Source organism: Dunckerocampus dactyliophorus, chromosome 17, assembly GCF_027744805.1.
Source record: "Dunckerocampus dactyliophorus isolate RoL2022-P2 chromosome 17, RoL_Ddac_1.1, whole genome shotgun sequence".
In the NCBI taxonomy this organism is placed as follows: Eukaryota; Metazoa; Chordata; class Actinopteri; order Syngnathiformes; family Syngnathidae; genus Dunckerocampus; species Dunckerocampus dactyliophorus.
Window position 1 is genome coordinate 5748442 of NC_072835.1, and position 144179 is coordinate 5892620.

At 40.6% G+C, this 144179-nt stretch overlaps 4 protein-coding genes across 6 annotated transcripts; 2 read left to right on the forward strand and 2 right to left on the reverse strand.

The window, feature by feature from the left end:
- Positions 1 to 5283: 5283 nt before the first annotated feature.
- Positions 5284 to 21225, reverse strand: LOC129170381 (SWI/SNF-related matrix-associated actin-dependent regulator of chromatin subfamily B member 1-like). The gene is made up of 9 exons (XM_054757858.1): positions 21051 to 21225; positions 17936 to 18047; positions 17685 to 17793; positions 15784 to 15921; positions 14679 to 14806; positions 14428 to 14594; positions 10885 to 11075; positions 9342 to 9473; positions 5284 to 7653 (listed from the first exon to the last, which is right to left on the reverse strand). The coding sequence occupies exons 1-9, from the start codon at positions 21138 to 21140 to the stop codon at positions 7614 to 7616; spliced, it is 1107 nt and encodes a 368-aa protein (XP_054613833.1). The 5' UTR covers positions 21141 to 21225; the 3' UTR covers positions 5284 to 7613.
- A 945-nt stretch (positions 21226 to 22170) lies between these two features.
- Positions 22171 to 38673, forward strand: fbxw2 (F-box and WD repeat domain containing 2). The gene is made up of 8 exons (XM_054756653.1): positions 22171 to 22651; positions 25797 to 26089; positions 27965 to 28187; positions 28587 to 28781; positions 30560 to 30693; positions 32969 to 33055; positions 34757 to 34926; positions 37819 to 38673. Exons 2-8 carry the CDS (start codon positions 25823 to 25825, stop codon positions 38114 to 38116), a joined length of 1374 nt encoding a protein of 457 aa, XP_054612628.1. The 5' UTR covers positions 22171 to 22651; positions 25797 to 25822; the 3' UTR covers positions 38117 to 38673.
- Positions 38674 to 38824: 151 nt separating this feature from the next.
- crb2a (crumbs cell polarity complex component 2a) lies at positions 38825 to 74007 on the forward strand. 2 transcript variants are annotated; one of them, XM_054756650.1, is made up of 14 exons: positions 38825 to 40207; positions 46859 to 47026; positions 48903 to 49595; positions 50702 to 50897; positions 54282 to 54421; positions 56337 to 56507; positions 56603 to 56716; positions 60024 to 60956; positions 64444 to 65006; positions 68233 to 68398; positions 68811 to 69681; positions 71091 to 71207; positions 71650 to 71776; positions 73389 to 74007. In XM_054756650.1, the coding sequence occupies exons 3-14, from the start codon at positions 49022 to 49024 to the stop codon at positions 73608 to 73610; spliced, it is 4194 nt and encodes a 1397-aa protein (XP_054612625.1). In that variant the 5' UTR covers positions 38825 to 40207; positions 46859 to 47026; positions 48903 to 49021; the 3' UTR covers positions 73611 to 74007. The 2 variants fall into 2 exon arrangements, with proteins under 2 accessions (XP_054612625.1, XP_054612624.1); XM_054756649.1 differs by lacking the exon at positions 46859 to 47026.
- A 2343-nt stretch (positions 74008 to 76350) lies between these two features.
- LOC129169819 (DENN domain-containing protein 1A-like) lies at positions 76351 to 115967 on the reverse strand. 2 transcript variants are annotated; one of them, XM_054756651.1, is made up of 22 exons: positions 115821 to 115967; positions 111265 to 111329; positions 109087 to 109130; positions 108109 to 108158; positions 104524 to 104643; positions 104282 to 104351; positions 102079 to 102159; positions 101815 to 101868; positions 97478 to 97588; positions 95918 to 96018; positions 95811 to 95856; positions 94033 to 94134; positions 93084 to 93209; positions 92097 to 92198; positions 88940 to 89027; positions 87422 to 87462; positions 85293 to 85364; positions 85163 to 85219; positions 84735 to 84839; positions 83241 to 83305; positions 79951 to 80179; positions 76351 to 78925 (listed from the first exon to the last, which is right to left on the reverse strand). In XM_054756651.1, exons 1-22 carry the CDS (start codon positions 115835 to 115837, stop codon positions 77990 to 77992), a joined length of 2682 nt encoding a protein of 893 aa, XP_054612626.1. In that variant the 5' UTR covers positions 115838 to 115967; the 3' UTR covers positions 76351 to 77989. The 2 variants fall into 2 exon arrangements, 1 of the variants encoding a protein (XP_054612626.1); XR_008566476.1 differs by lacking the exons at positions 76351 to 78925; positions 79951 to 80179; positions 83241 to 83305; positions 84735 to 84839 and having other exon boundaries at positions 87376 to 87462.
- Positions 115968 to 144179: the final 28212 nt, after the last annotated feature.

The window sequence follows — 144179 nt, forward strand, 5'->3', positions numbered from 1 at the left end:
CACCAAATATGGTGGGAAAATATAAGAAAACGTTAGCATAAACATAGTAGAGTAACATTCCAATATAAAATAAGGTAATAAATAAGATTACTGTAAATGAATAAAGCTGAAAGGCGTCACCAAGTGTACAGTACTCTGCTAGTCTGAACTTGCACCGACTTAAAAAAAGTTTAAATTTGCCAAAGTGAAACCCCTTTTTTATGTTTTCATGAAAGAATTCAAGCTGTACTTCAAATCAATATCCTCTGCTAATAACAAGAAAACTATCAAGACTATAAATCTGTGCTCCCACTTCAATATCCTTAATTCAATTTTAATTTCCATTGCTCATGTCCCCTGGTGTAACTTAATTATTATTAATTAATTAATTAATTAATTTATCACTTTTATGTTACGTTTTTATTTCTTTAATCTTGATTTCTGTATGATTTATTTTATGTGTTTTTGTTATCCAACTGTTATTTTTCAATGCCCATGGTTTGATGCACTGTTAGTGTAATTTGTAAGGCATTAATAAAGTTGATTGAAAAAAAAAAAGACGCTTTACGTTATATGGAATTTCTTACGTAATACGACCAAAAACTTTACATAAATTCTTTATGTTCAGTGGAATTTACGTAAAAGGAGGTTTACGTTATGCGAGGTGCTACTGTAACTTCTTGTTTACATGGGTATGGAGATAAATTTCTTTTTATTCAATCAAACAAAAAAACATTTGCAAACTTTTTTTTTACAAACCCAAACATTTTTGTCATGAAACAATACAGTTTGTTTGCATTTATTGAACTTTTATTTACATGTCCGGAAGTTTGGTTTGCAATTCTGTAAGTTTTGTTTGCGGGTTTTTTTTTTGGCGTTTGCCGTTCATGTTCACGTTTGTGCACGGGGCCCTCCTCTGAACGATGTTGGAACCCTTTCTATTGGTCAGTCTGGAATGCTGGCTGACAACGTCTGCCCTCATTTGCACAGCTGGCTAAAAACTCTTTCAACATGGCAGCACTACACATAGAAGAAAGAGCGACTTTAAAACTTCAATTTGTGTTAAAATACAAGACCTCGACTATGGTAATGTTGATCATCATCGTGCTGTGTGTTCCTCCATGGCGCTTTATGGAGCTTTTCAGCCATAAATCTTCATTCAAATTGTTAGACTTGGTTGTACTATCATGGGGAAGTGTGTGGAGTAAGACACAGGACACAAGAAGAGAGCCTACCTGCTGCAGAAGTGAGCAAATATACAGCTCTAACCGTCCACTCTTACTGGTTAAGAATAAGTGACGGACTAGAGCAGGGGTCTGCAACCTGCGGCTCCAGCTGGTTTATGCTTCGGTGTAGTCACTACTCCATCTCTTCTGAAGGCGTCATGAGCCTTTCAAAGTTCTGCGTCGGTGTAGTGCCGTGCAATTGTCCGCAGAAGAGCAAGGGGCAGTGTTTTCTGGTGAGTTAACTTGGCAAGAAAATGTGGCAATACACTTAAGGAAACTACACTGCTCAAAAAAATTAAAGGAACACTTCGAAAACACATCAGTTCTAAACTGGGGGGAAAATGATCTTGAATATCTTTCCTGATAATAAGTGGGTGATGTATTAGTAACAAAATGATGCCACATAATTTGATAGAAATGAAAATGATCACCCTATAGAGGGGGGAAATCAAAGACACCCCAAAAATGAAAGTGAAAAAATGATGCAGCAGACTGGTCCATTTTGCTAAAATGACTCAACTTAAAATGATTCTCAATAGTTTGTGTGGCCCCCACGTGCTTGTACGCATGCCTGACAACGTCGGGGCATGCTCCTAATGAGACTACGGATGGTGTCCTGGGGGATCTCCTCCCAGGTCGGGAACAGGGCATCACTGCGGTACCTGGACGCATGGAGGAGATTCCAGGAGACAGGTAGTTACTCCAGGAGAGCTGGACAGGGCCGTAGAAGGTCCTTCAACCCTCAGCAGGATCGGTATCGGCTCCTTTGTGCAAGGAGGAACAGGATGAGCACTGCCAGAGCCCTACAAAATGACCCCCAGCAGGCCACTGGTGTGAATGTTTCTGACCAAACAATCAGAAACAGGCTCCATGAGGGTGGCCTGAGGGCCCGACGTCCTGTAGTGTGCCCTGTGCTCACTGCCCAGCACCGTAGAGCTCGATTGGCATTTGCCATAGACCACCAGAATTGGCAACTACACCACTGGTGCCCTGTGCTCTTCACTGATGAGAGCAAGTTCAACCTGAGCACATGCAACAGACATGAAAGGTCTGGAGATGCCGTGGAGAACGTTATGCTGCCTGCAACATCATTCAGCATGACTGGTTTGGAGGTGGGTCAGTGATGGTCTGGGAAGGCATATCCCTGGAAGGACGCACAGACCTCTACAGGTTAGATAATGGCACCCTGACTGCTTTTAGGTATCGGGATGAAATCCTTGGACCCATTGTCAGAACCTACGCTGGTGCAGTGGGACCCGGTTTCCTCCTGGTCCACGACAATGCCCGACCTCATGTGGCTAGTGTATGCAGGTAGTTCCTGGAGGATGAAGGAATTGATACCATTGACTGGCCCCCACGTTCACCTGACCCAAACCCAATAGAACACCCCTGGGACATTATGTTTAGGTCCATCCGGCGCCACCAAGTTGCTCCTCAGACTGTCCAGGAGCTCATGGATGCCCTGGTCCAGATCTGGGAGGAGATCCCCCAGGACACCATCCGTAGTCTCATTAGGAGCATGCCCCGACATTGTCAGGCATGCGTACAAGCACGTGGGGGCCACACAAACTACTGAGAATCATTTTGAGTTGCTACAATGACATTTTGGCAAAATGGACCAGTGTGCTGCATCATTTTTTCACTTTCATTTTTGGGGTGTCTTTGATTTCCCCCCTCTATAGGGTGATCATTTTCATGTGGCATCATTTTGTTACTAATACATCACCCACTTATTATCAGGAAAGATATTCAAGATCATTTTCCCCCAGTTTAGATCTGATGTGTTTTCGAAGTGTTCCTCTAATTTTTTTGAGCAGTATATATACAGACCTGATCAAAATCTTAAGACCAGTTGAAATGCATCTTTCCAGCTCTGTACTTGTATTGGCTTCTTAACACACATAGAACACGTAGCAGGTGGGATCAACTTTGTTTTGCTAACTTTGTAGCTGTATTTATTGAGTATTCAGACTCTGCTAGATACTCAAAAAAAAAAAAAAAGCAACTAGTGACAAATCTGCGACTTTTTCTGGACTTATTGTACACTTTTGGAGACTCACATGAAAGCATGTACAGTAATCCCTCACCACCTTGCGCTTCAGATTGCGCAACGTCATGATCAAAGTTTTAAAAAAATATATAATTAATGAGTCATGTTTTGTCATTCAATACGGCCCATTGTTGATCCAAACATATGCATATTTAAGCAAATTTTGCACAATTTTTTGCCTAAATGAGATTAGTTAAAAAATAGTTAGCAAAATACAAATACAGTCAAACCTGTCTTAGCGGCCACCTTTATAGAAGGGCCACCTGCCAATAGCAGCCACTGAAAAATCCCCCCCAGCAAATTTACATGTTATAGACCCTGTGTATAGCAGTCACCTGTCTAACGCAGCCAGCAGCCACGCATTTTGTCTCCCTTGGTCAATATCTGACCTGCATATAGCAGCCAAATTACCAACTCAAGTAGAAGCTTCATGCACGAAAAAGTTTTGTTTTTCAATCAAAGAAGGCGTCGTGTGTAGACTTTAATTACCGAGTCCTAGCTCAGTCACAATCATTCACAAGATCCACACAAACGGTCAGTTGTTCCACATAAAAAAGCCGTCTTCTTTTGAGCTTGCTATTTCCTGGTCAAACATGTAACTTTAAGAGCATTTGCACCAAAACATTACCGCAAAGTAGGCTGGGAACAGGACGTGCTGCCAGCGACGCTACAATAAAAAAACAACATATGCTAGCATGCATGCGGCAGCGGGAGCAAAACTGAGTTCGGTTGTACTTAACTGAAGTATTTTATCAGTTATCAGTTATTATTAAGCCTGTAGCTTCCTTTTAGTAAGTAAAAACCTTGACTATGATTGCACTACATTGTCATGTAGACCTACAAAGTACACTTGGAAGAACAAGAGGTGAATAAATGTATTGCAGCTGATGTGAAACTGATGAGGGGTAGGATTAAATAAGCTTTGCTTCTTCCTACTCATTTTTGGACATGCAAAATTGTGAATTGTACTATGTGATGTGCTACTGTTTGACTCATGCATGTTCAGGATTAAAACCATGAACCATGATAATAACAAGCCTAGTAGTGCTGTACAACTTTTATCAGCAGTCCTCAGTGCCCTCTACTGGTCAACATTATTATTATTATTTTTTCCCTTTTTTTCCCCTCTACTGGTCAACATTCAAACTGGACGCCAACCTGTCTATAGAGGCCACCTGTCTATAGCGGCCACTTTTGCAGACTCCCTCTAGTGGCCGCTATAGACAAGTTTGAATGTATAAGACATTCATAAGATGCGTTCAAAGACGTTGTGATGATATGTAGTATTGTACACTGGTCACGAGGTGTCTAGGTGTTACCATAATGTTGGGTGAGACAAGCACTAGACTTGACGGCTGGAACAACAGGCTTTTATTGCAGGTTTGAATGATCTCACAACAGGCACAATAATCCCTAACGCGTGCTACTGTTGCGGCTGTAACCCACGGCAATCTAAAACTCAACTCTGAACCCCCAACATCACTTCCTGTCCATTGTCCACTCAGCTCCGCTACCAGCAGAACACATTTTCAGCAACACACGAGCACAAGTTTTATTTATGTCTTATGTCTACTATATTGGGTAATAGGAGTGTAAAGGTGACTATGGGGTGTTATTTCATGGCTAGAAGGCTCTAATAATGTTAAAAACTGTATTTAGATGGAAGTAAACAGGACATTTCTGCTTACTTTAATCTACCAATTAACTTCTCAATGAGCAGTTGGCACTGCTGTATACCCCCCCATTAATAAATGAAATGTTTTTGTAGTTCTAGCATAAATAACCTGTGGGTTTTAACATTTTAAAGCCCTGTAGACATGAAATAACTCCCTAACAGTCACTTCTACACTCCTATTTTTTGTTGACATCGCATTGCTTAGGCTACAGGATCACTGCAGGGACATAACAGACAGCCACCGCTAGAACAGCAAGCAATTGAGCTAACTAGTTAGCCTCTCCAATTGACTTATTCTAAACTAAAGTGTTTCAAACAGAGTAGGGCAGAAGGACAAAAAAGCCAAAAACTTAACTTATCCACACGAATGAGAGGAGAGCCTTTTTTCCATTCAATCTCAGCCATGGCATGTCGGCTCAGCTCTGCTGGCTCAGCAGCCAGTCTCCATGCAGTGTGAAAGGCAATCTATGGCCATGTATCATAACACTACTGATGCCTAGTGACCAGAATACTACATAATAACTTGTCTTTCAATATTTCTTCCACTGATAATAGGCCATAGTCAACCATGAAAAAGCAATATTATTTCTTGAAAAAACGAGATATAGCAGGAATGTTACAATCCCTTTATTTTAGCAATGTAAAAATCGGACACTGTGCGTGCCCACTGGGAGAGTCCGTGGGGACGTCCTTAAAATGCCATTTTTTCCACATGATATCGAGTGTATTTTCATTTGTATACATGTTTGTTAGGTAGATTACTTCTTCCTCTTCAATTTCTCTGAGTGTTGGACCACATCGAGTCATATGAGTGCTTCAAAAGTTAAGTTCAACTTTCAAACTCACTGAGTGGAGGTTCAGGACAAGATTAAAAAAGGTATGTAGGATATAAATCCACTTTAATATCCATCTGCAGATGAAATTTCATTCAAATCTGATATATGTTCATCTTGGCCCAGAATTTGTGTACATGCAATTTGTAGTGTGGCATGGAAACCAATACAGCGTGCTGCTGCACTAAGAGTGTGAGGCCTACATGAAAATTACGACACTTTATTTTCTTCCCTGGACTTTTTGATTACCAAAAAATGTAAATGGCTACTCTGTTGACTGTCACAGCCAAGTCATTATATATTTTGTAGTACGATTGCACTTGCTATGGCCTGTGGGTCGATCACAGCTTTGGTCTTGACTCGATATTAAAGCAATGGGAACCAAAGGCACTATTTTCCGGTATGAAATGTGCTCTAACTTCTTTAATACTTGGGGTAGAGAAGTGAATGAGGTATCAAATTAAAGTTCAAGTCGTGTTTTACCAGATATAATTAGTCACAGACTTGATTTTACATATTTCAAAATTTTGTAACATTTCTAGTGATATTCAAACAGCGAGAGACGACTGCATGTGGTTATATGACACGTTGTTGGAACCTGCAGAGATGTTTACAAGGACCTTCTATTCTACCTGTATGCATATTTAAAATAGTTAGTGGTAGGTGAAATTGAAATTCCATGGTTGTAATTGAGGTGTGTTGCCGATAAAATGAATCTTTGATAACTTCAGTTTTTTTCTTGATAGATGATTTCATCCTGAATATTGGAAAAAAACAACACAAAAACCTGACAGGAATATCACGGTTTTATTGAGTGTTTCTGTTTGTGAAGTGCAATTGCATCCTGTAAAATGATTTGCAGTAGAAGTCACTATTGAGGTTACTGATGTCTGCAAGGTACACACACGATTTCTGCTACACGGATAACACACCAGCTGCAAAGCACGCAGCTAGGCTATAGTGACTATGTGATGTATTCCATTGTAACTTGTATGCACGTTCAAATAATATTAAACCATTACCATAGTTACAGGGGCGTTATTAAGTCAATTATGTATTGATAACTAAAAATCATGCGGTGTCCAATCATCACCATTGTTTTCACTGACATACTTCACTGAGTGCAAGGTTTTATTTGCCACTATTGTTCAAACTTTAAAAAAAAAACCACCTCAACCTCAACTTTGTGAGGTTTTTTAGTCAGCAGGTTTGGAGAATGTGTCATATATGAAAATGCATGGGATGCTTTTCCTCAGTAGGAATTTGCATCTTTGTTCATATTTTTTGTGAAATGAGTGAATTTGTCGTCATTTTCACAAATGTGATGCAATGACAGCTTATCTGCAGATATAATATGAAAGATCTACTTACTGATGTTTCCATTATTGAAGACGTCAATATTTAATGGGGTGTCTTATTCATGTCTCACATTTGAGGAAATTGTGTCATTGATAGCAAGGATTGATGTGAAATGTGATGAGAGGCTTCTAAAAATGTATCAGTTGCCATGCTCTATTTTTGCTTAGACAAATTGCAAAGGTTAGTTGTCAGTGAAATGATTTCATACAATAAGCTGGAAAAAGAACACACACTCTGGTATCTTCAGAGAGAAATAAACAAACAGACTGGTTCCTTGATGAACTGAAATTTCACTGGAGTTGAACTTGCAATAATAAAACAAGTGAAAGATGATGCTTATTAGTTTGTACATATGTTGCAATCTCTTTTCATATTCAATTTCATGTGAATATGTTCATTGAAAAAAAAAACAAAACCCTGGGATATTCATGGGTGAGTATTCTCAATCATCTGGAAGAGGTCTGGGCAGGCGTGCTTTCAGACGTCCGGCCTTACCAGGATGGAGCGGTGTTGGCCAGTCGTCTCATTCGTCTACAAGGAAACGGGATGTTAATGTATGTACACTGTTATCATAGTAGAAATCTTTGGACTGCTTCAATTCCGATGATGGAGTTGGATTTGGAACAAGTATTGGTAATGTGATGTTTTGATAGCGTTCGATTCTCCCTTGGGGCATTTCTGTGTGGAGTTTGCATGTTCTCCCCATGTCCGCGTGGGTTTTCTCCGGGTACTCCGCCTTCCTCCCACATTCCCAAAAACATGCAGGTGAGGTTAATTGGTGACTCTAAATTGTCCATAGGTATGAATGTGAGTGTGAATGCTTGTCTATATGTGCCCTGCCATTGGCTGGCGACCAGTCCAGGGTGTACCCCGCCTGTCCCCCGAAGTCAGCTGGGATAGGCTCCAGCATGCCCCCGCAACTCTAATGAGGATGAAGCGGTATAGAAAATGGATGGATGTTTTGATAGCTTTGTGTTGTAAGTGACAAAGCCCATTAGTGTCACATCTAATAATATATCTCATTAATAATCAATTCATTGTATTTTTACAATATGCCCAGGGCCAATGAAAAACGAGCTGCGGGCCAAAAATGGCCCTCGTCCTGCATTCCGATGACCCCTGGCCCGGAATGGAACGATTCAAGTCTGTAAATTTAAAAAATACCTAAAAATTACTTTTCCGGATATATTTTCAACCATAAAAATATTTTCAAGCATTAAAATGGCTAAATGATCTAAAATACAAATAAAAAGTCATTCAGAAGATGCATTCAAAGAGGTTGTGATGATATGAATGAATGAATGAATGAATGATGACTGGTCCTAACTGTAATGTTTGGTGAGACACACAAGCACCAGACTTGATTGCAGGTTTGGATTCACGGGTTACTTCTGCAGCCGTAAACCATGCCAAGCTAAAACTCAAATCTGAACCCTGGCCTTCCTGTCAGCACCCCCAATAAGCTCACCCCGCACCGGAACACATTTACAGCAACACACATGAGCTCGAGTCTTATTTATTGTCTTAAATGTCTTATTTCCTCTTATTATGTCTACTACACTAGGAAAGGTGTCTTTAGGGGTACTATTTCATACCTAGCGGGCTCTAATAATGTTAAAAACTGCATTTAGAAGGTAGTAAACAGGTTTTCTAAGCTCTAACTACAAAAATAGTCCTTTTAAAAATAAGTAATTCTACTTAGTGGAAATATGTTGTTACTGGAATTGGGCCTTCTCAAGCCTGCTAGCCTCCAGTGCTAACCTGACAACCAAGCTAAAGGCTACACCGCGACTCTGATTCCATCTGTGCATAATCCAACATATCATTCATTAATGGTGAGTCGCTACACATTTTATACTTAAAATGTGTTAAATAAGTGTGTGAGGCATATTTAGGGCTTAAACCGGGATTGTGTGACGAGCAAACAGCAGCAACTGAAGAGAAAAAGAGGAGGGTTTGAGAGCTGAATCAAATCTAATAATTACAACAATGAAATGTTTATCTGAAATTGGACGAAGACATCAACGTCAAGCTAGCGGGAGAGTTTGGAGGCCGGGGGGAGTGAGCTGTTTGTCAAAATTTTTTATGCGCATATCAATTACTTGTGGGGTTTTTTTGCCATTTGCTGGTGGTCCTTGAAAATAACCCCCACAAAAAATTGGGATCTACTGTATATGATTAAGATGTGTGTCTCAAAAGTGTCCATGTCATACACATACCGTGTGTTCCTGTCTTGGTCTCGGATCTTCTTCTCCATTTCGGCATCTGTGAGTGTCTCCAGGAGGGGGCACCACTGGTCTGCGTCGCCTGTGTTACGAATGGCAATCTCCACAGTGGGGAGCGGGTTCTCACTGCCAGAAAATACAGCAGTGGCATAAATGTCGTGTACACATGCCCTCATAAACATGAATGCCATATTCATTTTCAGTTTCTATTCATTTATTTATTCTTGTTTCAGGGCTAGATGACACAACTTCACGTGGTTACACTTACACAATTCAACATGTCCAAAAAGGAGTAGGAAAAAGCGGTGCTTCTCTAATGTTACTCCTTCTTCTAATTACTGCTAATAATTCATTCACACCACATCTTTGTAATCTCACAATATTTCACTTGCTTACATTTTCTCATTGAAAGTTTGTTGACTTCCTGTGTGAAAGGAAGGACGGTGTTGGGAAAAAAAAATGAATCGGCAAATAGGAGTTAGAAAAATGAAACTACTGTATATAGCTTGTGCAGTGTTTATGTGATTGCTTGCCACGGTTACGCGGCTGCCTCAAAGGCACTAAATTTCTAAAAGGTACCACAAGCATTATATCCCGCCCTCTCCCTGCGCCGAGAATGTAAGCTCCGCCCCTTGTAACCAGGGGCACAGTCAGGAATTCTGGGCCCTTTTTTCCCCTAATGGTCAACAATCTTTCCCTAATTTTGGAATTGTCCTATTTTATTTTTTAATCTGCTCTTTTAAACCACTAATGGTAAAATATGCTAGCCGGTGATGTTCTTTTTATATTTTTTGGTTTTAAAAAGTTTTACATTTTGAGTGACATACAAGAGCTTCAAGGAAAAGAAATAATTAAAATGTTAAATAATAACAAAATTATAATAACAAAATAAAAACAAATGATAAAATAAGTGGTGATAAGTAAAGCCAAGATATTGAAGATAAAGTATAACAATACTGGGGTAAAGATTTTGAATTGCACAATTCATGAGTAATTTCTCCATATAGATGAAGTAATAACATATTGGTCATCTTCAATCAATGAAATGTATACTGTAATGTGCTGGTGCCAGCCACTCATACAGTGGTTTGTACAGATGTGTGCAAACCACTGGTCTAGTGTGGGGCTGCACGGTGGCTTAGTGGTTAGCATGTTGGTCTCACAGTCTACACGTAGCCCTGCGATTGGTTGGCGACCAGCCCAGGGTCTACCCTGCCTCTCGCCCAAAGTCAGCTGGGATAGGCTCCAGAATACCTGCGACCCTAGTGAGGACAAGCGGAATAGAAACTGGACGGATGGATGGTTTGGTGTGAGTATGCCCGTAGAGTTGACAGTATACTGTATGTGACAAATAACCACTACCCGTCGCCCCTGCCCGTCTTTCCCATCCATGCCCACCACCATTTCCTTTTAAGTCCTTCAACAACTTTGAAGCTCAACCAAAATGCCACACCCACTCCACTTCTGCTTGGCTAATAACGTTGGTTTGAGTTAGTTTTGGAGAAAGGAACATCAATTAAAAAGTCAAACGACTTACCTGAAGGCATATGTTCTCTGGTGCCAGCTTAGCTGTCCTCGGATGCTGTAGGCGATGGTAGTAACAAATTCTCCTCCAAGACCTAGCTCAGAGCACAGCTTCAGTGCAAACGACTCAGGAGAGTTCTCACGTTCCGACATGTCCCATTCAAATTGGTCCACCAGAGAAATGTTTCCTACGTGAATGTTGAGCTGTATAAGACAGAAAAACACACAAGCATCCACATCACCCTGCATTAAATCGTATTCCCCACAACAGCTTCCACAGCCCTGCCAGTAAGGACTGGCGGTCGGATACCAAACCGTAATACCCGACATTTAGGATGAGATCAATTCAAAAGTGTGGTTTGTTGTGACAATGTCAGACAATGAAGATAATGTCAAATTGCCATTCTTCTATTCACAAAAGCTGTCCACTTTGCCTTAGGCCAGGGGTGCCCAAAGTGCGGCCCGTGGCTGCTTTTTCATTGGCCCGTGGCACATTTTACAACTACAAAAAAAAAACAAAACAAACAACCCAACTAAAAAGATAGAAAAATCTGCAGTAGTTTTACGAAAATGAAGTCAAAATATTAAGAAAAAAAAGTTGTAATCTAAAGAGAATGATTTTTACGAGAATAACATCGGAATACTATGAGAAAAACTTTTTTAATTTTAGTAGCGTAAAATTGACATATTAAAGAGGACCTACTATGCTTTTCCTCTTTTCTGACATATAAATGTTTTCACAATGTTGTATTCTCGTGTTACACGATGCCAAGTTCCATTGACGACAATGCAACCCGGACTTCCTTATATGGGCATGCCCAGGCAAACGCTCTGCTCTGTTCACTGTTAGCACGTATGGCTCCCAGGAAATGTTTGTTTGGGTGCGCCTAAAGAGGCAGTTGCAAGGCCAGCAAGAGAAAAATATGCTCATCCGTCAACGGCATTTCACGCGTGACTGTTTTGTGAACATGGGCCAAAAACAAAGCTGGACTATCCACCAAACTGTTGCTGAAGTCCGACGTCTTTCCAATGTTACTTGGTCGTGTTGAAGAGTCAGAAGAGCAAGCTGTAAGTAACAATTTATCAGTGACCTGTTTATTTTGTGTAAGTAATCATACAAAAGGGGTTCGGCAGCAGTCCTAGGGAGCGCTTGGGAGTGTGACAAATCCAGGCGTACCTGGAGGGGGGCGGGAGTAAATTACACAGAGCGTTAGGCTGGGAGGCAGGAAACACTGCAGAAAGAGGTGTCTGGAAGATCTAGAAAGCTTTCTGTGCACGTTATGGTGTATAGCTGCTCTATGGAAGTCCAGACGTCAATACAAAGGCCCGAAAATGAGTATAATAGGTCCTCATTAAAGAAAAAAAAAAAGACATTATTTGTTTAACGTCGTAATATTATGAGAAACAAACAAAACAACAAATAAAGTTGTTATATTTGGCAAATTTGGTTGTGGAAAAATGTATAATGTTACGAGAATAAAATCAAAATATTATGGCAAAAAGGTCAGAATTGGGAGAAGAAAATTTACATGAGGAAAGTTCAAGTAGTTGTAGAATTTTTAAAAAACAACAGCAGAGATGGGAAAAAAAGCTAGAATTTTGCAACAATAAAGTGAAAATATTAAAGACAAAAAAGTCTCAATTTTACAAGAATACATTCGTAATACAGTAATCCCTCGCTGTATTGTGGTTCGAATAATGCTCCCTCACTATATTGTGTTTTTTCAAATAATAAATTAATAAATTATCATTGTTTCGTGGTTGACTATGGCCTATTATTAGTCAAAAAATATTGAAAGACAAGTTATATGTAGTATTGTGGTCACTATGCATCAGTAATGTAATGAGACATGACGTTAGATTACGTTACCTTTCACAATGCACGGGGCCTGGCTACTGAGCTAGCAGAGCTGAGCCGACATGCCATGGCTGAGATTGAATGGGGAAAAAAGGTTCTCCTCTCATTCAGTCTGGAAGTGGTAAGTCTTTGTCTCTTTTGTGCTCCTTCCACACTCCATTTGAAACACTTGAGTTTAGAATAAGTATACTGGAGAGGCTAACTAGTTATCCCCGTAGCTTGCTATGCTAGCGGTGGCTGTCTCTTACGTCCCTGCAGTGATACTGTAGCCTGAGCAATGTGATGTAAAAAAAGAATAACAGGAGAGGAAAAGTGACTATTGGGGTGTTATTTAATGTCTAGAGGGCTCTAATAATGTTAAAACTTGTATTTAGAAAGTCATAAACAGGTTTTGTAGGCTCTAATTACAAAATATTCAATTTATTAACATTGACTCAAACAGTGTTGCCCTCATTTATCGCAGTGTATAGGTTCCCAAAATAGGCCGCAATAGGTGAAATCCGCAAAGTAGCAAACTTCTTCTTTTTTTTTTTTTTTACAATTATTATCAATGTTTTGAGGCTGTAAAACCCCTCACAATACACTTCATACACTTTTCTCAGACAGACAGCATTTTCTGACATTTCTCTCCTTTTTAAACACTCTCAAAAAAGTTCAAACATTTGTTTGAATTTTAATTGTTTCCAACCTACGAGGTTGGACACAAGAAATGATTAAGTCACTCACGTTTCACTCCTGTGACCGTGCCTTTTCGTCATGGCGCAGTTCCCCTGTACTTTAGCGTTTATGTATCCGTGTTAAAACATAATGCTGCAGTCCTCCTTCGAACCAAGATTCATTGACAAGCTAGCAAGCAAGCAAGCTAGCGATGACACAGGAGACATGGCAGGGTGGCACGAAGGCGATTGATTGGCTGTAGCGCATTGTCAATCAGGACGCAGAAAACAATGGGCGGTGCAGAGAGAGACACACCCGACTTCCCACAATGCTTCCCACTTAAAGGGCCAGGCTCGGCCTGTAACGGCGTTCATACGCTGTAATAAAAATAAAAGAAGCGCTACAAAAATTCTGCGAAACGTGAACCGCGATAGAGCGAGGCAACACTGTATATCGTGGAAAATCACTGAACGCAGTCGGGTCTGGAACCAATTAGCCACGCTAAACGAGGGATTACTGTATGAGGAAAAATAATGTCATTTTAGTTGTATGGAGTTGAAAAAATTAAAGAAAAAGTATGTTATTTTTATAAAAGTGTATAAAATACAGTTGTAATTTTTGGAAAATTAGGTTGGAGGAAAATGTTATGGGAATAAATCATAATATTATAGGAATAAAGTCACAATATGATGGGAATAATAGCATCATATAGCAAAAATGCAATTTATAAAGATTTTTTTATGAAGAAAGTTGAAATATTTGGAAAACAGCAAAAAAGATCAAAGTTATTACTAATATAATAAAGTTTTTCACCTGTATCACAAAACTGAGATGCAGCTATTAATATAAGTTTACAAATATCAATGTGGCCCTTGCATCCTTGTGGTGAGAAATGGCTGTCGATGTTATTTAGGCGTCGTTGCGGCTGACAGTAACTGGACAATCGCACGTTCCTTTTTTCGACACAGAATAACAGCTGTGTAAGTGATCGGGGCAAATGCTGGTAAATACAGTTGACATTTCCTTTGCTTCAGGACCCACCTTGATAATGACTCTCTGGTCTGCCTGCTCCTCTAAAATGCTGTCAGTCGGGTACGACTCAATCTGTTGACGTATGGCTGATGTGATGGCAGGGACGAAAGCCAGAGGATTCAGGTCCAAGTCATCGCACAAAATCTCTGCAAACATCTCTGGGGTCATCAGTTTTTCTGTTGGGGAATGTTGGGAAAGCCCTCAAACATCATAAAGATAAATAAAAACCGGCACTGCTGTTGGCTGCCAATGAATTATACCATTCATGTTCCATGTGAAGGCATCTCTGAGTTTTTGCCCATCTATCTCCATGTCAAGGCGAATGGGAACCAAGACCTCAACCTGGGCAGCATTCTCATGGATCACTGCAGGATCATGATCATCAAAGCTAAGGACAGACTGAATTTTAGCATTCATTCCTGCAAAAGTATCAAGACTCTATCTTGTTCAAAAGACAATCAGGAAATATTGCAAAAAGGCTTACGTTGTTGGAACACCCAACCTCCACAAACCAATGGCGATGCACAGTCGCTAGACCAGGAGTCCCCAACCAGCGTTTCATATCATGCAATTATCAACTTGTCTCCAGAAAACAAACTCCAAGCTCGTACTCATGATGATTCAGTATTCATTTTGATATAATGTTGTGCTTTTCTTTGTTTAAAACATTGGTGAATGAAAATAGTGTACGATAGGGGTGTCACAAGATCTCGCAAGATTAAAACGTGACAATATTTCTCGTTCACAAAAAAACTGTCTCGTGGGCACAGGGCCCGGGCCGCTAATTCATTAATGAATTAATCACACAATAAATGAAAACAAACTGGATCATTTTTCCGGCCTCAATAAACTGCCATGTGCCGTGCGTGTCCGTTTTCCCCGTATCCTGCCTCCAAACATGCAGGAAGAGAGTTCAGTCTGTGCATTGCTTTCAGCACCTTGGCACGTTTGTTCCATAGAACAACGGCATGAACAGAGTGAGCCCTTTTGTCGGTCATACAGTCTCTTTGTCTCGGTGGGTGGCGGCTGGGCTGGTAGCATACACACAGAGCGCAGAAGAGCGTAACGTAGTAGAAATTGTATTGTATTGTATTGTATGTAATTGTATGATTAATAACTAAAAATAACTATAATCTAATAACCAATTATTATATATTACTATACGTTATACTGTTTTCAGACAAATATTGTATGGTTTCCATTTTTCCAGTTCAGTCCTCATTTAAAGCACCAGCATCATTTAAAAAGAACCATTTGGCATCGGTATCAGCTAATATCTAAACGAGAACAATCCCTATGAGAAAGGTTGGGGAGCGCTGGCCGAGGCCGAGCCGTGCAATTGCTGTTTTTGTTCAACTTTCATACCACAGCGGGAAGGTCCTCCTCTTGTCACGACCCATGCGGTTGCGGTTGATGGTTGTGGAACAAGGCACGGCGTCTAAATGGTGGGAGCTGTTGGGCAGTGTCGGGACCCACTGACTGCTCCTCTTCGCTTTCTGCTCCCTTCAAAGACAGGGGAAAGTAGGGAAAATTGTTTTTATTATGCAAATTAAACAATGATGTCATCTCGACCAGGTAGACTATTACAATTATATTGTATTGTATTACTGTGTACATCAGGGGCCGGGGGCCATTTGCGGCCATTTTTTTATTGGCCTATGGCACATTCTAATATATACTGCTCAAAAAAAATTAGAGGAACACTTCGAAAACACATCAGATCTAAACTGGGGGAAAATGAAAATGATCATCCTAAAGTGAAAAAATGATGCAGCAGACTGGTCCATTTTGCCAAAATGTCATTGTAGCAGCTCAAAATGATTCTCAGTAGTTTGTGTGGCCCCCACGTGCTTGTACGCATGCCTGACAACGTCAAGGCATGCTCCTAATGAGACTACGGATGGTGTCCTGGGGGATCTCCTCCCAGATCTGGACCAGGGCATCTATGAGCTCCTGGACAGTCTGAAGAGCAACATGGCGGCGCCGGATGGACCTAAACTACCTGCATACACTAGCCACATGAGGTCAGGCATTGTCGTGGACCAGGAGGAACCCAGGTCCCACTGCACCAGCGTAGGTTCTGACTATGGGTCCAAGGATTTTATCCCGATACCTAATAGCAGTCAGGGTGCCATTATCTAACCTGTAGAGGTCTGTGCATCCTTCCAGGGATATGCCTCCCCAGACCATCACTGACCCACCTCCAAACCGGTCATGCTGAATGATGTTGCAGGCAGCATAACGTTCTCCACGGCATCTCCAGACCTTTCATGTCTGTTGCATGTGCTCAGGTTGAACTTGCTCTCATCAGTGAAGAGCACAGGGCACCAGTGGTGTAGTTGCCAATTCTGGTGGTCCATGGCAAATGCCAATCGAGCTCTACGGTGCTGGGCAGTGAGCACAGGGCACACTACAGGACGTCGGGCCCTCAGGCCACCCTCATGGAGCCTGTTTCTGATTGTTTGGTCAGAAACATTCACACCAGTGGCCTGCTGGAGGTCATTTTGTAGGGCTCTGGCAGTGCTCATCCTGTGATGTGTTTTCAAAGTGTTCCTCTAATTTTTTTGAGCAGTGTATATATATATATATATATATATATATATATATATATATATATATATGTTGTAATTTAACAAACAAGTTTTAATTTTATGAGAATAACATAATATTACGTCATTTTAGTAGCATAAAGTTGAAATATTATAGAAAAAATATGTTATGTTATGTTGTAATATTATGCGAAACAAACAAAAAAGTTGTAAAGTTGTAATTTTTGGAATATAAGGTTGCAAAAAAGTTATAATATTATGGGAATAAAGAATAAATTTACAAGAAGATAGTTGAAATAGCTGAAAAAACATAACAGGGAAAATGGAAAAAACAGCTGTAATTTTATGTGAATAAAGTACAAAATATAACAGAAAAAAAGTTGTATTCTAATAGGACAAAAAGTTGCAATGTTAAGAGAATAAACTTGGATTTTGATGAAAAATAATATCATTTTCGAAATAATGTCATATTATGAGGAAAAAAAAATGACTAAAATTATTTAAGAATTTTAAATTTAAATAATAATGTAAATAATTTAAAACATACCATACAGTGGACAGTATTGATGATATATTTCTGTATATTCATACTCATCCACCGCATACTGAAGCAGAAAAGACTTTTACAATGAAAGAGTCAAACGGAAATATACTTTAAATATAGAATAAAAAAACAAATGTTCTCCATGGTCAACTTGAAAGTCAGCAATACAGTACCTGAGGTACACAGGGGGCTCCGTGCTGATGGACACTGCCTTGTATTTCTCATCGTTGCCCTCAAAGATCTCCTCGCACTCCGATGCCTTCAGCAGAGTAACACTGGTGGCTATAATAAAACAACAAAGTTAAGGTTTTTAGGCGACCACAATCGAGTTGAGAAAAACTACTGTGGTTCTAACTTGGCAATGATTTTGTCAGCTTTTGTCAGCTTGGCTTTTTGGTGTAAATCCTTGTCATGCCACACTCACCGTGAGATGATGCAACAATTTTCTTCCTCTCCTCCACTGAGGCCAGCCTCCTCCATAACGATGGATATCTTTTGTATAAAGAGCCTCGAAACATACGTAGATAGTTTCCCACCTGAAAAAAAAGGCAGTCATCAAGGAAAATGCCTGTTCGAATAAAAAGAAGCACCCAATACATGAATACAATTGTAACATATAGGTGTGTCATAACAGATTTTGATGGATAATAATTGCCCTGCAAATTATTACTGATAAACAATATTATTGCCAATTTTTTTCATTCTTGTAATGATAATATGGCATAATAATGCGAGTGCACCATATCAAAAGCAATAAACTGTAACTTCTCCAGAGTATTTAACATTGTAGTTGAAATGTCAAGAACGTTTTAAGTAAAATAAATTAAACAAACATAATAAACAAAGAAAAAAAACGCATAAACACCGCAGTGGAAATGAAATTGACCAAAAAAAAAACCCAAAACAAATAAATAACCCGGAAATACTCTGAAGTTCACATTGTGTGTCAATGCAGACGTCAGCTCATATGCACACACACTTCCTTGATTCACTTTTAGCAACATTGTGTGTGGAATACACTGTTTACATTTAATGAGGTGTAATGTTTTGTCGGAGTTTGGTCAAAGTGCCGTAAACTCCGGTGTATAAACCGCACCCACTAAATTTAGAGGAAAACACAGATTTGGACATTCTGTATATAAGCTGCACATGTCCACGTCATGAAATGGCATAGTCCGTGACGACTAGGGATGCACTTTTTGGGGGATTTTGCCCATCATCGACAATCCTTAAGTGAGACATGAACACTGTGAATGTCCCGATCCGATCTTCAGGATCGGCTGCCGATCCGCTGTATTTTGAAGATCGAATACGGTAAATTCGACTTCCGCCACGAGATCGGGCCGATCCGGTAGCCGTATAAGTTTTGGAACTCTGGGCCACACTCTAACATGGTAGGTATGAATGCGCCTCAAAACTTGTTGCCACTCGACTCCCGCCACCCGCAAGAAGAAGAAAACACCACCATGCAGACATGTCCACGGTGGACCGTGGTTTGTTTCACGTTGGACGTTGGATATTCGGCTACGTAGTTACAGCGGTACGCCTGTCACGATAATCGATAAATCAATTAAATCGAACAATAAAAAAAAAACAAACAGGTTGATAATTATGACGCCCTTGATAAAATGACATGTGCATGTATGTGTGTGTTTCATATGCTCGTCTCTCTGTGCCACACAGGCTGGATGACAAGAGGGTTCACTTTACAGACGACCGACACGGACAGTTTTCTCAACTGGGACAAAAATGTCTCACACATCGTACACTATACTTATGTACCATCTAGTGGTTCAAGTGTGAATTACACCTCGCATGACAATGAATGAAAAAATCGTCTAAAAAATGTTATCGATAAAATCGATTATCGACGATAATTTGTAGCACAATTATCAACCAGCAAAATTTTTTGACAGGCCTATACAGCGATAGTTCCCCCTCACTGTGCCCGGACTGCTGTGTCATGGTGCGGGGTAAGTGCCGCTCTAACCGCTGGTTGTTTATACCAGGGACCGTCAATAAATTACTATTGCGTTGAAGAGAGTTTGTTAAGAAATTTCATATATTGTAAATCACACCACAAATTGGTCTATAACCACGTAAAATGTTTAGTCCTACCCTAAAAGTATTTTGCACGCCCATTTTTTCCAATTTTATCTTTTGTTGGATGGACTTTTATTGGATTAGGGACCTGACCCACAGAGGTTTGTAACAAAAACAAACAATATTGTTGGTCATGCTGTGTAATAAAAAAAAAAGTCAGTTCAGCAATACTTTGGTTGCATTATTTTTAATGCTTTGAAGGGCTATTTTCATAACCATATTCAATTCCACAAATTCATGTTTGTATCTAAAGCCCTGTAAAAAAAAAATCGGATCGGAAGCCAAAAAATTGGGATTGGGACATCCTGAGTTGAAGACCAGGAAGCTTTTTATTCTACAGGAGCCAATCATGAGCTATGAAAAAACTAACGACGAGCTTGTCAACCCACTGGAAAAAGCTGGAGGTCATTAGTCAATATAACGGTCGGACTCACGTTGTCATCTTACAAAGAACACTAAACTCTTCACACAGCAACATAAAGATATACCTAATAAATATACAAACATGTACTAATGCAAGTTTAAAATGAAAAAAGCTAATATTCTAAAGCTTTTCTAATGCATTTCGTCTGAACAAAGCATGTCATTGGAGGCCAGGCAGCATCGAAAATGGATGGATTGATGGATGGTGCTGCAGTGCTGATACTGTAGCTCGTGATTAGCTCCTGCTAAAGAAAGAGCTATCGTTTTCTCACTGTCTCGCGAGCGGCACAGTACTTAAACAATTACTGTAGTAGTAGTTCGGAAGTAAAGGAGATGTCTTGAGATTAGAATTCAGATGCGCTGCTTTATAAGCCGCAGGGTTCAAAGTTGAAGAAAAAAGTTGCGCCTTATACATGACGGTACATATTCTGGATGCAGCAAAATGCATTTGGTTCACAATGAGGTGTTATACTGCGGAAATCAGCTGAAAGGTAAGTTCCACGGTTTTGTATTATTTATTCCATTGCCTCTGTCAATCTTTGTCATCAGTGGAAAGGTGGTTGCAAATCTGGGCCAGCATCTCTTGGCTGGACATTCAGAATTTGGTGATGGTCCTAGGTTCGAGACTTTAAGAAATCAATGAAACACCAACTATTAAAAGCATTTACCACTAATGTACATTTATAAATGTGCAAAGTGACTTACTATAACTATATTTACTATAACTATACAGTATATGGTAAATAATATAAAAACCTTGTTAATTTTGTCAAAATCCCACATGCACAAACACACAGTGAGATGAATCCACGATAAAGAAATAATTATTTTTAAAAAACACAATTGTGATACGTGGCTAGCATTAAAAATTCATCTTTGCTTTGCATTTGAATCCAAAACATGTGGTTTGCAGTTGTTGTTTTTTTTACAAGACTACGCATGAATAGACCATCCAACAACAAAGAATATACCATCGTGCCATGTAAATGAAATGTATGAACATCAGCACATACCTCCGAACCAACCATGTAAAAGTCGCCATCTTGCTCCAGTTGGAATTTAACTGGCTTCTGACCAAATGTTTTACTTAACGCCAACTGCATCTCTGTATTTGATCAATTTGAACTATGCTATTTTGCGTCTTCCTTCTTATGGCTTCGCCTTATGACTTCTTCTACGGTTTTTCGTTCTTCTTCGCTGTTATTGGCGGTTGGCAGACCGATTTAAACGTGAAATACCACCACCAACTGGATGGGAGAAGAGGTGAACACCCCCCTCCCCACTTTCTATTTCAGTCTATTATTAGCGATTTTAATGTTCTTCTTGGTTTTCATGGAGATAAATGTATGTATTTTTATCCAATCAAACAAAAACTGTCCCTGAACCTCAAATCATATGAAGTTTCCTGCTGTGGTTTTCAGACAGATAATAATGAATAACAACAAATAATCAATTATTTAAAGTTCTGGAATTAAACGCTGACGTAACAAAACAGCATTTCAGTCTCTTTGGTGAACTTCGAAACCTCGGTTACAATTGTTTACATTTCCACTCCTACAGCCATTTTGAATGGAAACACCGCTGCTTCCGCAGGCTCAACTGAACAATGTACATACTGCGCCCTCTTGTGGACTACATATAACTGTCTGTTTACAACCTAAGCCAGACCACATACCACATACCATAACATCACATCTTATAAATTAGAAACGTTACAAATTAGCCAAATTTCTTCCATTTTGGGCATTCTAAGAAATTAAGTATTTTCTAGGTTATATACATCAAATTAAAACATGTGTTTTATAGCAGATGCTTTTATTCTTAATTGTCAATGGAAAACATTGGCTGCCATTAAAACATACTGTGTACATGAGGTTCAGAGTAATAATATTTGTATAAAATATATAAAGCAGTTACGTATGGAAACATACTGCAAAGCATGACTCTGGAATACATGATATTATCGATAGTTTTTTCAATTCTTCTTCCTGTTTGCAAATTTAATTTGTAATTGGGAGCCATTCCCAATACTTTTGCTTAATAAAAATATTTTACAGTTCATGTTATTGTGCATTTATTCATTTTATTCCCCGGGGACGCAAATGACTAGTGGAAATTGGCTCGTGTAGATACAGTACTATGGCGTATTGTGTATAAAAGTGCAACTTTATGCACCATTGCACAAGCAAATGTTGCAGTCAACAAACTTATTTTAGGTGTGCAATAGGTGTGTAGTTGAATAAAAACATTTATTTTTTGACTACATTGCTGTTGTGGTCCTGCTCAGAGATGTCCTAATCCTGCTGGTCCCTAACATCAATCTCCTCGTCGGGACGAGACGATTGTCGATCCGATGAAAAGACGCGGAAGAAGTGGAGTTGACAAGAGTTGTCAGTTGTTGAAGAAACGGAACTCCATGATGCTTTTAGTGGAGAAAGTAGGAGACGCTGCGTCATGATGTAACATCTTGTCACAGGAGCTTTCATCATGGTGGACGGCTAACTTAGCACACGAGCTAGCTTAGCTTAGCCAGCCTTTCTGCTTGCTTTCCCTGCTATGAAACTTGACTCCAATCAAGCATGGTGGCGATAATGAAGCTTTCTACAACCATCTGGTTAGTACACGCTTTATCTCAAAATGATACTTTGTCATTACACCGTGCAGCATTCTGTTCGCCACCCAGCCCTCAGCATTGAGTCCTCTCCCTTTTAACATTCCCAAATGCAACATCCAAGCCGCTCCATTTGCATCATAAACAGTTATCAAAAGTGCTACTCGTAGTTTAAAGCGCACTGTTTGCTATGTAATGGGATTCTACACGCCCTAACCGAAGCGTTCGCGTATTCATGTGCGTGTTTGACTTTACAGCAAAATGATATGTTCATGCGGTAGCCAGGTGATCTAATGGTTTGACATATGGTTTGAGTATATTTTGAGAGGATACTTGGAAATGTGGTAGCGAGTGGAATGACAGGAAGCTGCAGGACATACAGTACATTTGACGACCACAAAGCACCGTACTGTACATGCATGGCACTTGGTCGTCTTCATAATAATACTTTTTGCAAATGTTCTTCACTTTGTATGCATCCTCCACACATTTTTAAGGTGTTTTGTTTGCACCAGGGGTGTCCAACCTGCGACCCAGGGGGCATTTGTGGCCCGAGAACCATTCCAGTGTTTCCCACAGGACTGTAATCTATCAGTGGCGTAGGGTTCTGGATGTCAAAGTCCCATTTGCATTACCGGCCATGATACAAAACTCGGCATTTGTGTGTGGACAGGTGAAACTGAGCTATCTGGTTTGTGTCATAAGAAACGTGTGGCATGATCTCATGTTTTTAAACCTTATGTCAGAGCAGAATGTGAAGTGATTGACGTACGGATGTTTGTTTCATTTTGTGCGGCGGTAGACGCGCCTGCGTGCAGGTTTTAAAACAAAAAACACGTGTTTGCTGAACTCCATGAAAATGTGATTTTGAATATAATGTACACGTCATTGTGCGATAGCACGTTAAGTAAACACTTGCGCCCGACGCCTTACGAGCCGCACGGTTCATTGGGTTGATGGAATGGGCTTTGGGCCTCATGGCTAGCGTGCTCGGCTGTTAAGTCAGTGATGTTGTTCAGGATGTGTGGTCGTGGGATAGAACAGATGCTAAATCTGAAAACAAAAAAAAAAAAGGTAGCACCGCAAAAAAACATAAAATGGGGTAAAAATGAGCAAACATCAAACTAATAATACAAAGCTGCCGTGACTGATTTATTGGAAGATTCATGATCTTCCCCATCTCCTGACTGTGTGGCCACCATGCTAACCACTACGCCACCATGCGGTCGACTAGAACACATTTCTCGAATAATTCAACATTCCGTGTACATTTCAGTTCAGTTTGAAGATTTCAGCATTCGCATGCAGTTTCTACTAAAAGTGCTTCACCTAGTTGTATTTGATTCTATATACAATAGCTTGTTAACATACACTCCTTAGCAAAATGTTGAGGCCAGTTGAAAAAAATGTAAGAATTTACATTTTGCACTGTTGGATCTTAGGCGGTTCTAAGTAGAGCTTCAAAATGCAAAAAAAGAAGAAATGGGAGTGAGACAAACACAATTTTTAGTGAGCAATTTATTGCAAACAAGCATTTATACTGAAATAGACTGTTCATCAACTGATGAAAAGTTTAAGACCACAACCTTTAAAAGCCAAAATCTTGGCAAAAATGTGGATTTAATGTGATTTTAATTCAGGTATTCACACTGTCATGATCTCTTGATGGCAAAGGCAAAAAACTTTCTCTCTGTTGAGCTGCATAAGCGAGGCCTCTTGCAGCGCGCCATTGCTGCTGAGGTTGGATGCAGTAAAAAAGTTCTTCAGGGTTATGGAACAAAAAAGTGGTAGACCCAAAAAAAATGTCGCCGGCCCTGAGCTGAAGGATCCAATTAGCTGAGTGCCAAGACACGGGAACATCCTCAAATGAAGGTTGTTACTGGTGCAGAGTGCAGTCCAATAACCACCAGACGACATCTGCGAGAGAAGGCCTTTAAGAACAGAAAACGTCTTCAATGGCCTCGTCTCCTCCAAAGCCACAAAATTTCCCATTTGGAATTTGCATGAGAGCACCAAACATGGGACATTGAAAGGTGGAAGAAAGTTTTATTCTCTGATGAGAAAAAATGTAACCTTGACGGTCCAGATGGCTTCCAACGTTACTGGCATGACAAGGAGATCCCACCTGAGATGTTTTCCACATGGCACAGTGGAGGGGGTGCCATCATGATCTGGGCTTCTTTTTCCTTCAATGGAACAAGCTTCAGGTTGTGCAGGGGCGTCAAACGGCAGATGGCTATGTGAAGATGTTGCAGGGGGCATCCCTCATGGTCCTCATCTGTGTGGTAATGACTGGCTTCTTCAACAGGACAACGCTGCAGTTCACAATGCCTGCCTGACAAAGGACTTCTTCCAGAGGAATAAGCTCACTCTTTTGGACCATCCTGCATGTTCCCTTGATCTAAATCCATTTGAGAGCACATGGGGTGGATGGCAAGGGAAGTTTACAAAATGGACATCAGTTCCAGACAGTGGATGCCCTCCGTGAAGCCATCCTCACCACCTGGAGCAGCATTCCCACGAGCCTGCACAAACCAATTTTTCAGCTGATTAACATTTTTTGAACATTTTATTATTATTTATAGGGGTGGGGGTTGTTTTTTTAGCTTTGGTCTTAAACTGTAGATCAGCTGATGAACAGCCTATTTCACCTCAGTGCTTGTTTGTAATAAATTGCTTACTCGCAAAATGTTTTGCCTCACTCCCATTTCCTTTTTTTTTTTTTTTTTTGCATTTTGAAGCTCTACTTAGAACCTCCTGAAGATCCAACAGTCCAAAATGTAAATTCTTGCAACTTTTCAACTGGCCTTAAAATTTTGACCAGGAGTATATCTGTGCAGGATTGGTTTTAGCCATTTACTCGATACAAATAGAAAATATCAAAATGGCCTCCACAGCCTGAGATTTTTTTGTGTTCGACCCTTGTTGGAAAAGGTTTGGACACTCCTGCTTCAAACTATAGCAATACAATATCCTGTGTAACTCTTAGAGACAACGATTCAATCACTCATTAGGGCACAGAGGGCCCCCCCCTATTGAGTTTAGTGGTCAGGGAAGAAGTGCCGTGCTGATCATGCAATAAGAATGATTGTTTACACAGTAGAAGTGCTTGTGTGAGTGACGCTAAAATGCTGTCTTGTTCTTTTAGGTTTTGCAGGTTGCTCTAATGATCTCATGGAGAGAACAGATTTCGAAGGGTGGCTGGAGTCAATCTCAGCCACTTTTCTTACCCTGAACGACCAGCAGCGGAACCAGTCTTTGGACCACCTTATATCCCTCAGTGGCGCTGCCCAGCTCCGTCACTTGTCCAATGGATTGGAGGCCCTGCTCAAACGAGACTTCCTGCGACTTCTGCCTCTGGAGCTGGCGTTCTACTTGCTGCGCTGGTTAGATCCGCAGACTTTACTCACCTGCTGCCTCGTGTGCAAGCAATGGAATAAAGTAAATGGGATCATTACTGCTTTTCCTTGCATTCTGCTGTGGGAAATGATTCTCTATGTGTTGAAATCACAGAGCCAACATCTGAAATACCGCCATGGTCATTTGTACTAAATTGGAATTCGACTAAATAACTACACTCAACAAAAAGATAAAAGCAACACTTTTTTTTTTGCTCCCATTTTTATGAGATGAACTCAAAGATCTAAAGCTTTTTCCATATACATGATATCACCATTTCTCTCAAATATTGTTCGCAAATCTGTCTAAATCTGTGATAGTGAGCACTTCTCCTTTGCTGAGATAATCCATCCCACCTCACAGGTGGGCCATATCAAGATGCTGATTGGACACCACCATTAGTGCACAGGTGTGCCTTAGACTGCCCACAATAAAAGGCCTCTCTGAAATGTGCAGTTTTATCTCACAGCACAATGCCACAGATGTTGCAAGATTTGAGGGAGCGTGCAATTGGCATGCTGACAGCAGGAATGTCAACCAGAGCTGTTGCTCGTGTATTGAATGTTCATTTCTCTACCATAAGCCGTCTCCAAAGGCGTTTCTGAGAATTTGGCAGTACATCCAACCAGCCTCACAACCGCAGACCACATGTAACCACACCAGCCCAGGACCTCCACATCCAGCATGTTCACCTCCAAGATCGTCTGAGATCAGCCACTTGGACAGCTGCTGAAACAATCGGTTTGCGCAACCAAAGAATTTCTGTACAAACTGTCAGAAACCGTCTCACGGAAGCTCATCTGCATGCTCGTCATCCTCATCGGGGTCTCGACCTGACTCCAGTTCGTCATCGTAAACGACTTGAGTGGGCAAATGCTCACATTCGATGGAGGCTGGCACGTTGGAGAGGTGTTCTCTTCACGGATGAATCCCGGTTTACACTGTTCAGGGCAGATGGCAGACAGCGTGTGTGGTCCCCCCCACTACACAGTAAAACCAAACTGCACATTTCCGAGTGGCCTTTTATTGTGGGCAGGGGAAGTGCTCACTATCACAGATTTAGACAGATTTGCGAACAATACATAATGATATCGTGTATGTGGAAAAAGTTTTAGATCTTTGAGTTAATCTCGTAAAAATGGGAGCAAAACCAAAAGTGTTGTGTGTGTGTATTTAAGTAACACGCAAAAGATGCACTGCAAGGCATGCTTCCCAGGATGCTTTGCGGTACTTGTTTTGTAAATAGTTGCTAAAGTTACATGTGTAGACTTATTGTAGTTGTGTACTATTCTGCATAGTAGTAGTAGTTGCCCTGTGTGTATATACGGTATGCATTGTAACTCCGCTTCTTGACGCAGAGAATAAGAAGACATAGCTTGTGGGATCAGTGTTCCAATTTAATCGTTATTTTTAGCGAGTATTCAGACCCTTCAAGATACTGTATTTCAAGAAGCGACAAGCGACAAATCTCACAGCTTTTTTTAATCTTATTTGGCACCTGACATGAAAGTGGGTATCGCTCTTCTTAGCAAGCAGCAGGTCCTGCTGTGGGCACCTCCCATTTATAAGCACTCACAGGCGGCTCATTTTAAAAACCAAACAAAAAGAATCGACAGAAGAAAGTACCTTTGTCCTTCTAAACATACTTGTTTGTAATGTTGTTCCTCTCTCCTGCAGCGTCCATTACAGTTACATGGAAGTATGCAATTCCATTATGTGTAATAGCAATGCAAAGGCATAATCCATGTTGCCTGTGTGAACAAAGGAGCAACTAAATGTTACATTCAAAATAAATATTTGGAAATACAAAATAGAGACATGAAAGAAACACAGTCACAGACTGCATTTGAATTATTGTCACCATCATTGTTTTTGAACACCTTCTTGTTTTCAAAGTAAGTATCCATCTCTCTTCAGGTCATAAACTCATGCATGGAGGTGTGGCAGAAAGCTTGTCATGAGCTCGGCTGGAGGATTGATGAGTCGATTCAGGATGCGTCCCACTGGAAGGGTGTCTATATCAAGGCCAAGATGCGAATGATGCAGTTGAAGGATCAGAAGGCCTTTGAGACATCCTCACTAATCGGCCACAGTGCTCGCGTGTACGCTCTCTACTATAAGGACGGTCTACTCTGTACAGGTATGCTGTTGCTTTTGTAAAAGCTGGCCTTTTACTGGATGTTTTTGTATAAACTGAGTAAACTAGTCATAAAACATCACTAAGTAGAAAACCAAAAAGAAACCATCAGAAGACCATCAGCGAGATTTTACACCTGCAGAAGACCGGAATGGGTTATGAGACCATCAGCAAGATTGTAGACCCCACAAATTCGTAATGGGCTACAAGACCATCAGAAAGATTGTCGACCCCCACAAGATCGGAATGGGCTAAAATCATGCCAACTTATTACACACGCAGTCTTTGTAAAAGTGACATAATAACTCTTGTTTTTACAATCCCCGCTTCATACTTCTTGACATTTAGACATACTAGCTTTACTTGAGGAACATTTTTAACAACTTGTTTATGTCCTTTCAGGATCTGATGATCTCTCTGCCAAATTATGGGATGTCCGCACTGGGCAGTGCATTTATGGAATTCAGACCCACACCTGTGCCACAGTGAAGTTTGACGAGCAGAAGCTGGTGACTGGGTCCTTTGACAACACTGTTGCATGCTGGGAGTGGAGCACAGGGGCTAAAATTCAGCAGTTCCGTGGCCACACAGGAGCAGGTTGGTTGAAACGTGGAGCAGCTATCTGTTTAGGAATGTGCCATGACTGAATTTGACTAAATTGAGTAACTAATGAGAGCACTACACTGCTTTGTTATCACTGTCTATTTGATAGGAGCAGATCCTTTCATATGTTCAAAGATACCATCTTTATTCTTCATGTTCTTTCATCCTTAATACGTTTGAGCGGCTTGGAACGGACAGGCAGCCAAAGTTGATTTCTCTATTGTACCATGTCTACCGTAATTTCCGGGGCATAAGCCACTACTTTTTCTTAAACTTTTAACCCTGCGGGCGGCAAATACAGCAGTGGGGTGATTTATGGCTAAATTCTAATCTCGTGACATCTCCTTTACTTGAGAACTACTTGTACTACTAATTGTTTAAGTAGAGTGCTGCTCGCGAGTCAGTGAGGAAACAGTAGCTCTTTCTTTGGCAGGAGCCAATCACGAGCCATCGGTGCATTCACAACAAGATGGTCAACCAATTATAGGTTAGCAGAGGTTAGCAAGAGGTCATTATATATAACAGTATTACAGTGTGACTGTAATACTGTGTGACAGTCTGACTCACGGTGTTATCTTACTAAGAACACTAAACTCATCACACTGCAACTTAACACTCAAAAGTTATATCTGACAAATATACAAACATGTGCCTATATGAGTTTCGATTAAAAAAAAATTGCCATAATAGGTTGCATTTGAGGAACACATTCATCGGGGTGCTGCAATGACATCAGCCTCCCTCTGGGCTTTGTGCTTCTCTGGCTCCCTCTGATGGACAGAGGAAGCATTGCAGTGTCATCCTTCCATTTTTTTATGCTGCTTGTCCTCCAATGAAATGCTTTGCTCAAACAGTGCATTATGGGGAAACTTTAAAATGTTTTTTTTTCATTTAAAACTTGTATTGGTACATGTTTCCATTTTGAAAAAATTATTTGCCCACCCTTGTTTCTTCAGTTTCTTGTTCAATGCCTGATACAACTAAAGGTACCTTTTGTTTGGACTAATATAACAAGGACACCAAAAATAGCTCATAAGAGTTAATTTTTGGCTGTACAATACTATAGCTATTCATGTAAGAACTTAAGTGATTTTGGTTATTGTCAAGAAAAAAACAATGAAGTTGCTAGATAGCAGCTCTTAAATTCAACTCTTATGAGCTATATTTGTTATCATCATTATATTTGTCCAAACAAATGTCAACTGAAGAAACAGGGGTGGTCTAATCATTTCTTGGGTATACCTTTTGAGTGTTAAGTTGCTGTGTGATGAGTTTAGTGTTTGTAAGATGACACAGTGAGTGAGACTGTTACAGTATATTGAGTAATGACCTCCTGCATTTTCCAATAGGTTGGAAGCTCGTTGTGAGTTTTCTCAAAGCTCATGATTGGCTCCTGTCAAATAAAGAGCTGCTTGGACGTGGACACGTGTGACTTATACACCGGTCATATACAAGTACAAATCAGTTTTTTCCTCTAAATTTAGCTTGTACACCGGAATTGACGGTAATTGTGTGACTGCTGAGGACCATTGAGAACCATCTATTTATTCCTCTACTTCTATTATTATTCCCCCTCATTTTTTGTCTGCCAACTCCTTCTCAACCGAATCAAAACAATACAATGTCAAAATGTTATTTTCAGTCAGAATACGATTCATGTTTTAATTTTTTTAAAAGTGAGGTTGTCCTTCCTCAGTGTAGCGACGTGCGACTGTCTTTTGCTCACGTGTTACTGCCTCATTTGGGTAACTAACGGTTGTGTATCTGCTCAGTTTTCAGCGTGGACTACAATGATGAACTGGACATGCTGGTCAGCGGCTCTGCAGACTTTACCGTGAAGGTCTGGGCTTTGGCAGCCGGTGCCTGTCTCAACACCTTGACTGGACACACTGAATGGGTTACCAAGGTCTGATAACTATTTCCGGGTGTAATTTTTTTGAGATATTGTCACATATACTGTACAGTAGCTCATAATATCTATCATTTGTGGGTCACTATTTTATCCTCCTATTTTTATATGTATTTTGTTTATTTCTATACCTCCTAGATCAGGGGTGTCCAAACTTTTTCCAGCAAGGGCCACAAACTGAGAAATGAAAGTATGCAAGGGCCAATTAGATTTTTTTCGTAAAGTAATATACTGAGAAGTTATATATATTTCAAGAAAACACTGCATCTCCGCTTTGTGATGCAGGTGAAAAAACGTATACAGTGGTGCCTTGGGTAACGTAATTAATCTGTACCAGACACCCAAAATTGTTAACACAAAACACATTTTTTCGACAATAATTATAGTTGTACGTGCAGAAAATAATACGAAAATAATGCAAAAATAATTACACCTGACAAATGAACAGATAACTGAACATTTACCATAACATAAATTTTACCTTGTTTTGCAATGAGGGAGGGAGAGGAGATTATGCTTGGAGGGCAAACCCCCTTTTTTTTTTTTTTTAACATGCAGAGTTTTCCATTAAAATAACAGTTCCACAAACATGACAATAGATTGTTAATTTGCCACACTTCATAGATAAATAACCGACAATGCTAAATGCAGAATGGATTCCAGCTTAAAATATATTTTAATATATATTTTTTCACAAATCCATCAATGAACAAAATAACACAAACACATTATTCTGCTGCAACCACAATTTGCAAAAATTGTAAAAAAAAAAAAAAAAAAATATTAAACTAAATATCAGTGTTCTAGAACACTGGGGGGGGGAACAAAAAAACGCTGACGGCAGTGACGTCGCGGAAGTGCACCGGTGAGGATGCTGTATAAGGTGTCTGGTGACTGGTATGTTTGGCTCGGGAAGTTTGAATGCTTATGTTTTGTTGTTGGAACCAGAAATTAGTGTTATGGATGTAAAATGAAAAAAAAATGGGGCAGAAACACAGAACCCTCAATGCGCCGCCAGGTTGATAGACTGTTATACGGGTACCGGAGTATATGCGTATGCACAGATGTGTGTGCACCGCATCCGATGATGGAGCCACTCTGGCACATTTACATACTTCTGAAATGATGATGGCCTTCTCTGTAAGCCATAAAATTGAGAGGTTTTCCACCCTTGTCTCGGTACGGTCCCTCACCTTTCTCTTTTGTGCGGTCCATGTGTTTGTCATGTCATGTATCACTCTCTGGCGCAGCAACTCAGATATAAACAAACGCTGTTGTCCTAAAATGTCCTAAAATATCCTAAAATTGTGCAGGCCTGTCGCGAGATTTCATCTTGGGCACGTGATCCAAGATGGCAGCGTAAACAAACCGAATGCAATATAAACAAGCGGGCAAACGCAAACCAAGGCAAAATTTTAGCAAAGATTTTTGATGTTAAGCCAAAAAAATATATTTGTGATAGGGTATAAAAAAATGTTGTGAAGTATTTCAACTTTTTTTCATATGACTTTATTCCCATATTATTTTGACTTTATTCCCGTAATATATAACTTTTTGCCTAACCTAATTTTCAATTTTTTTTTATTGTATTTTGTTTTATTTCTTATAATATTCCGACTTTAAAAAAAACAAACATATTTTTTCTTTAATACTTTAACTCTACACTACTAAAATGACTAAATGGTTTTCCTCATCATATTACGAGTTTTTTCTCATAAAATTCCTACTTTTTCTTGTTAGAATATGACTTTTTCTTTTAATATTTTGCACCTGTTTTTTTTATTCCCTTTCTGCTGTTTTTTTCAATTCTCCAACTATTTCAACTTTTTTCTTGTAAATTTACTCGTAATATTATGACTTTATTCCCATATTATTTTATTTATTTTCCCCAGCCTCATTTCCCCCAAAATGACAACTTTATTTTTATGTTTTGTTTCTCATAATATTACAACTGTAAAAAATAACATTTTTCTTTAATATTTCAACTTTATGCTACTATAATGACATTATCTTAAAATTACGACCTTTTCTTGTTAGATTACAACTTTTTTCGTAACATATTGGCTGTGTTCATTTTTGCAGCTGTTATTTTTTTTCTTTCTTTTTTTTCTTGTCAAATTATTTCTTTGAAATGGCCCCCGATCTGCATTTTGGACACCCCTGTCCTAGGCCTAACTCAGTTTTTTCCTTTTTGTTTCAAACATAAGTTGAGTGTCTTTGAGTACTACAAAAGTATTAAGATATTTTATTCTTATTGTTATTGTTGACTTAGGTGATACTACAGAAAAGTGAAGTGGAGTCGATGGTGCACAGTCCTGGTGATTATATCCTCCTAAGTGCTGACAAGTATGAAATTAAGGTAATGTTTATGTTTCCATCTTCATCACTCAGGTTTTTGTAATGTGAGTGGAAAAGGGACCCAAGGTTTCACAAATTTTCATTTGAAAACAATTCATTAGAAAATACAATTGAAATTCATTACTGGGGAAACACTGAATTAGAGGTCCAAACAGCTGCCAACATGTACACATTGTTCCTACTCAACACACATTTTGAGCCTTCAGTGTAGGTACGCTTTTGTTACTCCCAGTTTGTATCTGAAATGCCAAACACTCCGATTACATAGTGCGCGTGAACGCATTGTCAACAGTGCAGGAACAGCGTGCGGACCACAGTGCACACAGCGAAAAGGAGACGGACACAGAGTTGTTCATTGTTGTGTGTCCGTTACATGAACAGAACAGTAAGTTTGATGATTATGTCGTACATTTAAGAGTGCTTAATACTGACAATTTCATTATATTCTCTGCTAAATGAGAGCTGTTTTTTTTTCACGTGGTACAGTGGAAGAGTACTCATAAAGGTTGGCAGGTCTGAAAATGTCAAAGTATAAACCCAAAATAATGATTATGTAAATTTAGTGATTTCTTTAGTGGAAGAGCATTTAATTGTTCTGCCTGTAACTATACGTGGCTGCTGTAGATGGATGAACAAAGATACATGATTTCCAGTAAATAAATCATAATTTTCGGACCAATGAAGTGAAATTGGATAATTTGCCGTGGTTGTCCCTCTTGGCGCACTAATGTGCCGCAGCGCACTGGTTGGGATCTCCTACCGTCAGGCAGACGCTACAGGAGTTTGAAGTCCAGGACCACAAGGCTGGCAAACAGCTTTTACCCACAGGCCATCAGGCTTCTCAACGAAGCACTCACACACGCCGCACGCAACACACGCACACACTCATAGCACTATTTACGTATTTATTTATTGATTTATTTATTTGTATTAATGTAATGTACATTAATGTACAACAACTGTTGTTGTTGCTTAATTTGTTGGTATTTATGTTTTTGATGTTCTTATTCATTTTCTTGTGTTTTTCTTTCTTTTTTGGGGAGAATGATCAGAACAAGAATTTCATTGCATAACAGAACCACCAGTTTTACTGTGCGTATGACAAAAAAAATCTTGAATCTTGAATCTGGAATCTGTTTTACAGAATCTTGATGATTTTGGCAAAAAATGGGAATCACGATTTTCTTGCTTAGAATAGAGATCGCAGTTCTCTTGGACCTTTTTTTTCCCCCACAAGGGGCATGTACCGTTTACTGTTATTCTTATGATTATTATGAGACACCTCATTGTTATTCATCTTGGAAGACTTTCTTAATAGAAATGAATAAAAAAGGCTATTAAATAAAAAAAGAATCCATTCGATCACAAACATGGCACGCACACTCACTCCATAGTCCAGTCATGCTTGTAGTAAAGACAAAAGAATAGTTCAATTCATGAATGAGATTGCTCCTCCGAGGTGAAAAATGATAGCCAGCGAGCCTTGTAGAACCAGGACAATGGAGCCAACTCGCCCTGGCCGTCATGCTAACAACAGTGTGAGTCCTTGACTGATTGATTGACTGATTGTGTGTGTGGTCCTACAGACATGAATCCAATTTAAAACCTCTGAAGTGACCTAAAGAGAGCAATATGAAGGAGATGATGCCTGCTTTTAAATATTTTCAATACCTGAAAAACATGAGTTTTCTTTTCTTTTCAGGTCTGGCCTTTAGGAAAAGAAATCAACTGTAAGTGCTTAAAGACCCTGTCCGTGTCAGAGAACCGCAGCATCAGCCTTCAGCCTCGTTTGCAGTTTGATGGACGCTACATCGTTTGTAGCTCAGACCTTGGGGTGTATCAGTGGGACTTTGCCAGTTTTGAGATTCTCAGGTAAATGCAATCTTTTTAAATCTGCTTTACACGGGCATTGAAGCCTGTTCTGTTGCTATTGTAAATTATTTGACATTCAAATCCTCCAAATAATCCCCAGTACATTTCCGGGATACCAATTGACCTTTTGGATCTAGAAATAGTCCGCTCTAGGGTCAGACAGATGCCATCATGAAACCTGTTTTAACACGATGGGGGGGAAATCCGCTGCTGATTTAGTAATACAAATAAACCAAAAAAAACAATATCTTACGGTAGATTTATTGTAACATGGATTGAATGTATACAGTAAAAACAAATGACGTTATCACGTAATCGTTGAATTTGCAAAAATAGTAGGGGTATCGAGCTCATTTCACATAAATAAAATAGCCATCAATCTTTCGCAAAAAGTGAGTAAAATAAATGAAAAGAAAAATGAATATGTTTAGAAATAAAAAAAAAAAACTTTCTTCTTTCACTTCTTTTGTTGTTTTTCTTTTTTTAACGTCGTAAACAAGGCGGAGCCGCCTGCGAGTGCTTAGAGATGGGGAGGCCCACAGCAGAACCCGCTGCTCATTGAGATGAGCGATACATGCTTTCATGTCACTGCATTAGTTTTTGGAAAAGAGTATCTAGAAGGGTCCAGTTGCTTGCTAAATATAGCAGGAGTTTTCAAAGTGCGTCCCTCAGCTGTTTTTTGAGCGGGTGGGGGCACAGCACACTCTTAAAATAATTTATTATTTTTACAAGAAATATTATAATATTGTAATATTATAGGAAACAAAAAAAAAAAATTAAGTTGTAATTTTTGGAAAACTAGTTTGGGGAAAAAGTTATATTATTATGGGAATAAAGTCAATATATCATGGGGTTAAAGTCATCATATTACGAATAGAAAATTAATTAATATTATTTAAGAAGAAAGTTGAAATATTTGGGAAAAAACCCAAAAATGAGGAAAATAAAAGAACATAAATCGAAATTCATACCAAGTACGCTTTTTCGTCTATATCGCAAAGCTGAAATGCAGTTTGTTCCTGAAATATGTGTATAACTTCTTAGCATATCTACATGTGTTGCTTTACAAAATACCAAGTGGCAAAGTTGCATCCTTTCATTTTTCACTATGTGGCCCTCAGTGGAAAAAGTTTGAAATACAGCGACAAATTTGTAAAGTTGGCAACACTGATCCCTTCTGTGACATCTCCGTCTGGGTGGAAAACAGAGTAATTCCCATAACCTTTTTGACGTCTTTATGTCATATGCACTCCTGATCAAAACTGGAAGGCCGGCTGCAAAATTGCAAGAATTTACATTTTGTACTGTTGGATTTTAAGGAGGTTCTATGTAGAGCCTCAAAATACAAAAAGAAGAAATGGGAGTGAGACAAAAAAAAACTTCTGAGTGAGCAATTTATTACAAACAAGCATTAAAGTGAAATAGGCTGTTCATCAGCTGTTCAAAAGTTTAAGACCACAGCCTTTAAGACTAATCTTGGTAAAAATGTGGAATCAATGTAATTTTCTATCAGGTATTCACACTGTCATGATCTTGACGGGAAGGCAAAAAAGCTTTCTCTCTTGGAACGCAGTGGGATTGTTGGGCTGCATAAGCAAGGCCTCTCGCAGCACGCCATTCATACTGAGGTTGGACGCAGGGAGACAGTCATTTGAAACTTCTTCAAAGATCCTGAGGCTCATGGAACAAAAATGTCAAGTGGTAGACCCCTAAAAAATGTCACCGGCCCTGAGCTGAAAGATCCGATTGGCTGCCCGTCTAGACACGGGACCATCCTCGGCCCAAATGAAGGTTGTTACTGGTGCTGAGTGCAGTCCAATAACCAACAGACGGCATCTGCGAAAGAAGTCTTTCTTTTAAGAAGAAAAAGCGTTTTCAAAGGCCTTGTCTCCCTGCCTGTTTGGAATTTGCACGAGAGCACCAAACATGGGACATTGAAAGGTGGAAGAAAGTTTTATTCTCTGATGAGAAAAAATGTAAACTTGACCGTCCTGATGGCTTCCAAGGTTACTGGCATGACAAGGAGATCCCGCCTGAGATCTTTTCCACACCGCACAGTGGATGGGCCACCATGTTGATCTGGGCTGCTTTTTCCTTCAATTAAACAATGGAGCTTCAGGTTGTGCAGGGGCGTCAAACGGCAGATGGCTATGTGGAGATGTTGCTGCAGGCGTCCCTCATGACTGAAGACCCTCGTCTTTGTGGTAATGACTGGCTTTTTCAACAGGACAACTCTTTGGTTCATAATGCCTGCCTGACAAAAGAGGCATAATGTCACTCTTTTGGACCATCCTGCATGTTCCCCTGATCTAAATCCAATTGGGAACATTTGGGGATGGATGAAATGGACATCAGTTCCAGACAGTGGATGCCCTCCATAAAGCCATCTTCACCACCTGGAGCAACATTCCCACTAGCCTCCTGGAAACACAAAAATTGTTTCGTCAAACTCCCATTTATTCTTTTTGCTCTACTTAGACCCTCCTTAAGATCCAACAGTGCAAAATGTAAATTCTTGCAATTTTTCAACTGGTTTTAAAAGTTTTTGCTCAGGCGTGTATATCTTACTTACAGCTGGTAAAAAAAAAATCCACTCTAAAAAAAAAAAAAAAAAGTCCTATGAGTTGGGTCATACATTCGACACCATCCAAACTTAACTCGGCTTTATTTCATCTGCTGAGGAAAAAAAGTCAACGCTAACCTACTCACCTGTAACTGTCTTGAGCTGACAATTGTCCCTGATTCTGCGGGAAACTTACTGGAGTTGCCCTCGTCTCCCGACATCCCGACTGAAGTTAAAAATGTCCCGGATTGTGATACGTTAGCTATGAATGATGAGCTCCCATCACGTGTTGCCATCACTCTGAATTCAGCATCTTTTTATTTTCCCAGGGTGATCAAATCGCAGGACCCAGCCAACCTGTCTTTGCTCAGCTTTGGTGAGGTGTTTGCCCTGCTTTTTGACAACCATTTCCTCTATGTGATGGATCTCAGGACAGAGTCCATTTCAGGCCGCTGGCCCCTTCCACCTTACAGGAAATCGAAACGTGGGTCCAGTTTCCTGGCTGGTGTTACCGCTTGGCTCAATGGCCTGGATGGAGACAATGATTCTGGACTTGTGTTTGCCACGAGCATGCCAGACCACAGCATTCATTTAGTACTATGGAAGGAAAACATGCATCAAACCTGACGCCGGGACGGAACACTTTTATTTTTTATTTTTTGGTCAGATCAGAAAAGACTGGAGATGTCTTGGCAATGATGAACGATTTGAAAATCAATGGGTTCCACATAAACCACTCTTTTGTATTAAATGTGTGTGATGTAAAGGCAAGTAATAACGCTTCTGTGTTCTTATTGGGTTGGCTAAGAAGATTAAAACGATGATCATATTGCTGACCTTTATCATATAGCTTGTCCTTTTGTTTTTAACAGTCATGCCCAAAGTAAGACAACATTTTTACCTTGCCAACAACATATACCAAAATTGCCAGACAATGTTTCTAATGGTTAAATCTGAGTGACTTGATAAGCCAGTGCCTCACTAACATTGCAATACTGCAATACCGCCCCAAGAAGGAATGATACATTAGCCAACACACCCAATCTTGTACTGTTTTTTTTACTCCATCGCATGTAAACATGACAACGAATGACACAACACGAATTGCGTAAAACATGGCCAGCTTGGTAGCGTTCCATATTGTTCTACGCTTTTATCGGTCAATAAAATATTTGTGCATCTTCTTCATCCTCAATCTTTCTTTTAAAAAATTGTTAAATGTTAAGATTCTCATTTTTATTTGTGAATTTTGTTTCTGCTATCCTTATGCCACTTAAAACCATGCCCCCGATAACACTGTACAGTTCTTCCACACCAGAAAGGCTGCATAATATCCGCAACCACTTATGAGATGGTGTCGATGATAACGGTTCAAGAAAACCTGATGGAGACTGGGAGGTAAGTTACCTTTTCTTTGGCTTGGAAAATTTGTAAGAATTTTACACCATTTTATCTTTTGTGAGCAATTCAGTGAAATGCAAACCCAAACATAAAACCCCTAAACAAGCACGTGAAGAATAATTTAAAAGTCAGAATCGCTCATTGACTACAATATTGTGGTTAACGTTGATATTGTTTTTAAGACGAGACGTGTTTGCATCCCCAAGCATTTTAGGTACAGTTGCTAATTACTGGGTTCCTAATTGCAGTTTGTGTCACTTCTGGTCTGATGCTTGTGGGGCAAAGATTCAATTACTGCAACATTTCTTCGCCGACACCTGGGGTTTCATGACCTTTAACCTCCAACACTACCACTAAGAAGACTGGAGACAAACTCAGTATCCTTGTACAGTGTTTGGCAGATTAATGCGAATAATCTGCGTTCCTACTCCAAGTCTGCATGAAAGCTTTCTCATATGTGGCCATCGTTTCACTGCGCTGTTTTTCTGTGGGGGTGTAGCATATGAACCGTGCATCCATCCATCCAACCATCTTCGTCCGCTTATCTGAGGTCGGATTGCAGCGACAGCAGGGAATCCCAGACTTCCCTCTCCCCCAGCTACTTCGTCCAGCTTTTTGGTGTTATTCTGTGCGATCCTTCCTCTCTCAATTTATGAATCACCATCTTGAACTGTAGAAATAATCAGAAAGACTACAAATAAAACTGTGAATAGTCCACAAAGTCAGAGAAATTGTGGTAAAATGAGAGAATTGAAGTAAACGGCTTGTAAAGGCGACTGATCAGTCTTGAACGCAGGCCAGCAGGGGGCCAGGAGATGGAGGGCTAATCGCTTGGCCAAGTGTGAGCACACTAATTCTCTGGATTAAACACTTCTACTCCTGTCGTCTACAGAGGCGTGTCAAAACACTCGCTCCGTGCCGGCTATAATAATTGTAATGTAATTCTGGGTATAATAATCGAGTTTTGCTGTAAATACTACATTATTCTACCCCTCAGTTTCCTTGAAGGGCAGGATAATGCCAAGTCAAAGACCGTGCACGAGCAGCTGGTATTCTCCAGGTGTCTCATCGCTATCATGCCTAATTAGCTTCCATGTTAATTCCTGGGCTGTGCTGATTGGCTGCCAGACAAAAGCCGTGTGTTCTTAGCCCGCCTCCTCATACATAGCAAGCAAGGAGTATGCCAACATCACACAGTTGCTCACACTTGCTTTTCACAGTAGCCTTATTGCACCGTGTAGGTCCTCATCATGGAGTTGGAGAGCATTTATTTGGATCTAAAGACTCTCTTGTTGACGATGATGATGTTCAAATGGGGTGAGTCCAGACTCATTGGTTGCTTTTGCGTGTGTTACCTGAGCTTAACAATTAACTTTAAATTAACTTACTGTAATACATGGCAATGGTAATGTTTCAGTGTGTTACGCATTTTCTAAATCGGGAACATCACATGTTTACAATTGCAGAATTCATCCTGTCCAAACAGGAGTGGATAGAAGGATGGATGAAAATAATGACAGATTAATGAATAAAAAAACTGACAAACACTATAAATACAGTATAATACAGTATCAATAACTGGAGGTTGTAGACTTGACATTAACTTGGTAAGTAATGAAGATTGATTAATTCTAGGGATGTAAATCTCTTGGTGATGGACGATTCAAGTCGAATCTAGATACACAAGCTACAGTCCGATTAAAAAAAACAACAAAAAAAAACAAAAACAAAAAAAACCAGAACGATTCGATGCAGTGTGCAAACGATACAATTCGATTTTACAGTTAATGTTTGTTGATGTAGATATTATGTCTATCTTTGTCTGTCATCTTTATTTTATAATAAAAATAATATAAAATAAAGATGCCAATTATATGAAAGTGGCATTCTTACAGTATTTTTAAATGTGTAAAAGATCACATCATATCCCCAAGCATGCTGCAAGGCACTGGCTAAAATAAAGTCAACAGAATAACATGTCAAATGTATTGTTTAGACACAGACCAAAAACAAGATGTGGTGAATGAACCTCTTTTTGTTTGATGGGATCAATATTTTACATTCTGTATCTGATAACTATATTTTTATATTTGTTCAATTTTGAACATTTAAGTTTTAACATGTCTTAATGTTGCTAGAAATGGAAGTGGAGCCACCAAACTACGTTTTGTTGTATACTGTATATAATGACAATAAACATCGACCTAGCCATATATAACAATTAAAAAACAATCCAAAAATGTCTTAGCCTTCAGTCCAATTAACAATACAAAATAAATAAATAGTGCAAAGCCCCTTAAATAATGATACACATCTCTTCCAAGCACAGATAAGTAAATATAATATACAATATATTTGTCACATGGGTGCAATTTAAAGTGCTGTTCTGGCTTGGAAAAGTAAACAATCCTATATTCAGAATGTCCTAACAATATTAATAATATAATAATACAACAATAATGCCATAACAACGTGCAGCATTTCAGACTGAGTAGTGTTTTCAACACTCCAGTTAGGTAACAAGAGGTGCAATGTTACAAAGCAAAAAAGTTACCATACTCACCTCTGTTGGTCTGGCTGGTCTAGTTCCAAACTTTATTTATTCTTTTTTTTTTTTTTGGTGATGTGTTGGAAATCATTCGCGGTGACTAGAAAAAATGGTAAGTAGCAGTGACTTGTAAATAGTCGTTAGCCGCTAGCTAGCGCAGCTGCTAGCATTACAACCATTCTTGTCTTCAGCCATGGCAAGCTATAGATCATGCATGACAATCCTTTCGCCGACAGCGAATGGCGCAAAACTCATATCCCGATATATTTAGGTTGAATATCGATATACGATATACAGAGTGATTCAAAAAGAATGCGCAAAATCAGCACGCGATATATAAAAAACCAAAAACAATAGAAAACTCCAGCTTGGACACGTGTTGTACATACCTTCAAGATTTTATTTCATGTTTTACAAGTGCTCAATGTGGCCACCACCGGCAGCACGAACAACATCAAGCCGATATGAGAATTCTTCCCAAACGTGCCTCAGGATGTCGCGGTCCAAGTGTTGATTGCAGCTGTTATTTGATCTTTCATGCCATCCATATTTGCTGGAAGTGGTGGAACATAAACTTTGTCTTTAACATAACCCCACAAGAAAAAGTCACACAGTGTGTCACTCTCAGCGTTTGCCTGCCAGATCCCCGGACCTCACTGTGTGTGACTTTTTCTTGTGGGGTTATGTTAAAGACAAAGTTTATGTTGCATACACATGACAATTCTAAATGCATAGAATAGGGATAAATGAACATTTAAGGTTACTTTTACCTTCGTTGGAGACGTGAATGTTCCCAAAGACACAATGTGGCAGCGAGACACCACACGGTCACCACCTTCCTGTTTTGTCACGAGTTTGAATTCAATAGTGTTTCTCACCTTCTTTATCAAAACGCTGGGACTTGCAACTTTCTTTGGCTCCATTTTGGATTATTGAGATGAAAAATACTTTTGAATAAACTATTTCATTAACTGAATAAGAAATAAATAAAATAAATGCCTTTCAATGCTGACCACAAAAGCCGATCACCTGTGGCTCGTACTATTGCAGCATGCAGTGAGCGTCTCCTGCCCACTTTCCTTTCCTTTACACTGTGCAGGTGTGCCAAACCCAAAACAATCATGTCTGCTGTGTGGGACTTACTTGTTTGTGAGAGTGATCTAAATTTTGCCCCCTTCAAAACATGCCAAGAAAAATATCTCGCCGGGGTGGGCTGTTAAAAAGCTTTAATTTAATACGGCATTTGAAGAACACTTGACGGAGTATGGTGAGTTTTCAAGGCTCACGATGTGATCATCAGTCAAACGGCAGCCAATGTAGCCAACGCTGGACACTCACCCGTATGTGCGTGACAGTCAGGCAAATAACCCCCAAAAATAACTGAATTCATCGGACTAGATGACCAGCGGTGGAAGACACCGGGTTTGACGACTGCTCTCTCACTTGGAGCCCCGCTAAATGATACCTGGTAGTCCTGCTAGAACGCCATCAAACTATGTACTCTCACATCCAAACTCTCCTTAAAGAAGGCGTCTCATCCTCTGTAAGTTTCACCAGTGATATATGTTCTCTTGAGAAAGTCAAATATGTTTTTGTCTAAATGGTGATTTTATGGTTCCCTTTTTCATATCATATAGCCAATAGTACATTTAAAAATGTACACTTAATCTATGTGATTGGTATCGGCTGATTTCTCTAATGGATGATCGGTATCGGAATCAGCAGCATAAACCCTGATCGGAGCATCCCTACAAATAACTTGACAAAACAGGAAGGTGGTGTTGAAGAGGAAGGTGTCTCTCTGCAAACATGTCTTTGGGAACCGTCACCTCAAGAATCACGTCTTCAATGGAGGTAAAAGTAACCTTAAATGTTCAGTTATCCCTTTCATTCATCATTTGTATGTGTTTATATGCATTTCAAATTGTTTTCTGCATGTAAAACTAACTATAAAAAGCTGTTTTGTGGTTTCTGCAACGGATTAATTGGCTTTACATTGTTTCTTTTGGGAAAAATTGATTAGGTTAGCATCCATTTCAGTTACAGTTGAACCTTCTGGCACAAAATGAATGACTCTAACCAAGGTTCCACTGTAATATAAAGGAATGAATTCAAAATAAATAACATCAGACACAGTTGGTTTCATTATATAATATAAATGAATGAATTCAGGATAAATGATATTGGACACTGTGGTTCAGCATTCTTCCTTATACCCTCTAAACCCCTTACTTTTGTTCCGTTTCTTAAAAGGGCTCATATTACTACTTTTCTTGACTTCACCATATGTTCCATAATTTTGCTCCACAGTGTGATATGCTACAATTGTTTCTCATTGTGCAAGAAATAGCTTTTATATATTTGGGGCGCAGGTTGGTGTTTGCTTTGCGCATGTTTTTCTGTATTTGGAAATTAAATTTAAAAAATTAAAATTTTTCAGTATTTGAATTTCAGTATTTGTTAATAAAGACTTTGTGTATTCTCTCTCACCAACATTATGTATGTATTATGTATTATCCAAACTATCTGTTATGAAGAAACAGGGTAACCCCTACCAATGAATGCAATCATGCTGTTGTTGTTTAGCTGGTTTATTTCAGACTGCCGCACGTTTATGAACTTTGCAGACGGACAGAATTTGCAAGGAGAATTTAATAATTTTCAGTGCAATTGTGATAAGGAGAAGGGTGGCTGAGCCTTAAGTTTAAAACTTGAAGGTGTTATCTGCTGGCCATTCTGTCACTTGAAGATTAGTGCGGCAAGGAGATTGACCCGAAGAGGCCGTAGGGATTACAACATGCAAAGGCTGCATAGGTCAGCGAGGCCATCAAATGTCTGGCAATGAAAGTGCATGGAAGGGTAGCATAAGTGATAAAAGTTGGTATTGGATTATGCCAGATCTCTGGATGAGAAGTAGGGCACACCCTGGATTGATAGCCAGTCAATCGTACTGACTGGAGAATAGAGCTCAACAAAATGCAAATACAACACTAATGCATTTGCTGCAATTGCTAATACAAATCGGCAGACTTACCCCAAACAGAATTAAGAGAAATTAGCGTTAGTGAGGTTAACTGATAAAGTTTGAAGTCAAAGATTGATAAATTGGTCAGTTCGGGTGAGTATTGTTCAAATGTGACCGGTAGAAAAGATACATATTTCTAATGTGTTTGTATTTACAGAGCTTAAAGTATTGTGTACCTTGTGGGAAATCTTTATGCATCTGTACCGAACCAAATAGTCCGTATCAAAAAATCTGATTACGAATAGTAGTGTCTATGTCTCTTCTTCAGAGGATGATGGTATTCTCTCTATTCCACATTGGGATTGCTGGTGTACCCTCAGGTGACTGAGCCCAATTCCAGTCTTCTGCAATCACAAATCTTCTGCAGGTTTGGACAGCTTATTCCCTGGGGAAGATCTGGTCTTGATTGAAGTCGGCTTTCATTTCTTCTTTTCCACTTCTCGTTGAGGTCTTCACATTATCCATCCAGCCATCTTCTTCCACTTTACCGAAGTTGGGTTGTGGGGCAGATGCCTAAGCAGGGAAACCCTACCTCCCCTCCCCGGCTACTTCATTCAGCTCCTCCCGGTGGATCCCCAGGTGTTCCCAGGCCAATTGACAGACATGGTCTCTCCAATGTGTACCGGGTCTTCCCCCAGGCCTCCTACCAGTCGGACATGCCCTAAACATTTCCCCAGGGAGGCGTCGAGGAGGCATCCTACCCAAGCCAATTCATCTGGCTCCTCTCCATGCGGAGGAGCAGCGGTTCTGCTCCGAGGTTCTCCCGGATGACTGTGCTTCTCAACTTATGTCTAAGGGAAAGCCCAGCCACACTATGGAGAAAACTTATTTTGGCCGCTTGTACCTACAACTTTGTCCTTTCGGTCACTACCCAAAGCTCATGACCATAGGTGAGGGTAGGAACGTAGATTGACTGGTAAATCAAGAGCTTTGCCTTCAAGCTCAATTCCCTCTTCACCACAACGAACCGATGCAGAGTCCGCATCACTCACCAATCCACCTTGATCTCGCGTTTCATCCTTCCCTACTTCGTGAACAAGACCCAGAGGTACTTAAACTCCTCCACTTAGGGCAGAATCTCTTCCCTGACCTGGAGATGGCACTCCACTCTTTTCCAGGCGAGAACCATGGACTTGAAATTGGAGGGCAAGAAGTGGAGGAGCAGTGTGGTTTCTGTCCTGGTTGTGGGAGTTCGGACCAATTCTACACTCTCGCCAGGATCCTTGAGAGTGCATGGGAGTTTTTTGGTGATTTGATTTTTTTGTTTGTTTTTGGTCTTTAGACATTCAAATAACATGCCCACTCCATCTCAGCTGATTCCTGATGATGTGAGCCTCGATTCTTGCAATTTCGGCTGCCTTTAAGAAGCTGACATTGCTTCTTCTGTCCTCCCAGCTGAAGGAGACATCTCAAGACTAAGGTTTCAGATGAGTACTGAAGTGTTGGGATGACTACCACTTTGTACACAGCCGCCTTGGTGTCAGTTCTGATTGAAAAATTCAGTCTCTAAACCGGCCAAAGACATTTCTAACACACTCTAGGCCATAAGAGTCAAACTCAGGCCCGGGGGCCAAATCTGGCCTATGCTGCAATTGCATCCGGCGCGCGGAACTGTTTGGGGAAAATAGCAGTGAGTTGGCCCACCTCGCTGACCTTATCAAAGTGCTTACAGCGATCCACGTAATTAAGCGATTGCTCTGGTATAAACTACTCCTCTGGAATTTTAATTTTAGAAGTGGAATATAATATTGTATATAGCACGAAATTCAACCGTTCTTAATAAAGGTACCAGGTTCAGACCAAAAGACAAAATAATTTAACTGTACATCACTAAAAATGGCATCACTTTAACTATTACACCCTGTCTGTACAAAATAACACCTTTTAAAGAGGCATGAGACAGTCAGAAGTCATCATTTTAACTACAGGAAAACATGCTGGGAAATGCGTAATCTACCCATTCCACAGCTGCAAACTCTACACATCTCACGGATTGTGATGTTTTTGTGTTGATATAGGACACTGAGAGAATGACGAAGAGGTGGTCGATCAACAATTACTTTATTGAAACGAACAACTACGCCAAAACAACCATATTTGTATATCCGCAGACTTGGAAACTACAATTTTCAAGTAGGGCTTAATGGACAGGTCAATGGACATGTTAGTGGTCTGTGCTGTTCTCAGGCATTTTTATTGAAGTTGACGCATGGTGAAGATCATGTTGTTAGTGCCTCGTGACGGTCTAAAGCCTGTTTGTGTGTCGGGAAGGATTCTCTCATCCAAGGGTGTTAAGTGATTATTCATGATCCAAGCAAGTGCCTTGCCAGGACTCACCAACAAGGAGATTCCCCTGTGATTTCTACAACCTGATTGTTCTCTCTTCTTCTCCTAGATAGTTGCGATGGCTGCATAACTCTTTCATCCAGAGCTTAATGATAACTGGTGTAGATGAAGGTGGTAACGATGGAGTAGGCTACCACCAATTTTGTGAATCTCAGCAGTAGGAGACACTCAGTTCAAGAGACAAGACGATACACAAGTTTGGGTCTCCGAGAACAAGGCAAGGCAATATTTTAATATTCTTTTCAAGAAAAGTATAATAAAATATGACTAGGCATGTTTACTTTGTTGGTCAAACGTCTCTGAGTGTTGACTGTCGGGACAAAGTTTCTGCATCTACATTTGTAAGTTTCTTCCCCACTGGAAAACTGGGTCAGTTGGTTACGTTTTCAGAGAGGAAGTTCATTGTCTTTTTTCCCTCCTAATTTGTACGACATTACCTTGCATTGCTCCTCACGAGGCAATACTCTTCCGCTGTGTGTATGCTAGTGGCCCTGCTTCGCCTCACAGAGACAAAGAGACTGCATGACTGAAAAGAGAGCTCACTTTGTTCAAGCCGTTGTTTTTGCCTGTTTGGAGGCGAAGGAAGACAAAAAACAGACACGGATGCACGTTGCAATATTATTGACTTCTTTTTCATTTATTGTTTGATTAATTATCGCAATACTTTTTTTAATGAACAAGAAATCTTCTTTTAATCGTAATCATAATCGTAACACCCCTACTCGGGCCGCACGGTGGATGAGTGGTTAGCATGTTGGTCACACAGTCAGGAGATGCGTTCGAATCTCTGCTTGGACAATTCTGTGTGAAGTTGGCATGTTCTCTCCATGTGTGCGTGGGTTTTCTCTGGGTTCTCCGGTTTCCTCCCACATTCCAAAAATATCGATGTTGGGTTAATTGGAGACTCTAAATTGTCCATAGGTATGAATGTGAGTGTGAATGGTTGTTTGTCTATATGTGCCCTGCCATTGGCTGGCGACCAGTCCACGGTGTACCCCGCCTCTCGCTCGAAGTCAGCTGGGATAGGCTCCAGAATACCCCCGCAACCCTAATTAGGATAAGCGGAATAGAAAACTGATGGATGGATGGAACACCCCTACTCAGCAGGGATCCAGTCCAGTCCAGCAGCCTTGTTCTTCTTCAGCGCAATAATAATAATAATGATAATATAATAATTATAAAATTAATAATTAATTTTATATTATTTCATAAAAAGCACAGTGTCTGATATCATTTATCCTGAATTCATTTAATTATTGAATGAAAATCAGTGTCTGATATTATATAGCCTGAATTTACTTATTTTTGTTTAATAAGTACCACAGTGTCTGATTTCATTTATCGGGAATTCATTGCTATTATTTATCGGGAATTCATTGCTATTTAATGAAAACCACAGTGTCAGATATCATTTATCCTGAATTAATTTCTTTATTTAACAAAAACAAGCATCTGATATCCTATATCCTGAATTCATTCATTTATTTTATTTAATGAAAACCACAGCATCTGATGTCATGTATCGAGAATTTATGCAATTATTATTATTATATTATATACGTCATTTGTTGGGAATTCATTCATCCATCATTCATGACTAAGTTATTCCTGAGAAGCAGCCATTACCCCACAAAGAAATGTGTTTTGGGGCAGAAAAGTGAATGTAAATCAAATACTAACAGGCTGGTTAGATAGTTTGCAATCAGCTGACCTCCATCATCCTGCAGACTGTTGACATGACTATCAGGGCTATTTTTTCCCCAATTTGTAACTCTAGCAATGGTTAAAAACGTCCACTGCAGAGAATATGAATGCATATATGCTGGCTCTCAGTGTTTTTGTCAGTTTACTCCTGTATTGATTCCTTTAATTAGGGAATAAGATACCTCCCATTACACATTCTTTATTCCTTTCCTTCCCTTTTAGGCCATGCTAACATAGAACCATGTTAATGGAGAAGGGGTGGGATTAAAGAAGAGCTACTTCTTCCTACTCCTTTTTGGACATGTTGAAGTGGTGTTTGTGGATGTATTTTGTTAAGCATGTTGGAAATAAACTAAAGCACAAGAAAAACTCTTGGCTTTGTTTTTCAGGAATCTTCTGCACGGCCACGCCTGACAAATGCTTGTCGACACCCTGCCAAAATGGAGCTACCTGTGTGGACACAAGGGATGATTATGCCTGCATTTGTGTCAATGAAGGGCTTAGATACATGGGTAAGAACTGCGATCAGCTTTATGATGCTTGTTCCTATGCTCCGTGTGAAGACTGCATCAGCACTCCCGGTATGCCGGAGTATCGCTGCATCTGCCCGGATGGACTATCTGGCAACAACTGCACAGAGGAGGTGGACGAGTGCCAGAGCAACCCCTGCTCGGAGCCACGTTCTCTGTGTGTAGATCTTCTGAACGGGTACTTCTGCAGGTGTCCTGCCGGTTATGGAGGCCCACAATGTCGTCGGCATGTAAATGACTGCATTCAGCAACCCTGCATGAACAATGGGACTTGCATTCTGCGGCCACAAGGCTCTGAATGCCAATGTATACCAGGATACGAGGGACAGACTTGTGAGAACGATATCAATGAATGCTTGTCAGAGCCTTGTCAAAATGGCGCTATCTGCATCGACGGGGTGGCAGAGTTCCATTGCTTCTGCGTGCCTGGTTTCCAGGGCTACAACTGTGAAATTGACATTAATGAATGTGCATCCAGGCCGTGTGCTAACTCTGCTACCTGCATCAATGAGAAGGACCACTACACGTGTGAGTGCCTGGCGGGTTTTACAGGTAAGACAACATCTAAACACACATTACTTAATAAAAAAAAAAGTACTTAGTTCTAGTAACTAGTTACTTCCCAAAAAGTCCCCCTTCATAAATGTAATTAGGTACCAGGGAAAGTAATTATTGTGTTGGAAGAAAAACTTAGACTATGTAAAAGAGTGGAGATTGAGCTTTGTTGTGGTGTGTGCCACTGAGATGTTTGACGAGATTAGAGTTAGGCTGAGTTCATAACGTGCAATTCTCTAGCAAAACCCCAAGTGGCAGCGTTTTCTTGAGAGTGAGCAATCACAGTTCTTGTTGGCTAGCTATTTAGCTTCCTGTAGTAGTGAACAATGGCGACTGAAGCCACATCCAGAATGTTGGCATAGATATCAGTGAACAAACATCCTCTGTTTTTCCAGTACATGTCCTATTTTTTTTTTCTTTCTTTGTCCTATTTTTACGTGCTGCCCTGGCCGTGGTGTTTGGTTTTCTTTTAAGTGATTAAAATGCCCTGGTTTTCATTGTTTCGATTGACCCACTGAATTAGCTAATATTATTTCCTTCCTTTTGTCCAGAGACTTGAAGAGAGAGCTATTATTTTTATACAGGAAATTTTAAATCTCTAAGGCCACAAAAGCGTTTATATTCATGCCTGTGAATATTCTCATTCATCCAGGTCATTGTGTTCTCAGAGGAATCGATGCCAACTGGACTGTTCAGGTTGTCTTAGAAGACGTTTCTACTTTTATCTGAGCAGGCTTCATCAGTTCATGCTCAATGACTCGATAGGACATCTTTATTCTGAGGGGATGATGCAGAATCCAAAGAACTTAACTTCTAAGGTAGAGGCATGCACAACAACAAGAATGATTTCACTCTTTTGTGGTGCAAAACAAAAGTAGTTACCAACTGAATGACAGTCGTTTGGATGGAATCACCCTTGTTAGTATTCCACTTAATTGTGTTTCACAACAACCTGATCAGTCCAGTACCGATCGAGTCAGTGCTTTGCAGCAAATAGGACGGGTAGGATAATTTGCAAAGTGGATCACTACCGGGCAAGAGAACGCCAGCACTCCTTGCATCTTTATGATGTAACCATAGATTTGTGACCTCTCCCACGTCAGGAATCAACTGTGAAAGTGAAATAGATGAATGCGAATCGGATCCCTGCCACAACGGAGCCACGTGCCACGACCTGATTGGCTCCTACTCCTGCGAATGCTCGCCTGGTTTTGAAGGCGTCCACTGTGACGCGGATGTCGACGAGTGTGCAAGTCAGCCGTGCCGCAACGGAGCTGCCTGCCGCGACATGGCCAACAGGTGAGGAAATCATCTTTTCAATCAAGTTATCTTTCACTTGTTGCTCTTAAATGTACAATTTTTAAAATTTGAATTATTTTGGATTTTAGTAAATGTCTTTTAACATAAGAAGGCCAAGCTCCATTGTTCTCATCATGACTGACTGCAGGTGGTCGTTTCTCTTTTCACAGCATAAAATTATTAGTGCGACAGCACTCATTGTTACTTCCGATGGGAGTAATAAGATGATTTATTATTAACAGCTGCTGGATTTGAATGTGTACGTGCATACTGCATATGCACCACTTATTCCCTGAAGTAGATCACTGCCATTCTTGTCAAACGTATGTCTAACAAATAAGACCTATGACCCCACCTGTCAAAGATCATTTGGAATGATAGAGTGATAGAGCGGTTCTATGACAAGGCCACAAATGACGTCCTTTTGAACAACAACATCGGTGTCTGGCTGTCAGGGATGCCTCTTCTCTCCCATCCTATTCAATGTCTTCTTAGAAAGGATCATGGAAGATGCCTTGGAAGACCATGAAGGTACAGTTTCCATTGGAGGATGAAAAACACTTGCAGTGCCAGCGCTGGAGAGAACAGTCAGCCCCCCAGCCCAGGTCTAGCGAGGTCCAAGCAGTCTTTAAAGTGAAACTGAGGTCCTCTTCTTCATGTGCCTGCTATGGAGGTGGTCAAACAATGAAAATGAAAAGCTGGAAATAATAGATTCTCCTTGACTTAACATGTGCTTTTGACACAGTGGATCATGACATTTGTGTATTTCTTGAAAACTTTGCAGTTCTGCTTCACTCCCCTGATGGGTTCCACAGGACTCCATCGTCTGGCTATTACAGTGCTGTGAAAAAGTGTGTGTGTGTGTGTGTGTGTGTGTGTGTGTGTGTGTGTTATTTCTTTTTTTTTTTTTTTTTTTGCATGTTTGTCACACATAGATGTTTCAGATCATCAAACAAATTAGTCAATTCTAGTCAATGACAACACAACTGAACACAAAATGCGTTTTTTTAAATGAAACTTTTTATTATTAAGGGAGGAAAAAAAAATCCAAACCTACATGTCCCTGTGTGGAAAATTTTACCCCCCATTCTCACCATTAAACACTTCGATGAATTGAGATCTATCAGTCTGGAAAAGGTTACAAAGCCATTTCTAAAGCTTTGAGACTCAAGCGAACCACAGTGAGAGCCATTATCCACAAATAGCGAAAACATGAACAGTGGTGAACCTTCTCAGGAGTGGCCGGCCAACCAAAATTACCCCAAGAGCCCAGCAAGAACTCATGCAAGAGGACACAAAAGACCCCACAACAACATCCACAGAACTGCAGACCTCACTTGCCTCAGTTAAGGTCAGTGTTCATGACTCCACCATAAGAAAGGCAAAAACGGCCTGCATGGCAGAATTCCAAGATGAAAACCACTGCTGAACAAAAAGAACATTAAGGCTCGTCTCAATTTTGCCAGAAAGCATCTTGATGATCCCCAAGGCCTTTGGGAAAATATTCTATGGTCTGATGAGACAAAAGTTGAACTTTTTGGAAGATATGTGTCCCATTACATCTGGCGTAAAAGTAACGCCGCATTTCAGAAAAAGAACATCATACCAACAGTAAAATATGGTGGTGGTAGTGTGATGGTCTGGGGCTGTTTTGCTGCTTCAGGACCTGGAAGACTTGCTATGATAAATGGAACCGTGAATTCTGCTGTCTACCAAAAAATCCTGAAGGAGAACGTCCGGCCATCTGTTGGTGACCTCAAGCTGAAACCAACTTGGGTTCTGCAGCAGGACAAAACAAGATCCAAAACACACCAGCAAGTCCACCTCTGAATGGCTGAAGAAAAACAAAATGAAGACTTAGGCCTAGTCAAAGTCCTGACCTGAATCCTATTGAGATGCTGTGGCATGACCTTAAAAAGGTGCTTCATGCTGGAAAACCCTCCAATGTGGCTGAATGACAACAATTCTGCAAAGATGAGTGGGCCAAAATTCCTCCACAACGCCGTAAGAGACTCATTGCAAGTTATCACAAACGCTTGATTGCAGTTGTTGCTGCTAAGGGGGGCCCAACCAGGCACTTTTTCACACAGGGCCATGTAGGTTTGGATTTTTTTCTCCCTTAGTAATAAAAAGTTTCAATTTCAAAACTGCATTTTGTGGTCAGTTGTGTTGTCATTGACTAATATTTTAATTTGTTTGATGATCTAAAACATTTAAGTGTGACAAACATGGCAAAAAATAAGAAAGGAAGGTGTTTTTACACCCATGTATTTTCCTGTGTATTTTTAAGTCCCTCCAAAAGTATCAGTCGCATCAGTAAAAAAAAAAAAGTGTAGTGAAGAACAAAAAAAACATATACACTCCTGATCAAAATTTTGAGACCAGTTGAAAAATTACAATAATTTACATTTTGCATTGTTGGATCTTAAGAAGGTTCTAAGTAGAGCTTCAAAATGCAAAAAGAAAAAATGTTGAATAAGAATTGTTGCCAACAAGCGTTAAAGTGAAATAAGCTGTTCATTAGCTGATCAGAAGTTTCACACCAAAGCTCAAAAGAAAAACCCGAAAATAGAAATAAAATGTTCGAAAAAGGAGTCAACAATGAGTAGCTGCACCATTCTTGTTAATCACCTCAAAAATGGGTTTGGGCGTGCTTGATGCCAGTGTTTCCAGGAGGCTAGTGGGAATGTTGCTTCAGGTGGTGAAGATGGCTTCACAGAGGGCATCCACTGTCTGGAACTGATGTCCATTCTTGTAAACTTCCCTTCTTGTCATCCATCCCCAAATGTTCTCAATTGGACTTCAGGGGAACATGCAGGACGGTCCAAAAGAGTGGAGCTTTTTCCACTGGAAGAAGTCCTTTGTCAGAAAGGCATTGTGAACTGCGGCGTTGTTCTGTTGGAAAAACCCAGCTGTTACCACACAGACGAGGGCCTTCAGTCATGACGGATGCCCTCTGCAGCATCTCCATATAGCCAGCTGCCGTTTGACGCCCCTGCACAACCTGAAGCTCCATTGTTCCAATGAAGGAAAAAGCAGCCCAGATCATGATGGCGCCCCCTCCACTGTGCCGTGTGGAAAACATCTCAGGTGGGATCTCCTTGTCATGCCAGTAACGTTGGAAGCCATCAGGACCGTCAAGGTTCCATTTTTTTCTCATCAGAGAATAAAACTTTCTTCCACCTTTCAATGTCCCATGTTTGTGCTGTCATGCAAATTCCAAATGGCCAATTCTATGGTGTTGAAGGAGACAAGGCCTGTGAAGATCTTGTTTGGTCTTTAAAAAATAATTTTATACAAACTAAGTTTGCTTAGATGACTTATTGTTTCTGGATGACCTGATCTATTTTGTTCTGTGAAAACAAATGTCATTATTTTTTGCAGCTATGAGTGTGACTGCAGTGACACTGGATTTGAGGGAGACCACTGTGAAGTGGACGTTGCTGAGTGTGTCTCTCATCCCTGCCAACATGGCGCCACATGTCTGGAGGGAGTCAAACAATACACCTGTCTCTGCTGGCCAGGTACCTCATCCAAATGTGTCTGCCGTAACAGAATGAGGGGAGTGTTCGAAACAATAAGAGCATGCATCTTTCATGAACTGTTCAGGCTTGGCTACTGGGTCCAGGGCATATGGCTGTATTGGCAAAGTTACCATGTTATCCTCGCTCTGGAGTGTCACATCAGTCAAAACTGCGTCATGAAGAGGAAAAAAACATACCACTAGGACTATATAAGTAACGTTTATTTTTATACATTATTAATAGGCTAAATCAGGGGCGCAAGGGCCGTTTTGGAAAGCCACACATGTACAGTACTGCTAAGATATGCTAAAAAGTGATATATATTACAAAAAAAAACTTCATCTCAGCTTTGTGATATTCAGTCGTCCCTCGCTACATTGCAGGTCGAACATCCCTTGCTTTATCACGTTTTTTTCAAAAATGTATTAATTATTAAATTATTTCTGTTTCGTGTTTGACTATGGACTATTATTAGCCAACAAATATTGAAAGACAAGTCATGTGTAGTATTCTGGTCACTAGGTGTCGGTAATGACACAGAACATTGACGAAACATGACATTTTATTACATTACTGTCACACTGCATGGAGTCAGCCATGGCATGATAGAGTGAAAAAAAAGTTATCCTCCAAGTCCGTGTGGAAGTGGTAAGTTTCTTGCTTCTTATCTTTTCCTTCTTCCCCACTGGATTTAAAACCCTTTTTTAAGTTTACAATGAATAAATTGGAGGCTAACTATTTAGTTCGCTAGCATTCTGTGCTTAAAGCCAAGCCGTGGCCGTCTCTTGTGTCCCTGCAGTGATCCCGTAGCGCGCAAATTAGCAATGTGGTGTGAACTAAGAACAATAGGAGTGTAAAGGTGACTATTGGGGTGTTATTTCATGTCTACAGGGCGCTAGTAATGGGGAGAAAAAAACATATTTAGAATGTCATAAACAGGTTTTCTATGCTGTAACGACGAAAATATTGCAGATATAATTTATTAACGTTGAACATTTTAACTCAATGCTACTGAAATGACATTATTTTTCCTTGTTATATTACAAGTTTATTCTCGTAAAACGTGCAACTTTTTTCTTGTTACAATATGACGTTTTTTCTTAATATTTTGACTTTATTCTCATAAAACTACAGCTATTTTTCCGTTTCTGCTGTTGTTTTATTTGTTTTTAATTTTCCAATTTTAACTTTTAATTTTCTTATTCAATTTTGTAGAATAAACTTGCAATCTTATGAGAAAAAATAACGTAATTTAAGTAGCATAGAGGTGAAATATTAAAGTAATAATGTGTTATTTTTTTAAGTAGTAATATGAGAAACGCACAAAACCAAATAAAGTTGGTATTTCTGTAAAATTAGGTTGGATAAAAAATTATAATATTGAAAGTCAAAATATTTTGAAAAGAAAATTTACAAAGATTATTTAATAAGCAAGTTGAATTATTAAAATAAAAAAAAAACAGCAAAAATGGGGGGGGACAGCAAAGAGTTGATAGAAATAGCCATTTTCACCTATGTCACAAAGATGAGATGCAGTTTTTACTTGTAATATATTCTAACTTCTTAGCATACTTACATGTGTTGCTTACAATATATCAAAGTGGCCCTTGCGTCCTTTCATTTTTCACGACGTGGTGCTCGGTGGAAAAAGTTTGGACCCCCCCTTGCTTTTAAAGTGACTTTGAAAATGTCAGATCCCTATTTGAACGACTTCCACATGCGAGAACAGCTCATGTATGCGGCATTTTCTCTCTGACATCACTGGACGTCTAGCTACAAATACGCTTATTTGCCACCCCACGTGTTTGATCCGGTGACAACTGCGACAGGATGTGACGTCACGTGCGACCCAGAAATTAATGGCTGCAAGTTTGCCTGCAACACACAAATCATATTTTTTTTCTGTTCCCTCCAGGTTATCAAGGCACACACTGTGAGATGGACATTGATGAGTGTGCTGAACATCCTTGTCACAATGGTGGCGAATGTTACGAGCGCTCCAAACTGACCCACTGGGGACTGGACTGGGAACAAAGCTATGCAAGTGTAGCTGGATATATTTGCCATTGCTCGCCAGGGTTTGCAGGTAGACCAAACATGAATGAAAAGATGATGATCTTAAAAATTCTCCTTCCTACTGGTTGTCAATCATCAGACACATGTTTTTATTTTCAATTTCAGGCGAGAACTGCACTGTTAACATCGATGAGTGTGACTCTGGACCCTGCCAGAATGGAGGCACTTGTCAGGATCAAGACAATGGCTATACATGCACATGTCCTGTTGGATTTTCAGGTGGGACATTTGCCTCATTTCAAATGTCATTTGTATTGTGAGGACATTTCAAGACACAAAGTGTTGTTCTGGCAGAGCCATACAATCCAGTAGCAAATATGTACCACCCATGTCAATAGTAGGTACTGGGAAGCGACTTAATTGAATGAATGAAGGATGTGTCCTTCATTCAAAATTGAATGAAGGACACATACAAGAATGTATTCATGCAGATAGACATGTTCGGAACATTGTTTTCATCTGCTACATTCATGCGTCTGACACGCAAGATAAGCTTTCACCACCGTTTATTTGCCTTGTTTTCAACTATTGTATGTCTTTACGCAACACACCAAGCCCACTCACACAATTGGAGCAAATTATTCCAGCGTCTTGCACCGTTATTCGCATCAATCTGCCAAACATTGTACAAATTGTACACAACTTGAGATTTTTGAGGCATTTATTCAAATAAACTTAGTATAATCATTAGTATAGGCGTTCATCATTTTAAAAGCCCCTGAAATGAGCAGGATGGGACCCGTTAAACCAGGGGTGTCCAAAGTGTGGCTGAGGGGCCATTTTCGGGACCTTATTTATCTTATTTTTTTAAAATACAGTTATGGAAAATTAGGTTTGGGAAAAAGTTATAATATTATGGGAATAAAGTCATAATATTACTATGACTGTCAAATGATTAAAAAATGTAATCAGATTAATCACAGTTTTAAAATGATTAATCATGATAAAAGACCATTAGCAACTATGTCTAATATGCCCATTTGTACTGTATTGAACAGAAAGATAAATGACAGGACAGGATTATATATATTTGTATGTATTAACAGCTCCACATGAACTGAATATGTCAATCAAGCTAAAAGATACCACACAAGTCTAAATATCTATTTGTCCAACACTGGTCTCTTTAATAGTAACAGATCATTTGAATCCCACTTTAAACCGTGTTATGAGCAATGAGGGGTTGCGTTCAAAGGCATCAGGTAATTTAAGGTCAAACTTGTCTATAGCGGCCACTAGAGGGAGACTGCAAAAGTGGCTGCTATAGACAGGTAGCCTCTATAGACAGGTTGGCGTCCAGTTTGAATGTTGACCAGTAGAGGAAAAAACAGGAAAAAAAGGGGAAAAAAACTAATGTTGACCAGTAGAGGGCACTGTGTGACTGCGGATAAAAGTTGTACAACACTACTAGGCTTGTTATTATCCACCACCCACAGAACAAAGCTGTGCTAGTAATGTCTTACGCTTGTTTTTAATATTTTACTTTTTATACGGCAGAGTGTCATTACAGCTTTAGTTCATCGGGAAGTGACGGTGGGCGTCCCGAGCAGGAGAGCTAGGCTCAGTGCTAGCTGTGAGTTTGGAGAGAGTTGGGAAGTGTGTTTATGTTGGCGTGGACGTAAAGTCCTGCAGTGTTCTCCGTTGTTAATAAAGCCATTAAAGTGCATCGGCGACGTGAGTCTCTCCTTCCCCACAACAAGCGGCATTACAGTATTGACACACATTGTGCACATTGTCTCACACCAGGAAATAAACGGTGTCACTTGTTACAGGCATTGCCTGGACAGCTATGTAGTGGGGCTTGTTTAACCTTTGCCTTGTGGGCAAACAGGAAGGAGAGACGAGACTGGAGGTGTGTGTGTGTTCTGAGCTGCTCTCTGGTGGCCGCGTTCAATAAATAAAGTTGGCAGAAACAACAGGAGCAGTTTCCTTCCTTCCTTGGAGTCAGGTCGCCCTTACTACGGTTCGGAGCTGAATAACACTCACAAGTTAACAGACTAGTAGCGAACGGAAAAGAAGACAGCTTTTTTTGTGTCGAATACAGAAGATGAGGACTTTGATGAATTTGTGGATGAGGATTGATCAAAAATAACGTGAGTACATTCTAAAATACTTCAATTAAGTACAACCGAACTCAGTTTTGCTCCCGCTGCTTTTTAAAAACATACGATAGCATGCATACTAGCATGGTTTTAGCATGCAGGCAGTATTGTATTGTAGCGTCGCTGGGAGCACGTCCTGTTCCCAGCCTACTTTGCGGTAATGTTTTGGTGCAAATGCTCTTAAAGTTACATGTTTGACCAGGAAATAGCAAGCTCAAAAGAAGACGGCTTTTTTATGTGGAACAACTGACAGTGTGTGTGGATCTTGTGAATGATTGTGACTGAGCTAGGACTCAGTAATTAAAGTCTACACACGACGGCTTCATTGATTGAAAAACGAAACTTTTTCGTGCATGAAACTTCGACCTGAGTTGGTAATTTGGCCGCTATATGCGGTCAGATATTGACCAAGGGAGACAAAATGGGTAGCTGCTGGCTGCGTTAGACAGGTGACTGCTATACACAGGGTCTATAACATGTAAATTTGCTGCGGGGGATTTTCCAGTGGCTGCTATAGGCAGGTGGCCATTCTATAAAGGTGGCCGCTAAGACAGGTTTGACTGTATTTTCCAGCATACTTAAATGCAGCAAATTGTACATCCGAATTAAGAGTTACGAAGTGAGTGATCAGAATATCCACAGGTTTTTCTTTATCTTCCAGTTTATCACACACACACACCTCACACACACACACGCATTATAAAACCGTTTTTGTGATGTTTGGAGTGTCCCTGAATGCATCTCGTGTTCTTGTAATGACAATGAGGAAGTGTAGTTCCCAGGATGAACGGACCAGAGACGTGTGTGAGTTGGAGATTCATACAGTATGTGGTGTTGGAATTGTACTGCTGTTGATGTGTTCAGGTCAGAATGAAGTTATAAAAGAGCGGCAGACTCTGTGTGACTGTGTGGGGACGCTCCACTGTGCTTCCGTTTGCCGTCATAACAGAGAGGCGTGCCTGCTATGGTGTGCGTGCATTAATTTCACTAAAAAAGTTTAACGTAATTCATGAATTCAATTAGTTACCGCCGTTAATGCTTTATTTTTGACAGACCTAAATATTCCAAAAAGATAACCTATGAAGATTATTTAAGAAGAAAGTTGAATTATCTGGAAATATTAAAAAAAAAACAGTAAAAAAAGAGCAAAGTTGACGCTAATAACAGGCTTTTTCACCTATATCACAAATCTGAGATGCGTTTTTTTCTTGAAATATACAGTATATGACTTCTTAGCATATCTATGTGTTGCTTTACAAAATATCAAAGTGGCCCTTACGTCTTTTAATTTTTCAGTATGTGGCCCTCAGTGGAAAAAGTTAGCGTTATACCCTGTGCGTAACACATGCATACCGTTTTGTCCATGGTACAGTCGATGTATTTTCTATTGTGATGTCTCTGATCACTTTGTTCTCTTGCCGCAGGTTTTCTTTGTGAAGTGGATATTGATGAATGTGAAAGCCAGCCGTGTCAGAATGGTGGCTGGTGTGAAGACCAGACCGCTTCCTACATCTGCCACTGTCCTGAGGCAAAGGTGGGCCATCTTCCATGGGGAGGCAGTGAGTGCAACATCAAGCTCTTCGGTTGTTTCCACCATGAATGCCAAAACGGAGCCACGTGCTCCCCGTGGTTTGATGGCGTAGGGCACGGCCACACATGCTTGTGCTCTCCTGGCTTTTATGACGAGCAGTGCTCGACGCAAACAACCTTCTCTTTCTCCTCTCCCGGATTTATTCCCATTGAGGTTTCCCAAGAGAAGATCCAGATGGGGGTTGAACACAGTGACGATTATGGCTTTGCAATACAGTTGCGCTTTCGGACAACCTTACCCAATATGTTAGTTTTCTACAGAGGAGATATGGAAACCTACCTCCTACTAGAGATAGTGAATGGTTCTCTGCAAGCAAAAGCCTTCTCTGATGGCTCTGAACTGAAGCTGACCTTTCCTGCCTTTGTCAACGATGGAGATTGGAGAGATGCTCATGTGTTTGAGAACAACAAAGGCCTACATTTGGTTCTGAAAGGACCTGGCTGCAACAGAGACGGGTGCCGAGCTCAAGATGAATCACCTTTCCAGAACTTGGACAGCCTTTTTCATGTGTATGTAGGCGGGGCGCCAGAGGAATTGCTCCAGAACTCCATCAGCTATGCAAGCTTTATTGGATGCATGGAAGACCTGATCATTGACTCTGAACCTGTTCTTCCACAAACATTCCAAGAGGACCAACATCTGGGATGTAGTAAAACTGAGTGGTGTGAGGCTGACCCCTGCCATGGGCGTGGACACTGTGTGGACCTTTGGACCAGCTACCACTGTGACTGCCACCGTCCTTTCTACAGTGGAAGCTGCAGGGAAGGTAAGCACGTCTTCACGTCACATCCTGTCAGAAAACCAAATCACAAGTCGGTGTGTAACAGTGCATGTATTTGGAATTACAGAACAGAACATTTGGCTCAGTACAGAAGTGTACTCAGCTCCCACACGGAACACATTAAATGAGGGACAGGATGTGTTTATCAAACACTAATAGGGCCCCATGATTGCCGCATTAATGGAATCGCTGACTGAATCGCGGAATTGGCCAATATAAATGGAATCTACTGTTAAACGTGGAAACTGACATTTTGAATAAAATCCTGTCATCGTGAGGAGAATTAACGTTTGTGTGGGGAAGTATTTCCCCAGCGGACCGCTCAATCGTGGTGTAATATCATCACAAACACTCCTGCGCCCCTTTCCGAAATAAACATGTCGAAACGGCGACCTGAAACACCGGGAAAAGTTGACAAAAAACTTTGAAACTCACTTCTCGTTTTGCAGCTTGTTAATGCAAATGAGCGTTTTACAATGCTCGTTCTGAGTGAAATAAGGATGAGAGGCACATTAAGGCCCTGTCCTCACGAGAATGTTCTAGGGATTTTTTTTTGGCACAAGGCACACCTACATGTGGCGCTGTGAGCAGCTACGCGGACGGAACCACGTGACGCACCAAACCACAGAAGAAGAAAGAACGGACGCGTATAAGTCCGTCATCTTCAGCTTTTCAAGGCTCGTGGAATTACACGCGCGCCAATTTCAGAGTGTAAGACAAGACATTTCTGGGAGAATGTCGACTGCGGTGAGGCATGACACTCGAAATATTCAGATATGTTGACTTCTGGTCACGTGACGGCGACGAGGCGGTCGTTGACGTCATCGTTCTCGTATTGCCTGACTGCCGACAAGCCGGCGTTTTCAGATTTTCCCACTCTGGAAACCGTTTCAGGTCACCCAGAACGGCGTTCCCATGTGGATGAAACGATAAAATACTTTGGCATTTTGATCCGAAGACGTTTCCGTGTGGTTAGCCCCTTCTTCTTGCTCCCAGCTCGTCTAACCATCAAGACATTCTCAACACAGACAACACACGTCCGGCCTTCAAAATAAGAGCGTTGTTTGCCACATCCTGTCTAATTGTGTAAACAAAATAAGGGTGTCATAAAAAATACAGTGTATCTTACATTAATAACGCAATCGGATTGCAGTGGTGACTACATTTTCCTTAACCACAAGCACGGGCATCACAGTCTGTTGAGGATTTGCACAGAGGCTGACATCCCATTAGAAAAGTTAGCCAAGCTACGTACGTTTCTGAAACACTGGGCAAAACTGGCCAATGATGTATTGCATCAACAAATGTGGGGATTTTTGCATCTAATTAACAGACATTCCATTTACTGTCACAAAAGTACACACTCTATGCTGGTAAAATAAGTGTAAAAGGTAAAGAAATATAATCGAGGTATGTACTGAACAGTACACCTCTGAAAACAAATATTGTTTGAATATTTCAATTACAGTAATCCCCTGTTTATCGCAGTTAAATGGTTCCAGACCCGATTGTGATAAGTGATTTTCCGCAAAGTAAGATTCCTTATTTAAAAATGTTATATTTTTGTAGTTAGAGCATAGAAAACCTGTTCGCAACCTTCTAAATACAGTTTTTAACATTATTAGAGACATCTAGTCATCAAATAACACCCCTACAGTCACCTCCGCCGTTTGAAAGAGAAGGGGCTCCACTTGTTTATTCAGCAAAAGTTGAATAGAGTTCCAAATATGAACCCCCAAAACAAAAAAAAAATGTCCCTTGTTTATATCCCTGTGTCCCGATGTGAGACGACTGTAAAGTACACACAAGTGATGACATTGGTGCAGTTCTACTTGGTCGTTTATTGAATCAAGACTGTTCTATCAGAGGGATTTCTATAGCAGTGACAGGCAAGGACAGGTGAGGCTCTGACTACCTGTCAAACAAACAAAGAGATAATGATAACATTAAATAAAAATGACTATTTGTCCATTTAACTCTGTTATAAATTTATTTTCTGTTTGAATCCAATTGTTTTAAAAAATTTCCTAAGTAAAAATTGCTGAATCTGCACATTTCCTGAACAAATGCAGGGCTGAAGGCTAAATGAGGCTATGGCAAGTCTTTTCTCTCGGCTTACAGTGGTGTGAATAAGTGTTTGCCTGATTTCTTATTTTTTTGCATGTTTGTCAAACTTCAATGTTTCAGATCATCAGTGATAACACGAGTGAACACACAATGCAGTTTTTAAATGAAACTTTTTATCATTAAGGGAGAAAAAAATATCCACAGCTGAACAAAAAGAACATTAAGGCTTGTCTCAATTTTTCCAGAAAACATCTTGATGATCCTCAAGACCTTTGGGAAAATACTCTGTGGTCTGACAAGACAATAGTTGAACTTTGTGGTGTGTGTCCCATTACATCTGGTGTAAAAGTAATGCCGCATTTCAGAAAAAGAACATCATACCAACAGTAAAATATGGTGGTGGTAGTGTGGTGGTCTGGGGCTGTTTTGCTGACCTGGAAGACTTGCTGTGATAAATTGAACCATGAATTCTGCTGTCCTGAAGGAGAATGTCAGGCCATCTGTTGGTGACCTCCAGCTGAAGCCAAGTTGGGTTCTGCAGCAGGACAATGATCCAAAACACACCAGCAAGTCCACCTCTGAATGGCTGAAGAAAAACAAAATGAAGACTTTGGAGTGGTCTAGTCAAAGTCCTGACCTGAATCCTATTGAGATGCTGTGGCATGACCTTAAAAAGGCGCTTCATGCTGGAAAACCCTCCAATGTGGCTGAATGACAACAATTCTGCAAAGATGAGAGGGCCAAAATTCCTCCACAGCACTGTAAGAGACTCATTGCAAGTTATCACAAACGCTTGATTGCAGTTGTTGCTGCTAAGGGGGGCCCAACCAGTTATTAGGTTTAGGGGGCAATCACTTTTTCACACAGGGTCATGTAGTTTTGGACTTTTTTTCTCCCTTAATAATAAAAACTTTCATTTAAAAACTGCATTTTGTATTCAGTTGTGTTGTCATTGACTAATATTTACCTTTGTTCGATGATCTAAAACATTTAAGTGTGACAAAACAAAAAAATAAGAAATCAGGAAGGGGGCAAACACGTTTTCACACCACTGTAAGTGATTTGTACTGTAGGTCGCACCTGACTATAAGTTGCAGTATCAGCCAACCTACAACATGAAAAAAGTGCGACCTATAACCTGGAGAATATGGCAGTTTGGATTCAAAGAGGGACAGCACCTTTTAACATAAAAAAAAAACTCCAAAGGAGTCAGTGCCTCACCAGCCATGAACCTCACCGCGCGTCACTGTTTTATACCACATGAGTAATAAAAATAGTTTAGCAATAAAAAAAATAGTAATAAAAACTGTAAAACATTGCGTTGCATACGTGGAACCTTGATGATGTACTTACACTGTTGCCTTCATGTTGTTGCTATTTTGAAAGTGCATATACTTTTTGGCAGAATTGCAGTCGTGGACATACAGCCATGAGGACAGTAGGAGTTTTAGCGTGTATCATATCGCCAAGAGTCACAGCAGGAACTTTCAAGTCTCCTTTTTTTTGAGGTCTTTAAAGCTGGAAGGGCTGATCTTTCAGTTGAGAACACCCACAGGAGAAGTGTACTTCTCCGTCTACCTAAAGATGGGACGGCTTTTTATCAGCTCTCTGGCCGACAGCGCCCCTCTTACTGCACCCATTTTTCTCACAACTGGCGAGAAGCACTTCCTTCTGGTGGAGATCCAGCAAACACAAGTCATCTTTGAGCACGGAAGTCTTCGTTATGGAATCGGGTCAATACCTGAGGTGGTCATTAACGCAGGAGATGAGGCTTACCTTGGAGGACTTCCAGAAGAGTGGGACTCTCACCCTTGGGGGGGACATTACAAAGGGTGCCTGCAGGACGTTCGTTTAGATTCAGTACATCTGGAGGTGGATGCACGGAACAACGGTGATGAGGAGGAAATCTACGAATCAAGTGGTGCTGAAAATGTCAAGAGAGGATGCATCAGTGACGACACTTGTAAGGTGGGAAAGAGGTATTTCATCTTCTTTCATGACAGTGCCTCAGTAACAGTAGTTGTCTTTCATGTCAGGTGCAGATCTTGTCAAAGCTTGATGTCTGTGACAATTATTTAAGGTAGGATTATTGGCATGGATATTGCAACTCAACCTTCTTACCAAAAATCTACACTCTCTTATTCTGTACAGTCGCTGACATCACGCATCTTAGAAGTGGAGAGATTGTCTCCTTTTCATAGCTGAAGCTCTTTTGTTAATGTTAGCGGGGTGTATGTATATGGGTCAAACACGACACATCTCAGTTTCAGTGTCCGAAGCGTATTTATTATGTACATTATGTACATTTTACATCAATGTACATTTTAAAACACATCATTATGCTACGCAACTTACTCCTTGTTACTTACTGATATGATTATTAAGGCTGTCAATAGATTAAAATATTTAATCGCAATTAATCACATTTTGTCCACAGTTAACTCATAATTAATCACACTTAAATATCACACTAGAAGTAAGTTTTTCTTTAAAATATGTAGGGATGTAAATCTCTTTGTGGTAAACGATTTGATATGCAACGACATGATTACATCAAATTTTATGTAAAGGGATATCAATTGTGGAAATATGGGCCATTCTTTTATTTGAAAAACTATATACAATTCAAAATCCCACAGTTTTTGCATGTTTAATGCAAGCGGCGATTTGTTCACTTTGTTTGACGGCCCTTGAACGCACCTTCTAACTTCTTCCCACGCTGCACACGCTCTCATATTTGGTTCCAACTGCTGACACTATGTGGGAATGCAGAAAGGTAAGATTTGATGACCTTATTGAGTGCTAATGTGCATATTTTTGTGGTGCGCCACTCTGAAAAACAAACTCCAGCTTCGTACTGGTGGATGGTGGCTCGTGCTTTTAATTTGATGTTATTCCTGTCATAGTTTTACACAATACACAAGAAATACAATAAATTAGATGGCTATAATGTACGTATGTTTTGCTGATGTGTTGAAAATCTTTCCTGGTGGCTCGCTACCGTTGGTAAACCTCACTCACTCTGCCTTGAGAGTTGCGCTCAACATGCGGTCGACAGTCCGGGCTTTTGGCCGTCTGGTCAGCGCTCCCATTACGAAGGTCCTGTGTTCGAGCCCCGGAGCGGTTACAAGTACAATAATTTACAAGTAAACATACAAATAACTTTGGTCATGTCAAGAATGCCATCTGCCAGGGCTTTGAAGCTAAACTTACCAATCCAAACACCCTTTTCTTTGTCCATTCCTGCACAATATTTGTTCCTGCTTGTAGCTCCACAGTCACTGCTGCCTGCGTTTCCTCAAACTACGCTGTGGGCCGAGCGTCAAACAGGACGTGTGCATGTTAATCGCGTGTCTAAAAAAATAGTGCCATTATAGGAAACTTCCGTTAATGATTATTTACTGTAAGGAATAAAAATTTAACGAGCAACGCTGCTCAAAAGATGACGTTTGCAATAATACACTCCTGAGGCTGTGGTTTTAAACTTTTGATCAGCTCATGAACACTTTAATGCTTGTTTGCAATAAATTGCTGACTGAATTTTTTGCTGTCTCCCACTCATTTTTTCTTTTTTTATTTTTACTCAGAACCTGCTTAAGATCCAGCAGTGCAAAATGTAAATTCGTACCGTTTTTCATCTGGTCTTAAAATTTTTATCAGGAGTGTATATTTTGGTAACAGTGTTGAATAGGCCTGTCACGATAACAAATTTTGCTGGACGATAATTGTCCTGCAAATTATCGTCGATAATCGATATTATTGACAACATTTTATGAGACCATTTTTTCATTAATTATGTGGCATAATAATGTGAGTGCATCATATCAAAACCAATAAACTTTAATTTCTCATAGTTTCTCGAGTATTTAACATTACAACTGGAATATCAGGTACTTTTAAATAAAATAAAAAACATAATAAACAAAAAAAAACAAAAACAAAAAAAAACAATGAAAATAAAATGGATTCTCAGTCTCTTTTAGCAAAAATAGCTTAAATAAAATCAATCATAACCAAAAATAATTAAAAAAAAACACCCTGTCTCACTCCAATAAAAAGCACACACAACATGAGTATAAACAGAGTATAAACTCTTCGAACAGCAACAGTCGCCTTTTCATGATGTTATCCGTGCGCCCCACTCAACAGGCATGACTAATCAACTTATGCCAACTCAAACTGCTTTTGAACAAATGCAACATATCGGTTCATCTGTGTTCATGCGCTCACCTTGTTCTCTGTGTAAAACCGAAATATTTCCACACTGGGACTGTAGCATTCGCCTTTGAAAGCATTGCTTTTGTGCCTTCATTCTTGTTAGCCTCGTGAGCGAGCATACGCTAACTTGCTGCTATTACTCTGTGTCACCAATCACTAGTAGCCCCGCCTCCACATACTGGGACAAAGAGGCTGTAGAGACAAGTGTTGACTCTCTCTGTTCATTCTACTGTAACACCAACACGCACAGACAGATGCCGAGTGAACCCTCTTGTCATCCTGCCTGTGTGGTAAAGAGAGCAGAGGAAGAGCCGAGGAAAACAAACACGCATGCATGGACATGTCGATTTATCGAGGCTGGCAAAATGATCGACTTCGTTTTTTTGGTTTTTTTTATGCTCAGCGCCAGCATCAATATGGAAGTTTGACAAATATCCCAGAATGATGGGTGTACAGGGCATATGAAGCAGTTGCCACGCCCCACAAGAAAGAGAAAGTTAAGTTTGTGTGAGAGAACGACAGAGTGAACAACATCTGTCGTTCTCCCAGTATTTTTCCCTGAGTTATCGGTAAGTGTTGCTGACTGTGCTACATGAGCTTCTATGCTATAGCTTCTATGAGAAGCTAACAAATAGTCTCATTTGTTAGTGCTGCGTTTGTGCTGTTTTGTGCAATTAAAACGAACGTTTAGTGCTACTCAAAAACTTAAATCATTAATATCTCAAAAACGAAAGCAATATAAATGTTCATTTTAACTGCACAAAACAGAATTAACGTAGCACTAAAAAATTAGACTATTTTGGTTTCATTGCGAGCATGTCGGGGGGCTGGGTAAACTTTGGTTGACCTATGAAATAAACTGTAAGAACTCAAAAACGAAAGCTGCGCAACCGAGTTTTGAGTGGGGACTGAAAATACACTAAATGCACAAAATGCACTAATCACTGGTGAAAATGTCACTTGTTGTCTTCAACAGAAAAGCCCTTGTCAGAATGGAGGAGAATGCAACGTCACATTCAATGATTTCACGTGTTCTTGTCCGGACGACTACACTGGACGTACTTGTCAAACTCGAGTTTGGTGTGTCAGTGACCCTTGCTTCCACGGAAGCCAGTGCATGGATCTTTCTGATGGTTATGAATGTAAGTATCACAATGTTATTCACGTCACACCTGTCAGTGTTTCCTGGGGGTCACAATGGTGTAGTTGTGTTGCCGGCCATGGCTGGGTGGTTCGCCTATCTTACGCAAAACAACTTTCCAGTGATCAAACATGTGGGGGTTGTTCTTCACACGGTATGGCCTAAAGGGTGGGTGCCTAATAAAGTGACCACTTTCGAATTTGTTCATCATTTTCATTGGCATGTTTACCCAAAATGTTTTAAAATGTAAATAGGTATATTCGCCCCATTGAGAGCTATCCAATGATGTAACATGTGTGGGGGTTCTTCACACAGTATAGCCTGAAGGGTGCGTTCCTAATCAAGTGGCCGCTTTCAACTTTGTTCATCAATTACGTTACCATGTAATTGATTATTATTATTATTATTCCTAGGTCTGCATAATGCAACGTTTGACAACAGTCCTGCACAATTCAGTGCTGGAGGTTCCCTGGTTGAACCCGTGTCTTCAATATACATGGAGTTAAGGACCCGTTCTGACAATGCGGTTCTCCTGAGGGCCTCCCGGGGTTCTGACCAGCTGATGGTCGGCCTGCTGGACTCCTCTGTCTGGGTTGAGATCCATATAGCCGACAGGGCCGAGACACTGACCTTTACAGGAGAGCGCAAAGTGGCTGATGGGAGGTGGCATCGAGTAAACGTGTCGATGGCAAAGAGGGAGCAGAACACTTCCCCCTGGACAATCACCGTGGACGGAATCACTGACGCCAGTAGCCTGCCGCACAGAACAGGGAGTTTACACTTTCTCAATGATAAAGGGGCGGTGCTAACCCTAGTGGAGAGCTTCACCGGCTGCTTGGGTGCGGTCAGGGTCGGAGGAGTGTATCTTCCGTTTGTGGACGACTACGACCCTCCACAGATGGCTCGGTTCCACTCATCTGGCAAGCAAAGAATCAGCTTGGGTTGTAGCAGTGCTCCCGTTTGTAACTCCAACCCTTGCCTAAACGGAGCGACTTGTAACGACGTCTTTAATAAGATTTTCTGTGAGTGTGACGTCGGCTGGGAGGGAGAACTATGTGAGGTCGACGCTGATGATTGCGCATCTCAGCCTTGTTATAATGGCAAGTGTAAGGACTACTTGGCTGGTTTCGAGTGCCTGTGCCACCCCGGATATGCCGGCGCACTCTGTGACGTGGACATGGACGAGTGCGAGCACCACGCTTGTCAACATGACGCCATCTGTAAAGACGGACCCAACATGTACTCCTGTATATGCCCCAAGGGTTACAGCGGCCCGCGATGCCAGTGAGTACACTTTTAGGCTACACGGTAATCCCTCGCCTTTTCACACTTCGAATTAAATGTCTTCATGACTATATTATGCTGTTTGGTGGTTGAATACGGCCTATTATTAGTCAAAAATACGCATGTAAGGCATTCAAAGACGCTGTGATGATGTGCAGTATTCTGCACTGGTCACAAGGTGTCAGTAATGTTACATTGATGAGACAACAGGAAGTAGTGTACTCAACAGGAAGTAAATTAAAGAACAGTGACAATGCTAACATGTGGGTCCATATTTAGTGGAATTTATGTCTTATTTTCTCTCATGTCTACTATATTGGGTAATGTGGGCGTAAAGGTGAATATAGGGGTGATATTTTATTTTTAGAGTGCTAGAATAATGTTAAAAACAGCGATAAACGGGACGACTGTACAGGCTGCCCTCCTGTTATGCCCTTTCGTGGTTACCTACAAAGCCCCATAAAGTTCTAAAGCCGGAAAACAAAGAAAAAGAGAACTAATTACGTGCGTGGCGGAAGAATATGTGGTCGCACATCACCGCAATGAGGAAGGACAATGTCACTTTTCTTCTTTTTTGTGAACATTATGTCTCCCAAGCGTGAGGCAGACTCGCAGTCAAAGAAAAGGAAAGTGAAATTGGTTCCGAAAGTGGAGGAATCAACATCGGTCGCATGCTCGGTCCAAGCTGCTGAAGCACGGTGACAGTCATGAAGGATAAAGATGGTATCTTTGAACAAAAGGATGTGCTCCTATGAAATGGACAGTGATGACTGAGCAGTGTAGTGGTCTCCTTATTGTAAAATTAAAAAAAAGTAAGGAGTTCTCTTTTTGGTTAGTTTCAGTTCATTTTTGTGATTAATGTTTTTATGACTGTATTTTCTTACGTCCTACTTTATTATGATATTATATATGTTCTACTGTATATACTTGATCAATTATCAGGGCTATTAACTACATGATTCAGCAATGTTGCAATTCTGTGTCATTGGCACTAAAAGCTCTATATTGGCTTTTATTGTAGGGGAAAAAAAACATACCAATGTTGGCCATTTTTATGCCAATATCTGGTCAATAATTATCAGTGGCCGATATTATCTGACATCCCTATTAATTATATTATGATTTATTATTATTACTGTTTACAGTGTTAGTGATTTGGGTGTTGATTTAAGTGAAAAAGGGAAGGACTTTATTCTTTGATTTAATGTCACTTTTTTTTTCTTTTTTTACTGTATGACTGACTTATGTGTTCATTTACATATAATTTCGGCATACGTTCCGACTTACACAAAAACTTGGAAACTGCGGAATTCGCTTGTAGACCGAGAACGTCCCGTGACAGTATCATTTATGAGCTTGGAGTTGTTTTTGCGTACAGTAAATAGTAATGATACTCACTTTTCCAACAGGTGGGACTATCCGCCGCTACAGTGTGGCAAAGATGTGCTGTGTGCAAATGATGGAATCTGCAACGACGGGCTCTGGGGCGCTAACTGTACATGCATGCCGGGTTTCGAAGGCAAAAGGTACGTTTAAATATCTTGAATCACATTTTTTTTGACAGCAGGGACGCTGTTACCAGAGGCCATACCTCCAGACACGTCCAGTCCACTTGATGCCAAAGAGCTTCTTTTTGGTGTCACGTGAGCACACCCCTTCCTCCCAAGCCTGGTGTGAGTCAGACGGGTCTGTGTATGTGTCTTCTTGAGCAATGGGACCTTGCGGGCACTCCATGACAGCAAAGTGTCTTACTAATGCTTTTCTTGCTGACTGTGCTCCCAACTCCCTTGACATCATCAACCAGATCCAAATTACGTAAGCGATTTTGACGCAATCAAAAGGTGAAAATTGTGACAATCACAGCCCTCGCTGGAAAAACTTTAGCCACCCCTGCTGTGCATAGCGTGCACCGTATGTAGAAGTATGGCTAGAAAGGACAATAATACGTGTACACCTCGTGTGTTGCAGGTGTGAAATGGAGATCAATGAGTGCAACTCCAACCCGTGTCGGCACGGTGGTTCTTGTTTGGATCGGTTCAACATGTTTGTGTGTCAATGCCCACCTGGCTACAGCGGTTCCGTGTGTGATGTCAATGTAAGTACTGCATACTTCCTGTCATACTGTCTGTGGGAAGTCATCCAGGCCGCCCTCGGACAAAAACTCCAAATCCCTACAAGCAAGATCGTCATTAGCTACCCTGACACGCAATACAGTTGTCCCTCGATTATAGCGGTTAATTGGTTCCAGACCCAGCCGCGTTCAATTAATTCTCGTGATGTAGGATTCAATGTTAATAAATGGAATATTGCTGTAGTTAGAGCATAGAAAACCTGTTTATGACTTTCTAAATGCATTTTTTTTTACATTATTAGAGCCCTGTAGACATAAATAAATAACACACCGAAAGTCACCTTTACACTCCTATTATTCTTAGTTTACAACACATTGCGCAACTCTTATGCTGTAGGGACTCGAGACGGCCGCTAGCTAGCAAACTAACGAGCTCGCGAGTGAACCAGTTAGCTTAATTTCTATTTCTATTTTCTATTCTTCTAAGAAGCCATAAAAATACCACTTCCACACAGATTGGGAGGAAATCTTTTTTTTTTCACTCTGTCATGTGGGACATGCCACGGCTGACTTCATGACTTCATGCAGTGTTAAGGTAATGTAATGTAAGGTAATGGCTCAATGTTTAGTGTCATTACTGCTGCCTAGTGACCAGAACACATATCACTTGTATTTCAGTATGCTTTGACTAACAATGACCATAGACTACCACAAACAGCCATCATTTATAAATTAATTTCTGGGAAAAGGCGCTGTAGCGAGGGACGACTGTAACAAATATGAATTATTGGATTACATCCAGTGACAGCAGCTTTTTCAAAGTCCTGTAACACCTTCATGGGATGGGTTTTAAAGGTAGGATGAACACAGGTAGACTCTCATTAACCCCCAGGGGTCCCTTTAATTTGCTACCTGTTGAGGTTCCCCAACACAGCAACAAAAAGTCTTCTCCCCAAAACTGCTATAAAAACATAACAAATTTATATTTTTTTCAGCTTTTTTTCCCCTCCAATCTCGCAATCAACTTCACTCAAATCAAATCAGAGTTTATTTGTATGTCACCTTACAGCACCGCAATGGTGCGCAAGGTCCTTGACAAGAATAAAAACACAAATAAAACATAATAAGAACACCTAAACCAAGATGCACATGTACAGAATCACACCCCAAATGCCCACATGTATATTGATCACGTGTCAAACGGCAGTCTGAATAAATGAGTTTTTAAAAACTGATAGCTCCATGATGGGCCGTAGCGCAGGTGGACGGGAGTTCCAAAGCTTGGGGGCAAAGGCAGCACCTGGAACACAAACAGGAGGATTTAAAAATGGATTCTGGAATGTGTCAGGAGCCAATGGACAGAAAGGAGAACCGGAGTGATGTGGGCGAGCACTAACTGGAGCCCGCGGAGGAGGCATTACAATAATCAAACTCCTAATGAACACATGAATTGCTTTTTTAAGGTCTTCTTAGGCTGGGGAAAAAGTTATAATGTTATGGGAATAAAGTCATAGAGCCGCAAAAGGTGGACCGTGATAGAGCGAGGGAACACTGCACGCTAATCCAGCAGACTCACCCAGCAGGTCACCCATTCAGCATGTTTGATTCGGCTCCTTTTTGTTGCTTGCCTTTGCAGCAACAAGCGCGTGCCGAAGAAGTCTCCTGGCTGGTGGTGGCGCTCCCCCTGTTGTCCTTCTGCGTGCTCGTTTTCATCCCCGCTTTGGCCTTCATGATACGAACGACGAGAAAGAAGCGCCGGTCAGAGGGGGCTTACAGTCCCAGCGCCGAGGAGCTGGCTGGGGCTCGCTTGGCCATGGACAGAATGCTCAAAGTTCCCCCTGAGGAAAGACTCATCTGACCCATCAGCATTCAAGTGTCATGTGGTCACGCTTTCACAACCGTACCAATCACATGTCTTTATGCACAAGTACACAAGTACAGCAGACCTTTTTAGGAACAACAATTTGTGAATGTGCGGGGATCTGTTGTACACCGAAATGGTATGCCGGGGGTGTCCAAAGTGTGGCCTGGGGGCCATCTGGCAATGGCACATTCTAAATGTGCCATTGTAAAATGTAATTTTACAAGATAACTATATAAAAAAAACAGCAAAAATGTCCAAATCAGCAGTAATTTTACATGAATAAAGTCAAAATTTGAAGAGGATAAAAATAATTAAAATAATTTTACAAGAATAACATCCTAATATTATGAGGAAAAATATTGTCATTTTAGTAGCATAATGTTAAAATATTTTTTTTAAGTTATAAAAAAACAAATCAACGGTTAAAAAATAAATGTTTATTAATTCCAAATATTTTTTGGAAAAAAGTTATAATGTAATAATAAAGTCCAAATATTTTGGGAGTCCATCCATCCATCTTCTTCTGCTTATGCGAGGTCGGGTCGCGGGGGCAGCAGCCTAAGCAGGGGAGCCCAGACTTCGTCCAGCTCCTCCCAGCGGATCCCGAGGCATTCCCAGGCCAGTGGAGAGACATAGTCTCTCCAAAGTGTCCTGGGTCTTTCCCGAGGCTTTCCCGGTGCCCTGAACACCTCCCCAGGCAGGCGTCCGGGAGGCATCCTGACCAGATGGCCGAGCCACCTCATCTGGCTCCTCTCAGTGCGGAGGAGCAGCGGTTCTACTGTGAGTTTCTCCCTGGTGACAGTGCTTCTCACCTGATCTCTAAGGGCGAGCCCAGGCACCCTGCGGAGAAAACTCATTTTTCATATTTTGGGAATAAAGTCCTAAATACAGAGAAAGAAATTGGTGAAAAAAACAGCTGTGATTTTACCAGAAATATGAAGAGAAAGAAGTCGCACACTGACAAGAAAAAAAGTTGCAAATTTATGAAAATAGACTCGTAATTTTATGAGGAAAAATGTCTTTTTGATAGCATAGAGTTGAAATATGGTATTTTTTTAAAAGTCATAAAATTAAGAGAAACAACAAATGAATGTATTTTTGGGAAATTAGGCATAATTATGGGAATAAAGTCATAATATTACAAGGATAAACGTTACAAAGATTATTGAAAGTTAAAATATTTGGTCACAAACCCAGAAAAAATGGAAAAAAGAAGTTGATACTAATAAGAGACTTTTTCACCTACAATATATCACAAAGATGAAATGGATTTTAGCATTGATGTACAAAATATCAAAGTGGCAAAGTTGCATCTTTTCATTTTTCACTGTGTGGCCCATGCTGGACAAAGTTCGGACACCGCTGTTGCATGCAGTCCCATTTCGTACAAAAAACAAAGCAAGAGACACACAAGTATTAAACAAAAGATTTCCAATGTACAAGAATTAAATCTCAGATGAAATAAATGACATGTTCTTTTGTAAATAGACACATTTCACAGATGGTGGAAGTGATTCAGTGTTGGCTTATTATTGCCATCCTGGGATAGCTTCTGTTTCTCAGTCATGTTGTCTCAACGTCTCCCTGAGAGCAGCAGTTGGAAGGGAAGTTGTGCTGACTGGGATGAGTCCTTCAGGTCCTGAACATCTGCTCTATGGAGAGGACAGCCAGAACGCAGCAACAGAGGCTGTAGAAGTACACCAGCAGATCTTGCGGACTTCAACCTTCTTGGGAAGTTGTTTACGTGCAATCATTTATTTATTTTTTTTGGTGGTGTTGAGGACCAGGTTGTGGTTTCTACTCCATGACGACAGTTTTTCCACCTCTTCACCCATCTGCCGACTCATCAACCCGTGACGACCCCGACCACCGCTGTCGTTGGCGGAGTTGATGGAGTTGACGGTCAGGGGTCACACCACCGTATTAAATATGGGTGGCGTTTACAGTCCAGGTTTTTATTTTCTTACTTTATCATTATGTTTACTTAAATCAAAGAGTAACGTGAATGCATTACATTCAAAAGTCCAAAATCCTGCACTGTAACCTAAAGGTTTTAAAATGACCAAAAGGAAATATGAATTCAAAGGAATGTCTTTATTGAATGGCAAGAGAGCAGATGTGTGTTGACAAAACCTTCTTTTAGTTCGACTGTCAATGTGGACTCTTGAACACACCCAAAGAAAACTGAAGCTGTAATTGCAACACAGTGGAACTTCGGTTAGCGTGTTTTTCAGTTAACGCCGAAAATTGACACCACAAGCGTGCACTCTCCGGTTAGCATACAGTATGGCGCGCATCTGGTCATGTTTTTAATCCACTGCGTGAGTGTTCCTAAAAGTTGTTTTTTTTAATCGCAAAACACCCTTCTTTGTTTGCACTCTTAGCTAGCTAAACAAAATGGCAACCGGAAGTGGAAGTTACACCTCCCATGTATGATGTCATCAGCAGTTGACTCTCAAAAATGTTAACATAAAAGGCGTTTTCATAGTTCTGCATGCATAAGACAGTTCTAAATACATATAAATGACGAATGAAACGGATACATGAACATTAAGGTTACTATTAACTTCACTGACGACGTGACTGTTCAAAGACACGCTGTGGCAGCGAGATCAACCACCACCAACTTCCTGTTTTCAGTCATGTTAACGATCACGTCTTCAATGAAGGTAAACGTGACCTTAAATAGTCATTTATATGCATTTAGAATTATTGTCAGGATGTAAAACTATAATTGTAATAATATAAAAACGTGTTTTGTATAGGGCTGTCAAAAACAGCACGTTAACGACGGCAACTGATTTATTTTATTGACATGCAACATCAGCAGTTAATTCCAACACCATATAAGAATCTCCCTCTCACAAACACGTCTCCTGACCTCTCGTGATCGGAGCGACACTTCCGCATCGTCACGAGACGACCGCGAGGTGCGTTCAGGGACGCTCTGAACATCACGACGACGTCTTTATTATGCGTGTCTTTATTGTGGTCTAAATAAACGGAAAGAAACAAAAACAGTAAGTGGATTTTTTTTTATCACCCGTTAATGTAACTCTTACAGCCGAAGTACAATTTGCTGCCTCCAAGTATGCTCGGAAATCCCAGAAAATAGATCTACACTCAAAACTTTTAACTTAAATTACCTGGTGTCCTTGAACGCAATCCGTCATGGCTGACAATAAAGCTGCTAAAGTGTGATTCAAATGTTCTGCAACTGTTAAGACCAGTGTTAGGCAACTAGATTTTCAGACATGTGGTATCTTTTAGCCCTGCGATTGGCTGGCGACCAGTCCAGGGTGTACCCCGCCTCTCACTCGAAGTCAGCTGGGATAGGCTCCAGCATACCCCCGCGACCCTAAAGAGGAGAAGCGGTATAGAAAATGGATGGATGGATGGTATCTTTTAACTTGAGTTAAATTTTCAGTTCATTTGGAGCTGTTAATACATAGAAATATGTATAATTGTGTCCTGTCATGTGTCTTTCTGTACAGAAATACAGTAAAAATTGGCATATTTCACACAGCTGAAAATGGTGACGAATCATGATGGATTCATTTGAAAACGGTGATTAATTTGATTACAATTTTTCATCATTTGACAGCCCTAGTTTTGTGTTAACATTTTTGGCTTTCTGGAACGGATCACTTGGATTCACATTATTCCTTAATTGATTCGGTTAGAGTATGTTTCAGTTAGAGACAGACCTTCTGGAACGAATGAATGATGCTAACCGAGGTTCCAATGTACGTTGTAATTCATTTCAGTTGACGCTAACATTTCACATGGACTTTCTGTGCGGGGTTGGTTCGAGTCCTTTGTCATATGACGTTTCATGAAACACAATCAATGCATGTAACTGCAGTTTGGGTAAAAGCTTCATATGCTTTGTAATCTTTCAGAGGTTCCTCATGCAGTCATGAAATAAAAAGGCAACAGTCAGACAAAAACACTGCGGGGAAAAGAAGGACGTGATCCCCTGTTGACTTTGTAAGTGTACCCTTACAAAAATACGAACAGTACATCATTTTGCATGGCAGCTTTAGAGATACACAGGTTATAAATGAATGAGGGAAATAAGTTTGTTTGATCCCGCTATAAAAGTAGGTTTAGTAGTTGGTGTAAAAAGCCTTGTCGTCAAGCACTGCGGTCATCACTTCTTTTAGTTGGCGGCGTCGACTTCCCAACCCGAAGGTTGCTGGTTCGATCCTCCACCCTCCCATGACCATGTTGAAGTATCCTTGGGCACATCCTTGGGTAAAAGTGCTAACATTGTCAAAGCGCTTGAGTGCTCAGCCCATTTATAAGTTCACATCTTTGTAAGGTAACGGGACAAAATCAGCAGGGGGTGAGACACTTATTATGCGCAGGCTTCAGTCAAATGTTTCCCACCTCTTCTGCTCCACCCTCTTCTGGGGGGGTATGGCTGGTTGAATCATTGTCAGCAGGTCACCAAACAGATCCTGAGTGTTGTGGTTTTCCCCTTCAGCATGACGCGGCCTCGTGAGGGGGTTGGGCGCCGCGCTCGGGACAGACGATGAGTTTGTCAGGCTCGAAAGAGCGTAATTCGCGGTAGACGAGTGAGGCAAGGATGTGTATGAGGAAGGGCAACCCGTGGGGTATCTGGGTAGAAGGGTGGCACTGCCAGCTTGTCTGTAGACCCCCGAGAGGGCGGGAAAAGGCTGTGGCTGGGGCGGTTCCGGTGTTTTACTCTGAGGGAGGGTGTGCCAGACAGATTGGGTAAAGAGATTGGGTGATATGTCATGAAGTGGTTGAAAAGGAGGCAGGCCCTGTGGGAAAGGTGTTGCTTTGCAAGAAAACACCTCAATATGCCCGTCACCCCTCGCTGACACAAAACTACTGCATGCTGAGTCGTTAAGAGGGTCCAGAAGGCTTATCAAATCCATACCATCCTGGGCAGCCTTCACAGACTTCATTTGGACTTCATCTGAGGTCTTTGTTAGGGCTTTCCTAAATTCCTGCCCGCCTGTTTTTGTCATTTCATCATCTAATTGTGTACACTGCGACTGGCCAACAGGCGGTGCTCGCACGGGTCCCAGATCAGCTCTATTCCTGGCGTGAGGACGAGGTATGGTGATGATGTCTTGGCTACAGGAGTCTGAATTCTTACTGCTGTGGTATTTGTTCTGGCTGGGTAGTTGGGCAGATGGAGGTCTTTGGCAGGAAGGAGGCTCGCAAGGGGAAAAATCTGCTTGATCCTGCCCGGGACTCAGCAGCTTGTTATAAGGGTTGGACGGCCTCAGGCCTGGAAACATTTGCGAGTATTCACTGAAACTCAGCTCCTTTCGCTGCAAACACAAAATGACACAAAAGTTTGCTTAGTATGAGCGAAAAGCAATCTTAAATCCATACATGGTAGGGGTGTAACGGTACGCCACCATCACGGTGCAGTATGTACTTGGGTTTGAAGCTCACGGTTCGGTTCATTTTGGGTACAGAAATTGAACAAAATGCAAAACATAAAACTGTTTTTTATGAGTTGTAAAATGAAACAAAAAAGCTGCAAGCTGCTGGCAGTAGTGACAGAGCAGAGAGGGAGACGTTCACGGCCGAGACCACGGATCTTGGTCTCAAAAAGGTTGGTGACCACCGTGTTATATGATGTGTCGAGGCTTGCGTTGAGTAATGGAAGGGACCTTGCGAAATAAGAGCGGCCACAAAAACGCAACGGATGTCCGCTGTCGTCGCACATAAGAGTAAGAGTTTGAAGAGTGTGAATGATTATTTTATTTGTTCTAAAGTATGTTATTGGTTAAGTGTAGCATTGTAGCGTGTTGCCCCGTTCCCCATCTCTATTGAACAATGGCGGCACACTGCTTTCATCTTATGCACTTGTCTTTGTCCGTTTACGTGCTGTGCCGGAAAGCCAAGCGTTCCTAAACAGGAGACTTCAACCTCAGAAGAGGCTTTTGAAGCTCTAGCTTCCCATTGGCAGAATCACTAGCCAACGACTGCACTGTATTTGTTTACCGAATAGGGTAACACTTCCTGTTCCTCGCTTAACGTGTACCATATGTCAAATCGGGACGCAAACCGAAGGTTCCCTGTGGAAAAATGAAATGACAAATACTACATGTAGCATTACATCCCTACTGTACAGGCGATTTGATTTCATTCGTGCAAACATCTGTTCCATAATCTGCAAATTCTCAAAACAAAACATTTTGAACTTGAGATTTATAGCGGGATTCTTTTATTATGTATTCTGAATATATTACTTATTAATATATTATGAAATTAATAGAAGGCACTTTTATACACGGTATGGTAATATTTGAAAAAGGCAAACTGATGAAATCCAAATATCTCTGACCTCACACGTGAACTTGGCTTGCACTGCTTCAGAGTCTTGCAGAATCCTCAGGTCCTCAAGACTTTTAGCCAGAGGAAATGCTGGGTTCTCAGGCTCGTCCAGGCAGCTGAAGATATTGGCCAGTAAGCTGACGTTGGAGAGGTTCTCCTTCAGTGGGCTGGGAGGGGCCGTCTGACAATCCCGTTCTTCCATCCACTCCACCTCTCTGAGTGAGTGGTACGGCTGCGACCTGCAGAACCCAACGCATGCAATGTCATCTATCTGTCTTTGGAAGTCTTCACCTTACTTTGATAACATGCAGTGCTGGGAGTTGGGAGCACAGTCAGCAAGAAAAGCATTAATAAGACACTTTGCTGTCATGGAGTGTAATCCTGCAGTGCCCACAAGGTCCCCCTGCACATCTACAGACCCGTCTGAACATTTGACATAAAAACACCAAAATGGAGCTCTTTGGCGTCAAGAGGACTGGACATGTTTGGAGGTGGAGAAATGGTGAATATGCGGTCAACAACAGCATCTCTCCTGTCAAACATTCTGCTTTGGGGATGTTTCTCTGAGCAAAATCCCTCCTGTGATGTGTGCAACCCTGGTGAGCAACTACAAGAAACACCTGACGTCTGTGCCTGCAAGACTTCACCACTACACCAATTGCTAAACCACCTTTTTGTATTGGAATCAAATACTTATTTACCTCAATCAAATACATATTAGAAGTATACATTAAGTGCTTTATGCACACCTTGCAATCCAAACTACCTCGGTGTTCACTGTTTTCCCCCATCAAAGTTAGCAGAGTTAACAGCTGCTTTCTAATTATTGATGCACAAGCTGTTGTAATTCTACATTTGATCAATTTTACTTAAGATTTGTCAGATCAACCCAAGTACAGTAGATGTTCAGACTTGTCTGCACCCTTCATCCCCAAGTGGTTCTATTGACACTCATTGGATTTGTCTCAGCACCAAATTTCAAGCACCTGAGATCACTGGTTCTGTTTCATAACACACCTCATACTTATACAAGATCCGTGTTGACAATTTAGTGACATGTTCGCTATTTTTAATCATTAAGGGTGTGCATATAAGTGTTTCTTGCATCATGCGTTTATTCGGTAATTAAAAGGAAAGTCTGGATTTTTTTTTTTACATGTAAGTTGTAAGACATCCCCATCAGCAGTGTAGTCCATTAAGAGTGACTTACCCTGCACTCGGTCACGTGAGCCCAGTTCTGGTCGGATTTGGGTGATGAGGAACGTAAACGTAGTTCAGTTGAGTTGCTCGGACCTCTTAAATAAATAGTTTGGCTTCTCAAAACAATGTGTTCTAACGAGTAAATACAGTAGGCATGGAAAGTATTTGTGACTCTTTTGTGTCATTGCTTCCATTTGGCAAAATCAAAAAAGTTAATTTTATTTCTCATCAATGTACACTCAGCACCCCATCTTCACAGAAAAAAAACAGAAATGTAGAATTTTTTTGGCAATTTATTAAAAAAGAAAAACTGAAATAGCACATGGTCATAAGTATTCAGACCCTTTGCAGCGACATTCATATTTAAATCACATCCTGTCTGTCTTCTGATCCTCCTTGAGATGGTTCTGCTCCTTTATTGCAGCAGGTCTATATAAGACCTTATAGCTCACAGTGCATGTCAGAGCAAATGAGAATCATGAGGTCGAAGGAACTGACCACGGAGCTCAGAGACAGAACTGTAGCAAACACAGATCTGGCCAAGGTTACAAAAGAATTTCTGCAGTACTCAAGGTTCCTAAGGGCACAGTGGCCTCCATAATCCTCAAATGTAAGAAGTTTGGGACGACCACAACTCTGCCTAGACCTGGCCGTCCAGACAAACTGAGCAATCGTGGGAGGAGAGCCTTGGTGAGAGAGGTAAAGAAGAACCCAAAGATCACAGTGGCTGAGCTCCAGAGATGCAGTAGGGAGATGGGAGAAAGTTCCACAAAGTCAATTATCACTGCAGCCCTCCGCCAGTCGGGGCTTTATGGCAGAGTGGCCCGACGGAAGCCTCTCCTCAGTGCAAGACACATGAAAGCCCGCATAGTTTGCCTAAAAACAGATGAAGGACTCTCACACTATGACAAATAAGATTCTCTGGTCTGAGACCAAGATTGAACCTTTTGGTGTAAATTCTCAGCGGTATGTGTGGAGAAAACCAGGCACTGCTCATCACCTGTCCAATACAATCCCTGCAGTGAAACATGGTGGTGGGAGCATTTCGTTGTGGGGGTGTTTTTCAGCTGCAGGGACAGGACGACTGGTTGCAATTGAAGGAAAGATGAATGCGGCCAAGTACTTCGATGTCCTGGAGGGAAACTTCTTCTGGAGTGCGTGGGACCTCAGACTGGGCTGAAGGTTCACCTTTCAACAGGACAATGACCCTAAGCACACAGCTAGAATAACAAAGGAGTGGCTTCAGAACAACTCTGTGACCATTCTTGACTGGGCCAGCCAGAGCCCTGTCCACCAACATTCACCATCAACCTGACAGAACTGGAGAGGATCTGGAAGGAAGAATGGCAGAGGATCCCCAAATCCAGGTATGAAAAACTTGCATCATTCCCAAGAAGACTCAAGGCTGTACTCGCTCATAAGGGTGCTTCTCCCCAATGCTGAGCACAGGGTCTGAATACTTATGACCATGTGATATTTCAGTTTTTCTTTTTTAATAAATTTGCAAAAATTCCTATACTTCTGTTTTTTCTGTTAAGATGAGGTGCTGAGTGTACATTCATGAGAAATACAATTAACTTTTTGGATTTTGGCAAATGGCTGCAATGACACAGAGTGGAAAATTTCAAGGGGTCTGAATACACTCCGTACCCACCGTACATTTGCATCACAAAACCAAAAAAAAGTCAGACCTCTCAATCACTCTGCGTTACCTTCTCCCTTCCACTGTATCACTGCACGCTATTGCCTGTCCATTGTTGTGTATGTGATGAAGTTGGCAACGGTTTTGTGATGCAAATTGTATTACTCTTTTGAATGCTTATTGTTTTGAGAAGCCAAACTCTTTACTTAAGTGGCCCGAGCCACTAACCGGAATAATCACCGAAATCTGACCAGAACTGGGCTCACGGGACCAAATGGGGGGTAAGTCACTGTTAATGTACTATGCTGCTGATGGGAATGTCATACAACATAATGTAAAAAAATCCAAACTATCTCTTTAAATACAAGCCATTAACTGAGGTGAAGTATCCGCCAAGCAGGCGAGAGGGAGTGAGCTCCATTTCAGTGTATACATATACAGAATTAAAGTAGGCTTACTGGTCATCCGAACTTTCCAGACTGTCGTTACTGGTATGTCTCTTCAAAAGCATGGGTGGCTGTGTCTGTAAAAGTCAATAAAAACAGCGTTTAACAGCACATGAAGCTACTCACTGGAAAAACAACAGGAATGAAAATAGACTGCTTATGTCCCGGGTGTTATCCATCCATCAGCCGGCAGACATAACTTTAGATAGGAAACATTAAAGGAAAACTGCACTTTTTTGGGAATTTTGCCCATCATCCACAATCCTTATGTGAGACATGAACACATGTTTCTCTTTTCTGTGCGTTCTAAAGATGTAAAAAGAGATAAAAAGAGACAGCTCATTACCACATGTATGGGATCCCTCTATGCCGCCTACAAAGGCCGCTATTATAACACCTCCAACAACGTTTTATGGTTTTATATACACGCTGTGACCATGTCGTAACTGATACATTCATAGTAACATGTAATACTTACATATTTTGTGTATTTTGGCCATTCAAAGCATTACCGGAACTTCCTTAGTTTGCGCATTGATTTGACATAACAACACAGAAACGAACGCCTACACCTAGCAATAACTTTTCCAAACTCAGAAATAAAAACACAGCAACGGTGGCGACATCTCGAATATGTAGCTTTACCTTTCTGTAGTGGTCTGAGGCTTTGTCAGCACGACGCTGATGCGCTACGGCCGATCCAGTGGTGTGTTAAGGGTAAGTGTCAATACGCCAGTAACGTAGTTCGATCGGCGTAACAATGTTAACAATAATAATAATAATAATAACAATGCCGCCGTAGTTTGGTTGTATGCATGTCACATTATATGTAAATGGAGCATTGCTGGCGCTTTTTGGAGTCTTTTTCAGAAGGCTTAATAGGCGGAACAAGTTGGTCCCATACGTGCAGTAATGAGCTGCCTCTTTTTATCTGTTATTTTATCTTTCGAACGCACAGAAAAGAGAAAGATACTTGTTCATGTCTCACATAAGGATTGTGGATGATAAAAATTCCAAAAGTGCAGTTTTCCTTTAAATGTAAAAAACTTGGGGTGTCCCAATACAAGCTTTCCACTTCCAATCTGATACCAACATTGCAATCCTTGAATATTGGCTGATACTGACATCAGTCTGATATCGAATCATACTTTTCTTACTTATTTTGTCACGTGGAATGTTAGAAAAGGCTTGATCAAGTGATATTATTCAGAGACCAGTAATCAGCAACAGTACGTATGATGAAAAACTCACCCATTTACTTCTGGGGTATAGTTTTAATTAATTTTAATTTTTAACGTTGTTAGTGGAGGCTGGACATAATATAGTGAGATTGAAGATGCTTGATTAAGAAGGTATAGCAGCACCACATATATTTCATTTAAACCACTACTTTTGAGTTGAAACGAATCTTGGTAATAAAACAAGTTAAAAAGGGCATTAAAATTAATCTTTTTTGTATTGGAAAAATATCAGATGTTTTAATGTGTCAGTGTAAAAAATTCTTACCAGTCCGAAATGCCAATTGACTCTATGCTCATCCCATGTCGGTGGTGCTCCCTCATTCTTGTCATTGTTACCAATAACCATTCCTGGTCCGATATCTGCGTGCTCCTGCAGTGGGGAAAGCAAGGACATGGACTAACTGTGAAAAACACTACCTTTCCAAGCATGCAATAATGCTGTATTAACAGAATTAACATGGAACTTTGCTTGTTGGCTTCTCTGGCTTGTGATGTTAATTTAGCCTATTCAGCCTCCCAGGTATGTTTTTATGCTATTATGTAGCTAAATAAAATCAACTTACCTTTTCAGATTAAATGTCTGTTCTTGCGATCGTTCTGTCTAAATCTAGCCAAAATCTGAAGGGCTTGTTTTCGGACATCTGTCACTACATTGTAATTACAAATGTACATTTAGTTTGATCAGCAACTTACCTTCGCCTTTAGCCGACTCTTGACTTCCTTGATACCCATTTTGGCATGGTCCTTAGCCTGCCAAAGAAGCATAAGTTCCTATCCAAGCCGTACCCAGCATAGATTTATTTTCTTCTTAGGTTACACTCACAAATTTGTAAACAGTCTTCATGGCTGGGTTTGCCTTGGTCTTCACAGAGTTCAAGATAGCCCCGCTTCCTTTCTGTCAGAAAATATTTACAACACACAAGACGGTGTAATAGGACGCAGTCATTTTATAAGAATAAAGTCAAAATATTAAGAGAAAAAGCTGGAATGTACCAAGAAAAAGCCATAATTTTACAAAAATAACCTCATAGTGAGGAATATGAAGAAAAATATTTTATTTGCATAAAGTTGAAATATTAAAGAAAAGTTGTAATATTATGAAAAACAAACAAAACAATAAATTTGTATTTTGGAAAATTAGGTGGTAGAAAAAGTTGTAATATTACAAGAATGAATTTACAGTATTGTGGGAATTAAGTGATAATTATAAAAAAAAAAAATTCAAGAAGAAAGTTTCACTATTTGGAAAATAGAAAAAAAAACCCAGCAGAAATGGAAAAAAAGCTTTAATTTCATGAAAATAAAGTCAGAATATTAAGACAAAAAAGTCGCAATTTTATAAGAATAAACTCGGAATGTTATGAGAAAAAAATATATGTAATTTTAGTAGCACAGAGTTCAAATATTAAAGAAAAAATAATTTGTGGACAATTACATTATTATGTTATGGGAATAAAGTCAAATTATTATAGCAATAAAGTCAGAATATTAAGCAATGAACATTTACAACGTTTATTCATGAAGGAAATATTGGAGGAAAAAAACAGAAGAAATTGGAGAAAAAAAGAGCCAATACCAAAGTTCATACTAATAATGGGTTTTTTCACCTACTGTACATCACAAAGCTGAGATGCAGTTTTTTCTTGAAATATAAATGAACTTCTTAGCGTGTCTACAAAACATCAAAGTGGCCCTTGCATCCTTTTCATTTTTCTCTATGACCCTCAGTGGAAAAGAGGTAAGAATTACGATAAGGTCTCACATTGTACAGGGACCAGGGGTGCTCCACCGATCAATATCGGCCGATCACCTCCGCCTCCATTACAGCACACAGCCTATAGCAGCTGTCTCCCGCCCACTTTCCCTTCACAAATCCAAAACTAACATGTCTGCCGTGTGGGTTCCTGTCGTTGTGAGAGTGATATAAGTTTTGCACCCTGCAAAACTTGCCGCAAAAAGTATCCCTCCCGGGGTGGCGCCTTAAAAAGCTTTAGTTTGGTGAGGCATTTTGGGCGGTGGGCACTTGGCACGGTGTGGTGAGTTTTTGTGGCTGGCGATGTGATCATGTGATCAACACGCATGATCACAGTCAGTCGGACGTCTACGACGGATAGACTGAAAAGTGGTTGGATTCGTCGGACTGGATGGCCGGCCGTCGGCCACTACACTAGAAAGAAATGCATTCTGAAATACAAAATGTGAGTTGTGGATACCAGCATTTTGTTCATGTTTTGGTAAAACAGGCATATTGGCTTTGTTTGGGTTGAAATAAGCTATGAAAATAAACTGTACATAAATGAGTAGCTCTTGGCAATTTTCATTTAGTATAAAATTAGGCAATTTTCATTTTGTAAAATTAGCTCTCTCACGAAAAAACGTTGGTGACCCCTGATATAGCCAATAGTACATTTAAAAATGTACATTTCATCTTCATCTATGTGATCCGTGTCGGTATCAGCCGATTTCACTCATGAATGATCGGTATTGGCAGCATAAAAACCTTATTGGAGCGTTCCTAACAGGGACGTCATCTCTATTGGACTGCCAAAGAAACTACTTCCAATTACTGTAAAACACTCAAAACATAAAATATACAAATAACGCTGTTGTGCTAACCTGCTGCATTTGTAATATCAAACTACTGCAAGTTCCTAAAGTTTGCAAAAATAATTCAAAGTGGTGGTTTAATGAAGGCTCCATCATTTTGGGTGCAACTGTAGGTAAATTGCTATGGCAAAAAGGCATTACCGGAGCGCAGACAAAATACTAAGCGCCCAAAGTACTGTGTGTATGAAACGTGGCTGCTATGTTAACCACATGGCCACAAAAGTACTTCAGTGAGGGTTGATCAACATTACATTAACGGAGAAAGCAGTAGATGCTAAAATAATCTAAATATGACTTACAATAACCTTCTGGTTGAGGACATTCAATGGTGAGCATTTTACCAACCTTCACAGTGTTTAGCCACTGATGGTACGATTTGTCACTTCCTGTGGAGAGAAATCCAATAATAATAAAAAGTCTTGCATGCTGAACAATAACAGGAAACATGGTCAAATAGTACTGTGGAAATACAGACTTTCTACAAGTAGTACTGCATATTATACAAGTTTACATGCCAAACTTGCTGTCATGTGAAAAACATAGTGTACTTTCTTTCTCTCTTTCAATGTTAAGGTTTTAGTACCATATCAGTCATAATTATCATCACATCAATAGTGCATACATCTTTGCCATGGACAAACTCTACAGGTAGACTTTGCTCGTTAAAGGTCTACTTCCTGACTTAACAATCACCATAAATGAAAAATGGAGCCAAACTTCACTACGCTATGTGTTAGAATTTTCAGCCTCTCGTACAAGGCACAGTTTTTTGACTGGTCTTTCCAGAGTACTGGGTTTGGTTTTTATTCGGAACGAGCGAACTAGTCCTGCTTTGTTTCCTGCACTTGGCCAAGCAGCCATGAATTACGGGGAGCTCCAGCGTCCGCAATTACTAGGATTTCTCCGGGCAAGAAACTTTTCCTCTTCTAATTCCACGTGTTGTTCTTGGAGCAAAGGAAGGTATTCTTTTATCCAGCCCTGTTTGTGATGAAGTCTGTGATGTATTGCGCCTGCCTTTCAGAGTATAAGTCCTCTAGGTTGCTAATGTGGGGTATGCGTACCCCCAAGTAAGTTTGATGATTATTTCATGATTGTTCAACTTTCCCCTTCCACTGGGTATTAATTTCATATGCAGACTTAAACCATAGCCATCGTGAGTGGACAAAAAAATTGATGCACAAATTCAAGCCATTCAAGCGGAAGGATGCCAACATTAGACAGAAATAAAAGATATGCAGGATGATTACTTATCTATTTATCAGTGCTCATGTCAAACTTGATCAAAATGTCACAATGCAAAATACACAGTTTTCATCCACAATTACTACAAAAATTAATTCAGCGTCGACGCACACATTCGGACAAATCACGCGTAGCATTTTTATAGAAAAAAAGACAAGAAAAACAATGGCTCATTCACTTCAAAGAGCCGGATCCTATCATTCACTTCCAAGGCTGTTTTGTTTGTGAATGACACATCCCTACAGTTCGAACTGTTGACCAGAACAGGTAAAAAAAAAAGAAAACACATGACAATTGCTGATCAATTGTTGTGCAAAAGCATTTGACTAGCAGCAAGCGGTTCTTACTAACCAAACGTATCTGTAACTGCTATGCTATGTAATGAGTTGCACAAACACTACTTCTATACTGCAGCTTAGTTGTTAAATAAAGTGTCTAATATCGCATGTGTGTTTTTTTTAGACCTGGTATACAACAGATTCTATTTTACTGCGTCGTGATGCTTAAAACCTTACAATTGAAAGAAAGTGTACATGACTGTATCCATTCAAAACCCCTCATTAAGAGTCTGAAGAATCACACCGTTGTTTCCCCCAAAACAGAAATGATTTGGCGACTCACCCGCATATTCGCCTTTGTTGATCTCCTCCTCGAAGATGTCACTAAAACCTTCTCCAGAGTTTAATCGGTCCAAACGGCCATCAATGAACTGGAGTTTCAAACAATAAATGATAAGAATAGCTTGGTGTTTGGACTGCAACAGTGTTCATATGCAGGTGCTTTCACTATGCTTGGCTACAAGACGAACAATATAAGCTAATACAGGCGCTCCTGTTTGTTTGGCATTTCGAGGTTACCACGCACTCGGATTAGTTATTATACAATACTATCACGTTTGTTCTTTTTAATTCACTTTTTAACTCGAACCTTTATTACGTCTTACAACTGTGAGGCAGGTCTCTTACCGCTAATAGTACAGTGGAACCTTGGTTAGCGTTGAACTTTTATGCCAAAATTTTGCCTCGGTTTGCGTACATTTTCCTGGTAGCGTATGATAACGGTGTGTGTCTTGTGGTGTTGTTAATACACTGCGTGAATCCACCTGTGTTCTTAATGTATTTTTTAATCACAAAAGGTCCTTGTTAGTGTCCTATTAACTTGCTAATACATGGAAACAGGAAGCAGAAGCCAGCTCTGTCAGACGTCTATGATGTCATTAGCGGTTGACTCTGTAGTTCTTTTCTAACTAACACAGTTATGCCACAAGTCTCAAAAATTTTAACACAAAACACATTTTTATAGTTTTACAATTATAGTTTTACACGCAGAAAACAATTCTAAATGCATATAAATGAAAAAAACAAAAGGGATAAATGAGCATTTGAACACTTCATTAAAACACTTTTACCTTCATTAAAGACCTGTTGCCAAAAACACAATGTGGCAGCAAGAGCAACACAGACACAACCTTTATGTTTTGAGATGAGGTATTTCTTGAATTAAATGGTGTTTCTCACCTTCTTGATCAAAATGCTGGCACCTGCAACTTTCTTTGGGTCCTTTTGGGGCTTTTGCAGCCGTGATGAAAAGAAAAGTAGAGGCTTAATGTGAGAAACACTATTGAATTCAAGAAATAACGCGAAAGTGGTGTCCGTGTTGATCTCGATGCCTAATTTTTGGCAACAATGATGTCTTCAATGAGGGTAAAAGTAACCATAAATGTTAATTTATCCCTTCCAATCATCCTTTATATGAATTTTTTATTATTTTATGCATAAAACTATAATTGTAGAACAACAACGTGTTTTGTGTTAACATTTTTGGCTTTCTGGAACGGATTAATTGGACTGACATTATTTCTTCTTAGAGCAGGGGTCCCCAACCACTGGGCCGCAGCCCAGTACTGGTCCATGGGCGGGGCCGAACCGGACCACGGGAAGCTTTCAGGTGCAATGATAAATAAAAAAAATACACTTGTAAATAACTACATAAAATTTGATGTAAATGCACATCAATTTCGGAAATAAGGGTCATTATTTTATTTAAAAAATAACAGTTACAAATCCTGCAGTTTTGGCATTTATAAGTTGTTTGTTGTAAGTGGCGACCCGTCCCAGCCTGAATGCACCATCGTGCGTGTGCAAACTTTCTCTCATGCTGCACAGATAGACTACTATACAGTATTTTTACCGTTTTTCTTTCATCTCATATTTGGTGTCAAATGCTGATACTATGTGGGAATGCATAAAGGTAAGTTTTGATGACTTATTGAGTGCTAATGCGCACATTTGTCTCAAGTTAATTCATGCTAGCAGACTGCCTTTTACCACATCCGTCAAACACGATGTAATAATCTCTCTGAAAAACAAACCCCAGGCTTTTGCTGGTGGATGGTGGGTCTGCATTCAATTTGTGCTTTTAATTTGAAGTTGTTCATGTCTTAGTTTTACACAATACATAATAAGTAAGATAAATTAGATCGCTATAATGTACAAACTCCCCCCTGGTCCGCGGGAAATTTGTGGGAACACAGGCCGATCCGTGAGTCAAAAAAGGTTTTGGACCACTGGGTTTGGGTACGTTTCGATTAGTGTCTGATCTTCTGGAACGAATTAATGGCGCTAACCAAGGTTCCACTGTACGTGCATTTTTTTAGTATGCGCCCGTTATTTAGGATCGTTGCAGATCAGGATGTTCATTTCCTTCGTTTTCACAAAATTTTATTTTATCTGACCTTTACTAATCACCTCTGAATTCCTAAATTGTCCACAATCCTTATGTGACACATGAACACATATGTCTTTCTCTTTTCTGTGCGTTTTAAAGATATAAAAAGATCAAAAAAGAGAGCTCATTATTGCACATATGAGATATACTCATTCCTATTATAAACGTCACAAAAAGCACCAACAACGCTCAATTTACATTAATAACATTGTTACGCCGATCAAACTACATTTCTGCCGTATTGACACTTAGCCATAAGACACTGGCTAGCGACTAGCTTCACCACAGAACCACAGACTCGCCCGTAGCGCGTCACAGTCACAACGCTTCAGACACAACCAAAAGGTAAGGCTACGTATTCGAGATGCCGCCACTGCTGCTGTGTTTTTATTTCTGAGTTTGGAAAAGTTAACTCCAAGTGTAAGCGTTCATTTCTACGATGGTGCTATGTGAAATCAATGCGCCGTGCAAGGAAGTTTGGTAATGTTTAGAATGGCAGAAATACGCAAAATACTGTAAGGATTACATGTTATAATGAACATACCTGTTACTACATCAGTTTATTTTCAATTCTTTACATGCATATTAAAAAGTACGACAAATTCAGACATGGTGGCAGGTCAGCACTAATAGTGAAAGTCCTCCCTGCCTCTCAGGCCCCCCGGACAGTTCACCGCGTTCCCCCAGGGGGCCCGCCCCAATATTTGAGAAGCACTGTACTACATGGTCACAGCACGTATATAAAACCATAAAATGTTGTTGGAAGTATTTGGAGGTGTTTTAATAGCAGTCTTTGTAGGCGGCATAGGTGTATCCCATTACGTGCACTATTGACCTGTTGCTTTTTTTCAGTTTTTATATCTTTAAAACACACAGAAAAGATATAGTCATGTGCTCATGTCTCACGTAAGGATTGTGGATGATTTTTTTTTCAAAAATTCCCCAAAAAAGTACAGTTTTCCCCTTAGGAGGTTATTGCTGCCATCTTCAAGCCAATGTCATGCATCATTTGAACAAGCAAACCCTGATGCTACTGTGTGCAGATGTTTACCTGTTTGAAAAGTTGCAGATGGATGGCATTCTGAAGGAACTCTCTCATGGCACTCAATCGATGATTTACAAAGGCTTCTTCACTGAATGTTATAGGCTCACCCTAACCATGCAGAAAGACAGATCAGGAGTCTGGCAATGGACAAGCTGACCAGAGACAACACCAGGATATACACTATGTTACAGTACTGTTAACACAGAATGTCTAAACAACCTTCCTGACACCATGTACATTTAAAAAGCTAGCTTGTGAGGAAGACACTGAGAACACAGACTTCTAAAACCGTTGTCAACCTTATGGTTATTATCCAGTGTTTTCAGATCATAATGAACAATAACGGACACATTTTGCAAGTTTGCAGGTCTAAATCGGGTGGTTATTAGCTATTAGTAGGGCTGGGCGATTCATTGAAAAATAACCAAAACTGACATGAAGAGCTTCTAGTCGTAAAGTAAAACTACTGTGTCGGTTAAACTTTCATGAACAATTGTAAGGTTTTTAGTCAGCAGGTTCGGCAAACGTGTCATTTATGTGTCCTGTGACGACTGGTGAACAGTCCAGGGTGAACCCCACCTGTCACTCAAAGTCAGCTGGGATAGACTCCAACTCAGCCGTGATAGGTGGCAGAAAATGAATGAAATAATGAATGAATCTCTAATGATCAGTATTTTTATCCCAAAGAGACACTGCAGTTAAAACACATTTCCACAATGGACAGAAAATATACTAAACCATCCCAACATTTTCCCACATTTAGACGTCATTGTGGGCTACTTATTCTGAGATTATTTAACATTTCAACAAAAAGGTGATATCAACAATTTCCCAACTTCTTGCCTGTGAAAACATGCAACAACATGGCACAGAGGTCATACTTCATTAAAGACTGCAAAGGCCTCCCAGCATTGTTCTTTGCAACGGCACAAAATGTTTGTCAAGTCATGTTAAATGTGTTATCTGCAGTGTGCAATGGAACAATCTACTAACCGACTCAATCTGCAGAGCATTTCTGTAGCTGCCAAACAAAGATGCCTGACTCTTGAGGAAAGCTCGAGCCATGCCGTCTCCTGGAGTTGTTGAAAACTTCTTCAAACGACTTTTCAGAGACGAGACCTGATCACAGAACAAAACGGGATGATTAATAGCAGCAACTCAAACACTGCCATGAAAATTAGCGCCTACAGTGGAACCCCACATATTCACCAGTCAGGATTTAGATGCTCAAAAATTGACGTGTGGGAAAAAATACATACATAACACAAATACGCTTGCATCTTCTTCCGCTGTGGAACACACGCAAACAAGATGGGGTAAGTCACTGTTGATACAGTCCACTGCTGGTGGGGATGTCATACAACTTTATGTCCAAAAATTCAAACTATCCCTTTACTTTGCTAGAATTACAACAGGCAAGCAGTGTGGATTATGTTGACAAGGCTTGGAGAAACGCCTTCTCCGACAGCTAGCCGGGACGACCCAGCTGCCTGTGGAGCAGTGTAACACCACCAGAGGGCGGTTGCCAAACATCTTACATTACCATTTATCATTGGTGAATAGCTATACATTTTATACTTCAAATGCTTTATAAGTGCCTGGGGCATACAGTATTTAGGTCTTAACCCTGGATTGTGTCACCAGTGTACTATGGTAATTGAAGAGAGAAAGGGAGGGTTCTGAAGCTGAGTCTAATCTAATAATTACAACAGTCAGTTGTATTCCAAATGTTGATATGAAATTGGAGAACGTCAACATCAAGCTCGCAGGAGGTTTAATGTTTGATTAATGCTTGATTTCCTGAGCAGCTGGTTGCATTGCATCAATCGGTCAGTGTGTGAGTAGATCCATCGAGGCACGCAAATTGGGCGAGGAATAACACTTAGCACTTTAAATGAAAAAGTGAAAGTACAGTGAATTCCCCTGTACTCATGTTCCTTACCACATCCTGGGGTAGACTTTGGAGGTCATTAAAGGGGGTTTCAAGCGTGTTTGTGTCTACATTCAGTACCACCACATCCTCCATAGCCAGTCTCCGAACTTTCTAAAAAAACAAAACAAAAAAAACCCACAACAAACACAGCATATGACACCGGCATATACTTTTACAATGTACAGATCCACTCCAATCTGTGATACTACACAAGAAGATACTATGATGCTACCAACTGTGCATGCATTCAACATTCAAAATAAGAAGCTAATTGTATGTACGGCCAACCCTCGTTTATCGCTGTTAATTGGTTAAACACCGATACGTGAATTTCGGAAAAGTATGATTCAAAATTAATGAATGGAAGATTTTCGTAGTTAGAGCATAAAACACTTGTTTATGACTTTCTAAATACGTTTTTTGTCCTGTAGACATGAAATAACACCCCTATAGCCACCTTTACACTCGTATTATCCTTTGTTTACACCACACTGCACAACACAGAAGCGCAGGCTACAGGATCACTGCACTGACACAAGAGACAGCTGCTGCTTTAAGTACAGCATGCTACCAAGCTAACTAGTTCGCCTCCAAAATGTATTTATTCCAAACTTAAGAAAGGGTTTCAAACAAATTGGGGAAAGAAGAACAAAGTAAGAAGCCAAACGCTTACCACTTCCACACAGAATCGGAAGAGAACCTTTTTTCACGCTATCATGTCGAACAAACCATGGCTGACTCCATGCAGTGTTAAGGTAATGTAATGTAATGTCTCATCATTGTAACATTACTGATGCCTAGTGACCAAGGGCTTCATCTATAAAAATGTGTGTGGAAATCTGAGGAAAAGTCACAATAAACAGATGACGATGCTGATGATATACATGAATATAGCCTGTAAATGTTCATGTCTATTCACTTGATGACAGAAGGTTTCCTTCCAGCTGAGACTTAAGCACTTACGGCATCTCTTTCAGCGATGGACTTATGTGGCCATTATAAGTGCACACGTGTTTTCTGTTTGTTAATAAAGCGATTGAAGTGCATCGTGAATCTGTACTTAACCATAAGCTTAATTAACCATAATTAGAACAGAATTCTACACTGGTCACTAGGTGTCAGTAACATTACATTGATAGACAATAGCGACTGCAGGAAGTACGCTGTCAAAGCTGTGAGTCTATATTAAGTCTTATTTATGTCGAAGATGTCTTATTTTCTATTATTATGTCTGCTATATGGGGTAATACGAGTGTAAAAGTAACTATAGGGCTGTTATTTCACATCTTGGGGGCTCTAATAATGCTAAAAAACACATTTAAACACATTTAGAAGGTTGGAAACAGGTTTTCTATGCTCTATGAAAATATTCCATTTAGAAATAAGGAATCCTACTTCGTGGAAATTCACTTATCGCGGTTGGGTCTGGAACCAATTAACCGCGGTAAACAAGGAATTACAGTATTATATTTTGTTATTTAAATAACTATTCTGTTCAAATTGTATGTCACAAAATTACATAAAACAAAAAGGTATTGTTTTTGGACATTTTTAAGTCTTCCTTTTTTGGACACTTCACAGGTTACATCAGTGTGTCAGTGGATGCCTGCAAGCTTGCTCTGCACAAAGCATTTAAGTTGTACAATACATTCCGAAATAATTTGGTAAAACTTCATCTTTGAGCCGGTGACAGAAACCTCAGTGAAAGTAAGCACACTCAGCCTTTATGAGATGAGTGAGTACAATTGATGGATACAGACGACACTTTATGTGAGTGAGGTACTTACCTCCATTAGGCTGGAATGCACTCCAATGAGGTACGGCATTGGGGCACTAAAAAGAAATCCATGTTAGAGCATTTCTTTAACCCAATGTCCATGCTTAACAAACTCACCAGCAGTAGTCTAATAGATGTTGAGGCAGGACTGGAATGTAAACATGTTGCCAGTGCATTGGATATAAGATGGCAGCAGACCCATGGACACAAGCTGTTAACTGTTAACCAAACACAATCAAGTCTTAGAGTTCTGCTTGTATGAATGAACATGTCAAAATATACAATTCACACTCAAGTAACATACACACACAGGCATTATGACATTACAGTAGATCCCTGCAAATAATTTACAGGCCCATAAAAAAAGGCTATTTTGACACAATCTAAACAACAGATCATCAAATCAAACTCACTCACACTGCAACCAGAAATAACAACAAGTAACACGTGGAACACGCACTGTAGCAGCACCACATGGACTATGCTGGTATTGAAATAACACAACACTACCGTACATACAAAAATCAATTTTTATACTCATTTATAACCCACAAGGCATGCTGGGTAACTTCATGTTATGAAAGTGTGGCCGTGGACTTCCCAGCATGCCTTCAGGTTATGAATTTTTATAAAATAGTATTGTTTTGCACGTATACAGTAATCCCACGCCACTTAAAATTTTGCAGCTTCACTCATACACGATTTTTCAAAAATATATTAATAAATAATCGTTGTGTCAGGGTTGAATATGGCCTATTATTATTTTAAAAAATGCATTTAAATCATAAAAATGGCTAAATTAACTAAAATACAAATATAAGGAATTCAGAAGATGCATTCAAAGATGTTGTGATGATATGTAGTATTCCTCACTGGTCACTAGGTGTCAGTAATGTCACATTGGTGAGATAATAGTCAAGCAGAAAATACAATCCACAATAGGAAGTAAAAAAAAAAAAAAAAGACTAATGAACTCTTTCAATGCTAACATGTGAGTCTATATTATGTCTTATTTTATATGATTATGTCTACTACGTTGGGTAATAGGAGTGTAAAGGTGACTATACGGGTGTTATTTCATGTTTAGAGGGTTCTATTAATGTTAAAAAGTACAGTTACAACTGGTACAGTTACATCGTGTGTTCCACATGTTAGTTGTTATTAATTTTGGTTGCACCATGAGTGAAGTAAGCATTTGGGTCGATCAGCCCTGTTGGTATGTGATATGTGATTATCGGGTGTGTATTCATCAGCCTCTGGCAGCGTCCCTAAATGATTTTAGCCCATTCCTCAAGGACAATGGTCTCCAGGTCACTCACTGCATTGGTGCTGCAGGTGCTGTCCTCAAATCTTATCAAACATGATAAAGTTCAAGTCATTTTGGAATCTTTCACTGGGAGTTGAATAATTGTAATTGCTACCATAATAATTAAATCATCCAACCTGTAGACAACTAATTCAGTAGTCGATGGGTCATCATCGACATCATGTCGCATGTAGAGTCTAACCACTGCAATTAGTATTGAACACCTAGTGTATAATCTGCAAAAGTGCTACCATTGGCACAGCGACTGGATGTGCATAAAAAAGAAACTATAATCGAACAGCACAATTCAAGAAATACAACTGGCATGAAAGGTCATCATTTGAAAAGCTTAAAGGAAGTGGACTACTTACAGTGCTTAGTGTGCTACAGCAGATGAGAATTCGACGTTCATAAAGCATACTAGCGTAGAGATGAAGCATGTTATTGACATCTACTGCTACAGAGTACTCTGTAAGATTTCTCTGCAAGAGCCAAACAATAAAAAACATAACATGAGTTAGTTGTGAAGTATTGTATTGTTTATTCTACCATGTCAGGGGTGTCCAAACTTTTCCCAGCGAGAGCCACATACTGAAAAATGAAAGGACGCAAGGGCCACTTTGATAGTTTGTAAAGCAACATGCTAAGAAGTTATATATACAGTATTTTAAGAAAAAAGTTGATATACAGTAGTGTATTAGTAATATGAACTTTGGCCCTTTGGCCTCTTTTTTTCCCCCATTTTGGCTGTTTTCCAAATATTCCAACTTTCTTCCAGAATATTTTTACTTTATTCCCATTAGTCTAATTTTCCAATAATTACAACTATTGTGTTTTGCTTTTTTCTGATCTTACGACATTAAAAGAATGTGTTTTTTCTTTCATATTTCAAATCCATGCTACTAAAATGACATTATTTTTCCACATAATATTCCGAGTTTACTCTCATAAAATAACAACTTTTTCCCCATTAGAATATGACTTATTTCTCTTAATATTTTGACTTTATTCATGTAAAATTAGTGTTTTTTAAAATTTCTGCTTCTTTTTTTTTTTTACATTTCCAAATACAGTAGTACCTCGCATAACGTAAACTTCCTTTTACATAAATTCCACTGAACGTAAAGAATTTATGTAAATTTTCCGCATCATATTACGTAAGGAATTCCGTATAACGTAAAGCGTCAAGTCCGTGCAAGCGACAGAGAGACTAACAGAGTACACTTGGTGACGCATTCTGGCTTCACGCTCTCATTAGCTGATTATCGGGGCACCGCCTACGCTCTTATCTCATTGGCTGATTTATCCAGCGTCCATGTTTGTATGTGAGCTCCCTTCCTCATCTTAGTCGCCCTTAAACTAGTTTGCACGCATTGAAATCTCTTCTTATTTTCATTACTTTTCTTTGTGTTAAAATGACCATAGTCATGGACCCTAAACCAAGTGTAAGGGATAAGAAAAAAGGGAAAAGTTGTCGATCAAAAGGAAGCAGGAAGTTATCCACAAATTCTGACGCTTCATGCTCTCATTGATTATCGGGGCACCGCCTACGCTCTCATCTCATTGGCTGACTAATCCAGCGCGTCGATGTGTTTATGAGAGACATGCTGCTCTGTTCCTCATCGTAGTCGCCCTTAAACTGGTTCGCACGCATTGAAATCTCTTTTTAATTTGTTTACTTTTCTTTGTGTTAAAATTACCAGAGTCATGGGCCCTAAACCAAGTGTAAGTGAGAAGAAAAAAAGGGAAAATTTGTCAACAAACAACAAACAAAGCAGGAAATGATCCAGAAGCATGACGGTGGTATGAAATGAAGTGATGTTGCTAGACTATACGGCCGTTCCCCATCGACCATTATACCTTATTTAACTTATTTTATATTGGAATGTTACTCTACTATGTTTATGCTGTTTTGTTATATTTTCCCACCATTGGACGGGGGGTGTGGGGGCCGCGGGCGGGTGAGTGGGTGGGTGCGCGTGGGGGCGGGCGGCGTGGTGTTCTTCTGCGTGGTGCTAGCCGGGATCGGCGGGGGGATGCTTGCTCCGCGGTGGGGCGGTCGGGGGGTGGCTTTGGCCGGGGGCTTGGGGGTGGGGCTGGCGGGTGGTCCCTGCTACCTGCTGGTGTCTGGCTGGTCTCTGCTTCCTGGCCGGCGGTTGTCTCCCTCCCTCCGGGTTTTCTCCCTTGGCGTGTAAGATGGGCGGGGGGTGGAGCTGGCGGGGGGTGGAGTGGTGGCCGGTCTGCGGCGTGGCGGGGGGCGGGGCGGGCGGGGGCATCTGCTTGGGCGCCGCGCGGGTGGCCGCTCCTCTCGTGGGCCCTGTCGTGCGGTGCTTGCTTCTCTGTCCCGCCCTGGCGCCTCTGGCTTGCGTGCTTCGTGGGTGTGGCCATGCACCGCTCTATTTCTGGAGTCCGGTGCTCTTGTGGTCGTCGTAGTGTTGCTCCCTTGCCGGCCGTGGTGGTATGCGGGAGGCGCGTGGGCGCGGTTCCCGCTGTCCTGGTGGCGGTCGGATCTGCCTTCTGCCCGCCTGCTCAGTTTCCCGCTTTCCTCCTCGCTGGCTCCTCTGTCTGCCTTGCTGGCGGCGTCCTACCGTTGGGAGGGTGTGGCCTGGTGTCTTCCTGCTCCCCGGCGGTCCACGCTCTCCGCGCCTGGGTTCTGGATTGTATGTCTGGGACCCCGGGGTCCCCGGCTCCGCTGCTCCTTGGGTTACCAACGGGGGATAGGGTGAGGCTTCCGGGTGTCTGGCAGTCGACCACTGTGTGTGTGCGTAGGAGTGTGTATGTGCGTCTACTGTATTTCAACTTTGTCTTCTCGTAATTATGAATTTTGTTTGTTTGTTACTGATAATATTAGAACTTTTAAAAAAGATTTTCCTTTAATATTTCAACACTAAAATGACATTATCATTCCTATATATATATATATGTATGTGTGTGTGTGTGTATATATATATATATATATATATATATATATATATATATATATATATATATAAATATTATGACGTCATGTAAAATTATGACTCTTTCTCGTTTTTCTTGTAAAATTACTGCTGATTTTTCCATTTTTGGTCTTGATTATTTTTGTTTTCTTGTATATACATATATATATATATATATATATAATACACACAGTATATTTTTAGAAAATAGTGGGCCAATAAATAACAGTGCTGGGCCGCAAATGGCGCCCAGGCTGCAGTTTGGACACCCCTGTACTATGCATACATTTGACAAAGACATACTGAACAAAAAACACAGCTCATTGAACTCACAAGCGCCAATCAAGAACAATTGCTGCAATATCTTGAAAACTCATAAAAACACACTTGGCAATGAACCATTTTACATGATCAGTGTTGTATGTTGTACGGTACCATATGTTGTAGAGTAATAATGACATATAAATAACATTAAAGGTACCGCAATGCCCGTTGTATAAGCCACTCCCTTTTTTCACACGCTTTGAACCCTGTGGCTTGTCCATTAATGCGGCTAATTTATGGCTTAAAAACTACATTTCCCATGATGCAGCTTCCGGAAGTAGTGACGTGGACGAGTGAAGTGGAAGCTGATATAATGTTTTGAATTCCTATGCAGCGATTTGTGACACATCTTAAGTAAGTTTGATCAAGTGTAGAAACAGCATCTGTTTAGACTGCTCGGACCGCCAACTGTCCACTTTCACCAACAGGTTTCAAAAAGGTAGCCTCCTGCGCGATGAAGATGACTGCTCAAACTAAATGGCTAATTTGCCTCGAAGAGAGAGACTGACAAAGTGTGTGACGAAGGAATTATGAGGCTGTTAAATCGTGATGCTGAAGAATGCGACTTTAGTGGTTTCAGTTCCCAGGAGGAGGTAGGCTACTGTTTAACACAACTGTTTGAAAAAAAAAAAAACATTTATTTAATCAAAAGTTAATTTTTTTGTGTGTAATATCTTTCTGTGTGCTAAATATCCCATGTTACGACGTAGACACCTACAGCTTATAGGCACAGCCTATACAAGTACTAATCTTTTTTTCGCTTTAAATTTAGTGGGTGTGGCTTACATACCGGTGCGCTCTATAGTTTGGAAATTATGGGATACAGGGCAGATCGCCGATGATGCACCATTCATTACAAACGATACTGTTCACTATCAGTCCTGGAAAGGTAACAAATCAGGTATATAAAAATACACTGGTAATGTCTGCGGTTGAATCGAGGCAACTAGACACTTCATGTTTGTCTGTCAAAAAAACTCAGAAGGATTTTCTCCTAACATAACATACCGATGCATTTCAAATCCACCTTCAGGCAAAAGCAGGTTCACCCCAAAGACAAAATCCATATAAACTTACATTTTCTTAAATTGTGTTATTTATTTTGTGAGGACTGCAATGACGCTACATTGGAGAGACCAGGCAACCCTTACACAAATGCATGGCATAAGATAGGAGAGAAGTTTCTTTGGGCCCAGAGTCCGCAGTCACATTTGCATTTTAAAAAAAAAGTGATAGTCCTTTGAGGACAACGATGTCCAAATTCTTGATAGGAAGGACCATTGACATCAAACTAGAAAGGCCCTCTCTAAACAGAGGAGGAGGTTTGCACCATCATCTATCATCTGCAATGTCCTCAATTACCAGTTTCATTTCAAGCATGTAAGTGTTTTTATTAGACTGACAAACACTTGAATCCTTCAACTGATGAAAATGAGAACACTCACATTTTCTGGTATCCTGGGAAGTTCTTTTAAGTCAGGTACAGTGAAGTAGAAATGCTGGAATACAAAGAAAAAACAAAGAATACTTGTGAGTCTTTAACATGTATGCAAAGTTGGTGCCAAGTCAACTTTTGTAGGATAATCAGTCCAGAAGTACTGTGCATATGCGTTTGATATTACTGGCTTAGGAAGCTGCTTCTGCGTTCTTTAATGGTAGAATGTGGACATGTTTTTTCTTCAGGTCTGAAAATGTGGTGCGTGACTCACCATAGCAAGATGAACAGGGACACCAGGCTCAGGAATGGGAAGCCTATGTAGGGACACCAGGAGCTCTTGGAAATGAATATCCTAAAGCAATGACAAAATCCACAATCCAAAAAATTCAATGAATATCACAAAATAAATACTTATTCCACATTTTCATTTTACATTTCAGCTTCTCTAAGCAGTCTGTCATTTATGAAACGTACAGTGGAACCTTGGTTAGCGTCATTAATTTGTTCCAAAAGGTCTGACCTCAAACCAAATAAATTTTTCCAATAAGAAATCATGTAAATCCAATGAATCCGTTACACAAAGCCAAAAATGACAACACAAAACATGTTTTTATAGTTTGACATGCAGAAAACATTTTCCAATGCATATAATTACATACCAATGATGAATGAAATTAATAAATGAACATTTTAGGTTACTTTTACCTTTATTAAAGACGTGATTCTTGACATGCTGTCCCCAAAGACACAATGTGGCAGCGAGATCAACCACAACCACCTTTCTGTTTTGACATGAGTTGTTTCTTGAATTCAATAGTGTTTCTCACCTCAATACTGTAACCCAAAATGAAGCCAAAGAAAGTTGCAAGTGCCAGCATTTTGATGAAGAAGGTGAGAAACACTATTGAATTCAAGAAATAACTCATGACAGGAAGCTAGTGTCTGTGGGGCGTCTCGTCGCCACATTGTGTCTTTGGGAACAGTAGTCTTCAGTGAAGGTAAAAGTTAATGGGATAGTTCTGATTTTTTGACATGAAGCTGTATGACATCCCCACCAGCAGTGTAGTCCACCAACAGCAACTTGGTCTCCTAAGTCCAGCTCTGGCCTGATTTTGGTGATGAAGCCAAACTCTTTACTTAAATGTTCCCAGCAACTAAGCAGAACTACGTTCTCCATCCATCCATCCATTTTCTATACCGCTTCTCCTCTTTAGGGTCGCGGGGGCATGCTGGAGCCTATCCCAGCTGACTTCGGGCGACAAGGTGGGTACACCCTGGACTGGTCGCCAGCCAATCGCAGGGCACATATAGACAAGCAACCATTCACACTCACATTCATACCCATGGACACACTCACATTCATACCTATGGACAATTTAAAGTCGCCAATTAACCTAACATGCATGTTTTTAGAATGTGGGAGGAAACGGGAGTACCCGGAGAAAACCCACGCATGCACGGGGAGAACATGCAAACTCCACACAGAAGTGCCCAGGGGAGAATCGAATCCAGGTCTTCCCGATCTCCAGACTGTTACTGTGTTGGCCAACATGCTAACCACTAGACCACCGTGGGGCCCAGAACTACGTTCTTCATCACCAAAATTCGACCAGAACTGGACTGAGTAGACCAAGTGGGGGGTAAGTCGCTGTTGGTGGACTACACTGCTGAAGGGGATGTCAGTCAACTTCATGTCAAAAAATCAGAACTATCCCTTTAAATGTTCATTTATTCCCTTCAATCGTCATTTATATGCATTTAGAATTGCTTTATGCATGTAAACTATACTTACAAAACTATAAAAACGTGTTTTGTGTTAACAATTTTGAGAGTCAACCGCTGATCACATCATAGATGGGCAAACTTCCTGTTCCGGTTGCCATTTTTCTTGCTAGTTAATAGAATGCTAACACAGACGTTTTCTGGTTAAAAAAAAAAAAGAGTATGAATAAGAAAACAGATGGACTCACGCAGTGTATAAATAACACGACAAGATGCGTGTCATATTGTGCGCTAAGTGGAGAATGCACACGAACCAAGATAAAATTGTGGTGTATATTTTCCGCATTAAACAAAAAACATGCCAACTGGGGTGCATGCTAACCAAGGTTCCACTGTATTAAGAACGTATTCAGACGTATTCAAATTCTTCACATGCAGCTACTGTACATCTACACTTAGTAGCATACTTTGCTTTGCTTTGCCATGACAAACAGGCGCTAATTACAGGAAAAACATTTTAACATAATTAAATACATTAGTTACATTTTTTCGGTTTTCATGCATTTTGGTTTTTCGTTGGACCATTTGTAACAAATAAACAACAAAAACCGAGTTAACACTTCTGTAAACAGAATTTGGGGATTATGAAAGAGTAGCTGCTCACTGACATTGACATGTTACACACACAGATTGTGAATGCATTTTTTTCAGCTAATAATAATACAAAGTTAGGATACCTGTATTGTTCTTACCTGGCCATTTACAGTGTAATCTGCGATGATACTCAGCAGTTTATAAAATACATCAAACCAAGGCAGGTAGCTGAGGAATAAAAACAAACAAATTACATTGAAAAATAAACAGAAGTTGAACTACAGTCTGTAACATGAGGACAACCTTTACAGACTTCCAAAACATTTATACTTGCTTTGTTCGCAGTACAATTAGATGAGGCTTGATGGTAAATACCAAAAACTGCAAAAGAAACACTCACCTCAGGACGCAATAGCAGGTGTGTGCGCTTGAGGAGAGGCGACAAAATCCAAATCTGTGTTTACTGTTGATGTCAGTCAACACAAATGTGAAATTCTGGTCCATCTGGTTGACTGTGACACTGCAGATAGAAAAATGTTTTAGAGCAGAGACAATGTTGGTGTTGGGAAGTTTTTATACAAAAATGATCTTCCAATGATCTTCCCATGTTTCCCATACAACTTTTCTTTTCGATTTCACCTTTCACCCTTGTTCACAAACTCATTACATGTCCGTACAGTCGATGGCGTCATAACTGCAAATTCAGAGGTACTTCTGATTTCTTAAGGAGAGTGCTCTTCAATTACTAAACAACAGCCAATAACTAGCAACACAGATGGTCATCAAACAGTACAAACTAAAAAATATAAACATCACAACACTTAACAAGCAAGCTAACACGCCACATAGAACTACCATTCTATGTGGGCAACAACAAAAGGCACTAACAACAAAGACATCTTTAACTGTTATTTACAAAGTGCCCGCAAGGCATGCTGGGTACTCGAGCGACAACTCCCCTCGACGTGAGATATTAGATGTACATTTGATGTGTTACATCTTTAAAATACACACAATTACAAGGAACCCAGGAAACATCATGAATATATATATATATTTTCATCGCCGGTGTATGTGATAAGATGCATGGACGCGTGGAATAAAACCAGTGCCTACAGTATAAGTCATTAACTTCATGTTGTACTGTTAAATAAGGTTGAAAAATATGACATAATATTGCTAATATTTCTTATGACGCAAACCACATGCTCCGTATTACCCGTTCACACACAAACACTGAGTTTTGCGTCATAGCCAATTATGCAAATTAAGATGATGTCAAGCTGTACCATGGGTGATGAATGACATTAGGAGTTCCCCCGACCAACAGTAACAAAATAGGGACAGTGATTATTGTTTTTCTATATAAGTACTAGGGTTCTCGCGACAAACTAACCTCACGAAAGGATACACAATATTTAGCTTATAATACAATACACACTTGGGATCAAAAATTTCAAGATTTTACATTTTGCACTGTTGGAACTTAATGAGGTTCTAAGTAGAGCTTCAAAAATGCAAAAAGAAGAAATGGGAGGGAGAACAAAAATATTTTTGATTAAGTAATTTATTGCAGGCGAGCATTAAAGTGAAATTGGCTGTTTATCAGCTGATCAAAAGTTTAAGAGCACAGCCTTTAAAAGCCAAAATTTGACAAAAATGTGGATTCAATGTCATCTTCTGTGAGGTATTCACACTGTCATGACCTCTTGATGGCAAAAACAAAAAAGCTTTCTCTCTTTGAACTCAGTGGGATTATTGAGCTGCGTACGCAAGGCCTCTCGCAGTGCACCATTGCTGCTGAGGATGGACACAGTAAGACAGTCATTTAAAACTTCTTCAAAGATCCTGAGGATTATAGAACAAAAAAAGTCTAGTGGTAGACCCAAAAAAATGTCACTAGTCCTGAGCTGGAGGATCCCATTGGCTGTTCGTCAAGACACGTGAGGATCCTCAGCCCAAATTAAAGTTGTTAATGATGCCGAGTGCAGTCCAAAAGCCATCAGACAGCATCTGCGAGAGGCTTTGAGGAAAAAAAAGCATCTTAACTTTAAAAGGCCACGTCTCCTTCAACGCCACAAAAATAGCCGTTTGGAAATTGCACGAGAGCACCATACATGGGACATTGAAAGGTGGAAGAAAGTTTTATTCTCTAATGAGAAAACATGTAACTTTGACAGTCCTGAAGGCTTCCAACGTTACTGGCATGACAAGAAGATCCCACCTGAGATGTTTTCCCACACAGCAGAGTGGAGGGGGCATCATCATGATCTGGGCTGCTTTTTCCTTCAATGGAACAATGGAGCTTCATGTTGTGCAGGCTGGCTATGTGGAGATGTTGCAGGGGGCATCCCTCATGACTGAAGGCCTCGTCTGTGTGGTAATGACTGGCTTTTTCAACAGGACAACGCTGCAGTTCATAATGCCTGCCTGACAAAGGACTTCTTCCAGAGGAATAATGTCACTCTTTTGGACCATCCTGTGTTCCCCTAAATCCAATTGACAACATTTGAAAAATTGCGCAGCTACTCATTACTGAGTCCTTTTTTGAACATTTATTTTGGGAGGGAGATGCAGGGTTTTTTGAGTCTGAAACTTTACTGTAGATCAGCTGATGAAGACCCCATTTCATTTTAATGCTTCTTTGCAATAAATTGCTTACTCAAATGATTTTTTGTCTCACTTCCATTTCTTTGTTTTTGCATTTTAAAGCTCTACTTAAGACCTCTCTAAGATTCAACAGTGCAGGAGGGCTCATACACTCCGTTCATTCCGCTTTTGAACCAACACGCCCAGCTGTTGAAACAGAGGCACAGAGTGAACCCTCTTGTCCTCCAGCCTGTTTGGTAGAGAGAGAGATGGAGAAAACAAACGTGCACGCACATGTCAATGTATCGAGGCCGACAAAATTATCGTGTTCATTTTTATTTATCGCGCGATTAATTGATTTATTGATTATCATGACAGGCCATTCTAGCCACCAGGTAATTAAACATTTGGCTTCTCCAAAAGAGCCAATAATTCAAGTGGCTTCAAGTGACAAGCATGGTCTGTTTTGGATCACGCCACAGCTTCCTCGTAGCCTCCGCCAGGCATTACCGTTGCCGAGTGGTGAAGTGTGAGGTGGGCTTGCAAACCGCCATAATTCTATCTAAAGCCGAAGTGCTCCCCACACATCTGAATTGAAGCACTAAGGTGCTGGATTAATGTTCAGTCTTGCGCTGACTGCGTGAACCGGAAGAGGTCAGCATATAGTGGAAATTGCTAGAAATGTCTGATAGTAACAGTAGCAACTAACTGGCCTAGTCGCTTGTCCAGGCGTAACACGAGGGATTTGAATCTGATACTTTCTTTGGAAACAAAATATCGATTGATAAAAATTGACCAGCCCTAATAGGTACCACGACTGGTCACAAGCTTCTTCCAAGCTTGCTTCTGTCTGAGCAACATGCAAGTTGTGAACCGAGGCTTCGTCGTGCCAGAGGCGGACCCCTGTGGTCAGATAACAATGGCTCTTGGTTTTAATGGCCTTCCTCATTTTACAACCTTTACTAGAATCCAACATGATCCCATTCATTAGCCCCTCCATGTGGGAAAGTCTTTCTGTACCCTTATCAAAAAAACATCCCAAAAGAAGAATGTTTCCACCTCCATGTTTGACAGTAGCGATGCTGTTGTTGGCATCATATTTACCATTTCTCTGCCTCCAAACACGCCCCGTCCACTCGATGCGTGCCAAGAGCTCCCTTTTGGTGTCATGTGACCACGTTTAAAATACTCCCAAGCCGTGTGCGCGTCATTCAAATGTCTCGCGTCAAACGTTCAGACTGGCCTGTACATGTGTCTTCTTGAGCAATGGGGCCCTGCAGGCACTGCAGTATCTCAATCCATTACAGTAAAGTGACTTACTCATGCTTTTCTTGTTGATAGGTGGGATGGTAGGCTAGACAGACAAATGTTTTGTGTTTTGTTCGTGATAGTTTACCTATCCAAGCAGAACGGAAAGCAGAACTTGGGCACAGTCTGGATGGTTTCCTGTGGGACAGATGAAATTCATTAGGAATAATGTCTAATGCACCATTATTGAAAGATACAAACAGCAATTATATACTAGCATTAACACTAGGACTTGGTTTGTTTATGAATTTGGCCCTGGACCAACTGTTATTTGTGAACCACAACTCTTCAGCAAGGATTTACTCACAAGGTTAGCAAAGTTTACAAAAAAAGTATTTACCATTTTGACGAATAGATTAGGAGTGACTTACCTTTATATTTAATGTTAAAGGGAATTCGAATCAGCAATTTAAAATCAACAGTAGATCCCCGCTTTTCATGGAGGTTATGTTCCGCGTCTACCAGCCAATGAAAACGGTACAAGTCAATGAAAATCTGTGAGTAATTGAAACGCCAATAAAAATGTCATCTCATTTTATTTAGGTGTCATTTCATGTCTAGAGGGCTGTAATAATGTTAAAAACCGTATTTACAAAGTCGTAAACAGGTATTCTATGCTCTAATTACAAAAATATTCTATTTATAAATAAGGAGCCCTACTTTGCAGAAATTCACTTATCACTGTCAGATCTGATTAACAGCGATAAAGAAGGGATTACTGTATTTACAGAAACTCACAGAAACTATGGTACTATGGAGCAGCCAAACAAAGTGCAAAATCTCAACAGCAGCACATGTATGCTGTATTTTCAGAGAAATATCCAAAAATCCACAAATTCACGGGGTCGTGAATGCTGAATCGCGAATGTGCGGGGATCCACTGCATATTTAAATCGAAGCAAACGACAGAGCAGGAATTCAACTGCACTGAGTATTAAATCCTGATGCATGTAAAGGTAAATTCACATCTGTGGTGGTTGAATGTAAAAACTCCAATTCCAAATCCAAATTCCAGAATAATGTAAGAAAATGCAAAGAAAAAAACAGAATAGAATATATCTCAAACCTCGTCGTTGAAGTCTTCTGGGAATTTCCTTCGGATATCAGGCTCTGTTGGAAAAGCACAAATTGCATGATTATGTGTACCGATGACATCCATTTCAACTCCATGAACATGCTTCATTTATATGTTATACAGTGGAACCTTGGTTAACGTCCACCCTGGTTAGCGTGTTTTTTGGTTAAGGTTGAACATTTACGCCAAAATGTTCCCTCGGTTTGAGTGCCTTTTCCGGTTAGCGTATGATAGCCGATCCAATCCAATCCACTTTATTTATGTAGCACGTTTTATAAACACTGTTTCCAAAGTGCTGCACAGACCAGCAAATAAGGGAATGTAAATGTACAGTAAAAACTAAAAGATCAAATAAAAACAAAGAAATGTACAACAGTAAAATATTTAAAATAAGAAGTAGAAACAAAAGCAAAAAATCCAAGAAGAAGGTAAAAAATAAATTAATGAAATTAAAAAAATAAAATAAATAAAACCATGAAAACTAAAAAATAATAAAAGACCCAGAGGACCACACGACTCACGCCGAGTTAAAAGCCAGAGAATAAAAGTGGGTTTTAAGACGAGACTTAAAGTTTTCAATTATGGGGGCCGTTTTTACATGAGGGGGGAGAGTGTTCCACAGCTTTGGGCCAACTACAGAAAAGGCCCGGTCTCCCCTGGTCTTAAGTCTGGTCTTAGGCACCACCAGTTGGAGCTGGCCTTCGGACCTCAATGTGCGTGCTGGAGTGTAAATTTGGATGAGGTCCGAGATGTACTGAGGGGCCAGCCCATTCAAAGCCTTAAAAACAAACAATAAAATCTTTAAATCAATTCTAAAACGCACACGCAACCAATGCAGGGAAGCTAAAATTGGGACAATATGCTCCCTCTTTTTGGTTCCTGTTACAAGCCGAGCTGCAGAGTTCTGGACTAACTGTAAGCGAGAGAGTCATTTATGGCTTATTCCAGAGCAAAGTAAATTACAGTAGTCCAGACGTGACAAAATAAAAGCGTGTTTGCTAACAAAAATGGAAACCGGGGGTCAGCTATGTCGCCCGTCTGTGATGTCATCAGTGGTTGACACTCACAAATGTTAACACGAAATAAGTTTTTTTTGTTGTTTTATTATAGTTTTACATGCAAAAAAAAAAATTGGGCTCCCCTTTATAAGGCACCCCTACCCAAAAGCGCTCATCGTAAACAAATTGAAACATTTATACTTAATCCATGTGATTTGTATCGGCCGATTACACTCATGGATGATCGGTATCGGAATCTGCAATATAAAACCCTGATTGGAGCATCCCTAATGTAAATCTAAAAGTACATGTGTTTGGACAAATGTAATGATGATAACAATTATAGCTCATAAGAGTTGAATTTAAGAGCTGATATCTAGCACCTTCCATGGTTTTCTTGATAATAACCAAAATCACTTAAGTTGTTACATGAATAGCTATAGCATTGTACTGACAAAAACAATTAACCCTTATGAGCTATTTTTGTTGTCATTGTTATATTTGTCCAAAGAAAAGGTACCTTTAGTTGTATCAGGCATTAAAATGAACAAGAAACTGAAGAAACAAGGGTGATCTAATCAGTTTTCCATGACTGTATAAATAAGGAATGAAAGGGTTGCAATAGTGATATCAACACGGACACCGCCTTCCTGTTCTGCCATGAGTTATTCCTTTAATTCAATAGTGTTTCTCACCCTACCCAATGTTTGTGTACATGTGCGCTCAGGGGAAGTTACGACAGGCTGTTAACGTCACAGGCAGGAGAAAAAAGGAGCGCCTGATTTACTCACTAGCACGGTACGGGTAATCTCACCTCAGTGGAGTGGAGTTATCTGACCTATTTTTTAATGTTATCAGAATGGCGTCATAATTCCTCATATTGGCATACAAACATTATTTTTGTACATCGTTATGTACATAGTTAGGAAATAGGACCTATCTGAGGCCTCATCTGGCTTTGAAGGTAAATAACTATAATGATAACTATTAGACTACATTTATCTTTGTTGTTTGATACATTTCTACATGTTTTTCAAGGATACGTTTTATATTTGGTTCATTACACACACATTAGCAAGCCATGATTTAAGTTTGTGGTATTAAACCTTGAAATAGCAACGGTAGCACGCTATTAGTGTCCAAGTGTAATGATGAGTTTTAAGAAACTTACCTGAGCTAGATGTGCCTGGATGGACTACCTCCATAAAGACCTCAAAAGCAGATTCTGGCCTCTCCCTTGAAAAGAAGAAGACAAAAACAATTTGCCACTCGATTACTAGTTGTACTCAAATAAATTCAGCTCCACAATCCTCCCCTCTTCCCATTGTTCATTCAGAAGCTAATGAGCAGGCCTGTCACGATAACAAATTTTGCTAATTGTGCTAAAACCTATCGACAATAATCTTGATGTTTTTTTTAACCAAATTATGAGTCGGTTTATTATTATTCAATGACCATTTTGTCATGTCACATTTGCACCACTAGATGCCACTCAGCGTCATGTACCTGAGGTACAGAAGCCACCTACTTGAATACTCACGAATCGCGGGACGTCACCATTTCACATACCAATCCTACTCATGGTGTCAACCGAACCACACACAGCTACAATAGGTGGATAAAAACAGACAAGACAGTAAGCTAAAATGCAATGTTGCAATATTTCCCAGGCAATTCCTTCTGTTGGCTTTTCAACCGTATTGGAAGGTTGCATTTCTTTTGCAATGTAGGAAGCGACACTGTGAATGCGCACCATTTTGCCATGTTTTGTTTAATATTTCCTCCGCCGATCAAACGCCTCAGTAAGCGTTGACTGTCGGGAAGAAGGCTTTGCTTCACATCCACACTGGAACGGTGGCATTCGGCTTAGAAACGATTACTTTTGTGCCTTCATTCATAATCGCTTGATACGGAGGTCTCACTCATCACTCTGCACAGTGTGCATGTAGGAGAAGAGGAGGGACGGAGCAGAAGACGTCAAACATGAAAGAAGCAACAATGGGCCTCATTCACGAACATCTGCTTAAAAGTCTTCTTAAGAAGTGTACTCAAGAAGGCGTGGGTTGGAAACTGCGCCACATTCACGACACGTTCTTAAGTAGGGATAATCGTTCGCACCGGTGTTCTTAGGTTGATGAATGCCAACTGCGATGCCCGTGCATCAAAGGCCTCATTTGCATAGGTCACCGCTTATTATTTCCTATATAAGGTAAAAAATGTGCCGTGTGCAACAGGCAGCTGGAGGCGGAGATGGCAACGCGCAAGGGCAAGACTGAGGAGCAGCTGGACAACAAACGAAAGAAAAGCTTCAATTCTACTGAAATAGAGGTGCTTTTACAAGGAGTGAGCGAACACAAGACCACCTTATTTTCACGTGTATCCACCGGTCATCAGGCCATCCAAAAAGAGTCGACATGGAGCACCATTGCAGGAAACATAAATGCCGTTTCCACGGAGAAACGCGCCACCGCAGAGGTTAAAAAGAAGTGGTTTGACTTATAATAGACTAAAAAAAAAAGATTAGACTGCACCGGAGGGATCTGAAGGAAACGGGAGGTGGGCCATCAATCAGAAACCAAACCATTTCGGAAACTCTAGAAAATATTTACACAATCATGATGGAAAAATAAAGTCAAAATACATAGTTTGTGTGTGACAATTTATTTTTTCTGTGGTTACATTTGATTAGACGCTGCCTAATTAATACAGCAGCCCCGTGCTCTGGCTCAAGACGTGGCTGGGGGCGCATGTCGTTATCTGGGGGTGCTACGTGCGCAATAGGCGCAATATTCTGATGATCCTGCACACCTGCAAGAACAGAGAGGGAAGCCTGAAGCCTGAACCGGGACATCAAATATTCATCGCTTTCAGCAAATGAATCTAATGGTCCCTTTACATTCTCTCTCTGTGCAGCACACGTCCAGCCAGCTACTTTTTTTTTTTTTTTTATACTGTATATATTTATCGATGGAGTATATTTTAGTTGTTTTCATGATAAATAATTGTTGGGATATTTTATTTGCACTACATTTTTTGGGCTCAGGTTGCAAAATCCATAATGAGGGCGATTGCGCATTGAAAGTGCAAGCTTTGTTTGTGCGTAAGAGTCCTCCTGAGCATTCGTAGAATTTGTTCTTAGATCTAAGAACTGTGAATTAAGAACACGTTTCGTGAATGCCAAAAATCTTCGTAAGGCTTTAAGAACACATTTGTGCGTAAGAACGTTTCGTGAATGAGGCCCAATGTCTGCGGTGGAGGAACGGATCAGAAAAGAAAAAGCAGTGCCTCAGTAATTTGGAGGTACTTCGAAAAAGTGACCTTCAAGTGCTGAAGCACTACAATCTTTTTCACCACCTCAAACCTTGGCACAAAGTTCGAGTGTATGAAGCTGCAGGTTGAAACAGCCCCGGCTGCACAACTCCAAAAAGCTCCTGTCACAACACAAACCTAATTGCTTGCTTCTTTTTCCTGTTGCGTTCCTCATGAAAGGAAAAGTGCAAGTGGTGTGTTATTGCTAAAGCGGTGTCGTATTATATTGCCAACGATATAGACCCCATTGCAGCTGTGAAAAAATGCATTTAAAAACCTGCTGAAAACAATGGACTCGTGATGTCCAACGAGCTTCACAGACACAAATATTTTGCACTAGAAGCTCAATGTGATCATCAGCCGGGTGGCGGCTAATTAACCAAAACGCTGGACATGCGCCCGAGTGTGCGTGGCAGGCGGAGGTCTAAGGCGGATAGCCGGAAAAGTGATTGGATTCGTCAGACTGGATGGCCAGCCGTCGGTGGTGGTGGACGACACCTGGTTTGCCGACTGCCTTGGGGTCCTGATGGAGCGCCATCAAGCTGCTCTCACATCCAAATTATCATATATCCAATTGTACATTTAAAAATTTACACTTCATCTATGTCACAAGTGTCAAACTCATGGCCCAGGGGCCAGATCTGGCCCGCCACATCCTTTTATGTGGCCCACGAAAGGCTGGAAAAAAATCACTTCTCTTCCTTTATAAATTGTAAAAATTAAATGTTATTAAAACTAAATCCTGAAAGTTAATGTTCTTTTCATTTTGCCAGATGGTATATTTTAATAATATCTGATCGTGCAACAAGCTATTCTGCAATCAACAATAAATACTTGAGTATCTGCTTGTCACTCTGTCTGATGATTTCATTGCAACTTATCCGTCAATTTGTGAATAAAAAGATATAATTATCAAACACATGGGCAATCGTAATAAAATCATGAGGCAATGATACATTTATATCAATATACAGTATATTCACTGTTACAAGCGGCCCCCTGAGGGCAGCCATAACTGTGGTGTGGCCCTCAATGAAAACGAGTTTGACAACCCTGATCTATGTATCGGTATCAACCCATTTCACTCATGAATGATCAGCGTCGGCAGCATAAAAACTTGATCGGAGCATCCCGAATATAAATGTATAAAAACTCCTCAAAAAAATAAAGGGAACACTTAACCACAATGTCAGTCACACTTCTGTGAAATCACACAGTTGACTCAGGAAGCAACACAGATTGACAATCAATTTCACATGCTATTGTGCAAATGGAACACACAACAGGTGGACAGCAAGACACCCCCAACAATAATAATAATAAAAAATTTGATTTCCATTGATATTTTTTGTGTGATTTTGTTGTCAGCACATTTAACTATGTAAAGAACAAAGTATTTAATAAGAATATTTCAGTCATTCAGATCTATAATAATGCTGTATACTGTATATTAAAATGTGATATATTTGACAGTTGTGTTTTTCGAAAATTGTTGTATATAGGACTGTGTTTTTAAATATTACATATACAATATACATATATTTCATATTATACTGACATTAAAAGTTGTGGTTTTATGTGACCTATATAACACTTAAATGTATATCAATATATAAATGTATATACAGGATGGCCAAAAGTAGGGTTACACTTACTTCATTTTCATGTGTTTCACCTGAACAATGACTTAATTGTAATCCTACTTTTGGCCCACCATACATCGGCATTATAGGGTTTTTTTTTATTATATTATTAAATATGATATATATGAATTGTGTTTTAAATATGATATATACAGTATATGACAGTTGTTATACTATACTAAATATTATACATATATATATGTGTGTGTATACAGAGTATGATACTTGTGTTTTAAATACTGTATATATACGTAGATATGATTTTTTTTAAAAATATGATATACATGACAGTTGTGCTCATATTATAGATACATAATTTTTATAACTATGATATACGTACATATGGCTACTGTGTTTTATATACTGTATATACACACACACACACAAATAACAGTTATACATATGATATATAACAGTTATACATTATATATCTATTGTGATAGATGAAAAATATTTTAGACATATGTGCGCATTTTTAAAAATATGATATGATATCATATTACATCATATCTATCAAATGATATATCTGGTGAGAAGGTAGATGTTCATGTATCCATCAGCATCCTTCCTGCACCGAATATCCTGAAACGCAAGAAAATAGCTGACCTTGTTGACGACGTTGTTGTTTTCCACCATTTTTGGAGGTGGTCTCCACATATGAGTGTGTCAACAAGTCAGGAAGTGTACGGAATGTCAGCATTTTGTCACTTTGAACAAGCTAACGGTAGCACACACGCTAAAGACAGCGGCGCGAAAAGTATCAAGTTGTTCTTACTTGATTCTCGACTCCATCTTGATATCCTCAACACTTTGACTCGCAGCAAAAAGATTAGACAGATGTCATGAGCGGCTTTTTATTTCCAACATGTCACAGACATGTACAAATAACCAACGTTTCTACACTAAACGCAGCTACCCCCATGGCATTATGGAGGTTGTAGTACTGGCGTTACTGCAGGTAGCAGGACAATACACAAGCGTCTCCTAAAATAAACTACAACTCCCACAATTCGTAATAGAGGGCACGCGAGGGTCGCGTGACAGTTTTTTTTATTTACTTTAATTTCAATAATGAATGTTTTCTTCGAATGTAGATAAAAGAGAGTTGCAAGGGAATAATATATGTTTTTGATGTTTCTTTAGCTTTGTTTGGAATGAAACATCTATTTAATCAAAACCATCTCAAAGGTGTTGATTTGATCAATTTCCAGGTCTGGAAAGGTATAGAAAATGGAGACTCAAGTATGGAAAAATGTTCATGTTTCCAAGACTCTTACCACTGTTCTGTTTATAAAAGATTAAATTATCAATAACTAAAAAAGAGTAAGGAAAAGCAATAAATGGTTCTGTTTTTCTAAGGCGCTTGCTATGGCAGCTAAGATATAGCAGACAGTAGGCGACATTTGCCGGAATTGACAAGTTGAATGGCAAATCCCTCTGCTCTTATCCTTCTTGCAGACAGTCCTTTGTATGAGCTACGTTACCTAGCCAAAATCTCCTGGAAATTATATGGTGACATAATGGCATCCATATTCAGAATCATGAAAACAAACCATTAGTTACATACTTGATTTGCATGATACTGGGGCTGCAACTAACAATTATTTTCTTAGTCGATTAATTCAAAGCTTATTGTTTTGATTAGTTGAGTACAGGAAACTCTCATTTATTGTGGCTAATTGGTTCCAGACCCGGCGGTGGTCAATTTCCAAAAAGTAGGATTCCTTATTTATAAATGGAATATTTTCATAGTTAGGGCATGCAAACGTGTTTACAACCTTCTAAATATTACATGATTAGAGCTCTCTAGACATGAAATAATACCTCTATAGTCACCTTTACAATCATATTACCTAATATAGAAGACATAAGATCTGTTCGAGAAAGACATCAGAGGCCTGTACTGTGAAAGTGGCTCAAAACCTAACAAAACCTAAATTCCCCAAACAGAGTTAAACGGTTCTGTGACGGTGGTTAACGTCAAGTCCGGTTCTCAACTTTGTGCTCAGAACACGTTCACATAAAAGGGGGTGTTTGACGTATTATTCTACTTCCGCGCAAAAATGGAGTGATTGGTATATTTTACACAAGACGATCAAGTAATTATTATGGCGCGTTAAGAGGATTCCAAAATGATTATTGCTGCACTGCTGCCACCAACAGAGAAAGGGAGGACTGCTGGCAGAAAATCGCTGAGGGTGTAAATGTATAAGTTAACATTATCCATGTAAAAAGTAAACTAGAGCAACAACTGTCTTGTTTCATCTTTGAAACATGTCTGCAGTATATTTTCATTTTTTCTTTATTACAGAACGTGTATCACATGCTGTACCACGTGGTGACCACGAGGCGGCAGTGTTGTCGTTTTGTGAAGAATCATTCCTTTATGACAAGTTTTGTTCCTTTGTTAGAATGAATTGAAATGAAAGTGTTACGTTCCAATTGACTTGATGAATCAGAGACTGCTAATTCCTCCAGCAGATATTGTAATATAAGTAAGTACTCACCGAAGGACTGCAGCGACATATACCTTTACTAAGATTGTCTTAATTAATATTAATTAATTTTTATTCCGGACGCTCGGCTCAAAAAGTGAACAGTGCTGCAGTGAAAGTGACTGACATTGAAAACTGTATTTAAAAAATATTAACAATAGAATATATTGCAAAGTTTTGGACACCTTCTTTTATGTTAGGATATGTCAGCATTTACAATAGATCTTCTTTGGTGTCGTTTGCATTACAATACATTGTTACCTTGTTGGTGAGGGTTAAATTGTCGTAACAGAAACTACTCCTCATCGTGTTTTTATTACACCAGTAATTTATTTAGGCCTATTCACAAGTACTGTATATGTCCCACGATACAGTACGGCAGTCCTCCAAGTCCATTGTACGTCTCACTCTAGAGCGTTAGAAGTAAATGGAGGATTGTGCACATGCAGCAAGGAGTAGAAACAAAGTTGTGAAAGAATTTAAGGAATGTATCAATTATAACACGTTTATGGAGTATAAAACAGAACAGGCAAAGGTAAGGAACATAATAAGGAAATGTGAAAAGAATTACTGGCAGTGGTATTGTGGGACTGTACAGAGGAGCACTTTTATTAAAAAAAATATGGGGAGCTGTTAAAAAGATGAGTGGTGTGAGACAGTGGCAATAAAGAATGAGGACAAGGGTAACAGCCAAAGTGCATAGCTGTGAATACTTAACACATGAGGAGAGGGAAAAAAAAGAGAGGAAACGACAAAGCAATATCAACATCTCTTAAAAAGTAGAGAAGGAAAGTATGATTCTTTGAATGTCCCATTTACATTAAGTGAAATGAAAAAGGAACTAAATAAAGCAAAAGTAACGTCACCAGGTAAGGATAGGATAAGTTATTCTATGTTAAAACTTCTCAGTGAAGAAGCTCTTCAAGCAGTGTTGGACATGTTCAATAAAAGCTGGGAAGAGTTGGAAGTTGTCAGGCACTGTTAGGAATTAGGAAACCAGGAAAAGGCCCCACAGTAGCAACAAATTATAGGCCAATTTTCTTAACTTCTTAGCTTGGGAAAATTATGGAAACAATGATTGTCGAGCGGATTCATTTCTATCTTAAATCCAGGAATTTAATATCTACGTTTCAAAGTGGTTTTAGAAGAGGAAAATCAACAATCTAAAAACACCAATCTAATTAGAGCATTACATAAGGAAAGCCAACAAAGAAACTGTAGCAGCCGTCTTCTTTGATGTGGAAAAAGCCTACGATACGCTATGACGAGATGGTGTGCTAATGAAAATTTGGAGGCTTGAAATAGTAGGAAATACGTATAAGTGAATTAAGGCCTTCCTCAGCCAATTAATGCCAATTAATGGATGTTTCTCAGATTGCCTGAGTGTAGAAAATGGGGTGCCCCAAGGAAGTGTGATTAGTCCCATCTCGTTTTCCATTATGATAAATGATATTACTCTGTTGACTGTAGAATAGGTAAGTCATTCTATGCAATAGTTGGCTATGGGTGCCTAGCCTGTGGGTCAGCAGTTAAAACACAGCTGAAGAGACCTGACGTTATTCAGAGTACAGCACTAAGGCTTTGTTCTGGTGCCATAAGAACTACCCCGGTGTGTGCATTACAGGTTGAAGTTGGTGAGTTACCTCTTGAGATGAGAAGACTCCAAATCGCATTATCATATTCCATGCATCCATGCAGGGGCATGGGGAGGATCATCCAGTAAAAAGTGTTCTCATCCCAACTTGGGAACAGTTAAACAGTAAAAGAGACCATTTTGGTAGAAGTGTGCTGGGAAAAGCAGAGAATTATGGTATTGCAAACATTGCATGTAGTCCCTTTACCCGCCATGGTTGCTACCGGATCCAGAGACAGATACTACCCTGTATGACAAGTTTAAGAAACACAGGGGAGATAGTGGACAACTGGCTATGATGCATGTGGATAGATATTATGGATATATTCACATTTGTACTGATGGATCTAAGCAACCACAAACAGGGAAAGTATCGGTGACATTTGTGGCGTGCTGGAGATGAAATTCTCCGCAACCTGTTAAATAAATTTCACCTCCCCTTACGTGTTTGTTAATCTCCAATTATGAGGAGTAAGACTGAGACTCCAATTGACAAGGTTTACAGAATGTATTGAAAATATGTCAGACGGAATAGGATAGATAATCTTTCCGGAGCTCCGTGGCTAATGTCTGTCCTCCAGCAGTCACCTGACCAGAAGCAGCGCGTCAGCCTTGATTGCTAGTTCCCTCTGCCTTTTGTAGTTGTCTTCCTCAGACTCATATAGTCACCTTTACACTTGTATTATCCAACATTGTTGATATAATCAGTGAAATAAGCCATGTAAGACATAAATAAGAAGTGTGTTTCAATAAATGTCTTTAGGAATTGATGTCAAGGAGTTTTAGTTGGATGTTTATTATTATTATTATTATGATGACTATTATTATGCTGTTTGTGCCTGTGCTTCAAAATATGTTGTTTAAATAATAATTTGAAAAAATGATTTCAATAATTACCATTTCATTAATACAACAGTTGCTTTCTTCCCATTTCCAGAAGTAAAATGGAGGCTTTTCATATTTGTTCAAATACATAACGTGGATGCTCATTATCTTGTTGAAGTCCATCCATATTGTTGTCCATGTTTTTCATTGCATAAATGTCAAAGGAAGAAAGTCCTACTTGTTGCTCTAACTTCTCACGGGACCTCAACACAAAGGTGAGGTGTCGCAGCACCAAACTCCGCATCATCCGGTAGCCGACCAGAACTCGGCTCACAGTGGGTGGTAGTTAGTGCCGGCTCGTTGACATTTTTTTCTACTGACATCATAAAGAATCGTGAGACCTTTGGTAATGAGGCAATATATTTTTGGCATCCTCTTCTCAGCCCCACTCTGGTAAGTTTGTTTCGTTTTAAGTAGCTTCACACTTAGCATCTCACAAAGGCGCATTACCGCCACCTGCAGTGGCGCTGGCCCGTGCTGGTTGTGGTGGGGGCAGCTGGTTGGGGGTCCAAGGCAATTGCCTGCTTTGCTTTAATGGTAGGTCCACCCCTGCAGTGAGGGAGCGACGTTCAATCCGAGATGTAGCGAGGGAAGACTGTATACAGAATTTCACTCTGAGCACACAACTATGGAGCGTTCAAGGACGCCTAACAAAGTGGGAATAAGCGCTTGAAGAAAAACGACGAAACAAAACAACAAACAGTACATTGCTTTTCCAGTGAAATAATCCATGTTTCCAAAATTTATATGCATTTACATCAAATTTGTTGCAGTTACTGACAAAACCTTTTTTAAAACCTGTGTCTTTGTATTCAACATTGCTTCTGAAACCGTACCGCAGGGGCCCCTGCTCTAAACTACGTGATATAAATTGTTCTTAATATCAAAAAACACTGACGGGAAAACTAATAATCAATACCAGGTATCACCAACTTTCTTCAGCAGTTTTTAGAAGTTCCATGGCACGACAGATGGACGACAGCCACAGACGGTTCCTGCAGGCTTTAATGAGCAGTGGTATTGTTGATGAGCAAGATGCAAAGAAACTCCATCAGCATTGTTGCAGACTGCATAAGAGTGAGTCACTGCAGAAATTGTTGCGATAGAACACATACAGTTGAGAGTAATGGCTGCTCCTCTTGTTTGTTTGAAGCACATTATGCCCCTGACCAACTAGATGACTATCTTGACACCATCAACTCTAATCTGCAGCCATTGTTCATGAAGATAAGAAAAGGGATGCGCGAAGACAGCGGGGTGCAAAACTATGCTTTGGTGAGTGATGACATTCATGTGCTCCATTCTGTGTCCTAACCGGAATGCTGAACTGTAAGGAAGATCTTTAGATCACAGCCGCAAGTAGAATGAATCAGTTCCAGAGTCAAGCTGTCAGCATTACAAAAGATTAGCATAAGAACAGGCAATTTTCATCAGTACTTTCTAAACACATGACAAAAACTTGGTGGTGTTGATCATCCGCCTTGACCTAATTCCTATCCAGGTTAACATGACTGAGACGAGCGTCACCAGAATAACGTCCGATTACGCCGACCATGAGCTGGAGCTCTTCAGGAAAATGGTGTGTTCAATCAAATACGTCATCTATCTAACCAAAGCCATATAAAACAGCTGAAACCTAAATTGTTATAACTATACACTGTTCCTCTTAGGATGGACCTGATTGTGGATGCTGCCTCTGGCACAGAGACTCTGGCAAAAAGAAGAAATGTGAGTGAGACAAAAAAAAGTTGAGTAAGCAATTTTTTGCAAACAAGCATCCATCCATCCATCCATCCATCCATTTTACTCCGCTTATCCGTTCCGGGTCGCGGGGGCAGCAGTCTCAGGCAGGAAGCCCAGACTTCCCGGTCCCCGGCCACCTCCTCCAGCTCCCCCGGGAGGACACCAAGGCATTCCCAGGCCAGCTGTGAGACATAATCCCTCCAGCGTGTCCTAGGTCTGCCCCGGGGCCTTCTCCCGGCTGGGCATGCCTGGAACACCTCACCAGGGAGGTGTCCAGGAGGCTTCCGGACTAGATGCCCGAGCCACCTCAACTGGCTCCTCTCGATGTGAAGGAGCATCAAGTTCTTGGGACATCATCTGAACATCTGAACTGAAATAGGCTTTTCATGAACCACAGCTCAAAAAAACCTGAACACCCACCTAGAATAGAATGTTTGTCTTTAAATGTAGCTGTGGTATTCTTGTTAATCACCTTAAAAATTGGTTTAAGCATGCTTGATGCCGGTGTTTCCAGGAATGTTGCTCCAAGTGGTGAAGATGGCTTCACGGAGGGCATCCACTGTCTGGAACTGATGTCCATTTTTGTTAACTTTCCTTGCCATCCATCCCCAAATGTTGGATTTATATCAGGGGAACATGCAGGATGGTCCAAAAGAGTGATGTTATTCCTCTGGAAGAATTCCTTTGTCAGGCGGGCATTGCGACCTGCAGCGTTGTCCTGTTGAAAAAAACAGTCCACACAGACGAGGGCCTTCAGTCATGAGGGATGCCCCCTACAACATCTCCACATAGCCAGCTGCCGCCCCTGCACAATCTGAAGCTCCATTGTTCCATTGAAGGACAAAGCAGCCCAGATCATGATGGCGCCCCCCACACAGTGCCATGTGGAAAACATCTCAGGTGGGATCTCTTTGTCATGCCAGCAACGTTAGAAACCATCAGGCCTGTCAAGGTTAAATTTTTTCTCATTAGATGTTTTTCTTTTTAAAACCTTTTCTTGCAGATGCCGTCTGGTGGTTATTGTGCTGAACAACCTTTATTTGGGATGAGGAATGGTCCCGTGTCTTCATGGGCAGCTAATCGGATCCTCCTGACATTTCTTTGGGTCAACCATTGACTTTATTGTTCCATAACCCTCAGGATCTGGATCAACCTGCCGGGGAGGGTGTGACCCGAACAGCAACAGACAACTCCAGGTAAGAAAAAGTCTTTATTATGCCACAATGCAGCTAAACTAAGAGGAACAAAAAACAACGGTGCAAACTAGGGTCCGGGAGCACCGCGGTAAAAAGGAGTGAGCCAAGTCTAAAAAATGAACAAAAAACTACCTGAGATACAGGCAGGCTGCAGGACGAGCTGGCAGAAAGGCGAAAGGCACAAAAATGGTACTGAAACAATGTCTAGGGAGACACAGAGCGTGGTAGGTAGAGTCCAACACGAGGAATAATCCCACGCCTTCCAGAAGCAGCTGTGGGGATTAAGTAGAAGAGCAGATGAACTGCAGCTGTGCTCATCCGGCAGCTCCGCCCATCTCAGGAGGACCAGCCTCTGAAACAACAAAAACAACCACAAAGCAGTAACCAGGCATAGAAAGGGGTCTGCTGACACTTGTTAGCATGATGGGGGAACTGAACACTTGTTAGCATCATAGGGGAACTGTAGTTCTTGTATCCATAAATTAGCTGCAACACTGTATAACCCGCAGGGTTCAAAGAGTGTGAAAAAAGTAGCGGCTTATACACTGGAAATTGGTAATACACTAGTATTATACTAAGTTAATTAAGTTAATACTAAGTTAATTAAGTTAAGTTGCCTTCTAAAGATGCTTTAACGGCATAGATCACATTAGTATGACTGCTCACCTAACTACTGTATGCACAGCTGCAGACTGCGAGTCAAGCTTTCATCGACTCGTGCATGTGTGACCAGATAAAAGTGCGCGTCCCGTAATGAGTTGACAAGGGACACACTTTGTTACCTTTCGAATGAAAAAAACACGTTGCCTGGCTGTCACTGGCGACAGCTAGCTTCCTTCCTTCCGCCTAGCCTCTGGTCTTCGGACTCCAAATGTGACTAACTTACTTTTTTAAAGTTTCACTAGCACACTGCTTTGTAAATAAAGTACATTTTAAATGATGCCAGTTGCACGAAACACAAAGATCTTGTCAAAGATCTTTAATAGTGCTGAAAGTTGGATACACCTGCACTCAGAAACATGGACACTGAATTTATATTGTTTTATATGCATCTTTTTTTAAAATCATTGCTTCTGAAAGTGGTTTGGTTTGGTTAAATCAATGTTTGAACTCAGAATCATGATGCTGTTAGGTGCGACGACAGGCTGCTGGTTTCTGGTGTACAGTTTGTATTGAATAAGTTATAAATAATTGTGCACAATCACACGATGTAATTACATTTGAAGGTGTATATGATGCCAGCCCAAAGAGGCCTTACAGAAGCGAGAGGACAGAAACGGTGGTAGGGGAAGACAGTTGCATTTATTCTTGCAAAGAATGTCAGTAATACAGTGAAAATGTGAGGAAATGTAAATATTTACTTTTCAAGTCGTGTGCGCCCCTAAATTCTCTGCTCGCGCTCCTAAAATTTTAAGTTAATTAAAAAAACTGTCACTGTGCCTGTTATGTCGCCCACTCCACGCTTGATGGCGCTGTTGGTAAAATAATTGATCAAACAAGCACACTTGACAAGAGTTAAGAGTAAACTCGTGTGTCAATAGTTAGTCTGTAAACTGTTATGCATGACGTCTTTATATAATATATTACATAGTCTCAATATGTTTTGTAAGTTGTATTTTCCCAATGCTTTACTTATATTCCTGTTCTGTAACATTTCTAAACTTTTTTTTACTTTCTATTTCATGAATATGGTTTTATGCATGAAATTGAAAATAAGATGTTAGACACAAACGAAAATTGTAATATATTTATAATGTAATTTGTTATTTCTTTTTGGTATAACAGACAAACCACACAACCAGAACCGGGCCTTATAAGAACCAGAGGAATATCAACACACATGGTCATGTGTTGTGATATAGAAGTGGAATCAGTCTTAATTTAACATGGATATAAAAAATTGAATGATGCGTGGTCCACTTTGATACCCTAAAGATGCTAAATCCAGTGTAGGTCAATAAATGCTAAAGTATTTGAACAAAACATCCACATCTTAGATTTGAGGTTATAGATAACAATGCAAAGTAGAGCCCAATGCAAATTAGAGGAATAGCTAATAAAATACCCCATTAATTATGAATTTATTTTATGTTTATTATGCTGAGAGCCAAGAAAGAAAGAAAAGCTGCCGCTGGCAGAAAATGTGAAAAAAAATAATAGGAGAAAAGTTGTGTGGATTATAGGGGGCTCAATGATGTGACGATAAAAGACTCCCATCCATTGTTACGAGTGGATGACTCGCTGGACGCCCTGGCCACCTGGTTCAGTATGCTGGACTTTTCTGATGGCTACTGGCAGGTGGAGGTGGCGCAGGAGGACTGCGAAAAGATGGCCTTCACCACTGGCCAGGGGCTGCACCAGTTCAGGTCTATGCCTGTGGGGCTCACGAATGCGCTAACGACATTCCAGAGGCTTATGGAGCTGGTGTTGAAGGGTATATCTGGATGACATACCGATATTCTGCAAGTCATTCGAGGACCACCTCCCGGGTCGAGGCAGCTGGGTTACAGCTAAACGCCAGAAAGTGTCACCTTGCCCGGGACCATGTGGACTCAGCCGATCCCAAGAACACAGATAAGCTGAGGTCCTGGCCGGTTCCTCTGTCTGCCACTGTGTTGCGTGCCTTTCTGGGATGCTGAGGAGTTTTGCCCAGCAGGCTGCCCCTCTCAGTCGCCTCAGGAGTAAGGATATCTCATTTCAATGGACCACAGATTGCCAGGAGGCCTTTGAGTTCCTGCGGGAGGCTCTCTGTACTGAACCTATCATAAGGCACACAGACGTCTCCCTCCGTTTTATCCTCTATACTGATGCTTCCCTGGTGGCTGTTGGGGAAGTATTGGCATAGGAGGCTGGCGGTCTGGAGGGAGTGATGGCTTATGCTGGTGGCACCCTCATGGCAGTCGAACGTCGGTGGTCTACATTCGATTTGTGGCCGATTGTGTGGGCGGTCCGTCCTTTTCAGGCACTATCTGGGTCTTCGCCCCTTCCCCATTGTTACGGATCACCGGCCGTTGATAGGCCTTTGATGACTCCATATTGATAATGACAGGACAAGCCATCGCAGCCGCTGGGCCCTCAAACTGGACCCTTACAACTGGGTGATCATACACAAGAGTGGGACTCAACACACTAATGCGGATGCTCTTTCGCGCCGGCCCGCCCACAGTGTGGAGCTAGTGGATGAGGAAGCCCCCGATATGACCCCCGCTCTTGTGCATACGGTTACCCAGACAGTTGCGGATAAACACCACAACGCCTGCAGCCGACTCCAGTCCCAGCCTGGAGTCCGGCTTGCCATCTGACCCCCAAGTTGGTGGGGACCAGGCGGTAATTTACATGCTGTCACACAATGGCTTCAATATCACGGAGCTCCAGCAGGGTGATGCTGAGATGGGACAGGTTTTGGCCTGGCTCGAGGAGGGTCGGAGGCACCCTTGATGGAGGTTAAGGAACACTAGCCGGGACTTGAGTTGAGTTTCACTGTCTCGTTTTTCTGGATGGACTGTTGTGCAGGGTTGTGTCATGGCCTGATGGGGAGCGAACAGCACGAGTGGTGGTCTTAGCTGTTTTGGTCCCTGAGGTCCTACGACACCTGAATGGTACACCACTGATGGCTCATCTTGCTTATGAACGCGCCAGAAGTGTATGTTATTGGCTCACTATGTACAGTGACGTCAGAACCTGGTGTGACCAATGTTACGCCTGTCCACGTAGGAAGTCCCCTGTCCTGCAACATCAGGTCCCTAGGAGGACTTCCCAGGTGGAGAGGCCTTTCCAACGGGTCACGGCCGACATACTTGAGTTGCTGGTTACATCTTGAGACAATCGGTATGTCTCGGTTGTTGAGGGCTATTTTACTAAATTTGTCAATCTGTATTACAATCCGACGTTTGACAGCATAGTAGAGCGTCATGTGAGGGTGAGTCAGGCATTTTCCTGTCACAAGTTGCCTTTGCGTATAATACCAGTGATTCATTCCTGCACCGGGTTCATGCCGTATTTCCTCACGCACGGCAGGGGTTGCCTGTGCCACCCTGTGCAGTTTGGTTTGCCGTAAGTTGATTGGTCATGCCTGTTGGGTGGGGCGCACGGATGACTTCATGAAAATGTGAGTGAGGCTGTTAAGTGGTTGTTAAGGTGTGGCTGGCACAATAAACGGAGCTCTCCAAAGAGCACAAGGTCGTGAGTTTTTGTCCTGCAAAGAGTGACTCTATACGGCCTACACCTCGGACGCTACACGAGGGATGACAAATATACTGTATATATTTTAATATATACAACTTCTTGGCATTTCACTTTTCAGTATGTGGCCCTCGGTGGAAAAAGTTTGGACACCCCTGCACCAGATGTTATTCAAATTCAGCTTTTGCATTAATTTCACTCCATTACTGTCAGATTCGTCAGCATGGAAACCTTATGTACTGTGACTCTCTTTTCCCCTTACTTTGTTTTTGACTTTTGGGAGCCATGCAGGCCGAGCCAGTCAGGTGAAAAATACCACTCTATTCCTCGCTCCATCACTCCCGTCATCCTTCTCCATTGCTCGTCTCCCTACTCCGCCAGTCCTCTCGGTGCCAGCCAACGGCGCTCATATGCAGCTGATGGCATCCGGTGTGTGGGGCAGCTCACATGAAAGCCGCCCTGTCACTCAATCGGAGACGGCCATATGTGTGCCGGCATGAGATCTGTGCCAGCAGCAGGATGCCTCCGCCAGAAGACATTAGGGAACCAGCACGGTGTCATTAAGGCGGCGCGATGATTGATTAACCGCATCGTGACCGTGAGACCTACCAGTCTCGGTTTCTACCTCCTCCTTCACACCACATGCACACACACACACACACACACACACACACACACACACACACACACAAACACACACAGTAGCATAGCAGTGGGCTGAGGAGGAGCTGGAAGAAACAGAGGGAGCCCCCTGCAGATGCAAGGGTGTAATTGCATTAGCTGCCCAGTGGGGAGAAGATGAGCTTGGGTTGCTCTGAAATGAACGCAGTGGGGGGCCACATTAAGTCATGAGGAGCACTCGAGTCCTCCGTTTCACTCCTGAGGCGCTTTTTAGACGCAGCGAGATTATGACAGCTCCCAGTTCATCCAAAAACACCAAAAGTATTTTGGCATAAGAAATACAGACTGGGTGCTGTGAAAAGTTTCCATGTGAAATCATTTATAATTGAATGACACCTGTAGCATTGGATGGTCTAAGTGTTAGCGAATAGATGGTATTTTGTAATTCAGTGCAGCCTCAGTTAGCATACGTCCCAGTTAGTGTTGAAAATGTTCATCAAAATATTGCATCATTCGTGATATTAATACACTGCGTGAGTCCAGCTGTGTTCTTAATGTGTTGTTATCACAAAACGTCCTTGTTAGTAGCCTGGTACCACTATAGTCGGTCATCCCCTGTGCCAGCCAGTCGAGCCTGGTTCCTTTGCAGTACGTTTTGTGGCTCCGCCTGACCGGTTTGTGTTGTTTTTTAATCTTTTTGCTCCATTTTCCTCTGCATCGTCGTCTTGCCTTCCTGAATCGCTGTTGAAGTAATTACACGTTTTCGCCTCTGCACACTAGGAACCAAAAACACGTGCATCACTAGTCCTCACAGATCAAACCTTTATTAACATTCCACACTACAAAATAAGTAGTAAAAGTATGTGTGGTTCCTGCTGATACCGGATCAGATTGATATTGATTTTGGCCAATACTCAAGGCTGCAATATCAGTATCGTATCAGAAGCAAAAAAGTTGTAAGGTAATCCCTCGCCACTTCGCACTTTGAATTTCGCTGCTTCCCTCCATCACAGTTTCTCAAAAATATTAATTAAATCATGCTGTTTTATGGTTGAGCATGGCATATTTTTTTATGCATATTAAAGCAAATTTTATGTATTTATTTGGTCAAAAATAAGCATTTTCAACCATAAAAATGACTAAAATACAAATATAAGGCATTCAGAAGTTGCATTCAAAGACATAGTGATGATATGTAGTATTATTGTTTACTAGGTATCAGTAATGTTACTCTCGCTCACAACGGAGATGCCTTCGAAACAAGCTGAATCCAATCAAAAGAGGCTCTCCGCCAAAGCCGTCATCGCCAACAACAAAGATTGGGGATTGGAGTTTGCTGTTCTGTCTGTGAAAAGCTCGGTGCCTCATAGTTTAGAAGGTCGTAAACAGATTTTCTATGTTCTAACTATGTAAATCTGCAGTTTATAAATAATGACTCCTACTTTGTGGGAATTCACTTATCACCGTCGAGTCTGTAACCAATTAACCGCCATAAACGAGGGATTACTTTATCCGGACACACTTAGTAACAATATCAGCAAACTAAACAAAACAACAAAAAAACACGGATATTTGTGAAATGAAACACAGGTGACAAACGAAAAATATGAATCTCAACTTGCTAGTATCTTCTGATTCTCATGCTACTATTAATACTGATCATGCGCTCTCTATTAGACGTTGCTCAAAGTATTATTTAGAAGAAACTGCCCACTAACACTGAAACTGTGGCATTCGTTCAGTGTATCATACAAGCCTTTACATTGTACTGCATATACCGTGGGGGAAAATACTGTAAGTTGCTAATTTAGTAAGTTGACCCCCTTGCACAAATACTGCATGAACAGTACATCACCTTTATGGTAGCTTTAGTGTACCAGAGGAAGACAGAATGTAAAAGAAAACCGAGAAAAGACATTAAATAAAGGTTATACATTCATTTGTATTTGATTGAAGGAAGTATTTGATCCCCTACCAACCAGCAAGCATTGTGACCCCAACAGACCATATTGTATTTTAGTCCCGTCCCTCTAAGGAAGTACTCACTAGGTGGATAAAAGACACCTGTCACACAAACACTCACTTCCATTCAAACCTCTCCAGAACCATGGGCAAGACCAAAGAGCTGACCTCAGGGACAAGATTGTAGACCTGCCAAGACTGTAGACCTAAACAAGACTGAAGTGGACTACAAGACCATCAACAAGATTGTAGACCTACAAAAGACTGGAATGGACTACAAGACCATCAACAATATTGTAGACCTGCCAAGGCTGTAAACCTAAACAAGACTGCAGTGGACTACAAGACCATCAACAAGATTGTAGATCTGCAAAAGACTGGAATGGACTACAAGACCATCAACAAGATTGTAGACCTGCAAAAGACTGGAATGGACAACAAGACCATCAACAAGATTGTAGACCTGCAAAAGACTGGAATGGACAACAAGACCATCAACAAGATTGTAGACCTGCAAAAGACTGGAATGGACAACAAGACCATCAACAAGATTTTAGACCTGCAAAAGACTGGAATGGACTACAAGACCATCAACAACATTGTAGACCTGCAAAAGACTGGAATGGACTACTGGACCATCAACAAGATTGTAGACCTGCAAAAGACTGGAATGGACCACAAGACCATCAACAAGACTTTAGACCTGCACAAAACTTCAATGGACTACAAGACCATTAGCTAGATTTTAGACCTACACTATACCAGACTGCAGTGAACTACAAGACAATCAAAAAGATTGTAGACCTACACAAGACTGGAATGAACAACTTGCCCATCAACAAAAAGCTTAGTGAGAAACAGACCAGCCAAGTTTGTAGACCTGCACAAGACTGGAATGGACTCCGGGAACATTAAGAAGAAACGTGGTGAGAAAGAGACCAGCCAAGATTGTAAATAACTAGAGGTGTCACGAGACAGCCAACTCAAGAGACGAGACAATACACGAGATTGCGTCCACAAGAACGAGACAAGACGAGATTTTAACATTACGTACAATGAAAAAATATGACTGGTCAAACAAACTTTTTTATTTAACCGAGTTACAAAACCATGCAGGTGCGTTTTGAAGTGCTTATTGTTGCACAAATTGATGCTAAACAATATTGTCATTTTTTGAGACCACTGTTATAATAATATATAGTAATAATAATAATATAATAAATGCGATATCATAGTAGAGCCGCACGGTGGCGTAGTGGTTTGCATGTTGGCATGCTGGCAGGAGATCAGGAAGATCTGGGTTTGAGTCGCCGTTGGGAAACGTGGTGAGAAAGAGACCAACCAACTCTGTGTGGAGTTTGCATGTTCTCCCCGTGTGTGCGTGGGTTCCGGTTTCCTCCCACATTCCAAAAACATGCATGTTAGGTTAATTGGCGACTCTAAATTGTCCATAGGTATGAATGTGAGTGTGGTACCCTGTACCCTGAGTTGGGTATGAACGACTCTGATACTGGCTCGTTAGGGCTCGTCAGGGAGCGACACTTCCCTTTTATCGGAGGTGTTAATAGCAGGAAAGGATTATACCACTATTCCGCCCAGGCTTAGTGTAAGGAACCAATAGGAGGAGGGTGTTAGCACACCAATTCCGCCCACTCTTACTGTATTTAAGGCCTAGGCTACCAGCACTTATTAGTTCGCTGACGAAGCTCTTCGGATGAGGAGCGAAACGTCCGACACCTTCTTCACAGAAGTACAGATGACGTCTCAAGAAGCCTTTTCCTCGATGGACAACTCCTGTACGACTGAGAGCCTACACAGACTTATTGGTATTTATGTTTCTTATGATGGTATTTATGTTTCTTATGTTCTTATTCTACCAGTCCAGGGTGTACCCCGCCTGTCGCCCGAAGTCAGCTGGGATAGGCTCCAGCATGCCCCAGCGACCCTAATGAGGATGAAGCGGTATAGAAAATGGATGGATGGATGATGTTATTCTTTTTTTTGTGTTTTCTTTCTTTTCTTGGGAGAATGAACAGAATAAGAATTTCATTGCATAGTATGACTGCCTGTTTTACTATGCATATGACAATAAAACTCTTGAATCTTGAATCTTGAATAAGCAGCAGAGAAGGATGGACTATATCATAAAAATGCAATATTTTTTGTAATATGTCATCTTTCACTGAAGTTGCAGAACTGGCGTTTGTGACATGTATTTCCTCACAGGCAAGTCACACTGTCTGTTATTATTGTCTTATTTCATTTCTGCAATGAACTGCAAAGTTCAACAGCCATGTGTGTTTTGCGAGCATGATGAGGTGCTGCCAAGTGAAGGAGGAGCGTGTCTTTCTGTCTCTGTCAGCTTGCATTGTGGACGTTTTAGAGTTTACGGACTGGCATTGCACGATCAGAGATGGAGATCCTGCATGGTGAATCCAAGATAAATGCCAAATAAATGTATGACGCAAGAAACTCTTCCTGTCTTTCACTTTTAATGCGATGATTTCCTCTACGTATGAGGTGTGTTATTAAGCGGAGTTATGGTCGCTACAGTACGCCGTCATGTCGGACACACACTGAGAGGCCCCGGTGCCACTCCGGAGGTTAGGAGAACCAGAGCATAGGGCGGAGGGAGCCACCCAGGGGTGCGCTGGACCCGGTGCTGCCACTATTCATGTTGATGGTGGTTAATGATAACGGCGATTGAGGTTGCAGACAAGTCTACGTGTTTTGATCTGATAAATATTAAGTAACTTTGATCAAATGTAGAATTACTACAGCTTCTGCTTGGATATTAACACGCGCTACAGCTGTTTAACTCTGATTGAAAATAATCCACACGTCACTCGCTGACGCTGAGAACACCAAGGCAGGTTTGTGTAAAGCACTTAATGTACGGTTCCAATAATGCTTAGCACGTTACATTTTTGATCATTCATAATAGCAATTCCATAGTTCACAGTCTGATTGGCTTCTGGCTACCCTGTTCTCACCAGACAGTTTTTCTCCGAACAAGAAATCTCATCACGTTTTAATCTTGTGAGATCTCGTGACACCCCTATAAATAAGGTATGTTTTCTTTAATACGTCAACTCTATTCTACCAAAATGACATTATTTTCCCTCATAATATTACAGACGTATTCTCGTAAAATTACCAGATGTTTTTTCCATTTCTGCCGTTTAATTTTCCAACTAGGTCAGCTTTCTTCTTGTAAATTTTCTCCAGTAATATTTTGACTTCATTCTCGTAACATTATAACCTTTTCCGCAACCTAATTTTCCGAAAATTACAACTTTATTTTGTTTCTCATATTACGACTTTTTTTTTTTTTATATTTTTTTCTGCAATATTTAAACTCTATGCTACTAAAATGGCACAAATCTTCCTAAAAACATCACAACTTTTTCCTGTTAGATTACAAGTTTTTTTCTGGAGGTGGATGAGGAAAGAAGCCGGATGCAGCGTAACCGTCCGGGGTCTTCTTGCTGCAACTGCTGTGCTTACAAGCAACACTAATACCAGCCTCGTTGTTTCATCCGTCATCAGCACCAATGCCATCTGGGGAGGAAACAAGTGTAAGGAAAGAACACAAAATAAAAGGCAGGAAAGAGAAATGTGGAGTGTGTACGTATATTTGCCTCACAGTCAATAAACTCTCCTGGGACAGCTCATAGGTGTGAATTTGAGTGTAAATAGTTGCTCTAACAAAAGAAATGACTGGATGGATGAAGATAAAAATGGATAATTCATCCTATGTATAATACAAAAGTAGTTATATCGCTACGGACATCAGTGATCAAGGTGCAAAATACAGCAGAGAGTGGTGCAAATGACTAGCAGATATGACTGTAGTGCAGTCAGTATGTTTACATGTATAGTACTTCTGTGTGTATGGGTATTAAGACCAACTAGAATGATGCAACAGGTTTCCAGGATATCAAACCATTCCGCAAAGTAGGATTCCTTATTTATAAATGGAATATTTTCGTAGTCAGAGCAGAGTAAACCTGTTTATGACCCTCTAAATACAGTTTTTAACATCATTAGAGCCCTCCAGACATGAACTAACACCCCTATCGCCACTGACACCTAGTGACCAGTGTAAAAAGTTACAGTGTTACCAGTGTTAGTCGGTAACACTTTACAATAGGGTACACAAAATGACAGTAGTTAATGAGGAACGAACCTACCTAACTCAGTTACTCATTAGTTCTTCAATCGTTCCTCAGTAACTACTCTACTCATTAGTTACTCATTAGTTCTTCAATCGTTCCTCAGTAACTACTCTACTCATTAGTTCCTCATTAGTTCTTCAATCGTTCCTCAGTAACTACTCTACTCATTAGTTCCTCATTAGTTCTTCATTAGTTCCTCAGTAACTAGTCTAAATTCATGTGCCTTAGTCATTAGTGCCTCATTAGTTCTTCATTAGTTCTGCATTAGGTCCTCAGTAACGACTGTAGTTTTGTATACCTTATTGTAAAGTGTGACCCATATTTCCATAAATCGCTAAAGAATCAAGTCATCTTTGCTTAGAAGCATTTAAAGGCATCTGATTATGAAGTTGGTGAAATTCTTCTTTGTGTGTCTGCATTGCAGCATCTGTCCCCCAAATGTATCTTCTTTTATATGATCCCCAAAGCCAAAAGTTCCCCAAAGAGCTTGCCTCAGTGCATAACAAAAAGAGGAATATCACCGGACCTTTTCAAATGCTTCCTCGTAATGTCAGTCCTGGACTTTTTTAGCTAGAAAGAAGTGGGAAATGTCAGTGCAGATTTCTATCAGCCAAGCCAGTAAAGAGTTCCCCCTTGGGGGCCAGCTGGGTTTGCCAACAGGACAACTGCCCTTTCCATGCTTGCATTTGTGGCTTTTAGCCACAATTTGGAAATGCATTCTAGCCTTTAACATGTCCCCCAATGGAGAAGAGAATCAAGACACTAAAATGAGACACTTGTGGACTGTTACAGGAGGATAAACTTCACGTTTTGATCACGTGGAACATTTGGAAGACCTGCCAACATGTATGCATTTTCGGTACTCGTAATTGCGCGTGTAATCTTTGATGCCTTCCAGGTACGCATTTGTGCTTTCAGTTTGAGGTTGCCTCAGCAGTCTCCGCGAAGGTGACAAGCTCTCAGCAACTCAGGGGTCTCTCTTTCTGATTGCATTAAAACATCTGTATGCATAAACAACATCATCAGCGTGCATGAAGACCACTCTGTGTGTGCTCATGGTCTCTGTTTCCACATTTGCTGTCACCCACTCTGTCTTGCACGGACTCTGCATTGCTGAGTTTGGGCAATCTGGGGGCGGGCATTCAATACACAGCCCCTCAACCTTCCGTCCTTTCCGATTGGTCACTTGAAATGCCTGCTGTCTCCAGGCCAGAGTCAGCCCGAGGCAGAGTAGGGCCTCCTTTCTCCCTCATAGTAAGTCAGTAAGCCATCATAATTACTCCTGAGTTATTTTAACTCTTTTTCCTTGAATCCTAAATTTTGTGTGAAAAAGTGTTTGCCCCCTTCCTGATTCATTTATTTTTTTGCACGTTTGTCACACTTAAATGTTTCAGATCATCAAACAAATATATTGAAAATATTAGTCAATGACATCACAACTGAACTCAAATGAGTTTTTAAATGAAACCTTTGATTATTAAGGGAGGAAGAAAAATCCAAACCTACATGGCCGTGTGTGAAAAAGTGTCAAGACACGTAAACCACCTGTAACAACCCAGATGAAGGTTGTTACAGGTGGCGAGTGCAGGTCAATAACGGCATCTGCGAGAGAAGGCTTTCGAGAAGAGAAATACATCTTCAAAGGCCTCGTGTCCTTCAACGCCACAAAATTTGGCCGTTTGGAAACATGGGACATTGAAAGGTGGAAGAAACAATGGAGCTTCAGGTTGTGCAGGGGCGTCAAATGGCAGCTGGCTATGTGGAAGATGTTGCAGGGGGCATCCCTCATGACTGAAGGCCCTCATCTGTGTGGTAACGACTGACTGACAACGCTGCACTTCACAATGCCCGCCTGACAAAGGCATCCAGAGGCATAAGCTCACTCTTTCAGACCATCCTGCATGTTCACCTGATCTAAACCCAATTGAGAACATTTGGGGATGGATGGCAAGGAAAGTTTACAAAAATGGACATCAGTTCCAGACAGTGGATGCCCTCCGTGAAGCCATCTTCACCACCTGGAGCAACATTCCCACTAGCCTCCTGGAAACACTGGCATCAAGCATTCCCAAACCCATTTTTCAGCTGATTAACAAGAATGGTGCAGCTACTCATTACCGAGTCCTTTTTTGAACAATTTTTTTCAAACATTTTTGATCAGCTGATGAACAGCCTATTTCACCTTACTCAAAACTCAAAACTGTATTTGTCTCACTCCATTTCTTCTGTTTGCAGCTCTACTTAGCACCTCCGTCGAAGTCGTCCCTTGTTTATGGCGGTTAAATGGTTCCCAACCGTGATATGAATTTCCATGAAGTAGGATTCTTTATTTATACATGGAATATTTTCATAGTTGTTGAGTGGTGAAATACTTGCAAACCTTGCAGTACATTCTGGGTAACAGTAACACAGTGAAGTCATTTCACCCAAAATGTAATATCATGTTTTTCTTCAGTTGAGCATACAATGACAATGACGTCTACCTTTACTTACTAAAATATTTTCCTTTTTTTTAATGCCATAATATTTCTTGATGGTCAAGAGCACCTAATCAGCCCATTCCAGTACAAATAACCAAATATATCTCAAACATTTGATAAAAATATATTTTTCTGAGCAGTAATTGTTTGTCACATTCTTAATATCTTCATATCTATTAACCAGGGGTGTAAAAAGTGCCATTTGTGCAGCAAAAATGGAAAAATCAGCAGTAATTGTACAAGACTAAAGGCAAAACATAAGAAGAAGTAGAAATAGAAATAGAAGAAGAAGAAAGTAAGCTAACGAGAAAAAGTAATCGGAATATACAGTATATGTCATGAGCTAGGGTGCTGCTATGCTGCCACCTAATTGTCTTGAGTTGCAGCACACCTACCGACCCGAGGGAGGAGCTCAGACACTCCTGTTTGCAATCAGCCTCTGGACCTTTTACTGTATACCCTGCCTTGCTTCTCACCTGTTGCCAAATTGTCTCTCCATGCACGCCTGATCCCTGTCCCTGTCCCTGTCCCTGTCCCTGTCCCTGTCCTTTGCCTTGTGTCCTAGCTTTCTGCTCTACCTGCCTTTGTATCGTGAGTACTTGTACTTCCCTGCTTGCCGCTCAGCAGCAGTAGTTTTTTCATGCTTAGAGTCAGTGCTGCTTGATTTTTCAGCAGCTGTTTTTGGTTTTTGTTTTTCCTGCCCGACCTTTTGTCAGCAGTGATTTTTGGTTCTTTACACAGTTCTTATTCCTGCTATTTTTCCGTGTGTGCAGCATCCTTAGTTCCTTTTTTGTTATGTACTTTTTCTACGCGGCTCGGCCCGGAATTTGTGTTGAACTTCTGCCTTGTCGTCATTCTTGTTTTGTCCCCACCAGTGTGGATTCTATCATACCATTTTTCACTATGTGGCCCTCGGTGGAAAATGTTTGGACACCCTTGCTGTTAACCTTTGTGTGCTAGCATTGGTAGAAATTTGAATTATTTTAAAATCCATTCCTGTTACCAAGGATGAACAATTTTTATAGATTTTGCATACAATCCACAGAAAATATGCAATTTTCACTTTTAAGATGAACCTCTGTTGTTGAGTTGTATACATAACAACTTCAGTTGGCATTTATACACACTTTTGGACATTTTTGATTTGTCTTTGATTCATATATTTCAGCCTGTATGAAGAGTATAACACCTTGCATAAAGAAAATCCAAACTGTGCACCCAATTTTAAAAATTGCACGCCGCATCATCATGCAACCCTGCAAAGAGTGCTTCAAATAAAGAGGTGATCGTCGGTATAAATGTGAGTGCGAACGGTTGTCCTTTTTTTTTGCTGTGCGTCAACTGGGATTGGCTCCAGCTCGGACAGGCAGGCAAATTTACCTGCAGAAACTGGCGCAGTACGGAGACAAGAAGTGAATATGACTCCGATTTCACACCCCGCTGATCATCATCATCAAAACGCAATGCTCTTCCTGCACCGCTCATCTGGTCAAGCATCTGTTTGCTCTTGCGATGCTTCAATAGTTCCATGCAGCATCCGATGACAATGACATTAAGTTCAATGAAACTGTATTACCCCACACCCACTGAAGAGGCTTAATTAGTCATGATGAATGCTTTATCCTTTGCAAATGGGAAATTTGCCTCTCTGAATTGTCCAGAGGTCCATAAATGGGTCCTGCATCCTTGGATCTAGTCATAACCTGAATGTTAAACAATACATTGTCCATTCTCAGGTGTGGGAGGGCACGCTCTGCTGACTGTTTGCTCTGGATGCAAACTGGTAGAGGGTCCAGGGTGGGACAGAGGATGGATTTGACATGGGACATAACCAGCCTTTGGAAGACGATGGGGGTTAGTGCAACACTGAAGCAGGACGAGGAAGACTTCTTCATGCAGGAAGGAGCGTGAAGTGTTATCAAGATATGTAGGGGTGGTACGTCAGTAATCCCTCCTTTATGGCAGTTTATTGGATCCGCGAAGTAGGATTTCTTATTTATTAATGGAATATTGTCGTAGTAAAAGCAGAGAAAACCTGTTTAACACTTTCTAGATATGTTTTTTAACAATATTAGAGCCCTGTAGACATGAAATAACACCCCTATGGTCACCTTAACACTCCTATTACCCAATATAGTCGACATAATGAGAGAAAATGAAACATTTAAGACATGAATAAGACTTTAAGTGCTTGTGTGTGTTGCTATAAATGCGTTGAATGGCGGGCGGACAGGAAGTGACATCGGGGGTTTTAGCTTGGAGTGTGTTACGTCCACAACAGTAGTCCATGTTGGGGATTATTGTTCCTGTTGTAGATCATTCAAACCTGCAATAAAAGCCTGTTGTTCCAGCAATCAAGTCTGGTGCTTGTGTGTCTCACCCAACATAACAGTAACATTACTGACACCTAGTGACCATGTGTAGAATGCTACATATCATCACAAGATCTTTGAATGCGTCTTCTGAGTGCCTTATACCGTATTTGTATTTCACTTCATTTAGCCATTTTTATGCTTGAAAATGTTTCATTTCGGCACAAAATACGTACAAATTGCTTAAAACTGGATGTTTTTTTAATAATATTAGGCTATATTCAGCCACGAAACAGCATGACTTATTAATTCATATATTTTTGAAAAAACGTGATAGAGTGAAGCTGCAAAATTCTAACTTCAAAGCGGCAAGGGAGGACAGTACCTTGGTTTTATGGTTCCACTTTACCACTTTGGTTCATTTTGGGTTCAGTAAGGGAACATAAACTTGCTTAGCTTCTGTGTAAACAGCTTTAATGATTTTTATGAAACAAAACTACAAATTTCAGGTAATACTCTTATGAATAAAATGTTTCCAAAATAAAAATGAACATAGCATGCAGAAAAATTAAAGGATGCAGAGACCACTTTGAAACATTAAAGATGCTAAAAGCAATCCAATGGCAGTCAATATATGCTAAAGTAAGCGAACAAAACAGCCAAATCTTAGCTTTGTGTTGTGACAAAGCAAATGAGTGTCACATCTAATCACATGTGCAGTATTTCATTATTAATGAACTCATTTTAGTTTTACAATATGCAGAGGGCCAGTAAAAATGAGCTGTGGGCGGATAATGGCCCCTGGGCTGCACCTTGGACATCCCTGCTTTGCAGGGAAGTGCAAGCATGCCAACATGTGTGACAGTAAGCGTTTGAAGAGTGTGAATGATTATTTTATTTGTTGAAGTGTAATAGTTGCAGCTCGTAGACCCACCCGCTGCTTTTACCTTATCCACTTGTCTTTGTACGTTTACATACTGTATTGGACCGGGAAGGCCAAGTGTTCCCAAGCAGAGCACGGAAAGGAGCAGGAAGGCGCAGAGTTGATTTAATCCTAACCCCTCTCTGTCAGTGACATGCGGTGAAGTTCATGGCTGGTGAGGCATTGATTCCTTTGGAGTTTTTATGTTAATACTGGTCGCTCATGAAGACAAAGAATAATTCACTTTGGTTAGAAAAGTAGTTTTCAAGTACTTTTTAGTGGCATTTATTTTTTTATGAACTGAACGATATTTGTGTTCTGACCTTTTTATGTGTATATGAAGTACATGCACCCTATATCATTCTCCAGGAAAAGTTCTGATACTTTGTTGTAAAAGTCTGATCACGTCCTGGTGAGCTTGGATATATCATCCTCCATCTTGTCCAATCATCCATCATTCATTCATTCAGCAGAGCCTAAAAATATATGTACAGTAATGCGTTTGACTTGCTGCTCTCCAGCTGGTGCTGCTGCAGTCAAAATAAATGCGAGCTTTTCCTCCGCAGATGGCAGTGACAACTGTGCACTTTCCAGCTCACGCACATCCCCGCTCTTTCAATCCACTTGCAATCGTACAGAAAATACATTTATAGTAGAGTTCAATGGACAAATACCATTTATCTTACGTTATCATTCTTACTACTCTGCCGCACCCGCCTTCCCTGACTGCATGTCATTGAATTTCACAGATTGGGAAATCCAGGTAGAGCTGGAATAAATAGAAAAAAGAAAACATGTACAAGTTCTGCTCAATAAATTAGAATACAACCAAAAAGTGATTTCAGAAATTTCATTCAAAAGTGAAACTTGAATATTATATGCATTCATTACACACAGACTGAAATTTCTTTACATTTTTATGATTATAACTGAAAAGTAACGAAAATCACAAATTCAGGATCTCGTGAAATTAGAATATTACTTACGACCAATTAGAAAAAGGGTCTCCTTTTGCCTTCATTACTGCAGCAATACGGCGTGGCATGGAGTCGATCAGTCTGTGGCACTCCTCAGGTGTTATGAGAGCCCAGGTTGCTCTCATAGCGGCCTTCAGCTCTTCTGCATTGTTGGGTCTGACGTTTCGCATTTTCCTCTTGACAATACCCCCTAGATTTTCGATGGGGTTGACGTCAGGCGAGTTTGCTGGCCGATTGAGGACAGGGATACCATGGTCCTTAAACCAGGTGCCAAGTCCTGTTGGAAAATGAAATCTGCATCTCCATAAAGCTGGTCAGTAGCAGGAAGCATGAAGTGCTGTAAAATTTCCTGCTAGATGGCTGCACTGACCTTGAACCTCAGAAAAACACAGTGGACCAACACCAGCAGATGACATGGCACCCCAAACTATCACTCACTGTGGAAACTTTACACTGGACCTCAAGCAACGCGCATTCATGTGCCTCTTCTCTCTTCCTCCAGACTCTTGGACCTCAATTTCCAAAGTGATATGATGGTTTGGGGTTAACGTCATTAATCCGTTCCAGAAGGTCCGACTCAAACCAAAACGGACTTTAACCAAAGCAAATTTTCCCATAGAAAATAATGTAAATCCAATTAATTTGTTCCAGACACCCGAAACTGTTTACACAAAACACGTTTTATTGACAATAATTATAGTTTTGCATGTAGAAAATGATGCAAAAATAACTACAAATGGCAAATGAATGGACAACTGAACATTTAACATCACTTTTAACTAGTTGTGTTGGGAAAAAAACAAAAAAAACCCATTAATGAACAAAATAAGACAAAATAAACACATTATATTCTAGTGCAACTTAAATTGACAAAAATGTAAAAACTAAATATCAACACTCAACAAATATGTACCTTGCCGTGTAATATCGAAAATGGAAGAAAAAAAAACTGCTGGCAGCAGTGACGTTGCGGAAGTGCGCCGGCGAGGATGTCTTATGCCGTGTGTAGGATCATATTGTTTTATTAACTTGTTGGCTGATTGAGGAGATATTTATTACAAGTGGATTATAGAAATACTGTTTTATTCATTTGTTAACCGAATGGATGAACATGTATTTACTGTAAGTAGGTTATACACGTAAAGATAAAGTGCATTCCCTTAATCAGCAGTCAGATATGGTCACAGAATGGGGCAACTGGGCCAAAGATGAGATGTACTATGCTGGGAGTGCATGTGCTATTTTGTTCAGATAAAGACTGATGTGTGACCACGACGTCAGAAAAAAACACAACTCTCGGCTGTTACTGCCCCACACATGCACTCGCAAGGAATGTTCCAGATAAGGTATCTTGGCACGAGAGCGTACGTCAGCCGTCGTATAGCTGGGAGCCCATCATTCGGGACCGACTCTCTCTCCTTCTGGTCAGGATTATTTAACAGAGTGGTCCTTGAGACGTCTATTAGGTTGAGAATTTCATCTCCAAGGTGTCTGGTGCTTCGTTTGACTGTGGATGCTGCGAACATACTAAAGTAGGTTTCAATGTTGTTGGAACCAGAAATGAGCGTTATGGATGTGAAATGAGACAGGCACAAACACCGAGCGTCACCCTTGACTGGAGTAGATGTGATGCATGGATGTGTGTGCACCGCAGCCGATGACGGAGCCACTCCCATCACATTTATAGTCCTCTGAAATGACAACGTTTTTTTCTTTAAGCCATACAATTTGGAGGTCTTGCATCCTCCTCTTGGTATGGTCCATGTGTTTGTTATGCGGCGTATGTCTCTACAACTCTGATAGAAACAACCTAAAATGGCGCCCGCGGCCCCACCATGCATTGCAAAATCATGCACAAGTATCACAAGAGTTCATCTTGCCGGAGTGATCCAAGATGGCGACGTAAACAACCCGGACGGTATTTGGGATGCTAAGTATAACGCAAGGCGAGGCAAAATTTTAGCAAAAATTGTGTTTGTTAGCAAACCACGCGCTAACCGGGACGTTGGACGTTAACCGAGGTACCACTGGGCACACATTTCACTCAACACATTCGCTGAAAATCTCAAGTATTTATTCAAGTCATTGGACTAAAGTCTGCGTCAAGTTCCTGCAAGTCGTTGATGTCAAAGTCCAAGTTGAGTTGCGAGTCCTTGATGATATTGTCAAACTGAGTCCAAATCTTCAACATCTGACTCGATTTATAAATGATGGAAGCAGCCAATGTAAGCAGCCTCAGTGCCTCTTATCCACTGTCACCTGAGGGTATAAAGTGTGCATAGTTAATTGTTTGCATTTCATCAAACTGCATAAATAACAATAACCAGCAGTGGAATTAAATAATTGACCAAGAAGCCATCCTATCGGCACTGCTCCAGCGTGAAGGCTCCTCCCCCACACAGCTTTGTGTCGCTATAAATGAGTCGTGTATTGAGCCAGGCCGTTTGGCAACCACATTGGTCTGATCTGATTGATCTACACGTTGATGGAATGAAAATGTTTGCTGTTTACATCAACACATTCATCCTGCCATGGCGCCCTTATTGCCGTGTGTGTGCAGTCGATAGGGCCCATCACATTTGGGAAACCAGGCATTGCCGCAAATGACATTTTGATGTTGGCCTGTTGAGCTACTGCGTAAGGGAGCCTGATGTATCTATTAGTGAGAGAGATGATGCCATCCCCACACAGCGAGCATGACCCGGCTCGGGCCAGACTGGGACGTTCCTGACCCTTGTGCGAGCTCACGTTGAAATGTGCCAGGAAAACCTGAGTGTTGCAGGTTTAACCTGCAGATGCACGGGGCGCAGTTTCTTTTTGATCGCTGTTCCAACACCGCTTCAGCAGCTTGTGGGGTAACTGTGTTAGCTAGCAAAGAACTACAGTATTAACCGCTGATGGCATCATAGGCGGGCGATGGAGCTGACTTCCGCTTCCTGTTTCCATGTATTAACAAGCTAAGGACATTTTATCATCAAAAATCCTCACGCAGTCTATTAATAACACGACAAGACGCACGTCATATTCTATGCTAACCGCATAATGTAAGCTAAGTAAAACTATTGTTTTGCCAAAACACCTAAAGCATTATCGTTAGATTTTGTACGTGTAAATATGTTAATATGTACTAGTTTTGTGTGGTGCGAGTGTTGCGTCAGTGGGGCGTAGTTACGTCGCGCTGCACGAGACCATTTCACTGGGGCATGACAGAAAATAATTGAGAACCACTGGTCTAAGCTGTAATTAAACAAGTTTTCAATGATTTGTAAAAATTTCTGTGGTAAAGAAGCTGGTAAATTGGCGTTCAATGTTTCAGATTTGCATTTATTCACAATATCAAGTACTTCCTCTTTTGTTACACCAGTAACGTTAACCACTCCGCCCACTTGCTGTTGATATTCTCCTTTGATTTCACATCAACATTTGCAATAAAAGCAATTGTTGTAATTATTATGTTAGATTCATTTCCAATAGGCCCTTGCCTTCTCTCTTCAATTGCCATTGTTCACTGCCGACAGGTTTAATCCCCAAATATGCCTCCCACACTT

Excerpts from the sequence above, each read along its gene's own strand:
- LOC129170381 (XM_054757858.1), bottom strand. The coding sequence starts at position 21,140 with ATGCAGTTGGCGTTAAGTAAAACATTTGGTCAGAAGCCAGTTAAATTC. Across the intron at positions 17,794-17,935 it reads AATTGTTGCATCATCTCACG|CCACCAGTGTTACTCTGCTG; the intron begins GTGAGTGTGGCA and ends GTTTTATTATAG. Across the intron at positions 7,654-9,341 it reads GACCAAGACAGGAACACACG|ACGAATGAGACGACTGGCCA; the intron begins GTATGTGTATGA and ends GTTTCCTTGTAG.
- fbxw2 (XM_054756653.1), top strand. The coding sequence starts at position 25,823 with ATGGAGAGAACAGATTTCGAAGGGTGGCTGGAGTCAATCTCAGCCACT. Across the intron at positions 26,090-27,964 it reads TGTGCAAGCAATGGAATAAA|GTCATAAACTCATGCATGGA; the intron begins GTAAATGGGATC and ends ATCTCTCTTCAG. Across the intron at positions 34,927-37,818 it reads GCCAGTTTTGAGATTCTCAG|GGTGATCAAATCGCAGGACC; the intron begins GTAAATGCAATC and ends TTATTTTCCCAG.
- crb2a (XM_054756649.1), top strand. The coding sequence starts at position 40,141 with ATGGAGTTGGAGAGCATTTATTTGGATCTAAAGACTCTCTTGTTGACG. Across the intron at positions 40,208-48,902 it reads GATGATGATGTTCAAATGGG|GAATCTTCTGCACGGCCACG; the intron begins GTGAGTCCAGAC and ends TTTGTTTTTCAG. Across the intron at positions 60,957-64,443 it reads CAGTGGAAGCTGCAGGGAAG|AATTGCAGTCGTGGACATAC; the intron begins GTAAGCACGTCT and ends ACTTTTTGGCAG.
- LOC129169819 (XM_054756651.1), bottom strand. Across the intron at positions 104,644-108,108 it reads TTTCCGTTCTGCTTGGATAG|TGTCACAGTCAACCAGATGG; the intron begins GTAAACTATCAC and ends TTCTATCTGCAG. Across the intron at positions 95,857-95,917 it reads CATCTATTAGACTACTGCTG|TGCCCCAATGCCGTACCTCA; the intron begins GTGAGTTTGTTA and ends ATTTCTTTTTAG.